The sequence below is a fragment of the Salvelinus alpinus genome, chromosome 36, assembly GCF_045679555.1.
Source record: "Salvelinus alpinus chromosome 36, SLU_Salpinus.1, whole genome shotgun sequence".
NCBI classification, from domain to species: Eukaryota; Metazoa; Chordata; class Actinopteri; order Salmoniformes; family Salmonidae; genus Salvelinus; species Salvelinus alpinus.
The window spans coordinates 10,408,654-10,537,623 of NC_092121.1; the positions used below are offsets into that span (position 1 = coordinate 10,408,654).

General features: G+C 43.5%; 2 protein-coding genes across 2 annotated transcripts; both read left to right on the forward strand.

Moving 5' to 3' along the window:
- The first annotated feature begins 14,924 nt into the window (after nt 1-14,924).
- LOC139565002 (BAI1-associated protein 3-like) lies at nt 14,925-55,531 on the forward strand. Its single transcript, XM_071384975.1, has 34 exons — nt 14,925-15,167; nt 21,492-21,635; nt 34,325-34,412; nt 35,699-35,782; nt 36,089-36,196; nt 37,007-37,066; nt 38,420-38,486; nt 38,924-39,137; nt 39,274-39,318; nt 39,425-39,502; nt 39,657-39,765; nt 40,651-40,758; nt 40,838-40,930; nt 41,038-41,141; nt 41,391-41,508; nt 41,770-41,894; nt 42,716-42,806; nt 42,892-42,948; nt 43,096-43,193; nt 43,333-43,384; nt 43,572-43,723; nt 43,921-44,044; nt 44,365-44,505; nt 44,766-44,861; nt 45,349-45,564; nt 51,527-51,595; nt 51,747-51,826; nt 51,997-52,105; nt 52,648-52,722; nt 52,852-52,935; nt 53,301-53,421; nt 53,539-53,662; nt 53,824-54,029; nt 54,412-55,531. The coding sequence occupies exons 2-34, from the start codon at nt 21,499-21,501 to the stop codon at nt 54,513-54,515; spliced, it is 3,537 nt and encodes a 1,178-aa protein (XP_071241076.1). The 5' UTR covers nt 14,925-15,167; nt 21,492-21,498; the 3' UTR covers nt 54,516-55,531.
- Nucleotides 55,532-103,113: 47,582 nt separating this feature from the next.
- LOC139564948 (probable G-protein coupled receptor 146) lies at nt 103,114-117,748 on the forward strand. The gene is made up of 2 exons (XM_071384888.1): nt 103,114-103,390; nt 114,359-117,748. The coding sequence occupies exon 2, from the start codon at nt 114,402-114,404 to the stop codon at nt 115,407-115,409; it is 1,008 nt and encodes a 335-aa protein (XP_071240989.1). The 5' UTR covers nt 103,114-103,390; nt 114,359-114,401; the 3' UTR covers nt 115,410-117,748.
- Nucleotides 117,749-128,970: the final 11,222 nt, after the last annotated feature.

Genomic DNA, 128,970 nt, shown 5'->3' on the forward strand with positions numbered 1-128,970 from the left:
TCTGACAATTTATTCATATATATAAAACGGTCAACCAAATCATTTCTAGTCATCTCTCCTCCTTCCAGGCTTTTTCATCTTTGTATTTATATGGTGATTGGCATCTAAACTTTAATAGTATTACTACACTGACCGGCAACAGAGTTCGTCTTTCAATCACCCACGTGGGTATAACCAATGAGAAGATGGCACGTGGGTACCTGCTTCTATAAACCAATGAGATGGGAGAGGCAGGACTTGCAGCGTGATCTGTGTCGGAAACAGAAAGGAGTTCTATTTTATCCCTTGGCGATGCTCGTTGATACGCGCGAGCATTGTGGGTGCAATAATTGAATAACATTTCTACATTTATTTTGCAACGCGCATGTGCTGTGAACGGTGTGGTCAGCCTATTAGGTAGGAGTCATTAAAACTAGTTTTTCAACCACTCCACAAATTCCTTGTTAACTATAGTTTTGGCAAGTCGGTTAGGACATCTACTTTGTGCATGACACAAGTAATTTTTCCAACAATTGTTTACAGAGACTATTTCACTTATAATTTACTATCACAATTCCAGTGGGTCAGAAGTTTACATGCACTAAGTTGACTGCCTTTAAACAGCTTGGAAAATTCCAGAAAATGATGTCAAGGCTTTAGAAGCTTCTGATAGGCAAAGTGACATCATTTGAGTCAATTTGAGGTGTACCTGTGGATGTATTTCAAGGCCTACCTTCAAACTCAGTGCCTCTTTGCTTGACATCATGGGGAAATCAGCGAAGACCTCAGAAAAGAAATTGTAGACCTCCACAAGTCTGATTCATTCTTGGGAGCAATTTCCAAATGCCTGCAGGTACCACGTTCATCTGTACAAACAATAGTACGCAAGTATAAACACCATGGGACCATGCAGCCATCATACCGCTCAGGAAGGAGATGCGTTCTGTCTCCTAGAGATGAACGTACTTTGGTGCGAAAAGTGCAAATCAATCCCAGAACAACAGCAAAGGACCCTGTGAAGATGCTGGAGGAAACGGTACAAAGTATCTATATCCACAGTAAAACAAGTCCTATATCGACATAACCTGAAAACCCGCTCAGCAAGGAAGAAGTCACTGCTCCAAAACCGCCATAAAAAAGCCAGACTATGGTTTGCAACTGCATGTGGGGACAAAGATCATATTTTTTTGGAGAGATGCCCTCTGGTCCGATGAAACAAAAATAGAACTGTTTGGCCATAATGACTATCATTATGTTTGGAGGAAAAAGGGGGAGGCTTGCAAGCCGAAGAACACCATCCCAACCGTGAAGCACGGGGGTGGCAGCATCATGTTGTGGGGGTGATTTGCTGCAGGAGGGACTGGTGCACTTCACAAAATAGATGGCATCATGAGGTAGGAAAATTATGTGGATATATTGAAGCAACATCTCAAGACATCAGTCAGGAAGTTAAAGCTTGGTCACAAATGGGTCTTCCAAATGGACAATGACCCCAAGCATACTTCCAAAGTTGTGGCAAAATGGCTTAAGGACAACAAAGTCATGGTATTGAAGTGGCCATCACAAAGCCTTGACCTCAATCCTATAGAAAATATGTGGACCGAACTGAAAAAACGTATTGTGGGAAACTTGTGGAAGGCTACCCGAAACGTTTGACCCAAGTTAAACAATTTAAAGGCAATGCTACCAAATACTAATTGAGTGTATGTAAACTTCTGACCAACTGGGAATGTGATGAAAGAAATAAAAGCTGAAATAAATAATTCTCTACTATTATTCTGACATTTCGCATTCTTAAAATAAAGTGGTGATCCTAACTGACCTAAGACAGGGAATTTTTACTAGGATCAAATGTTAGGAATTGTGAAAAACTGAGTTTAAATGTATTTGGCTAAGGTGTATGTAAACTTCCGACTTCAACTGTACATCGGTCTCTGCATGCATGACCAGAATGACCAGAAACATTTCTGTTTGAAAATGGAGAAAGCGGAGGAGTTGGACTGTTTGTCGTGCCCAAAGTCTACCTTTAAAGCTGTTTGTGCACAGTAAGGATACTGGATTATATTAGTAATAGGTTTTGGGTGACTGTCAGGGCCGTTCAAACAAGACCGTACCTATGAGACAATCTAGTAACCCTACATAAGGGACCCTTTTAAGGGAGGATGTAACGGGTTTATAGATCCTGGCGGCCCATGATTTGTTGTTTTTGTTTTAGATACATTTTCTTCTTTTGCACATAAGATTTAAACACCAACAAATCAGTTCCAAGTGATTTTAATTTGAGATCTGTTCCAAAGTATTCCCACGCATAATAGAGATGTGATCGTTAGCACGTTTTGAAATTGTTTTGTCTAATATCTTTTTGGGATTCTTGCGGTCTGCAAATATTTGTTATGTTCCGGCCCCCTGACCATCTGCTCAAGGAAAACTCGTCCCACGCTGAATCTAGTTGCACTATCCCTTTAGCATAGGGATAGTGCTAAGACATGTTATCCATGAGTTCATCTGACTGGGCAGGTAGAAAAAGGCAAAATAGCCAAAATCTCGTTCTTATCCCTTTAATCAATATAACTAGGGAATAGTAATTGACTTCTGTGTGTGTGCATGTCACACCTTTTGAAAGAGGGAATCCTCTTCATTCTACGCTAACCCCATGGGCCCTTATGATTGCGTTTCACATTCTGGTTACAGCTAGCAATTAACACATCATGCAAATTTCAGGTTTTGTGATGCAAATGATATCATTAGTGCAGTCACCGTCATGCACACCAGCTATATATACATCCTGTTTTGTGCCAGATTTGCTCAGGAACACAAATCAGTGTTGATATTACATGGCCAACATGTTTATCAGGCTGTGTGTTTTGAAGTGACTCATTTCTGTCTGATTGTCATTGACAGACTGCCAAGTTTTTTGTTGTTGTTGTCCATTATTCCTTAGTTTCCTCTGATCCGCCTCAAATTGCTACTCTTACTGTGTACGTGAATAATAACCAAAATGAGTGTCGCTGTGTTGATGAACCAAGCCGATGCCATAAGGTGTTCCTTGGGTTGAAGTGGCATAATTCTGTAAGTCAGATTTCTAATCAGCTCAGTTTATCCACTAAGGCAATCACTTTCAGAAAATCTCCTTGGTGTCATACTCGTTAAAAAGCATGATACAAAACTTGGTTACACCTCAGTGATAAGGTGGTGTGTTGTGGATGGCTATTGATTTAGTCAGTGTTAAGTCAATGTTTGCTACTTGTGCTGTTTTGACAACCCCACATTAATAAAACATGGGATGTGGATCAGCTCAAATAGCACTACTGAAAATAATTTCAGGGTGAGAACAAAAAACTGGGTGACATGGAAGAGCGTTAATGACTATCTGCAATGTGGCTTTATGGGACGTCATTAAACATGGATTTAAGCTAATCATTTTTTGCCCAAAGTTATTTTCCCCTCCTTATTCCCTAAACTAAGGGGCTTGTTATTTTAAAGATACTGTGCCACTGCCACCTCAAACAGTTCCAGCCAGCTGGGGCGGTGCACTAATGATGTGGCCGTGGAAATGGAGCGGCCAGAGGGTCACCCTGTGTCTTATCACTAAACACAAAACAAGGACAATCCTTTATTCACTTCTGCAGATTTAGAGTTAGGATAGCTGACATGATGGAAGACAAACCAGATAAAACATGGAATAAATTAATTGCATATTCATTCAAACATGCTTATTCGCTGTGGAGCAATCTTACTTTTCGAAACGTGGTAACTGGGATGTGGGACTAGGCAGGAGAGGGAATCCTATACTAGGTTCATCAGCAAATGGAAGAGAGTCACAACCTGACCTTGACGAGTAGGTGGAGGAGGGAATACAGGTGCTCCATCTAGCTGCAACTTCAAAGGCCTAAGAGGACCCGTTGACTGGACTGTTGCATCCTCTTTCAATGCTGTGCTTTCATTTCTCATTTCTGACTCTGGGATCCCTGGAGGCCAAGTGCTGCGACAAGCCATTAAAATGTATTCCAATACAGGCACACTCTTGAGGAAAACTGTTCTTAAAGGGTTATTCGGCTTTCCCCATTGGAGAACCCTTTTTCATTCCAGGTAGAACCCTCCGTGGAAAGGCACTGCCAAATTCTCTAAAATGATGTTGGAGGCAGCTTATGGTAGAGAAATGAACATTTAATTATCTGGCGACAGCTCTGGTGGACATTCCTGCAGTTAGCATGCCAGTTGCACGCTCTCTCAAAACTTGACCCATCTATGTCATTGTGTTGTGTGGCAAAACGGCACATTTTAGAGTGGCCTTTTATTGTCCCCAGCACAAGCTGCACCTGTGTAATGATCATGCTGTTTAATCTGTCACACCTGTCAGGTGGATGGATTATCTTGGCAAAGGAGAAATGCTCACTAACAGGTATGTAAACAAATTTGTTTACAGCTGAAACAAGGGACCAACACTTTACATGCTGCGTTATATTGTCGTTCAGTATAATTCCGTCCACATAACTGAAGTCAATTAAAAGTGCCCTTGAATCGCCTTTCCTTCAGCAGATCAATGGATGTGAATAGCCAAATCACAAGATTCTGTTGCGCCTTGGCTTTTCCGCTGGCGCTAAGGGGTTCTATTTGGGAAGTGTCCATCCCTGTGCCATGAAATGGTGCCTGACTGGAGCTTTTTCTTCGCTGGCTGTGTGTGGAATAATTGCTGCACGTGGACAGGCACCTCACCCCAGCAGCCACGTAATTAATATGTGTGCGCAAAAGAGAACGAGAGAGAGGGAGAGAGCGATGTGTCGTATCTGACAGGGAAGCTAAGGGTTGTTGGCGATGGTGCCTTTCACTTCCTCAATGCTGGTTCATGGGAATTGGGAAGGAGACACGCTCAAGTTGCCATTGTATTGTTGTGTGTGAAAGAAAAACACATTTTCTTTGCTGACAATATTCTCATGTAGTTTTATCACTTCTCTAAAAGAGTAATTGTGGGCCTATTGCAAAAAGTCTGATTACAATATGAAATCTTGGTTTCCTGACTGAGGGGAATAACATGTAATACATTTAACTCAGGCTGAAGATGATCTACAATCACACTGAATAATGCGGCATACTCACTCTCAAGGCACAGGAGAGACCTTACAGAGGCTTGGGGCCCCGTACACTAGTTAAAAGTCTGTAATAATCCCATTACAAAACCCCACAATGTGTGCATGGATGCCCAGACGGTTGCAGCACAGATGTCCTCAACAGATCACCTCTGAGCAGTGCCCAGGAGGTGGTAACACCCATGCTGTGACTCAGAACCCCTGCGGGGACTCTTGGACAGCATTTGAATAAGTAGGCGAAATAGCCTCCATAATCCAGAGGGAAAAAGCTTTTGATCTGAAAACCTGTCAAAAGCAAGGAAAGAGATAGCCAGTCCTTAGACGGGTGTAGCATGTATCAGCCTATTATGGGATTTGATATCCTGCAGCCTATTCACAACAGTACGCCATACAGCCCACCATTGAATAACGCGGAACCCTAAAAGTCATGCTGGCAGTATTGGTGGCCATCCTTCAAGTGCATTATATGTTCACAAGGAGGAAGCCAGCTATGGTCTTTTCTGAGCCAAAGTCTGGTTTTAGTAGCAGCCCTTCCCATATTAGGTTAGCCAAAATACCACTCAAAAACTATCTTTTGGTATTTCTTTCATTTATTGTAAGTTTTCTTCCATATTAAGAGATAAAACAGAAAGATAAAATAAGAATAAAAAACAAACAGATGGAAATTGAACACTAAAGCTTGGTTTAAATAAAGGAATTAGCCCCAATATATGGAACGTACAGTATAATCATGAGACAAGTAAACAACTATTCTAAGAGAATCCTTGCAGCGTAATAGCTGATAAATCAGGTTATTGGTAATTCAGGTAAGGTTCCCACACTTTGTAGAACTGATCTGTTTTAGAATGTAATGTACATGTCAAATATTCCAATGGATCCCATTGAAATAGTATCTTCTGCCAACCTTTAAAGGATGGGACCTTGTCAGCAATCCACTGTAAGAGGATGTGTTTCCTCTCTGCGAAGGTAAGGATGTTTTACAACCTTCTCTTACCCACAGAAGTAACATGCCTACTAGGGAGACCTAACAGCAAAGAAACCGGGACCAATTCTAGGTCGACCCCTAGAATTTGTTCAATTTCTTGAAAGACATTAAAACAGTACCTTTGTCATTTGGAAAAGGACCGTACATATCTCCAAATGTCCTCCCACATCTCCTCGTCGAATAGTAACAGACAGTTCATTCTCCCACACTGGCTTGACCCCTTGTGTGTCAACAGTAGAAAAGGGCCTTAAAGCATCATAAAATGAACTTACAGACATTTCCTTTGTGTGAAAAAATGCGTTCTTTCAATGACAGACATATCAGGGTTGCCAACCAAGATGGTGCTCTTCAAAATATGTCTGACTTGTAGAAAGCGGGAAAAGTCCTGCTTTAGTAGCTGATATTTCTCAACCATCTGCTCCAATGACATTAGATATTGTCAGCTAATAAATCATTTAGTCTGCCTATGCCCTTATTAAGCCAAAGGTTAAAGCCGACATCCAGCAATCCTGTTACAAAATCAGGGTTGTTAAGAATCGGGGTAAGAGCAGATGTTAGTTTGGACCTTCCCTCAAAACGTTGAACTGATCTCCATGCTTTGAGCTCTTCAACCGTTCGCTGCCTGCACCCGCACGCCCGACTAGCATCACCACCCTGGACGGTTCTGACCTAGAATATGTGGACATCTATAAGTACCTAGGTGTCTGGCTAGACTGCAAACTCTCCTTCCAGACTCATATCACACATCTCCAATCCAAAATCAGATCTAGAGTCGGCTTTCTATTTCGCAACAGAGCCTCCTTCACTCACGCCGCCAAACTCACCCTAGTGAAACTGACTATCCTACCGATCCTCGACTTCGGCGATGTCATCTACAAAATGGCTTCCAATACTCTACTCAGCAAACTGGATGCAGTTTATCACAGTGCCATCCGTTTTGTTACTAAAGCACCTTATTCGACCCACCACTGCGACCTGTATGCCCTAGTCGGCTGGCCCTCGCTACATGTTCGCCGTCAGACCCACTGGCTCCAGGTCATCTACAAGGCTATGCTAGGTAAAGTGCCGCCTTATCTCAGTTCACTGGTCACGATGGCTACACCCACCCGTAGCACGCGCTCTAGCAGGTGTATCTCACTGATCATCCCTAAAGCCAAAACCTCATTTGGACGCCTTTCCTTCCAGTTCTCTGCTGCCTGCGACTGGAACGAATTGCAAAAATCTCTGAAGTTGGAGACTTTTATCTCCCTCAACAACTTTAAACATCTGCTATCCGAGCAGCTAACCGATCGCTGCAGCTGTACATAGTCCATCGGTATATAGCCCACCCAATTTACCTACCTCACCCTCCCCATACTGCTTTTATTTCCTTTTCTGCTTTTTTTGCACACCAGTATCTCTACTTGCACATGATCATCTGATGATTTACCACTCCAGTGTTAATCTGCTAAATTGTAATTATCTGATTTATTGCCTACCTCCTCATGCCTTTTGCACACATTGTATATAGATTCTCTTTTTTTCTTTTTTTCTACCATGTTATTGACTTGTTTATTGTTTACTCCATGTGTAACTCTGTGTTGTTGTCTGTTCACACTGCTATGCTTTATCTTGGCCAGGTCGCAGTTGCAAATGAGAACTTGTTCTCAACTAGCCTACCTGGTTAAATAAAGGTGAAATAAAAAAAATTAAAAAAAGAATTATGTGTAATTGCAGCTATCTTTTATAGATTTTATAGATCCTGGACAACACCCTGTCGTTCTCAACTAACATCAAGGCGGTGACCCGTTCCTGTAGGTTCATGCTCTACAACATTCGCAGAGTACGACCCTGCCTCACGCAGGAAGCGGCGCAGGTCCTAATCCAGGCACTTGTCATCTCCCGTCTGGATTACTGCAACTCGCTGTTGGCTGGGCTCCCTGCCTGTGCCATTAAACCCCTACAACTCATCCAGAACGCCGCAGCCCGTCTGGTGTTCAACTTTCCCAAGTTCTCTCACGTCACCCCGCTCCTCCGCTCTCTCCACTGGCTTCCAGTTGAAGCTCGCATCCGCTACAAGACCATGGTGCTTGCCTACGGAGCTGTGAGGGGAACGGCACCTCCGTACCTTCAGGCTCTGATCAGGCCCTACACCCAAACAAGGGCACTGCGTTCATCCACCTCTGGCCTGCTCGCCTCCCTACCTCTGAGGAAGTACAGTTCCCGCTCAGCCCAGTCAAAACTGTTCGCTGCTCTGGCACCCCAATGGTGGAACAAACTCCCTCACGACGCCAGGTCAGCGGAGTCAATCACCACCTTCCGGAGACACCTGAAACCCCACCTCTTTAAGGAATACCTAGGATAGGATAAAGTAATCCTTCTAACCCCCCCCCCCCCCCTTAAAAGAGTTAGATGCACTATTGTAAAGTGGTTGTTCCACTGGATATCATAAGGTGAATGCACCAATTTGTAAGTCGCTCTGGATAAGAGCGTCTGCTAAATGACTTAAATGTAATGTAAATGTAGATTTGAAGCTTCTGAAAAATAAAAGATCCTGCAAGGGGTATTTTGAAAAAGAAGTCTCAATATCTAACCAAATAGAGGAGTCATCATTTGTTATCCAGTCAGTAATATGGCTTTAGTGGGCACACCACTTATAAAACCTCATATTGGGCAGATCTAAGAGCCCTATAGAACCTGGCAGCTGCAATATTGCCATCTTAAATATTGGCTTGCGTTTACTCCATATAAAGGAACTTAACCAGCCATTTAAACATTTTATTACTTTTTGGGAAAATAAAACCGGGATGATTTGGATTGGGTTAAGTAGTCTAGGTAAAACATTCATTTTCAAGAGGGATATTCTACCTAACCATGAAATCGGAAGAGAATTCCAGCGCTCCAGGTTAGTCCATTGTTGATACAGTCCCAAAAGGTTTTGCTTGTCAGCAATCGAGTTTTCAAGATATAGAACTTTCATCAGTGGTGTAAAGTACTTCAGTAAAAATTATTTAATGTACTACTTAAGTAGTTTTTGGGGGTATCTGTACTTTACTATTTATATTTTTGAGAACATTCCTAAACAAAATGTGTACTTACTCCCATACATTGTCCCTGACACCCAAAAGTACATTTCAAATGCAGGACAGCATTATGGTCCAATTCATGCACCTATCAATATAACGCGTCGTCATCCCTACTGCCTCTGATCTGGCAGATTCCCTAAACACAAATACTGCGTTTGTAAATGATCTATGACTGTTGGAGTGTGCCCCTGTCTGTCTGTAAATAAATTAAAAAAATGTGTGCGGTCTGGTTTGCTTAATATAAGGAATTTGATGTATAGCGTTTACTTTTACTTTTACTCAAGTATGCCAATTGTGTACTTTTCCCATCACTGTACTTAAGTACATTTAAAACCAGATACTTTTAGTCTTTTATTCAATTATTATTTTACTGGGTGAATTTCACTTTTTATGTGAGTAATTTTCTATTAAGGTATCTTTACTTTTACTCAAGTATGACAATTGAATACTTCTTCCACCACTGACTTTCAAAATACAGAAAGTGTCATAGTATGACGTGTTTTACATGGTATTTTCCTTTTATTAATTAGCCAAGTAGCTAACAGCGTGTGGCTATCGGCTATGCTAAACTGAGTTGGGGGGAAAAAACATCACCCAAGCAGGAAGCTTTTTCTACTGTGTGGGCCAATTAAGCGTTAAGCATTGGGTATAGGAGATTCAAAGTTCACACCAATTCAGATTTCACACATTCTAGCTCATACAGATCAATGCCTGGCATTGGGTCCCGTGTGGCTCAGTCGTCTTCCTGCGGCGATGGTTGTGGGTTTGATTCCCACAGGGACCAGTATGAAAAATAAAAATGAAAATGTATGCTCTGGATAAATGTAAAATGTAATGGTGTGAGGAAGGTTTGAAGTTTGCATCCTGTAGCACTAATTCCAAAAAGTTTTGGGACACTGTAAAGTCCACGGAGAATAAGAGCACCTCCTACCAGCTGCCCACTGCACTGAGGATAGGAAACATTGTCATCTACGATAATCGATCATTTCAACAATAATTTTTCTACGGCTGGCCATGCTTTCCACCTGGCTACCCCTACCCCGGCCAACATCTCAGCACCCACTGCAGCAACTTGCCCAAGCCGCCCCCCCCCTCTACATTTGCACACCATGTACATAGATTTTTCTATTGTGTTATTGACTGTACGTTTGTTTATGTGTAACTCTGTGTTGTTGTTTTTGTCGCACTGCTTTGCTTTATCTTGGCCAGGTCGCAGTTGTAAATGAGAACTTGTTCTCAACTGGCCTACCTGGTGAAACAAAGGTGAAATAATATACACTGCTCAAAAAAATAAAGGGAACACTAAAATAACACATCCTAGATCTGAATGAATGAAATATTCTTATTAAATACTTTTTTCTTTACATAGTTGAATATGCTGACAACAAAATCATACAAAAATTATCAATGGAAATCAAATTTATCAAATTTATATTTACTTTAAATTAAAGTGGAAAACCACACTACAGGCTGATCCAACTTTGATGTAATGTCCTTAAAACAAGTCAAAATGAGGCTCAGTAGTGTGTGTGGCCTCCACGTGCCTGTATGACCTCCCTACAACGCCTGGGCATGCTCCTGATGAGGTGGCGGATGGTCTCCTGAGGGATCTCCTCCCAAACCTGGACTAAAGCATCCGCCAACTCCTGGACAGTCTGTGGTGCAACGTGGCGTTGGTGGATGGAGCGAGACATGATGTCCCAGATGTGCTCAATTGGATTCAGGTCTGGGGAACGGGCGGGCCAGTCCATAGCATCAATGCCTTCCTCTTGCAGGAACTGCTGACACACTCCAGCCACATGAGGTCTAGCATTGTCTTGCATTAGGAGGAACCCAGGGCCAACCGCACCAGCATATGGTCTCACAAGGGGTCTGAGGATCTCATCTCGGTACCTAATGGCAGTCAGGCTACCTCTGGCGAGCACATGGAGGGCTGTGCGGCCCCCCAAAGAAATGCCACCCCACACCATGACTGACCCACCGCCAAACCGGTCATGCTGGAGGATGTTGCAGGCGGCAGAACGTTCTCCACTGCGTCTCCAGACTCTGTCACGTCTGTCACGTGCTCAGTGTGAACCTGCTTTCATCTGTGAAGAGCACAGGGCGCCAGTGGCGAATTTGCCAATCTTGGTGTTCTCTGGCAAATGCCAAACGTCCTGCACGGTGTTGGGCTGTAAGCACAACCCCCACCTGTGGACGTCGGGCCCTCATACCACCCTCATGGAGTCTGTTTCTGACCGTTTGAGCAGACACATGCACATTTGTGGCCTGCTGGAGGTCATTTTTCAGGGCTCTGGCAGTGCTCCTCCTGCTACTCCTTGCACAAAGGCGGAGGTAGCGGTCCTGCTGCTGGGTTGTTGCCCTCCTACGGCCTCCTCCACGTCTCCTGATGTACTGGCCTGTCTCCTGGTAGCGCCTCCATGCTCTGGACACTACGCTGACAGACACAGCAAACCTTCTTGCCACAGCTCGCATTGATGTGCCATCCTGGATGAGCTGCACTACCTGAGCCACTTGTGTGGGTTGTAGACTCCGTCTCATGCTACCACTAGAGTGAAAGCACCGCCAGCATTCAAAAGTGACCAAAACATCAGCCAGGAAGCATAGGAACTGAGAAGTGGTCTGTGGTCACCACCTGCAGAACCACTCCTTTATTGGGGGTGTCTTGCTATTTGCTTATAATTTCCACCTGTTGTCTATTCCATTTGCACAACAGCATGTGAAATTTATTGTCAATCAGTGTTGCTTCCTAAGTGGACAGTTTGATTTCACAGAAGTGTGATTGACTTGGAGTTACATTGTGTTGTTTAAGTGTTCCCTTTATTTTTTTGAGCAGTGTATATACAGTGGGGAGAACAAGTATTTGATACACTGCCGATTTTGCAGGTTTTCCTACTTACAAAGCATGTAGAGGTCTGTAATTTTTATCATAGGTACACTTCAACTGTGAGAGACGGAATCTAAAACAAAAATCCCGAAAATCACATTGTATGATTTTTAAGTAATTAATTAGCATTTTATTGCAAGACATAAGTATTTGATACATCAGAAAAGCAGAACTTAATATTTGGTACTGAATCCTTTGTTTGCAATTACAGAGATCATACGTTTCCTGTAGTTCTTGACCAGGTTTGCACACACTGCAGCAGGGATTTTGGCCCACTCCTCCATACAGACCTTCTCCAGATCCTTCAGGTTTCGGGGCTGTCGCTGGGCAATACGGACTTTCAGCTCCCTCCAAAGATTTTCTATTGGGTTCAGGTCTGGAGACTGGCTAGGCCACTCCAGGACCTTGAGATACTTCTTACGGAGCCACTCCTTAGTTGCCCTGGCTGTGTGTTTCGAGTCGTTGTCATGCTGGAAGAACCAGCCACGACCCATCATCAATGCTCTTACTGAGGGAAGGAGGTTGTTGGCTAAGATCTCGCAATACATGGCCCCATCCATCCTCCCCTCAATACGGTGCAGTCGTCCTGTCCCCTTTGCAGAAAAGCATCCCCAAAGAATGATGTTTCCACCTCCATGCTTCACGGTTGGGATGGTGTTCTTGGGGTTGTACTCATCCTTCTTCTTCCTCCAAACACGGCGAGTGGAGTTTAGACCAAAAAGCTCTATTTTTGAATCATCAGACCACATGACCTTCTCCCATTCCTCCTCTGGATCATCCAGATGGTCATTGGCAAACTTCAGACGGGCCTGGACATGCGCCTGCTTGAGCAGGGGGACCTTGTGTGCGCTGCAGGATTTTAATCCATGACGGCGTAGTGTGTTACTAATGGTTTTCTTTGAGACTGTGGTCCCAGCTCTCTTCAGGTCATTGACCAGGTCCTGCCGTGTAGTTCTGGGCTGATCCCTCACCTTCCTCATGATCATTGATGCCCCACGAGGTGAGATCTTGCATGGAGCCCCAGACCGAGGGTGATTGACCATCATCTTGAACTTCTTCTATTTTCTTCTATTTTCTAATAATTGCACCAACAGTTGTTGCCTTCTCACCAAGCTGCTTGCCTATTGTCCTGTAGCCCATCCCAGCCTTGTGCAGGTCTACAATTTTATCCTTGATGTCCTTACACAGCTCTCTGGTCTTGGCCATTGTGGAGAGGTTGGAGTCTGTTTGATTGAGTGTGTGGACAGGTGTCTTTTATACAGGTAACGAGTTCAAACAGGTGCAGTTAATACAGGTAATGAGTGGAGAACAGGAGGGCTTCTTAAAGAAAAACTAACAGGTCTGTGAGAGCCGGAATTCTTACTGGTTGGTAGGTGATCAAATACTTATGTCATGCAATAAAATGCAAATGAATTACTTAAAAATCATACAATGTGATTTTCTGGATTTTTGTTTTAGATTCCGTCTCTCACAGTTGAAGTGTACCTATGATAAAAATTACAGACCTCTACATGCTTTGTAAGTAGGAAAACCTGCAAAATCGGCAGTGTATCAAATACTTGTTCTCCCCACTGTATTTTTATTCCATAGATAGTGTGCACATCGCTGAGCCTACCTTGTGTCATGCTATTTGCGTGATACATTTCAAAACCCTTTTTTCCCTGCCTGACTCATTGTTCAGTTATGAGGGAACAAACTCACAGTCAATTATATTTCTCCCAATGCTTTTAATGAATGTCTTCAGTATAACTCTGTAGGATCTCACCTCTTCTCAGTAGTCTCAGTACAAGGAGCAAGCTTGAGAAATGTCAAGCCTGTAAGTTCACCATGTTACATCACCATGTTAGACCTTAATACTAATACCATAAATGTCTATTTATATCATAAGTTTTGTAAGCTTTTACCAGAATTTGTATATTTTGGATCTGGTTGGGAGGCAGACAGTTCCACCTCAATACCTGTTGTCATGTTATAGCCTATTATTTAGAATTTCCATCATTCACAGAAGGGATCATCAACTATATTAAGTCGTGGTTCGATTTGTTTCTTGAGCGGATGGTCGGGGGGCCGGAACATAATTATAAATAATTTGTAGACCGCAAATTGACCCCAAGAAGTCCAAACAGATACAATATTTGACTAAAACAATCATTTCAAACCTTGCTTACATCTGTGTACAGTTACATGTTTCTCTGTATTATGCGTGGGAATACTTGGGAACAGATTTCCAAAATTGAAATCCCTTGGAGTTGGTTTCATGGTGTTTTACAGTCTTTTATGTCTAATAATAAAACTTGCAGGCCAAATCTGTCCCGTTTACAGGTTGCCAACTGACTTTTACTCCTGAGGTGCTGACTTGCTGCACCCTCGACAACTACTGTGATTATTATTATTTGACCATGCTGGTCATTTATGAACATTTGAACATCTTCTGTTATAATCTCCACCCGGCACAGCCAGAAGAGGACTGGCCACCCCTCATAGCCTGGTTCCTCTCTAGGTTTCTTCCTAGGTTTTGGCCTTTCTAGGGAGTTTTTCCTAGCCACCGTGCTTCTACACCTGCATTGCTTGCTGTTTGGGATTTCAGGCTGGGTTTCTGTACAGCACTTTGAGATATCAGCTGATGTAAGAAGGGCTATATAAATACATTTGATTTGATTTGATAACGTTTGACTTCAGGTATCTATTCCATCAACTGTCCCCTGTACCAAATAAACAATAACCTGTTGTGTTAATGCTGGTGTAGTTGGCTGAACACAAATATCCTTTATTATTGTATAATTTTGAAGCTAAGCAGATGATTATGACAGAAGACACAGGTAGAGCTAGCTAAATGTGACAGGTGGATCTACCCTCTTCTTCACAGTGTATTTCTTACATCCCTCCGCAACAGCCCGAGGCGGGGAAAGTGTGCCTTCACTTCCTGTGACTATATATGGAGACCACCGGTATAGCATGAGTGAAGAAGAAAACATCTCCGGGAAAAATGAGAGCGTTTGTCTGTGATCAAATAAAATAAATTAACGTTTATTGCGGCCGATGACTATCTACTATCTTAAAGAGACAAACACGTATTTTCCGTCGATTTTGTTGTGCTAAAACAGGAACTCAGAGACGCAAGCAAAAACATACGCACATCGCAACTGTGAATGAGAAAGCTACAGGTGAGCATTATTTTTCTTTATCTACAGCATTTCAACTTTATTTAGTTGCGCGTATACCATCTCTATTCCATGTCTGTTTTAAAGATGAAAAGAGCACTTTGCATTATTGATTGTGTTCTGTTTCAATATGTGAACATTTTGGAGGGGACATTTCATTGCTTTCATACCTGTTGATTTTAATTGTAACCAACTTGCGTGCATAATCAACGAATATTTTAATAAGTTGACAGATACATATTTTATGCCATGGTAAATATTATGTGTATGAATGTCGTTTTGTTGTCACTTAGCTGCTAGTCCCCCTTTAAGTTTATTATTCTATGAAAAAGTTGTTTATCCATCCCCTCAGAATCCAGTAATATTAATTTCGGTTTTAAAATTAAATCCTAGTTATTCATGATGCTTTTGGTTGATCTGTTGGTTGATTATTGACCAGAAAAAAAGTACGAACAGGTGATTTCATTTCCTCAACACGATGTTGGGTAATGGTACGCACAAATATATTATTCAGTCGTTTTGTTGTAGGCTATAATTAGTCGACTATCTTTCAGAGGATCTTGTGTTCTCTAACATGCACTCTGCATGTGATCTTTCAAAGGATTTCATCCTATTGTTCCATCTTAGTTGTTCATGTCAATGATACGTTTAGAAAAGCTGCAACCTGTTCCCTGCATTGGTCAAGGCAACCCAACCTTGCTGAACTGAAACTCTTATTTGGTATGTAGAAATAATTTAAGAAACAGACAGGCAGTGATGCACACACCTTTTTTTTTAAATACACAAGTATGTATATCAATTATTATTTTCACTTAAAGGCTAGATGTGTGAATTGATAATAACTGCATAGTTACACTTCTAGTGCTCTCAACAAATCTCCATTACTGTACAATCAGAATCCTTTGTAGAGTATACTTTTCCCCAATCATCCAGTCCTGCTAAATTGTCATGAAGCATAGTTTTCTGCATGAGGGATGTATTCGCCAAGAGAACCTTTCTTATGTATATATCATGCAGTTGTCTTGGAAACTGACTAACCTGATGTAGGGATGGTTGGTGTGTTTGTTATAGCAATCACTCCTGGTAACCTCCCTTTTAACTTTTAACAATACTTCTGAAAGTACCGATGGTCTCTCTCCAATAATTGTGCGATATTGGCCCTCATTTGTGAATTTCAATGAAGAGGGTTGATGCATAATCAGTCTGGTCTTTGTGGCAATACGCTCTGCACTCAGACGATTTGCATTGGCCAGAGAGGTGAATGACTGTTATGCAGATTGCAGGAATATGAGCTCCTTTTTTAATTAAGCTCTTTAGAGGTAAACAAAAACAAGCAGGGTCCTAAGTGTTCACTTAGAAGGAGCTCGTTAAGTATCTTAAAGAGACAAATAACTCAGACAGGTGTTGTTGTATTTCCACTGCACCTAGAAAGAAATCACTTAGAGTTTTAATAATGAATTACATTTCATCATCATGTACCCAGTGGATGCATTCCGTGAAGAAAATATTATTTACTCCACTGAATTTTGCCTCTCCTAAATGAGTAGCCTCATAGCCTGTAATTAATCCTGCATCATATTACACTAATCAAAATAATTTAACAAAATGTGCCTCTGGACACACATCGTAATGTCCCAGAAGACAGAAAACGCTGAATCCGATTTTCTTTTACCATTTTGTTTCACATAATTCTTAGAAGTCCCCCTTATAGGTCTCTCAATCAATCTTATACAAAGAGAACAATTACAGTATAGTCATGTTATGTCTGCACAGTGCATTTACAGTGCTGTATTGAGAGTAACATTAGCACACAGTTTGACAGTGCTGTTATTTTTGGGTTATGCCTAATGTATTGTGACGTGATTGTTTGATTGCTTGGTTCTGTAACGGTCACTTCAGTTTGAGATATGAAAAACACGGTTGATTAGAAATCGCTGTCGCGGAGACATCATTCTAAACACAACAGTCACTTGAATGGTTGTTCCCACATCTATGGCTATAAAAGAAAATTATATTCTCTAATTGATTGACAGTTTAAATCTGTCTGTGTGGTACAGTTTCTTCCCTCAGAGCTTTGAGCCTCCTGTTGCAGGTTAGAGGCTACTTGATTCTAGAGTCTAGCCCTATGAGTCACTCTCTCAGCACTACTGGTGCTATAAAAACACTGGCTAACCCTGTCTATTCCCCGCACCCTTCTCTCTCTCTCCTTAAACATCCAAAGAGCAACTTGTGAAAAGGTTGAGTGAGAGGGTAACTTCATTTTGATGTGTCCGTATGTCAATTTGCCCCTTATAGTAGGCCTACTTATGACTATGATTCTAAGGATCCAGGCCATATTATGTTGGTTGAAGGGTTCCCTGGTCCTTTTTTCTAAAGAGAGACGAACACGCTGTGAATCATTCATTTGTCACATCACACAGGATCATGGTTTTGTAAAGGATCGAGCTCATAAGCATTTACCCTCACCATCATGCAACCTTTCATATAGTATAGTATATCCTGTCATAGTCACCATGGTTGATATTGTGTTGTGTTTGAGGTTGTGTTTGTATTGAGAGTTGAGTTGAGTAGACTAGAGAGGAGACCTTCCTTATCTACATAACATAACCAGTCTGTATTGTTTTACATATCATGTAATGCATTGCATGTACCAAGTGTATTCAGAGAATAGTCCTAAAAGTGAATTCTCATTGAATAGAGAATTGTTGCTCCCTGCGGTATGCCCTTGTTCATGTGGCTCTCTAAGTAGTTTCTGCTGTGTTGCCAGGTTGTGGCTTTGTATAGCCTAACTAGCACAGAAAGACTTTACCCATGCTGTAAAACAGCTCCCGGACTCTTTCCCACCAACACTGACGAATATTCACTGCCTATCGATCTCAGATGCAAAGTGTCAGTCTTATGTCAATCCTGAATTGAGCGCCCGCTGATCACCCGAACAGATTGGCTCATTGGCTGTGCAGGGGCTGCTGAGAATAAGCTGCTACCGTGGAACCTCTGATTGTCATCCGGTGGTTCTGTCAAAGCCTGGAGGGGATCAGAGCCCTTATCTATCTAGACATGCACACAGATCCCAATGATACTGTAGCTATGTCTCCCCATTCCGTGTGAGGAATTTTCTCTCCATGTTCAACAAGAGCCTTAAAGGCTTGATGTGGAGCTCCCAGCCCAACACCTTCTGTCTGCCATGTCACAATGCCCAGAACTCTAGTATGATTGTTATGTTTGTGTTGGACATAAGTGAGCCCTTGTCAAATCAATAAGGTCCTTTTCCCCCCTGATTATCTGTAGATGAGCCGTTCACACAGGTTTCAGTCTGTGGGCCCGAGTGACCACTTGCTTGGCCCACACACAAAGGATTCATCAATCAAATAGATAGTTGTTAATTGGGTTTGTTCCATAATGATGTTGTTTTTGTGTGTCTTTGAATGTAATTACATTTTGACGAAGCGGAAGGTCAACATGTGGATATCTTTATTATTTAATTATCATTTTGCAGAATGTCCATTTGATTGCCAGTCGTTAATGGAAAGAATTCTTGACATTTCAGTGGTTTGTAGAGCATCCTGAACATACGTAACATAATAAATAATATAATGAATGACTTCCAGTCTACGCCCCAAAACCACAATAATATTGAGAAATGACAACTGTGGAAAATACAATTGGATTAGAGAAAAAAACACACACACACACACACACACACACACACACACACACACACACACACACACACACACACACACACACACACACACACACACACACACACACACACACACACACACACACACACAGTAGGCCATATACAGTACAGTCCATGCACATAATCAAGTAGATCTCCCATAGGACCAACGAGATCATTTAAACAATCTGTATTCTGAGGGACTGGCAGGACTGTCACCAAACATGGCTAAATAGATAACACTTGTGGACTAATTGATAACAACGGCATTCAAATGACATTTTCTAAAAATGCCTGCCCTCTATTTTGAATAAGATATCATGGCAGAATCTGTTCACTCAATCCGGAAGAAATGAGATCAAGAAAGCTTGCTGTGAGACTCCAGGGTCCCACTGATGGATACACTTTACAGCAGCAGTCTAGGCTGGCTGATGTCATTTGATAGATACCAGTAGGTTAACCAATCTATAAGGATGATAATGACATCAGCGGCAGGATGAGTCCCCAGCGACTGAATGGGAGAATTTTTTATAGATATGAGTCATAAATCCATTTTTATCTCCATCACAATTGGCTTTGGAAAGAACTGTGTCATTCTGGCTCCCTGGGAGTCTGATGATGGGCATTTGCAGTCCTTTAGCCTCCCTGAATACGGAGCTGAGGAGATGAGAATCCAGGTGGGATCGGGACCCACTTTTGCCTCATTGGTGCTGTGGTGTGTTAAGCTAGCCTGGCCAGGGGAAGACTGATTTAATAACATCAAGTGATTATTTATGCAGCCTGCCTCGGTAGAATTCTGTCTACCTGGATTTACCAACCCCTTTCTCTCCCTCCACCGTTACCATAGAGACCCCTCCATCCCCTAACAGCAGGAGCCTTTCGCTGCCGGGGCTCGCTGGCTTCTCACAGGAGAAATACAGTGTTGAGCAACGCCGTCAGTCCCTGTTAAGGTTCGGGCACCTGTGGTGTGTGTGTGTGTGTGTGTGTGTGTGTGTGTGTGTGTGTGTGTGTGTGTGTGTGTGTGTGTGTGTGTGTGTGTGTGTGTGTGTGTGTGTGTGTGTGTGTGTGTGTGTGTGTGTGTGTGTGTGTGTGTGTGTGTGTGTGTGTGTGTGTGTGTGTGTGTGTAAGAGTAAGTGAGACAGATATTCACTTGGCTGTCAGTGTTTCCTTGGCACGTTGACTCGTTTTTGTCACTGGGACTTGATGACTGAGACAGAGTGACATCCAGTTGGGAGGCCAGCCACGTCTAATTGAAATGAGCTGCTCACCTGGGAGAAGGCTTCTCCCTGACTGTGATGCTTTGCTCACTATCACCAGTCAGAGCTGCAAGTGTATACCTAACAGACAAGTATTGGATCCGAGACACAAGCAGGTATCTGGTGTAAGTAGTTTGCTCGGTTAACACAGCATCAGGTGTCTATGACCTTGGGGAAACATGAAACGTTGCCCACAGATGACCAATATATAACACATCTCTCTCACAAAAGCCTCCCCTGAGAAATGAAAACAGTACTTCTTATCATGTGGGTTTAACTATGCTGTCACTGTATAGGAAATAGTGGCATGAGATTTAAACCCACTTCATTCATAGGCAGTAACTCTTGACCCATATCCAAGAGGCACTGCAATCCAGAACCTTCCTCACTGGTGGCGTCATAGACATATGCATACCTACATCGATGATACTATTGACATTCTAACTAAAAGTACGAGGCAAGCGCACTATCTATCTCGACCAGTTACATTGAGTTAATTCCTATTACAAATATACTGTCTAGCTAGCTGTTATTTAATGTGTCACTTTCACTGTTTAAGAGAAGGCAGAACACAGAGCTGCCAGTCTGTCTCTCTTCCTCGTCCCTCAGAGACGTGACAAAAAAAAAGACATTTGCTGTCAGCTGATGAAAAGAATGTATATCTGTCCCCTGAAAAAACTTTGCCATCAATCAAACCCTCTCTCTTGTATCCATGTCATTTCTTGTCTTTCAGTGCCTTTTAGTTTTTCCTCTACCTCTGCATTGTACTGTTGCTGCGTCTACTGGTGTCAGCCACCATACAAGCTGGCAGAGGCTGGAGAGTGACTCATACTCACTGAGGTGGAACCTAACGATGGACTTGTTCTTTAGAAGTCTCCCATCGTATCACAGTTTAACTAGGACCCTAAAGAACAAAGTCAGGGATGAATTAGACGTCTGTGGTGATGATACTTCTATCTTAGCAGCACTTCTCTCTGCTACAGTAGATGGGGGTCGGTGGAGGAGGATTTGAGAGAGCTTTGCTTTAATGAGAGTTACAGGTAGGCTTGTCACAACAGTGGCCAACCAGCAAGTCTATGATGAAATCAACCAGCATACGATATCAGTCAGCCTTGGACAGAAATAGCACGTACCTTCTGCCATGGGTTGAGCATAATTGAGTTAAGAGGGTGTGATTACTGTGATTAGCCCTGTGTTTATGTAGCCAAAGGGAAGCTCCTCAAGTGGATATATCACATCTGTGGTAGATACTGTATATCCAACTATAGTTCAAATAAACACTGGGATAAACAATTACAAGGATTTTCAGACATTTTCTGAACATTGTTGTACAACCTGACACTTGTTTTAGGCTCATGTTCATGTGAATTATTCTCCTTGTGACCCCAGGTAGTGAATGAGCATGACGACGTTGCTGGACCTGAAGAGCAGTGTTCTGAGGCAGGTGCAGAGGAGCCAGTCTCTGAGGGGGAGGAGGGAGCCAGCAGCCAGCAGCATCCCTGTCACACACTGCCCTGACCAGTTACCTCACGGGTGAGTCTCACACACTGCCCTGACCAGCTACCTCACAGGTGAGTCTCACACTGCCCTGACCAGCTACCTCACAGGTGAGTCTCACACACTGCCCTGACCAGTTACCTCACGGGTGAGTTTCACACTGCCCTGACCAGTTACCTCACGGGTGAGTCTCACACACTGCCCTGACCAGCTACCTCACGGGTGAGTCTCACACACTGCCCTGACCAGCTACCTCACAGGTGAGTCTCACACTGCCCTGACCAACTATCTCACGGGTGTATCTCACGGGTGAGTCTCACACACTGCCCTGACCAACTACCTCACAGGTGAGTCTCACACTGCCCTGACCAACTATCTCACAGGTGAGTCTCACACTGCCCTGACCAACTATCTCACGGGTGTATCTCACGGGTGAGTCTCACACACTGCCCTGACCAGCTACCTCACGGGTGAGTCTCACACACTGCCCTGACCAGCTACCTCACGGGTGAGTCTCACACACTACCCTGACCAGTTACCTTACGGGTGAGTCTCACACACTGCCCTGACCAGCTACCTCACGGGTGAGTCTCACACTGCCTTGACCAGTTACCTCACGGGTGAGTCTCACACACTGCCCTGACCAGTTACCTCACGGGTGAGTCTCACACACTGCCCTGACCAGTTACCTCACGGGTGAGTCTCACACACTGCCCTGACCAACTATCTCACGGGTGAGTCTCACACACTGCCCTGACCAGTTACCTCACAGGTGAGTCTCACACACTGCCCTCACCTGCTACCTCACGGGTGAGTCTCACACACTGCCCTGACCAGCTACCTCACGGGTGAGGCTCAATGGCACACAGAATCAACAGCAGTTATAATCGCACACATGCATGTAAACACGGATATTCACACACTCACTCACTCAGGTAATAATAATAATATAGCACTTTTCATTACAACATAGAATGTCAAAGTGCTTGCAAAGAAACTAATTATAAAAAATGGAAAGCGAAAGCTGTCTCTAGTCAGCCTTATAGGCAGTTTGAAAAGGCAGTCAGTCTCTGGTGTGGTTTGAGTGGAGAGAGGGGTATTGATGTTTAGCCAGGGAGAAAGTCAGTCTGACAGATACAGCTACACACACAAGCATTCAGACTGGATGAAGGAAAGGTTCCTCTGTCTCTGAGAAGAAGGCCTAGTCTGGTGCTGGGGACTATAAATATTCTGGACAAACCCAATATGTTTAATGTGTCCCTCTCCTCTACTCCAGAGATGGGACCTGTTTCTAAAATGCCACGATCAGGCTGGTCTTCCCCAAGGAGACATCAAACATCCCAAAATACCAACAGCTACATGAAGTTAGACACTCAGTGAACGGGGAACATTGCTTTTGGGGGGAACAACACTTAGAAATACTTAAATGGTCTATCATTTATCTTTAATATATAACTCTAGAACTTTCAGAACTTTTATCAAAAAAGAACGAACCAAATTAATCCAATACGTGTCAACACAATTTTCTTGTTATTGATTAACACATTTATTTGATTGATTAACCCCAAACTGAGATGGTTGTGATGAGCTGTCATCCTAAGAATATTGACAGATGAATTGTCCACAGCAGAATTGACAGGCGCAGGTGAATAAATCAATTGTTTTTCCATTCATCCTTTGGAGCGAGTCTTCTGTTTTGATTCCTCTTCAGCTGAATGTCAAAGCCATAAGTAATGGGCATGTGAACCTTGAGGTTTCTATAGCAACCCAACAACGTCTGTTTGTTACAGCCTGCTCCTAAAATATGAACAGCTAGATTGTTAATGACGGCGCCAATTTTATTTGCGAGGGAGAAAAACACCTGTGATGCTCTGAGCAGAACCTTTTGTAATTATTACTTTGATCTGTTGAATTATTAAACACGGGCTCTTTAAAAGACTTGAGGAGCTACAGCGACCCAACACAATTGATACACAGGGGAGATTGGGGTGGGTTGTCTCAGGGGTGGGTTGTCTCAGGGGTGGGTTGTATCAGGGGTGGGTTGTCTCAGGGGTGGGTTGTATCAGGGGTTGGTTGTATCAGGGGTGGGTTATCTCAGGGGTGGGTTGTATCAGGGGTGGGTTGTCTCAGGGGTGGGTTGTCTCAGGGGTGGGTTGTCTCAGGGGTGGGTTGTCTCAGGGGTGGGTTGTCTCAGGGGTGGGTTGTCTCAGGGGTGGGTTGTCTCAGGGGTGGGTTGTCTCAGGGGTGGGTTGTATCAGGGGTGGGTTGTATCAGGGGTGGGTTGTCTCAGGGGTGGGTTGTCTCAGGGGTGGGTTGTATCAGGGGTGGGTTGTCTCAGGGGTGGGTTGTCTCAGGGGTGGGTTGTCTCAGGGGTGGGTTGTCTCAGGGGTGGGTTGTCTCAGGGGTGGGTTGTCTCAGGGGTTGGTTGTCTCAGGGGTGGGTTGTATCAGGGGTGGGTTGTCTCAGGGGTGGGTTGTCTCAGGGGTGGGTTGTCTCAGGGGTGGGTTGTATCAGGGGTGGGTTGTCTCAGGGGTGGGTTGTATCAGGGGTGGGTTGTCTCAGGGGTGGGTTGTCTCAGGGGTTGGTTGTATCAGGGGTGGGTTGTCTCAGGGGTGGGTTGTCTCAGGGGTGGGTTGTATCAGGGGTGGGTTGTATCAGGGGTGGGTTGTCTCAGGGGTTGGTTGTCTCAGGAGTTGATTGAATCATGAGTTGGTTGTCACAGTGCTAATTACTCCCAATTTAAATGGCTAATTACTCCCAATCTAATATTTTTAAGGGTAAAGTGTGAATTTTATAAAATAACTCATCCACCCACCTGGTAAATTTATGTCAGCATAACGAAACATTGAGGTGATGAGAATTTGTGTGTTTTTCCTAGGTAAAATCAAAACGTATATATATTGGTGCTTTCTTTGTAAATGTTTCTAGGTCAAGTCATGTGGTGACTAGCATCTTAACTCGTTTTTACATGTAAGAGTCTATCTGGGAAGAACACCTTTTTATATACTGGCGCTGCTGAGTGGAACAAACTACCACAGCAACTCAAAGCCATGTCGACCATAACGTTATTTTAAAAAAAATGTCAAAAGCTGGCTAATGATTGACTAATAGAAAACATGATGTCTGTATGCAATGCTCTAGGCTATGACAATGTCATCCTGTCTTTTGTTTTGTTATGTGTTATATGTGTTATGTGTGTTATAGGCCTAGGCCTACTATGTCTGTTTGTAAATGTTTGAACCATTTATTTAAGAAGACCACAATGGAGAGAAAAAAATTCTAACTTTTTTGTGTCATCCTTGAAGATAGATAGTAAATGCACAATCAATCAATCAATCAATCAATCAATCAATCTATCAATTCAATTCAATTCAATTCAAGGGGCTTTATTGGCATGGGAAACATGTGTTAACATTGCCAAAGCAAGTGAGGTAGATATTATACAAAAGTGAAATAAACAATACAAATTAACAGTAAACATTACACATACAGAAGTTTCAAAACAATAAAGACATTACAAATGTTATATTATATATATACAGTGTTGTAACAATGTACAAATGGTTAAAGCACACAAGTTAAAATAAATAAGCATAAATATGGGTTGTATTTACAATGGTGTTTGTTCTTCACTGGTTGCCCTTTTCTTGTGGCAACAGGTCACAAATCTTGCTGCTGTGATGGCACACTGTGGAATTTCTCCCAGTAGATATGGGAGTTTATCAAAATTGGATTTGTTTTCAAATTCTTTGTGGATCTGTGTAATCTGAGGGAAATATGTCTCTCTAATATGGTCATACATTGGGCAGGAGGTTAGGAAGTGCAGCTCAGTTTCCACCTCATTTTGTGGGCAGTGTGCACATAGCCTGTCTTCTCTTGAGAGCCATGTCTGCCTACGGCGGCCTTTCTCAATAGCAAGGCTATGCTCACTGAGTCTGTACATAGTCAAAGCTTTCCTTAAGTTTGGGTCAGTCACAGTGGTCAGGTATTCTGCCACTGTGTACTCTCTGTTTAGGGCCAAATAGCATTCTAGTTTGCTCTGTTTTTTTGTTAATTCTTTCCAATGTGTCAAGTAATTATCTTTTTGTTTTCTCATGATTTGGTTGGGTCTAATTGTGCTGTTGTCCTGGGGCTCTGTGGGGTGTGTTTGTGTTTGTGAACAGAGCCCTAGGACCAGCTTGCTTAGGGGACTCTTCTCCAGGTTCATCTCTCTGTAGGTGATGGCTTTGTTATGGAAGGTTTGGGAATCGCTTCCTTTTAGGTGGTTGTAGAATTTAACGGCTCTTTTCTGGATTTTGATAATTAGTGGGTATCGGCCTAATTCTGCTCTGCATGCATTATTTGGTGTTCTACGTTGTACACGGAGGATATTTTTGCAGAATTCTGCATGCAGAGTCTCAATTTGGTGTTTGTCCCATTTTGTGAAATCTTGGTTGGTGAGCGGACCCCAGACCTCACAACCATAAAGGGCAATGGGCTCTATGACTGATTCAAGTATTTTTAGCCAGATCCTAATTGGTATGTTGAAATGTATGTTCCTTTTGATGGCATAGAAGGCCCTTCTTGCCTTGTCTCTCAGATCGTTCACAGCTTTGTGGAAGTTACCTGTGGTGCTGATGTTTAGGCCGAGGTATGTATAGTTTTTTGTGTGCTCTAGGGCAACGGTGTCTAGATGGAATTTGTGGTCCTGGTGACTGGACCTTTTTTGGAACACCATTATTTTGGTCTTACTGAGATTTACTGTCAGGGCCCAGGTCTGACAGAATCTGTGCAGAAGATCTAGGTGCTGCTGTAGGCCCTCCTTGGTTGGTGACAGAAGCACCAGATCATCAGCAAACAGTAGACATTTGACTTCGGATTCTAGTAGGGTGAGACCGGGTGCTGCAGACTGTTCTAGTGCCCGCGCCAATTCGTTGATATATATGTTGAAGAGGGTGGGGCTTAAGCTGCATCCCTGTCTCACCCCACGACCCTGTGTGAAGAAATGTGTGTGTTTTTTGCCAATTTTAACCGCACACTTGTTGTTTGTGTACATGGATTTTATAATGTCGTATGTTTTACCCCCAACACCACTTTCCATCAATTTGTATAGCAGACCCTCATGCCAAATTGAGTCGAAGGCTTTTTTGAAATCAACAAAGCATGAGAAGACTTTGCCTTTGTTTTGGTTTGTTTGGTTGTCAATTAGGGTGTGTAGGGTGAATACATGGTCTGTTGTACGGTAATTTGGTAAAAAGCCAATTTGACATTTGCTCAGTACATTGTTTTCATTGAGGAAATGTACGAGTCTGCTGTTAATGATAATGCAGAGGATTTTCCCAAGGTTACTGTTGACGCATATTCCACGGTAGTTATTGGGGTCAAATTTGTCTCCACTTTTGTGGATTGGGGTGATCAGTCCTTGGTTCCAAATATTGGGGAAGATGCCAGAGCTAAGGACGATGTTAAAGAGTTTTAGTATAGCCAATTGGAATTTGTTGTCTGTATATTTGATCATTTCATTAAGGATACCATCAACACCACAGGCCTTTTTGGGTTGGAGGGTTTTTATTTTGTCCTGTAACTCCTTCAAGGTAATTGGAGAATCCAGTGGGTCTTTAATAGTTGATTCTAGGATTTGTATTTGATCATGTATATGTTTTTGTTCTTTATTCTTTGTTATAGAGCCAAAAAGATTGGAGAAGTGGTTTACCCATACATCTCCATTTTGGATAGATAATTCTTCGTGTTGTTGTTGTCTATCTATCTATCTATCTATCTATCTATCTATCTATCTATCTATCTATCTATCTATCTATCTATCTATCTATCTATCTATCTATCTATCTATCTATCTCTCTCTCTCTCTCTCTCTCTCTCTCTCTCTCTCTCTCTCTCTCTCTCTCTCTCTCTCTCTCTCTCTCTCTCTCTCTCTCTCTCTCTCTCTCTCTCTCTCTCTCTCTCTCTCTCTCTCTCGCTCACTCTCTCTCGCTCTCTCTCTCTCTCTCTCTCTCTCGCTCACTCTCTCGCTCTCTCACACTCTCACACTCTCACTCTCACACTCTCACTCTCACTCTATCACTCTCACTCTATCACTCTCACTCTATCACTCTCACTCTATCACTCTCACTCTCACTCTCACTCTATCACTCTATCACTCTATCACTCTATCTAACGACCTACAGTGCATTCGGAAAGTATTCAGACCCCTTGACTTTTTTCACATTTTGTTACGTTACAGCGTTATTCTAAAATAGATTAAATACAATTTGTTCCTCATCAATCTACACACAATACCCCATAATGACAAAGCAAAACCGGTTTTTAGACATTTTTGTTAATTTATTTAAAAAAAAGAAAAACAGAAATACCTTATTTAAATAAGTATTCAGACCCTTTGCTATGAGACTCGAAATTGAGCTCAGGTGCATCCTGTTTCCATTGATCATCCTTGAGATGTTTCTGCAACTTGATTGGAGTCCACCTGTGGTAAATTCAATTGATTGGGCATGATTTGGAAAGGCACACACCTGTCTATATAAGGTCCCACAGTTGACAGTGTATGTCATCTGTGGGAGAGCATAAAGAGCATAAATCAAGCCATGAGGTTGAAGGAATTGTCCGTAGAGGTCCGAGACAGGATTATGTCGAGGCACAGATCTGGGGAAAGGTACCAAAAAATGGCTGCAGGATTGAAGGTCCCCAAGAACAAAGTGGCCTCCATCATTATTAAATGGAAGAAGTTTGGAACCATCGAGACTCTTCCTAGAGCTTGCCAAACTGAGCAATCGGGGGAGAAGGGCCTTGGTCAGGGAGGTGACCAAGAACCCAATGGTCATTCTGACAGAGCTCTAGAGTTCCTCTGTGGAGATGTGAGAACCTTCCAGAAGGACAACCATCTCTGCAGCACTCCACCAATCAGGCCTTTATGGTAGAGTGGTCAGACTGAAGCCACTCCTCAGTAAAAGGCACATGACAGCCCGCTTGGAGTTTGCCAAAAGGCACCTAAAGACTCTCAGACCATGAGAAACAAGATTCTCTGATCTGATGAAACCAAGATTGAACTATTTGACCTGAATGCCAAGCATCATGTCTGGAAGAAACCTGGCACAATCCCTACGGTGAAGCATGGTGGTGGCAGCATCATGCTGTGGGGATGTTTTTCAGCGGCAGGGAGGCTGGTCAGGATCGAGGGGAAAGATAAACGGTGCAAAGTACAGACATCCTTGATGAAAACCTGCTCCAGAGCGCTCAGGACCTCAGACTGGGGCGAGGGTTCACCTTCCAACAGGACAACAACCCTGAGCACACAGCCAAGACAATGCAGGAGTGGCTTTGGGACAAGTCTCTGAATGTCCTTGAGTGGCCCAGCCAGAGCCCATGTAAATATGATCTTTCAGTTTTTTTAATTTTTTAATAAATTAGCAACAATTTCTGTTTTTGCTTTGTCATTATTGGGTATTGTGTATAGATTGATGCGGGGGAAAAACAATGTAATCAATTATAGAATATAGCTGTTACGTAACAAAATGTGAAACAAGTCTGTCTGATTTACATGGGGGGGCTGGTTGTCACTATCAACTCCATTATAATACATCCCAAGCTCTTGTGCTTTTTGTTGTGCTTTTAGCTTCCATCATTGCCTCTCTTTCACAAATATATTTTCTGTGTCACACCCACATATGCACACATGCATGTGCAAACACACGCATACACACACACACACATTTACTTAATGTCATATGGTATTCTCACGGCATATAAAGCTTAATTTTGTTCTGAATATTGTTAATTCAAAGAAAGACTTTGCTATTTATAAGACTCGACTCTGTGTCCTATATAGCTTCATTTCCTGTTACTAAAGGAATGAGCTAGTAGCGAACAACCGAACTCGTACTGTGACATCCAACCCCGTGTTGGGGCTGAGTGTGTTTGATGGCTTAACTCCATATTGGAATAAGATTTTTAAAAAGGCTCCCCATTTCAACCCAAGACATTGTAAAGGCATCCGCATGCTTCCCATCCGAAACAGTTGGGAACAGTTTGTTTATATATTATGACAACATTTTGTGATGTTTGTTCATTTGGTAATCTGCACGGGTTTTTTTGGGCTGTTCGTGCACACAAAAATGTCTCTCGAGGCAAGCTGAAGTCGGTAGCCTAAGTCTACGTCCCTTTGTCAGCGATTGGTCAACAGTAGGGATTCTTCAATGACGTGTTTGTCATTCAACGAGAGACGACTCGTTTTCATGCTAATTGTTTCACTTGAGAAATACTGCACCAAACGTCTTAGATCTAAAATCTCAACAAAAATGTATGACACATTTCATGAGTGAGTTTGAGGAAGTGTATACTGGCTATGGGATCTCAAGATGAACAAACAGTACTATTGCCACTTTTTTTCAAGCAAAGGTCTTTTAAGGGAGTATGCAAGCACACTCGTTCGGTTCGACCGAGGCATGCTGACACCTTAACAGTACTGGTGCTGAGAAATACACAACAGTAAAAAATAAGTGTGACAATCAACCCCGGTCTCCCCTTTATCAACCCAGCTATGAGAGATGAATTGGATCAGTATCACATCAATCTGACCCATTGATTTGCACTGAAAATGTGACATTCTCCATCCATCCATCATTTTGTACCTACCTGGACTGCAACGAGAGAGATTATAATTAGACCTGGCCCCTGTGTCACCATGATGGCTCTAAACGATCACTCACTCTATCACCACTTGGAGAGAAGGAGGAGGGAGATGGAGGAAGGAGATAGAGAGACTTGTCTTCCTCTGCCAGGCAGGCAGCAACCATGGTCATCGTCTCCCACTGAAGACTGCTAGAGAGAACCCTGAGTGAAGTCTGACTGAGCCGCTGGCCGCTCATCATTAGGTTGCATGAAAGCCTGTTTGTGTCCATTAGCCATAGAGAGGGATAGAGAGAGAGCCGACACCTATGATCCACACTGGCGCTCATTAATACCAAGGATGCAAATGAGGCATGGCTAAAGCACCAGTGCCCAGCCCAGTGTAGACGACCCAGGGTGTAAATTACCCAGATGGGTGTCTGACGTAACGTCAGTTCCAGGTCAGAGACAAACACACATGGGGGGAAAGATTATAAGCGGTTGTTTCTTCATTCAGAATTAAATCATCACAATGTAGGTTCTCATCCATGGTTGGAAGGAAGTCATTATATGTTAGTCGTGCGTAAAGAGACATCACATGTAGGAAGTACTGTAGATCCCCAGTGAGGAAATGTATCCCGAAGAGGAGATTATTAACCAATAGACAGACATTTCCTGAGGGTGATTGTATTTTCTAATGACTATGACTTGCTCTTTTCAAAGTCCTGTCCTCACCTTAAACACGGGCCATCATTATTCAGGCATTACCGGATTATTCCCAGCTCATTGATTTGTAACACCATTAGAGGGATTTGAATGTCTTAATTCATTATCATTAATATTAAAGAATGCAGAAAAGACCGGAACACTCACACCTAGCAAACATTCTCTATGTGGTGTTTTGGGAAATACTTTCTGAAGCTGCATCCTCATAACCCTCATGATGTCTATTCATATGGGGACACAGGCTATGTAAGATACATGTAAGAGAAAACATTTATTTGTAAAATTGTTATTTTTTTTCTGTCATGTTTCAGCATATACCCAAACACATGAAGTATTCCTCTGTATTCATCTGTATATGTTCGTCTGAGTCTGCATGTCTAGTTGCCTGTTTCATCTCATAATTCACCTTTTAGACAGCAAAACATGAGCAAAGCTTTTGAATAAATATTCAAAATAAAATGGAATATTAATAAAACTGTATTGTAAGAAGCTGTTTCCTAGCAACATAAAATTGTGTGTGTCCGTGCGTGCTTGTGTGCGTGTGTGAGAGAGATAAATACAGAGAGAGAGATAGAGAGAGCGAGTGAGAGACAGAGGGAGAGGGAGAGAGAGAGGAGGGAGACAGAGAGGGAGAGAGAAAGAGATTGACTGACTCACGCAGACCCCTATAATTTGTGATTGTGGGTTTTTCTTAATCACAAATCTGCAAAGAGAACCCAAACGTCAGAAAATACAATTACAAAGGTTAAAAGCGAAAGGTGCCGGTGGTACACTGAACATTGAGCCAAAGTCTTGTTTTGGATACATAGTGTTAAATGTTGATAGACTCAAATAACCTATTTAATCACCACATGACTCATGATGTAACCAACCTGGTAACAAAGCAGACAAGCTTGGCATGCCTTCATGTTGCTTCACAAAAACGTCAGGCTAGCTGTCAGATATGAAAGTACCTATTTAATGGGGCTGACACGTTACAAGACTACCATTTTCCAACATAAATAAAATATCTGTACTTTGAATTCTGTCACTGTATTGAAGGAATGTTTTTCATGCTCATTAATTAGATGTATACAGAAATGAGGTATTTTAGCTCTTTGGGGATTCTGTCCAGCTTCCATTGTAAAGACAGACAGACATCCTCATTCCTCTGTCATCTTCATCCCGCACTAAACGTACCCTGGCCACAAATAATCAGGGGTGTTACCACCCACTACCTCCTGCTCCCTGGAGACACTGTCTCAGACAGGGGCGTGGAATGCAATGCATGGGGAGATCAGTGGGCGCTGTGTCGGCTGCCAGCAGACTGCCACGCACCCGCTGTGATGTGACAGGCAGCGTTAATAAAGGTGCGTGACTGAGAGGGGGCCATGTGGACAGCTCCTCTGTCCTCTCTCTGCATAATGAGACAGGGGGTCTGGGCTAGGAGACAGGTGGGGGGCAGAGGGGTGGGGTGGAGGTGTCAGGCCTGTATTGTTGCTCCTGGTGCTCTGCCATACAACTCATTCCAGAACACTCCTCTAGTCAGGGGAGGGAGGAAAAGAGGGGAGGGGAGAAAGGGAGGGGGTATTTCCAAGGTGTTCAGCTGTGCCAGTGAATCCCTCCAACCACGAATGTGCCTCATCACCATGGCGACTGGGGCTATGAAATTAGTAAATGGCAGGAGTCCAGGAGTTCACCAGCTCAGAGAGAGAAAAAAATCGAATGTATTTTGTATCTTCCCTGGATTAGAATAACGTTCTATGGCAGACATGGTAGGGTGGCTTTGAATCTTTGTTGAGCTTCATATTAAGTGTAGTGCAGTTAGATGATTCTTATTGAATGATTCACCACATAGATGAGCTGCTGTCTCACCTTCTATCCACTGTTTGTTTAAACTGGCCTTAGGCTACCATAAGTTCCCAGACACACACGTTATTTAAGTGATAATGCCAGAGAAGACGTTATTTAGAGGATGTATTGGCACGGGTGCTGTTAGGCCCGAGACGAAGTCGGGGGCTGGCAAACTGTAGCAATATATCCTCCAACCACCGGCTTCGAGGGCAATATCACGTTCATACAACGGGTTCTCAACATATTCAAATAATGTTTGACATATTTTCATTAAAATGTATTGAATTTATTCATACTATTTCATCCTTCCACAAGATATAGTCCCGAAACAAATCTACGGTTGCTACCCAAGCCGGGCGGTCGTTCGTTCTATTGGTTAGGTTGCCAGAGACGCGACCCAGTCATTCAGTCTTTTTGTTCTGTATCTATGGACGCGACCCAGTCGTTCGTTCTAAATGTTCCATTGCCATACTGGCTGGCAACGTTCTTATCCCTTGCTTGCTAGCTAGCCAACTACGACTAACTTACAGTCACGTCAAACAGTGCAGACAGAATAACAATAGCAATTTGTTTATATTGTTTTCTAGTGACATTTAACAATGCGCTAATGAGGCACGATTTCGCTGGCATAGAAAATGTGCTCTCTCGTTATGACACTGTTGTTTAGAGGAGCTAGCCAACAACACAGCTAACACAATAACTTGAAACTGAAGCTGGGAAGACTGCAAACTAGCTGCACTTAATTTTGTTTGACCTTTTTTCTATGGACATTTCTTTGTAAATATCCATAAAAATGATGCCAGCTGATTCATGATTTAGACTGGCTGAGAAACGCTGCCTGCCTCTCGTCCCGACCCCTACACGTTCATTACTATGGGACAGTTGGAAACAATGTTGCAAATGTTGGTTTTTACAAATCTCCCCGTTGAAAACTAAATGTTTGTGTAAAAGAAATGTGAGATCATGTCTAGATGCTTTTTATAGTGGAGATCAAGTTTATAACTTCCCTGCCTGGGCTGATGAGACGGTGGTTTGCACAGTCAGATGGAACAGAGTAAATAGGCATTTTAATGTCATAGATTTAGCCGGTGGTAATTTGTGGAATAGACACCGTCTGGAATGCGCTTTTAACCAATCAGCATTCAGGATTAGACCCACCCGTTGTATAATGACAGACAATTCCCCTCAGACTTGTTGCTGCAGGAAGGAATGTCTGTCTAGTCTAGTGAAAGACCAGGGGTACTGAATCATGTATAATGTAACAGTTTGTTCATGATACACTACTGTATGTGCTGCTGGTTGTGATTGACAGCTCAGCATTAGGTCTCCTTTAGTCTTTTGCTAAATGGAAACCAGGCATAATAAAGCTCATCCACATTTACTAAAGACGATAGAAGCATCTGTGTGTAAGTGTTTACTGAGGGGTTAAGAAAGCATTTCTCTATATAGACCCTTTAGGACAGTTTTGTTTCTATAATCTTAACAGAAAATTCATAAATCATATTTAACAGAATGTGTCAAATGATAATTTAATTGACAGTGTTATCCCTCTGTATGTTTTACAGGCTGTCTGAGGGGAATGGAGAGTTCTTTGTGCGTATGAATGGCATCCTCCAGAAACAAGAGAATCTGCTGCGTGCTGCCCAGGCTGAGGTAAACCCTAAACCTCCTTATGTTTATTTAAAGGGGCAGTGCAGTCAAAAATTCGATTTTCTTGTAAAAAAAAAAAAAAAAAGAAGATATTTCCATGCTATGAGGTTGAAATAACAGTCTGAAATTGTGAAAAGTAGGATAATGCCCTTTTAGTTTTGGAGCTTTAAAAAACGAACAACAAAAAACGACTGGAATTTCAGCCTGTTCAGGTGGGATGGAGTTTTTGGCCCACAGCATGACATCCCAATCTGATCTGAATATTCTGACCAATGACCAGTCATCTTTTATTTGCATATGTATCCTCTTACTTTGAAGGGGTAGACTCTAGAGTCTAGACGATCCTATCTGCCAGTCAGTGCTGTGCATATAAAGATATTTACATTTGTGTCAACACGCCCACACAATCAGATTGAGCAATGATAAAAAGTATATTTTGAGTTATTTTCATGAAGTAACCACACACAGGGATTTTTTAGACAGTGATGATTTAAAAATAAAATAAAAAAGACTGCATGGGGGCTTTAAGCAGGAAGTTCCTTGAAATGTTTTTTTTATTTTTTAAGGAGACTATAGAGGAAAGGTCTTGGGTAGTATACACATACTTTGCTCTAGCAGGTCCTCTCTGCTATGTCTATGTAATGGGGGTTAATGTGCTGCTAACAGCTTAACTTCCTCCACTGTCCGACTGCCCCACACTGGGCTCGAACCAACGATCCTCTGCTTCGCAACACACGTGACTGCCCTCCTTAACAACGTTCCAATGGGTTGAACCACCCAAAAGGTACCGACTGGATCCCTCGGTCTGGTACATTTCAAGCTATTTGTGGAGCTAGCTTACGGTACGTTCGTAACTCTGTGTTGCACAGTGGGCTGTGGGGACAGACGGACAAGGTTGAGAAGGCCGCTCAAAAGGCTGGAGGCTCAGCTGTCACAAGAAGCTGCTCTCCATGGCTCTCTACCCCCTCACTTCCCACACAAGAGGAAAGAGACTGGTACTGAATGGGGCGCTATTAAGATGTTTATCTGAGACCACTTGTTTTCCACCCTCTTCAGCTATTAAAGTGGTGAAAGGGGAACAAAAAGAAAATCAATGATGCAGTCATTGCCTCTGTCTGATTGTGTGCCGCGTTTGAAAGCGAAAGTGTTTGGTTGGCGATAACAGCTCATTGTGACTTAACCTCACAACCCTTTCCAAGCCTTATTGAAGCAGTCATGGCGATGGAGCCTGCTCAAGGGAGATTGTGTGGCTCTGAGGTTTAAAGTTATCTCTCTGTGTGTCTCCGCAGTGCGAAGGGGAAGGTAACACAGCCGCACCACCAGCAGAGCACGTGGACCAGGCCTTCGTTCCAGAGAGGTCCAGCAGGAGAGAGGTGAGTAGCCTGGGCACCCTAGGGTAGAACATTAAGCTCTAGCGATGGAGGGGTATTTTACTTATTTTTAGCCTTTTCTCATATCTAGCTCCCCAACTAGAATCTAGTGTCCTGACCCAGTTTGCCTCTATCCTCACACGGCTGTAGCTAGCTACACTGTTGCGTAAACCTCACACATTGTTAGCTACAGTAAGGTCACATCATTCTATTGACAGAGACATGTTTCCCAGCTCTTATTTAGCAGTGACCCTGCTTTAAGAAAGAAAAATGCTGGTTAAGGCATTCACTGAGGTTGTTTTCTTCCAGCTGGACCTCCTGTATGAAGAGGCTGTTTACACAGTAGTCAACAGGGTGGGCGTGCCCTCGCCAGAGTACGTCACCAATGAAGGCGACATCTTCAGTTATCTGCTGAAGGTACACACACTCCTTTGATCGGCTAAACAGCCCACCTGGCCAAACTCTCACACACACATGGCAGAGACCAACAAACACTTACTCTCATACAGATAAGCACACACACACTTATGAACGCACCCTAGTGTGCTGTAATTTAAACTTCAAATACTAACTAATAAAATAGACAAGACCAGAAAGAGCCAAGTAAGCTGAAATAATTACTGTCCTAGAAAACAACAGCAGAAATCAGATTGTCTTGTCATGTGACTCCTGTTGTAAACCCCTCCTCTAATCTCTGTCCTCACCAACTGATCCTAGAGGTTCAGTCTGGCGGTAGAGCCATGTTTGCTTTGAGACGTCTGTAGGAGACTGAGCAGATGTGCTTTGGCTTAGAGCTGATTAAATATCAAAGCCCAGACCCACTGAGTTTTGATGTTCAGCTGTAATATTACATCCATTCAGACTCTGTCACTCCAAAGCTGCGTCCTTGCTTCCTCTGTCGCTCTCTGCTTGAGGTGGTGGACCAGGGCACATGTCCCCATGCTTTGAAGTAACCCCTGGTTCTCTTTGGCCTTTTGAAGATAGTGAGATTGAACCTGTACAGCCATCTTGGATCGGGCTTATGAGAACGCAAATCATTGGCAAGGGATGTAATGCTTATCATCATTGTATTATTGTTTCAAATAGTTTTAAAGTTATGCTGTGATTTATAAAGCATACAGGTCAAAATGCAGGCAGGTGTATAGTTGGATGTGTATTGCAAATATGCTCATAGACCTATGAGGCTCTCTTGCTAAGAGCAGCCTTTTCCACTGTCGTCCCTCCTAGGTATTTGATATGGGTCAGGAGGAACATGACATCATTCTGCAGAGAGTCCAAGAATCCAAGGTGAGATGCTTTGTTCCACTCCCATCTTGTCAATTTCCATCTCCTGTCTCCTCTCCTGTCACTTCCTGTATCTCCCATCCGCAGACACACGCCGTATGAACAAGATAGCACCACTGAGTTGTCACTGTGAGGATCTTCAAGTCTGGACCATATAATGTGCCTTTCTTTTGTGTTTAGCTATACACTGAGTTTACAAAACTGCTCTTTCCATGACATAGACTGACCAGGTGAATCCAGGTGAAAGCTATGATCCATATTGATGTCACTTGTTAAATTCAATTCAATCAGTGTAGATGAAGGGGAGGAGACGGGTTAAAGAAGGATTTTGAAGCCTTGAGACAATTGAGAACTGAATTGTGTGTGCCATTCAGAGGGTGAATGGGCAAGACAAAATATTTAAGTGCCTTTGAACGGGGCATGGTAGTCGGTGCCAGGTGCACCGGTTTGTGTCATGAACTGAAACGCTGCTGGGTTTTTCACACTCAACAGTTTGTCATGTGTATCAAGACATCCAGCCAACTTGACACAGTTGTGTCAAATCATTGGAGTCAACATGGGCCAGCATCCCTGTGAAACGCTTTCGACACCTTGTAGAGTTCATGCCCCGATGAATTGAGGCTGTTCTGAGGGAAAGGGGGGTGGGGGGGGGGGGGTGGAACTCAATATTAGGAAGGTGTTCCTAATGTTTTCTATACTCAGTGTATAGCATGTTGCATTCGCAAGGTTAAAGTAAAATGCATGGAAAGCACTAACTAGCACTATGTACCCGGAGAGACTGAGCTGATGGAGTGTATTGATAGCCATAGTGAGGCTCACTGTGCACCAGGAGACATAATGATCTCTGAAAGCCCACTTTGTATGATGCCCTTGACTAGCAGCAACCTTTCAAATGTCAGTTTGAAAGAGATGCTGGGCTCTTCTGCAAGACTCCTTGAAAGGTTGTGTGCAGAGAAGAACATATTGTGCCATTTAACTGTTCCATCCTACAATGATCTCTGTTTCTCGCTGGCACAGCAGTGTCGTTCCACCTTAGTGACACACAAAGCCCTGGCATTATACACCAGACAAAGAAAACACACATTGATTATTCTCTCTTGACAGACTCACGTCTCTCACACTGCAGTGATTGCTGGTATTTTGTCCACCACTGATGAAAGTGTATTTGTCGAGTTAAAGAATCCGAATAAAAATAAAGTTCACCGACTAGCTGTTGTTTTCAAAGTGGACTATTTGCCATGTTCAAGGCCCGGTTTTGGAATGCAGCGTGCTTATGGATCGTTTCAGCGAGATGTCTCACTAATGCATGACTCTTAGCCTGTGTACTGCTGTTACTTTGTGCACTTTGTTTTGCAGAGAGCCAGTTTCACCCTGAGAGTGTCTGTCATGAAAGGGAAAAATCTAATGGCAAAGGATGCAAATGGTGAGGGGTGTTTGTGTTCATTTACTGCTATTGATGGGAAGCAGCATTTGTTTTCTGTGCGTGGATATGAAATGTCATCGTGTCCATTTGCCAACTCCAACTCCCCATTGACAATGAATGCAATTGTTTATTATTGAAATAAGATTAGAACATTTTCAGATCAACTATATTGAGTGAGACACATTGTTCTTTCTGTCTGGAAGAAAAATAAAAACCTCTCATGATACAGTGGTTCAACCAAGACACTAGAACCATCATCACGTCCCTGTCCACTTTAGACAACACTGGACCACTTTGTCTAAAAGGACACAGGCTGCTATTACTAGCAGATCAATTGCTTTTGATTCCTGAACCTCAATAAGGTACATCACCGTCATTCTAACAGTATAATCTCAGTGTGTCTCTATATTAGTTTAACCCTTACTGTGCCTGGGTAGGGTACAGCGACCCCTATTGCATGCTGGGAATCCTCCTGGGCCAGAGCCCCCGGGAGACAGAGGAGAAGAAGGAGAGGAAGTTCAGCTTCAGGAAGAGGAAGGAGAAGCTGGAGAAGAGGTCCAGTACCAAGGAGGTTCTAGCAGCCACGTGCATCCAGGTGACTGAGGTCAAGCCAGAGACTCTCAACCCAGTCTGGAATGAGCACTTTGTTTTGTAAGTACAGTACTGACGGTACGCCGATTCTGGAAGTTGTTGGCAGAATGCTTGACATTTGTATGTGTCTCAGAGCCTAACGGTAACAGCGTTTGTTTACACAATGTTAAATTATTATATTTCTTTCTTCCAATAGTGACATTGATGATGTCCACGGTGATCTACTGCATATGGACATATGGTAAGATTAAAATCAGTGTGGGCCTTTCCACTTTCAGTCCAAATTCCAGATTCCTGAAAACGTCCTACCAACCAACAGTCCTACTAACCTATGCTCTTCTTCTCAGGGACCATGACGATGACGTCTCTGTCGCAGAGGCCTGCAAAAAACTGAATGAAGTCAGTGGACTTAGAGGAATGGGCAGGTAGAACAGGCTTCTATTTGCTAATTATAAAGTCTGTGAAATAGGCCCTTTAATATAGTGAATGGAGGTTTTGACTGCCAGGTCATTGAGACGCAGTGCTGGTTGATTGCTCTGTGTTATATTTCATGTATTCATCAGTGCCTTATCCCACCAGGTATTTTAAGCAGATTGCCAAATCGGTGCGGTCCAATGGGACGTCGTCATCAGGATCATCTGAGGACAATGCTGATGACTTCCTGGGCTGCATCAACATTCCACTGAATGTAATTCTTTAAAGTTACAGCTTTCACTTCCAAACTGCTGTTTACTGGTAATGTTTCTTCTTTTACACAGTAGTAATACATTTTACTTGATGCAGTTTATTCTAATATTTGTATCTATTAGCTATTATAAGTGTTAACTAACATTTTATTAATTATACTCCACCAAACTTGGTTCCTGGCTCACTGTCTATCAGAGAGGCGCAAACACCCGTTATTAATTTATTGTAAATCCATCATAAAAGAGTGTGAAGTTTCGGTCTACACCTTCATCAGACCGGAACGTCACTCGGTTTGAATGGATTTAGAATAAATGATAGTTTTATGATGGAGAGAGCGTCGCGCCTCTAAAGAAATCCACTATTATTTAAGGCAGAACCTCTGTTCCAGTTGTTTGAGCACAAAACCCTTTTTTCCTGGCTTAGTGTCTAGCCCATGGGCAGGCCCTCGGATCAATATAAAAAAAATCTATATATATATATTTAGAAACTCAGTCGGGGTCTCAACTTACTGTTGAGAGTTACAATAGTAGAATAGAAAAAGTGCAATTTCGAACTTTGCCAGTTTTTCTCTTGTTATGTCAGTCACTGATAGTCAGTCAATTAGCCCATTTCAGCAAAAAAAAAATAGATTGCTAAGTTAGCTTAGCAGCCAGCTATCTAAACTTTTTATCAGTCTCGCTCAGATATCGTATTAAAAACTGCTAACATTTCTCTCCACCCCATGGAAGAATGTGTAGAATTGCAGGAAATTAGCTGTGAAACAGGATGTGGGTACGCAGACCAGCGAGCAACCGCGGCCCCTCGTGATGAGTTCAGACTTTTTGTGGTCCCCACCCTCATCAAAGTTGCCCATCCCTGGTCTAGCCTGTTTGTTGTTCGCCTGTAGGAGATTCCTGTGATGGGATATGACAAGTGGTTTAAGCTGGAGCCCCGGTCCAGTGCCTCCAAGGTCCAGGGAGAATGTCACCTGATTCTGAGGCTCTTCACTACCCAGGTAGCTACTACAGTCTCTCTGCTCCACAGTACCTGTGTAGTCTACCCAAGTCACTTGATCATTTCATTTTGTTCCCCAGAGAGACACTACACTGAGTAAGAGGGAATCCAAAGAAGTCATTCATAAGAAGATGCTGAGTCAGATTCTGGAGTACGAGCATGCTCATATTCAGGTGAAACTCTACTATACAGTGCATTCTATTATCAAGTGAAATGACAGAAATGGCTATGGATGGTTTCCTTATGCTATCCATGTAAATCATCTTGTTTTTCTCTCCAGAAAGAGCCTTATAACTGGAATGGGCAGGTGAGTCCTCCAGCATGGACTGTGCTGTCCCATCATGCTGTGCAAACTGACCTCTCGCCCCTGCAACAGGCCATCATGTAAGTAGCTACAATAGTAACACTTCAATGTAGATCATATGCCATAGGTATTGCGGTGGTCCAAATGAGAAAATCTAAATTATGCCAAGCTGGTGGAGCCTGTGCCAATAAAGTACCACATTTTTAATTATGAGTTGCATCTTTTCCTTCCTAGTCCTTTTAGGTCTGAAACCATTCATCTCAGCTGAGAGGTGAAGGTTATGTTATGTACAGTAGATGTATAGTAGTATGTATTGCTCTGGTCTTCAGTCGCTGGCAGTGCTATAGCAGCCACCACCGGTCCCAGAGGATGTGCTACACTCTGCTGCTGAGGCTCCTGAGGACCATCGATGCAGAGTGGGATCCCCAAGCTGTGCAGGGAGACCTGGTAAGCCTACTGTCTCCTACTGCTCCCCTCTGGCTCACAATCATCTTTCATCTGGCATTAGGACACCTCATTAACTCACCACTCAACATCCATCATCCTATGACCTAGGGGTCTGTTATTCAACCAAAACCTGGTTGTTTCGGTGCGGTACTTTTTCTGGAAACTAGACTGAAGCCCAGAAGTCTCTGAATGTGCTGTTATTGGCTAGATCGATCATTGTGAGGTTGAGTGATGTGATGATGATGTACTTCCTGTGTTCAGGAGCGGCAGCTGTCGGACAGCTTCAGGCTGTACACGGACCACTGTCTGTGTCTGATGAAGAGCATGCGTCAGGTGTTCCCCTGCGCCAGTCCAGCCGCCGTCACACGCTGCGAGCTCATGCTGAGGTAAACTCATACCACAGGAGGCTGGTGAGGGGAGGAAGGCTCATATTAATGGCTGGAATGAAATGAATGGAATCACATTAAACCATATGGAAGACGTATTTCATGTGTTTGATACCATTCCGTTCCAGCCATTACTATGAGCACGTGCTCCCCAGTTAAGGTGCCACCAGCCACCTGTGACTCCCCCCCCCCCCCTCTCTCACTGCATCAAACACTCGCCAGCGATGTCATACCAGACCAAACACTCAACCAAGTCACTAGAATAAAACCACAGACAGAGTACCTAGAACAGTCAAGCCAATAGGAGGGCAGGGTGGCAAAGTCATAAGCCTATTGGGAGGGTTTTCTACTTGAATGGTGGTGACTGTGCCAATAAAAGCAGGCTCATGTTGAGGCTCATGTTGCTATGCTCTTTCTCTGTGAGCAGCCCCACGGGGCACTGTACTTCTGTGTCGTACAGACCAGATGAATGGAGATCCTGCAGGGCCTTTTCCAATGAGATTTCAAAGTCTGCCCAGTGATTGACACTCCTGCAGAGATCTCTGTGTATTGTGGACACAGACAACACACAAAAAAAAGATGTACTCAAACACATACTAATCGTTCTTGCTGTCAGTCACCTTAACGTAAAAAGGCTGACAGGAATGACAGGTTAGGCCAGTCAGGATTGTCTGTTCCAGCAATCATTTGGAACATTTGTGTCCAACAATCGTTTTGATTACCTACAAATCACCTTGCATTGTGCCTTTTGTCTTTTACTCAGTAATGAGTTGTTGGGCTACAATAACAGGCCCATGTTTCCCTTTGTGTTTGTGACTCAGGGGTGTAGGACACATGCAGACCATGCCGGCCTTCAAGACTGCGTGCCCCCTTCGAAATGAACTGCATTTGGAAATTGCCACCGTTGTCAAGGTACAACATAAATATAAGGAAGACCTGTTAGTGTTAGCACTGTTGCCTGACTAATTCGAGTGACTGCAATCTTTGATTTCAACAGAAAGGTACAGTGGAGTGGTACGAGAGCACAATTTCACAATTCAAACCAGAGGAGGGGGTAAGTTGACACCATAAGAATTGATAACACACAAAGTCATACAAATAAAGAGAGCATTCTATATATAAACTCCCAGTCATTTATTGGGTAACACATGGATGGGACTGTCGGGGGTTGTGTGTGAGCTGTAGTGTGTCGATTCTATAGGCTCTGGAGGAGCAGCTGAGGAGACTGGTCCAGGTGGTGGATGCAGTGTGTGCAGATGTACAGAGGGGACAGAACGTCTACAACAAGCTCTTCTACAGGTACACAAACAGTCCCTGCAGTTTATTGTGTTAATCAAGGACGGTGACAGGGCGAACTTGACTTTTAAGTAGGATCCTGTTGATTATGTCAAATAGCAAGTGAATCCTGTTCTTTGTTTTGTCTTTTTCAACGCCCCAGTGCGGTGAAAGTGGATTTCTTCAGCATCGCTTATAGACAGTTGGAGAAACTGGTGAGAATTCCTTTGAAACCAAAAGGGATAGAACCTGCCAACATCTTTATCCATACATGACATTTATCCATACATGATGATATACAGTATACTGATGCATATAGTGTTCCTGTATGTTCAGCATGCATGTATCCTCACTGTTGACCCTTGACCTCTGAGATGGGGTGACTGACCCGTGCTCCCCCAGGTCGCGGACGACGTGAGCGTTGCCATGGAGAAGGTGTGTGGCACTCTGGAGCAGGAGAGCTCCAGGCTAACTCAGACCATGGGAGAGACTCTGTTAGAGCTCTACATGTCTCTGAAAATACTCAAACGCTTCAGAGAGTTCCTCCCTCTCAGGTGAGTTTGTGAACACCCCGGTCAGACTGGTGGATGGTGGATGTTCAGCTTGGTTGCATTGAACTTTTAAAAAACAGAAAGATTGATTAGATGTTGTTATTGCTTGGTGATTTGATCTTGCATTGAACTTCTCCATATGCTTGAACATACAGTAGATTAGCTAAATGTCAGGTGGTTAATGAGTATTTCTCTCTCAGGGACGCTAAGATGATGGCCTTGACTGGCTATCACAACTGGTTCAAGACGTCTATCCACAAGTGGCTGCAGATAGTCCATGACAAGGCTTGTGACAGGATCCGCAGAGCAGTAGACATGGACCAGGTGAGAAAGGCGTTTTATGGAAGTGTCTGTAGAGATTGCTTTTCCATGAAAAGCAATCTGAGAAAACATGGAACATACGGCAATCAGGATATCCATTACACTTCTACAGCAGAAGCCATTGATGATCTGTAACCCACCATGATGTTTCTATCTCATGTACTCTGAATATGAGTTAGTTTCTGTGTACTGTACCTGTGTGTCAGTGTATTTCTAATACAGTACATGTTTATGACTTTCTATAAGTTGTTGTTCATAGTGTGTGTGTGTGTGTGTGTGTGTGTGTGTGTGTGTGTGTGTGTGTGTGTGTGTGTACTGAGCAGCTGGAGCCAGTACAGCAGGCCAAACACAGCTCCTCGGCGGTGGATGTGACAGCGTGTTTCAGCCAGGTGCGGGAGTTCTGGAAACAGATGTCCTGGCCAGACTCTGCAGGGGCCTTCATCTTTGTCACCCGCCTGACAGACGTGAGTGCCACCGCCACACACACACACACACACACACACACACACACACACACACACACACACACACACACACACACACACACACACACACACACACACACACAGGTGCATGCTTTCACACACGCTACACATTCAGAGACAGTGTAAGAAGCTCTACAGGTGGCAAGCCACAATCACAAACAACCAGAGCAGAAAGAAAATAATGCTAATTGAGGGTTTCACTCTCGATGATGGTGAGTGAGATGTTGTCTGTGTTGCAGAATTTCTGCAGCGAGGCCGTGTGTTACTCAGAGATGATAAAGCGCAAGATTGAGAGGAGCCAGCAGGGTCGAGACATCAAGAGCCTGACAGTGCAGGTAACGCCTGTGGGAAGGCAGGAAGGAAGGGGGGCTCCAGGATGACGTGGGAAGTAAATGTCAACGAGTGTTCTTTCCCTGGCAACACAAAGACCACAGCGGGTTGTCCGTAGCCTAATATGTTTGGTCTACTTCAGTGGAAGCTGCTTAGAGGAGAACGGATCATAATAATGGCTGGAATAGAGTAAATGGAATGGTATCATAAACATGGTTTTCATGGGTGTAATACCATTCCATTCACTCCATTCTGTCCATTAGAATCCATTCCAGCCATTATTATGAGCCCTCAGCAGCCTCCACTGGTCTACTTACCATCCTGCCTCTTTTCATTGTCAATCATTCACTCCCTCCCCCAATCCCCTACCTGCCTCTTTTTTTAGCCCTGCCTCTTTTTCGTCCTTTGTTTCCTTCAACCATTCTCGACCTTTCCTCTGGCTTTCTCTTCTTCCCTCTACTAATGTACTTCCTGGATCTTGGTGTGGGCTAGCTGTGCATCGCCCTGAACGACACAGAGCATGTGCGTGTGTTCCTGGGCCACCTACCTCGGGACCTGGACTGGCAGGGCGTGGAGCAGGCCATGGAGGAGTCTTGCGGGGCGGAGGGGAAGGAGCAGGTCAACAAGGCCCTGAACGGACAGCTCTACAACGTGGATGCGGACCTACAGAGGGAGGCAAAGCGCCTCATCACCCACCTCACAGACAAGGTCCCTCCATCTCACTGAACTGTCCTCTCTGTCAGTCATACTTAGTAACCAGTCATCAAATCAAATGAGTCACTTGCGCCGAATACAACAGGTATTCCCTTACAGTGAAATGCTTACTTACGAGCCCCAAACCAACAATGCAGTTTAAAAAATAAATAAAAATAAACATTGTTGAATAAGAATAAGAAATAAAAGGAACAAGTAATTAAAGAGCAGCAGTAAAATAACAGTAGCGAGACTATATACAGGGGAGTACCGGTACAGAGTCAATGTGCGGGGGCACCGGTTAGTTGTGGTAATTGAGGTAATATGTACCTGTAGGTAAAGTTATTAAAGTGACTATGCATCGATGATAACAACAGAGAGTAGCAGCGGTGTAAAAGAGGGTGTGGTGGGGGGGGTGGATGTTCAGGAGTCTTTTGGCTTGGTGGTTGAAGCTGTTTAGAAGCCTCTTGGACCTAGACTTGGCGCTCCGGTACCACTTGCTGTGCGGTAGCAGAGAGAACAGTCTATGACTAGGGTGGCTGGAGTCTTTGACAATTTTTAAGACCTTCCTCTGACACCGCGTGGTATAGAGGTCCTGGATGGCAGGAAGCTTGGCCCCAGTACTTCCCTCTGTAGTGCCTTGCGGTCGGAGGCCGAGCAGTTGCCATACCAGGCAGTGATGTAACCAGTCAGGATGCTCTCGATGGTGCAGCTGTAGAACCTTTTAAGGTTCTGAGGACCCATGCCAAATCTTTTCCTTCTCCTGAGGGGGAATAGGTTTTGTCGTGCCCTCTTCACGACTGTCTTGGTGTGCTTGGACCATGTTAGTTTGTTGGTGATGTGGACACCAAGGAACTTGAAGCTCTCAACCTGCTCCACTACAGCCCCGTCGATGAGAATGGGGGTGTGCTCAGTCCTCTTTTTCCTGTAGTCCACAATCATCTCCTTAGTCTTGATCACGTTGAGGTAGAGGTTGTTGTCCTGGCACCACACAGCCAGGTCTCTGACCTCCTCCCTATAGGCTGTCTCGTCGTTGTCGGTGATCAGGACTACCACTATTGTGTGATCGGCAAACTTAATGATGGTGTTGGAGTCGTGTCTGGCCGTGCAGTCATGAGTGAACAGGGAGTACAGGAGGGGACTGAGCACGCACGCCTGAGGGGCCCCTGTGTTGAGGATCAGCGTGGCAGATGTGTTGCTACCTACCCTCACCACCTGGGGGCGGCCCATCAGAAAGTCCAGGATCCAGTTGCAGAGGGAGGTGTTTAGTCCCAGGGTCCTTAGCTTATTGATAAGCTTTGATGGCACTATGGTGTTGAACGCGGAGCTGTAGTCAATGAATAGCATTCTCACATAGGTTTTCATTTTTTTCCAGGTGGGAAAGGGCAGTGTGGAGTGCAATAGAGATTGCATCATCTGTGGATCTGTTAGGGCAAATTGGAGTGGGTCTAGGGTTTCTGGGATAATGGTGTTGATGTGAGCCATGGCCCGCCTTTCAAAGCACTTCATGGCTACAGACGTGTCATTTAGGCAGGTTACCTTAGTGTTCTTGGGCACAGGGACTATGGTGGTCTGCTTAAAACATGTTGGTATTACGGACTCAGACAGGGAGAGGCTGAAAATGTCAGTATTTTTGTATTTGTATTTATTATGGATCCCCATTAGCTGCTGCCAAAGCAGCTGTGCCAATCTTTGTGTTGCTTCACAGCCCGTGCTGTTTCATAAGGTGTTTTTTTTATATCTGTTTTTAAATCAAATTTTACTGCTTGCATCAGTTACTTGATGTGGAATAGAGTTCCATGTAGTCATGGCTCTATGTAGTACTGTGTGCCTCCCATAGTCTGTTCTGGACTTGGGACTCTTGCGGCATGTCTTGTGGGGTATGCATGGATGTCCGAGCTGTGTGCCAGTAGTTTCGACAGACAGCTCGGTGCATTCAACATGTCAATACCTCTCATAAATAAAAGTAATGAAGTCAATCTCTCCTCCACTTTCAGCCAGGAGAGATTGACATGCATATTATTAATATTAGCTCTCTGTGTACATCCAAGGGCCAGCCGTGCTGCCCTGTTCTGAGCTAATTGCAATTTTCCTAAGTCCTTTTTTGTGGCACCTGACCACACGACTGAACAGTAGTCAAGGTGCGACAAAACTAGGGCCTGTAGGACCTGCCTTGTTGATAGTGTTGTTAAGAAGGCAGATCATCGCTTTATTATAGACAGACTTCTCCCCATCTTAGCTACTTCTGTATCAATATGTTTTGACCATGACAGTTTACAATCCAGGGTTACTCCAAGCAGTTTAGTCATTTCAACTTGCTTAATTTCCACATTATTTATTACAAGATTTAGTTGAGGTTTAGGGTTTAGTGTTTTGTTCCAAATACAATTCTTTTAGTTTTAGAAATATTTAGGGCTAACTTATTCCTTGCCACCCACTCTGAAACTAACTGCAGCTCTTTGTTGAGTGTTGCAGTCATTTCAGTCGCTGTAGTAGCTGACATGTATAGTGTTGAGTCATCCGCATACATAGAAACTCTGGCTTTACTCAAAGTCAGTGGCATGTCGTTAGTAAAAATGGAAAAAAGGGGCCTAAACAGCTACCCTGGGGAATTCCTGATTCTAACTGGATTATATTTGAGAGGCTTCCATTAAAGAACACCCTCTGTGTTCTGTTAGACAAGTAACTCTTTATCCACATTATAGCAGGAGGTGTAAAGCCATAACACACACGCTTTTCCAGCAGCAGACTATGATCAATAATGTCAAAAGCTGCACTGAAGTCTAACAAGATGTCTATTCGCTCCTATGGCCTATTTATTGCTACCTCCTCATGCCTTTTGCACACAATGTATATAGATTCTCTTTTTTTCTTCTTTTTTCCCCCTACTATGTTATTGACTTGTTTATTGTTTACTCCATGTGTAACTCTGTGTTGTTGTCTGTTCACACTGCTATGCTTTATCTTGGCCAGGTCGCAGTTGCAAATGAGAACTTGTTCTCAACTAGCCTACCTGGTTAAATAAAGGTGAAATAAAATAAAAATAAATAAAAAAGACAGCCCCCACAATAATTTTATCATCAATTTCTCTCAGCCAATCATCAGTCATTTGTGTAAGTTCTGTGCTTGTTGAGTGTCCTTCCCTATAAGCATTCTGAAATTCGGTTGTCAATTTGTTTACTGTAAAATAGCATTGTGTCTGGTCAAACACTATTTTTTCCAGACGTTTACTAAGGGTTGGTAACAGGCTGATTGGTCGACTATTTGAGCCAGTAAAGGGGCTTTACTATTCTTGGGTAGCGGAATGACTTTAGCTTCCCTCCAGGCCTGAGGGCACACGCTCTATAGTAGGCTTAAATTGAAGATGTGGCAAATAGGAGTGGCAATATCTTCTATTATCCTCAGTCATTTTCCATCTAGATTGTCAGACCCCGGTGGCTTGTCATTGTTTATAGACAACAATCATCTTTTCACCTCTTCCACACTGACTTTACGGAATTCAAAAGTACAATTCTTGTCTTTCATAATTTGGTCTGATATAATTGGATGTGTAGTGTCAGTGTTTGTTGCTGGCATGTCATCCCTAAGTTTGCCTATCTTGCCAATGAAAAAGTAATTAAAGTAGTTTGCAATATCAGTGGGCTTTGTGCTGAATGAACCATCTGATTCAATAAATGAAGGAGCTGAGTTGGCTTTTTTCCCCAAAAAAAATGAATTTAAGGTTCCCCAAAGCTTTTTACTATAATTTTTTATATAATTTATCTTTGTTTCATAGAGTAGTTTCTTTTTCTTTTTTATTTCGTTTAGTCACATGATTTCTTAATTTGAAGTACATTTGCCAGTCAGTTGGGCTGCCAGACTTAATTGCCATACCTTTTGTCTCAACCCCCTCAACCATACACCTTTTCAATTCCTCATCAATCCAAGGGGATTCAACAGTTTTTACAGTCATTTTCTTAATGGGTGCGTGCTTATTAGTAACTGGAATAAGTATTTTCATAAATGCGTCGAGTGCAGCGTCTGGTTGCTTCTCATTACACACCACAGACCAGCAAATATTCTTTACATCATCAACATATGAATGATGACAACTTCTTGTATGACCTCTTATACACTATATTAGGCCCAGCCTTTGGAACTCCTAGATATGGCTATTATATTGTGATCACTATATCCTATGGATTTGGATAGTGCTTTAAAGCAAATATCTGCAGCATTAGTAAAAATGTGATCAATACATGTTGATTTAATTCCTGTGCTGTTTGTAACTACCCTGGTAGGTTGACTGACAACCTGATCCAGGTTGCAGGCACCGGTTACAGTTTGAAGTTTTTTCCTGAGTGAGCAGCTTGATGATAGCCAGTCAATATTTAAATCCCGCAGAAAATATACTTCTCGGTTGATATCGCATACATTATCAAGCATTTCACACATATTATCCAGATACTGACTGTTAGCACTTGGTGATCTATAGCAGCTTCCCACAAGAATGGGCTTTAGGTGAGGCAGATGAACCTGTAGCCATATTACTTCAACAGTATTTAACATTAGATCGTCTCTAAGCTTTACAGGAATGTGGTTCTGAATATAGACAGCAACACCGCCTCCGTTGGCATTTCTGTCTTTTCGGTAGATGTTATAACCATGTATTTCTACCACTGTATCATCAAAGGTATTATCTAAGTGAGTTTCAGAGATAGTCAGAATATGAATGTCATCTGTTACAAGCAAGTTATTGACTTCATGGACCTTGTTTCTTAGGCTACATATGTTAATATGGGCTACTTTTAGCACTTTTCTGGGTTGCTTGATTGTTTTTAATGCTTTACTAGGAGCTTATCAGAGGTAGACTTACTCATGTTATCTACATTGGAGCTGATAGTGCAGGGTGAGCTGCATAAAGTGGTCTTCCTACTATTGCACACCGCCTCAGTGCTAACAGTGTAACTCTGGTTTATAGGCTCATGATTACTGCTTACAATAGCTGTAGGATAAACAGATGTGTTCAGTGCAATTAGGGGTACATCAATTAAATGACTTACATTGTGTTTGCCAACGCCCCTAAGATCATGTACATTTGATGCAGCATTATGACGACTCATTGTCACAACGGTAGGGATTAACTGAGCTGGTCTTGGATCATTTACCAGTCATTGTTTCAATGCAGCCTTGAAATGCGTGGACAGAGTCCAGGAGCCAAGATGGAGCCAAGATGATTTGGATGGATTCTGTCATTCCTGTAGAGTATCTTCTGTTTCCAGAAGGTGTCAAAGTTATTAATAAAAGTGACCCCAGCAGAGCTACAGTAGTCTTTTAGCCAGATGTGTAATGCCAGCAGTCTGCTGAATCTTTCACACCCGCGGCCCAACGATGGTACTGGACCTGAAATTATTGGCCGTTTTTTGGAGTCTTTTAATGCTTAAATCAGTTCTTTAAAATCAATTTTCAAATGTTCCGAGCTAGCTCTCCTTATGTCGTTTGACCCCACATGGACTACGACAGTGTCAGCTGACCAACTGGAAAGGGTCAGTGAAGAGACTTGCCAGTTGGTCAGCTCATGCTCGCAGTACACGTCCTGGTAATCAATCTGGCCCTGTGGCCTTGTGAATGTTGACACAGGCAAGGGACACAGTCATGCATGTCAATATCAGTTTCCATGAGAACGGGTTACATAAATGATACAGACCTTGGTTCAAATAGTATTTGTTTTCTTGTTTTTTTGGGGCGTTTGATGAAGCTTGTTTGGAGTGCAAGACGTTCGGGGGTTTCACATTTGGGACTATTCCATTGGTTCCATTGCGTCAGGCAACCTTAATCCAGCACAGCTAAAGTATTTCAAAGAAAACAAATACTATGTGAACACAGGTTTGGTTACATAATACTGTATGATATGGCATACTAAAATTGGGTCTTGCCTGGTAATCGTTGCCTTGAACAGAGAGGTAAACCAGTGCATTGTGATATTGTGTGTTTCTAGATGCTTTCAGAGCTGAAGAGGTACCTCCAACACATCAGCCTGTCCCCTGATTCCATCAACAACGATGATGTAAGACTGAACAGTACATTGTGCTCTGCTTCTGTCATGGAGCAGCAACCTCTCTGCTTTCTTTCTTTGTCCTTTCTGGGTTTGAAGACATTTCCTCAATAAGCTTCCCCCTAAGATGGGACACTGTTCTGTGACATTGTTCTATTTTCAGGCCGTGTCCCCCCTCATGAAGTACTTACGTGACACTTTAGTCATCCTCAGCGAGTCTCTGGTGAAGGAGAATCTGGCTAGGTAATTACCTGCTGTGTCACGTCTTTATCTAGATGAGCATCTTAGACATGCACGCAATAACGATACCCCTCTGACACATTATGCTGTAGTACTGGTCATTATCTAGCCATTATGATCACTTGACATACAGCGGATTGTTGTCTAACTGTGTTCTCCTGTCTTCTGCACAGAGTTCTCCTCGGCATGTGGGAGCTGCTCCTCAGAATGATCCTAGACACGGTGGCGGAGAACATGGGAGTCCAGGTGGAGTTCTACAACCGCTTCCAGTACACTGTGGAGGTCAGTGGTCTGTGTGTCTCTCTCTCTCTCTCAGTTGACCCCAGAGACAGGGAGAATCACAGTAGGGGCCTATTTCCCCTTCTTCCTCATCTTCCTCCTCCTTTTCACCATCATCAGCTACTGTATCCTTGCTAATTACTTGTGTGGTATAATTTCCATACCACTGATATTCGTCAGGTCTCTTGGCTGCTCAGTCCCTGCTGAGGAGAGTCCCCACTAGACTGGCAATGTGACAGTTCCTGTATTCTAATGGAGCATAGAGCTGGCAAGGGACACACGACAGATTTGGATGAAAAGTCATGAAAATGCAAAGCTGCGTGGGTAGAACATGTGGTGTGTTCCATGGTGATCTCCTTCTCCTACTGGGGGCTTCACGCTGTCAGCGAGGATACATACCGGTCTGCTAATATCCTCTGACATATGCTCCAACCAAAGGCGTTACTTATAGTTACCACCGCTAATTAGCTAGTCATGCCAGTCGAACAGAGCGGAGTATCAGAACATGTAACCTGAAACCTTCCCCACCACAATGCTCCTTTCAGGCCCTGGTGCAGTTCTTCTATGCTGATGGAGAGGGACTTGCCATAGAAGATCTGAAGAACCATGTCGACTACAAGGTGAGAGCACCAAGGGTATAATTATGTACCATTTAGCTACTTAATGCCTGACCGTGGTAGAGAGACTTTTCTAGTGGGGTTTGTTCAGCTGGTTCCTGACGAGCCCCCTCTTCACTGCTGTTCCTATAGGCTCTCGACGAGGAGCTGAGGCTGAACAAGTGTTCGTCCTTTGAGCTGATCGAGCAGTACTTCCTGGAGAAGATCTCTCAGCAGGTAGTCTGCAGCCTGCTGGGCTGCCACATGTGACTCTAGCCCCCAGGCTAGTGTAGTGGGGGAGTGTTGATTAGGAGCTGAAAGAGCACAACACATTTTCTTTTTCTTTATCTCTTTAATGCTAATGTGGTCGCTAGCTGTTTTCTGTAACGGCGGTTCATTTTAGAACGCCAGAACAACTTTACAGGCATGGCCACTTACGACAAGCATTTCGCTACACTCGCATTAACTTCTGGTAACCGTGTGTATGTGACGAATAACATTTGATTTGATGTCCAGGATTCATCGTACTGAATGGATGTATAACAATCCAACCAATCAACCATCTGTTTATGTATGATTCGTAATATGGATCTGCCTTTCAGAGAACACTGAAGCACACCCGCTTTGGCCGCGTCAGCGTGAAGTGTTACTATGATGCTTCTGAGCAGAGGCTCACGGTGGAGATCCTGCATGCCGCCGATCTCATTGCGTTGGACGCCAATGGTAATTATCAGAGTTCCATTGGCATGCAGCTCCTTATGCAGAAAGAATGCCAATCCAATCTTCTGTATGAGCCCCTCATTCGTTCCCGTTCCTCTCTCTCTCTCTGGTGCCACACAGGGCTGAGTGACCCCTTTGTCATCGTGGAGCTCTGTCCCCACCACCTCTTCCCCATGGCCAAGAGCCAGCGCACCCAAGTGAAGCTCAAGACCCTGCACCCAGTATTTGATGAGCTCTTCTATTTGTGAGTGTCTAATCCGCCTTCTGTATGCACTAACAGAGAAGGAAATGTTGGGATTGGTGGATGATATGATAATTCCCTCTTGACAGCAGCTAGATTGAAAAGCAAAGCATGGCGATGTAGACTTCAGTTTGACTCATTTTCCTCTATCTGCTGTTCCACAGCCATGTCAGCCCAGAGCAGTACAGGCACAGGTTTGCCTGTCTGACTTTTACTGTGATGGACTATGATTGGCTGTCCACCAACGATTTTGCCGGGGAGGCCTTGGCCCCGCTCAGTGACTTCTGTTGGCCAGGGAGACCCAACGCCTCAGCGGCCGGAAAGACCATCCAGCCGACCATTCTGCACCTGGCCCGGAGCAAACCCAGTGGTACGGAGCAGGGTTAGGGTCAATTCGATTTCAATTCAGTCAATGAATTAAGTAAACCCGTATTCTAATTCCACGTTTTCCTCATTGAAAAGAATTTAGGAACATTTGAATTGTAATTTCAGTTTACTTCCTGAATTTACTGAATTGAAAGGAATTGACCCCAACCCTGGTAGGACAGTCCGCCGGATAGACTACAGTACATAACACCACCCCTCTACTCCTCACTGAGCGGGAACGGGTCCCCAGGGAGGAGAGCCTGTTAAGTCTGGGAAAGGTTTCCTATTACTTCTGTAATCCAACCTAGCGACCCGTACAATCTAAAGGTAATTGTGGCAGGCATTGGATGGATGCACTTACGTCTCTGTTTGCTCTCTCCATCCAGAGAAGCCAATCATGAGGATTTTGGACGCACGGACAGGAGACGGAGAGGCTCAGGAGTTTGTGAGGAAGCTAAAGGAGATTGAGAAGTCCATGGAAGAGGAGTGAAGCTGTCAGCACTGGTCTGGTGTATTGGTGTATTCTGACTACGTCTTTGCCACATGTGCTTTTGTACTTGTTGTACTACCGTATGTTTACAATGTTTACAGTTTTCAAATCCTCTTGTACGTGCACTGAAAATGTAATGCTGAACAAAACACAGTAACACATGACTTTTTAAATTGAAATACGAATGTCCTGTCTCTCTGCTGTATTTTTATGCCTCAAATCAAATGCTATTTGTCACATGCGCCGAATACCACAGGTGTAGACTTTACCGTGAAGTGCTTACTTACAAGCCCTTTCCCAACATTGTGGAGTTAAAAAGTAAGAAAAAAAATCCAAGGGTCCTATCTGAGAAATGTGAGAAATAGCTTATCCTATAGTGATTATTTTGTTTTCTAAAGAGCTCATTGAATGTTATCTTTGTTATATTATCTTTGTTATATTATCTTTGTTGTATTACATCTCTAACATTTAACTGAATCAAAAACTAATTTGTAACTGATATGTATTCAGTCGAATCATGTGGGTGGATCAATCGTTGAAGAAATATATACTCACTACTGTTTCTGAGTTTGTGGCAAAGTAGCACAAGGATGTAACACTGCAAGGAAAAGCCGTCTGTAGCCAGGTTTTGTAAGTCAACACAAGGAGTAAGGTCACGTATGGCTGTTTACACAGGCAGCCCAATTCTGAAATGTTTCAGATCTTTTCACACCAGCTCTTTTTCAGAGCTGATCTGATTAGTCAAAAGAACACTAAGTTAAAGAAAAGAGATCACAATTTGGCTGCCTGTGTAAACGCAGCCTATGTGACGCCGTCTGTGCTCATTGATGATTGATAATTGGATGTTTATATCTCTTCAGATTATGAACCATATCCCTGAAGAAAAGAGTATTAGTCCTCTATTTGTTATATTGTAAATGTGAACTACTTGTCCTTGAATTGTAATGGATTGTGCTGCTGTTCATTGTACCATTCAAATGAAAATGTCTATAAATAAAGATTGTATTTAAATATGATTCACTAGCTCTTATGACATGTTGTTCTCCTTAGAAAAAGATGTTTCCTTCTTTGTAGTGGACTTGCCCATATGACATCAACATGTTGCTCTTCATGTTGCATGAGTCTTTTTCTAAATGGAAACTAAATGGACTCACAAACATATAGTAGCACTAGACACCTAGAAAAAAACTGTCCTTTGTGTTTAGCTCAAAATGCCAGGGTTAATTTCGATTTCTTCCAGACCGAAAGATTCCGTCTCTGTCGGTCTTGTGTCTGCATGTTCTCTCGCTCCTCTGTCTCTTTATTTTGCTTTTCTCACTCTGTGTATCTCTACCCTCCCCCCGCTCTAGCTCTCGCTCTCGCTCTCACTCTCGCTCTCTCTCTCTGCTCTTGTCACTTAGTTTCAAGGCTTACAAAAGGAAACAGCAGATGTCTGTTTACAGGCACTCATTCTCTCTCTCCTCACTTCCCTCCAAATGTCATTCTCAGATGCAGGCCTGTCTGCTCCCACCACCTCCACCTCCATTATCCTTCCACTCTCCCTCTTCCTCCACAGTGTTCCCTCTATCACAGTCCTCTTCCGGTTCCCCTCTTGACCTTTCAGACCTTCTGTCACCTCAAGAGAGCCACTTTGGAGGGAAAACACGCTGCTGCATGACCACAGTGACCCCAAAGAGAAACACTCAGAGTCCAGTAATAAGGGCAGCAAGTTTATGTTGATTATGTCCAATCTATCAAATCATAGAAGTCTGAACCACAATGACCTGGTTACATCCCCATCCGCCTACACACAGTCCAACGTGTTTGTGACTGATGGACTTCTGTAATAATATGGGCTTAGATAGATAGATAGATAGATAGATAGATATAGATCGGTAGTGTTTTGATGGATATGTTGGGATGTTTTACAGAGAGAGGGAGTGTTTATTTGGTAATATCAATCAATCAAACAACACCCTCTCCAGAAAAAAATCACCAAGCCCAATACTGAGTAGCTGGTATTGGATTGAGTGTGGCCAGTGCTGTGGTGTCTCAGGTGTGATGGGGAGCAGACATTTCATGGTTCTGTAACCCAGACGTCATGCCCTGTGGTCAGAACCTGTTTAATGTAGCTATCATGCCATCTGACAGCTTCAGCTTCATTACCATTCCATTCCGCTTCATTACCATTCCATTCCACAGGCTCACTCTCCCACCCTCTGATTGGTTCACTGTACTGCAACAGGAATCTACACTACAGCTCCAAACCAACAGGCATGCTTTTATTTTGTCGTTTGTTGATGCAGCAACACAGAGAAGCAAATGGAGGGAATTTGATATATAGTATGACCAAATATATTTCTGTAGATTATACATGGCAGGTAGCCTAGTGGTTAGAGCGTTGGGCCACTAACCGAAAGGTTGCTATATGAAATCTCAGAGCTGACAAGGTAAAAATCTGTCATTTTTCCCCTGAACAAGGCAGTTAACCCACTGTTCCTAGGCCGTCATTGTAAATAAGAATTTGTTCCTAACTGACTTGCCTAGTTAAATAAAAGTAAAATAAATAAGAACATCAATGTAACAACACGTGACATTCACACAATGAGCTAAAGGCTATTGACACTCAAGGAATGCTGCACATGTGGTAGCTGTATCGCTAAAAAAGTAAATTAAGCTCATTTATTTTTCAGTGGAGATAATGATTATTGGGTTGGGTGAGAGGATGCTCAAAACAGCATTTGCGTTGATACCCAGACAGTAAGCGCTTTAACCACTAGGTGTCCCCATAGTTTCACAAACCACTTTTTAATCAGTTCACTATTCTGACGTTAGGTGGCACAGGGCACTATACTTGGTGATCCATGCTCGATCTCTATTGGTTGAACTCATTACTAAGTCACAATAACAGCATGTCTCTGGTCATCCCTGTGTCACTCTACATCTGTGCTGAGCAACAGGATCACTGAACCACCCTGCTGGGAGCTCACAGGTCATCAGGCACCATGGTAACACAGCCACATCGTCCCACGGCCTCTGACTCAAGGCCTTGCAGAGAGATGAACTACAGCTGGAGGTGGAACTAGAGTAGGGGAGGAACACGTCTAAAACATTTAGCAGTCAAATGTTGATACAGTAAATACATGTTGATTTACCAAGTATGTTTTGGTCCTATCAAATCAAATTGTATTCATCATGCTTCCTAAACAACAGGTGTGGACTAACAGTGAAATGCTTACTTATGGGCCCTTCCTAACAATGCAGAGAGAAATACAATTGAAAAGTAGAAAAGTAAAACACATAATAATAAAATGAATAATAGATACACAATGAGTTGACTATATACAAGGGGTACCAGTACCGAGTCGATGTGCAGGAGTACGAGGTAATTTAGGTAGATATGTACATATAACTAGGAACAAAGCGTCAGATAGTAAACAGTAGCAGCAGCGTATGTTATGAGTCAATTTTTTTTTGTAAATGCAGATAGTCCGAGTAGCTACAGTATTTGGTTAGCTATTTAACTAACTATTTGGCAGTCTTATGGTTTGGGGGTAGAAGCTGTTCAGAGTCCTGTTGGTTCCAGACTCTGCTACCGCTTTCCTTGCGGTAGCAGAGAGAACAGTCTATGACTTGGGTGGCTGAAGTCTTTGACAATTTTCAGGGCCATCCTCTGACACCGCCTTATATAGAGGTCCTGGATGGCAGGGAGCTCGGCCCCAGTGATGTACTGGGCCATGTGCACTACCCTCTATAGCACTTTGTGGTCGGATGCCAAGCAATTGCCATACCAAGCGGTGATGCAGTCAGTCAAGATGCTCTCAATGGTGCCGCTGTATAACATTTTGAGGATCTGAGGGCCCATGCCAAATATTTTCAGCCTCCTGAGGGGGAAGAGCTGTCTCTCTCCTCAGGCAGTGTCTCATGCTGTTGACAAACCCACTTCCCATCTGGGTAGGGATTGTATTTTACCCTACTTGTAGGATATATGTTAGATTCTATCCACTTCTATTGTGCCCTTCCTGGCATGGTCTATATGGGCCTCTTCAGGGGCTCAGACTCAGTGGAGGTTGAGGTCTTTGAGGGCAAACCAGGAGGACTGTGCCGTATCCTTGTTTCTGCTGGCCCAGGGCTCTGACCCTCCACAGAGCACACGTGTGATGGGAGAGAGAGGGACCACAGTGGGCCTGCTGTGGGTCATGGCTCCCTCTCTATGTGTGTCAAGGACAGACAGCTCCATGGAGAGGACTCCTCCTGAGGCCACAGTAATACAGAACAGATGGAACCAGAGGAGAAGGAGAGATGAGGATACAGTAGCACACACATGATTGACTGTACATTGTGCTATCCTATCATTGCTATCCTTGAGTAACCTGTCATACAAATACAGTGCCTTCGGAAAGTATTCAGACCCCTTGACTCTTTCCACATTTTGTTACGTTACAGCCTTGTTCTAAAATGGATAAAATATTTTTTCCCCCTCATCAATCTACACATAATACCCCATAATGACAAAGTGAAAACAGGTTTTTAGAAATGTTAGCAAATGTATTAAAAATTAAAAACAGAAATACCGTATTTACATAAGTTTTCAGACCCTTCGCTATGAGACTTGAAAATGAGCTCAGGTGCATCCTGTTTCCATTGATCATCCTTGAGATGTTTCTACAACTTGATTGGAGTCCACCTGTGGTGAAAGCAATTGATTGGACATGATTTGGAAAGGCACACACCTGTCTATATAAGGTCCCACAGTTGACAGTGCATGTCAGAGCAAAAACCAAGCCATGAGGTCGAAAGAATTGTCCGTAGAGCTCATGACAGGATCTGGAGAAGGGTACCAAAACATTTCTGCAGCATTGAAGGTCCCCAAAGAACACAGTGGCATCCATCATTCTTAAATGGAAGAAGTTTGGAACCACCAAACTGAGCAATTGGGGGAGAAAGGCCTTGGTCAGGGAGGTGACCAAGAACCCGATGGTCACTCTTACAGAGCTCCAGAGTTCCTCTGTGGAGATGTGAGAGCCTTCTAAAAGGACAACCATCTCTGCAGCATTCCACCAATCAGGCCTTTATGGTACAGTGGCCAGACAGAAGCCACTCCTCAGTAAAAGGCACATGACAGCCCGCTTGGAGTTTGCCAAAAGGCACCTAAAGGACTCTCAGACCATCAAAACAAGATTCTCTGGTCTGATGAAACCAAGATTGAACTCTTTGGCCTGAATGCCAAGCGTCATGTCTGGAGGAAACCTCGCACCATCCCTATGGTGAAGCATGGTGGTGGCAGCATCATGCTGAGGGGATGTTTTTCAGTGGCAGGGACTGGGAGACTAGTCAGGATTGAGGGAAAGATTAACAGAGCAAGGTACAGACAGATCCTGCTCCAGAGCGCTCAGGACCTCAGACTATGAATGAAAGTTTACAACGTAGGTGCATATGTCGAGAGAAACATTTAAGTAATTGAGGTGACAGACAGTAACACATTCAATACCAACTCTCACACTCTTGCCTGCATCAAACTGATCTAGGGTGTAATCATTAGTCCAACAGTTGCAAATGAGAGTGTCTATTGGACAAATTCAGGTATGTTTATCCCAGTTTCGTTCCATTTGCTTCAGTTTAAGAAACGAATCCGCAGAATGAATACACTGCAGACCCAAACACAGTTCACTTTCATAGCAGCCACATCCAAACAGCATGATCCTTTTGCTCATTGTAGAATTCCTTCTTGCATCTACGCACTCTCCACCTTTTCCCTTCGCTTGTGGACTTCAGTGCACAACATATCAGCTGTCTGTGACCAGGCGGAAAAACTTTTCCAAGCCAAACCTTCCTATCATAATGACTAATCACTACACACAGCCTACCTACATCGTTCTAGCTACTAGAACTAACACATTAGTAAACCCGCTACAATCATGCAGTACAGCGTACAGTCAGAAAGCAGTTTAGCAGTTACACCAGCAGGCCCCGGTGGCAATAAAATAATAAAAACGAAATATTACATAGCCAGGTAGCTAACATAGCATCCCTCTCTATTTGAGCTGGGTGTTTGAGTAGGCTAAACCCGCTAGCTGCATTCGCTAGCTAAGTGAAAGTGAACAAAAAATACAAATAAATATAGTTAGCTCTCTCTCCCTCTCTCTTGCTTCTCCTTCATTTTTGAAGAAATTAATTTCTTGAAAACTGTTCAACTATTGTCTGTCTCTCTCTTTGAGTCAACTACTCACCACATGTTATGCACTGCAGTGCTAGCTAGCTGTAGCTTATGCTTTCAGTACTAGATTCATTCTCTGATCCTTTGATTGGGTGAACAACATCTCAGTTGTAGGAGGACGGAAACTAGCTGTCCTCCGGCTACACCGTGGTACTGCCCTACAGAGTGCTGTTGAGACTACTGTAGACCTTCATTGCAAAATATTGTGTTTTAATCAATTATTTAGTGACGTGACTATATTTTGTATAGTTTTATCTGAAAATGACAACTTTTATAATGTTTCACTATTTTTATTTTTATGAAATTCACCGAGGTCCTTCCCTTCCTCCTCTGATGAGCTTCCTCTGATAGCTGCACAAACTGAGCAATTGAAACACAGGAACAAACAAATCCCAGTGGAGGAATTGATTTGAATGTTCTGCATGTAGGCTATGATTCCCCCACTGGGAAAACATGTTGCCATGACGTCATTAAAGCCAGGTTTGCCCACTGGGTAGCTAGGCTACTAGAGTACATACCGTTATGTAAATATGGAAACATATTGGAAGCCAAGTGAGTCAGAGATCCATATACAGTAAGTTAAACATTCTCTGGTCTTTGAACAAACTGAGCTGCCTTCATCAGGGACTGTATCACAGGAGGCTGGTGGGGGGAGGATGGCTCATAATAACTGAAGGAATGGAGTGAATGGAATGATTTCAAACACACTGAAACCATTTGTTTGATGTGTTTAATACCATTCCATTTATTCTGTTCAAGCCATTTCTATGGACCCATCCTCCCAAATTAAGGTGCCGCCAACTGCCTGTGTAATGTATTGTGTAAGTTTAGGCAGTGGGGGGGGGGGGGGGGGGGGTGAGAGAGGGAGTGGGTGGGTTTAGAGTGAGTGGGAAGAATAGGACTGGTGTTGATCCCTAGGAATGTTGGCAGAGTTGTGAGCTATGGGATGACTGCTGCTGCTCCTCCACTGGGTCCTGGCTCTGGGATCTGGCCCTGGCTGGGTCTCTGTCGCTGGCAGGTACGTTTAACAACACTGTGATCTCACATGCCCATCTCATATCAGACAACCCTAATTCCCCCACAGAAATGTAACACTATAGATCCCTGCTCTGGAACTCAGGCCAACCCAGAGCCTCTCTCAGAGCCTCTCTCTCTCTCTCTTTTCATTCATCTCTCTCTCTCTCTCTCTCTCTCTCTCTCTCTCTCTCTCTCTCTCTCTCTCTCTCTCTCTCTCTCTCTCTCTCTCTCTCTCTCTCTCTCTCTCTCTCTCTCTCTCTCTCTCTCTCTCTCTCTCTCTCTCTCTCTCTCTCTCTCTCTCTATCTCTCTCTCTCTCTCTCTCTCTCTCTCTCTCTCTCTCACACACACACAGATTAAAGCACACACACACCTGCAGCGTCCCAGGCTGTCTAAGCTACCTGGAAAGCCTGTTCCTCTGCAGGCTTAGTCATGATATCATAGAAGATATATTTACATCTGGGATTTATAGGCAGAGGGCTGTCATTAATGCCAGGGCGCACTTTACTCTGTTCGTGTTCAGACCTGTATAGTGATAGCAAAGCCCGACTCACAGGGAACTTCCAGTCTGCTGTGTGTGTGTGTGTCTTTGATACAGTGCAGCTGTATCAATGACTGAAACTTACAGTAGAAAGAACCCCCTCCCTTCTTATTAGTGATTGAAAATGTGAACTGACAGGGCCTAATGAGTTTCCCACAAATAGTGTCCTCTCTGGCCCAGCACACATAACGTGGGCCCAGACACCTGTTGAAAGACTCTTTGGTTGTGGTCTGCAGAAGGGAGACGGTTTGGCCATGGCGTCCAGATAGTTACATACTTCAGAGCTCCAGGCTCTCCTCTCCAGTGGAGATGGTGGCCTGGAGGGGCCAGGGTGAGGAGAGGCAAACACAGCGGGTCCTTTGTGGTTTCGGGGGCCCCTGGCAGAGAGAGCAGAAATGATATTGGACAGCTCGCCCGGAGGAATGCAGCTGGGACAGGGCTGGACAGGGGCCGAGCTCAGCGCCTCGCCTCCCCTGAGCCGCTTTAAAAGGGCCCGTTGCTCCCAAACACTTGGCATGGGGCCACAAAACTGCAGAGTCACCCCTATGGCTCCACACAGGACGCCCGGGCACAACCACAACAGCTCAGAGAAAAGGAGGGAGGGAGGGAGGGAAGGAAGGAAGGCCTGAGGGAATCAAAGAGGAAGAGGGAAATTGTGGAGGGATGAGGTGTCTCATTATCTAGGTGTGTATCATAAAGCTGGTGTTCATGTACAGACCTATGATTACACTAGCTATACACGTGATAAACAATAATCAGAAGACACTATTGTCCTAACAGCACACTGTAAGCAGTGAATGAGTTCTAGGTAATAAAACATTACATTTTATAGAACGTAGAAAGCACCCCAAGGCTAAAAATCATGACTGAAGACATATGCGCTAAGTTGTTTACAATGAGCACATAACCATTTTTCATTGCGGCCTTTCTGAATAGAGCTTTATATGAGTGCTCCCTCCAGTTCAGCCACAGGATCCAGTTCTGCATAATCCCAGCCAGAAAAATACAAGGAAGTCATCACATGAGCTGCATCTGATTCTCCCCTGGTTCTCCCCCGTGTTTCTGTGGCTGGAACTTTCTCAGAAATGGAATGGACGGAAGCCAGCAGTGGGAAACATGTTTTGCCTCACAATTCCTATTGACTCTAGGGCCTTCAGCTGGCCTGATCAATGTTGGCTCCCATCCTTATATAGGCAATCTAATCACAACATATTGACAACCTTGTTTGTTCGTTTTTCCCTCTGCCTGCAGCCAATTGCTGGTCCGTTCACTGTGATGAGAGTGGCAAAACTGCAAAAACAAAGTCTCCAAAATAAAGATGAGAACATTTTGAAAGTGAAGCTGCTCAACCAATCCCAGAAAACCTTTTGACGTGCTGGGAGACATTCATTTTTAGTACCGGAATGAAAGCAGCCTGAGTTTTCCTCTCTTTGGACTGGTCTGGGGGCTGGCTATCTGTAGCCCTCTGTAGAGCAGTACACAATGTTGTGGCGTGGCCTGTCCACATGAATCCTCTGCTTACCTATTCAGCTCTGTTTTTCACAGACCCTGTGGTTCCCTCCACTGGCCCCTTGCACACACATCAGCGCCCAGGCTTTCTGCTACAGCACACACGCCCCAAACAGTTAGACTCAGCCTCCGCGCTGAGCAATCTGTAACTTTACATCTAGCTCAAACCTCACAAACCTCACAAACATAATCAGAGGTTAGAAATCAAAAGGGACTTCCAGAGTACTTGTCTATATACCGTATTTTCCAGCTTGTTATAACTTCAGATTTGTTTTGAGCTTAATGCATCCGTCTAAATTACATCGCATGAGTTTGTTATTAAATCATTTATTGGCCGTGAGCAGAATTTCACAGAGTGAGGATTAGTCTGGGGTGGTTGCATGGTGATCAACTCACATGGAACTGGACTGATGCAAATCTAAACCACACCATTACATCAGGGACCGAGGTGACTTCAGAGATGACACTTTGATCAGAGCACTTTATTGGTCTCCCTTCTTTCTATCTCACAGTCTGTCTCGGCTTTCCATGTCTGTCTAATGAACGAGTATAGAAAGAGAAGGATTTTTTGTATTGTAAAAAATAAATCATATATCTTACAAAAAAAACGAAACAAAGAGAAGAATGAATGAGCAGTCCAGTCACCACCAAAGTCAGTATTAATTGAATTTGAAGGACCACCACCTTTGTATTTGTCTCTGGATGTCCCCCCCCCTTTTCTCTTTTCTCCTCTGAATCGGCATTAGCCCTATGATGTAAAGCCCACAATCATCCATTGACACTGTGGTGGTAGTAATCTTCAGTTCATTTCCTACTACAGCTCTTCACTAAGAGGGCATCGGAGGGTCAAGTGGTCAGTCCCCAAGCCAAAGTTTTCACAACTCCCTCTTTGATGTCTTTGATGACCAGCGAGTAACAAAGACAACCGTATCCACAGTGAATGAGAAAGAATGCAACCAGTTGCCATAGATGTAATCTCCTGGTTCACGTCAAGGTCAGCAGACTGCCTTGACTTCCCTAACATGGAAAAACAGTCCTGCTAGTGGTGCTAATATACACAAACTGCAACATAGAATTAAAACAATGAAGACGTGGAAACACTAAACAGACAGTAATAGTTTCCAAACCTTCTTGATAAAATGACACTGCATACCGTTGATCAGATTACGTCATTCCTTGTTGAACAGTGTAGCCTAATCAGTATTGGATGAATGTAAAGATTGAAGTGCAGGGGGAAAACAATGTAGTACATTATGTTAGTATAAAGCCAGTCAATCAGTCCTGTTGGACAAGTGCCAGTCAGTGCATGTGAAGTGCCTCACATGCCTCCATCGCACCGCTAACACTGACGCACAACACTGACGCACAACACTGACGCACAACACTGAGAGGGCGAGATACACATTTCAGGACAAGCGGAGACAAAAGTAATACCAAAGCAACGGTCTCCAAATGTCTCCGAGTTTTGAGTTGAATTTTGTGAAAGTTACCGGAATTGTGCGACCCTTAAGTCAGTCTGTCTGTCTGAGGCCTGACTGTCAGTCTGTCTGAGACCTGGCTGTGGGGTTCAAAAAGGTCAAGTCTGAACCTGAAGGAAATGCTCCTCCAGTTCATTAAAAGTACCATAAAATGTCCCCCAGTAAAACGTCCTGTGGCGTGAGGGAGACGTAGGCCTAGAAAGAGCTCTTTCTTCTCCTCCTGTGACCTCGCTGACTCCTGGTGGGACCAGGACATGGAGGCTGTGGGAATGTACTCAGGGAGCCTTCCCACTAGGGGCCTCAGTGTGAGTGAGAAACACAGATTCCAACACACACAGCCTCTCTCTCTCTAGCGCCATGGTCACGAGGGGGCTGTAGTGGGTACAGTATGTGTGTCCGAGGAACAGTTCATTATGTCAACTTCCCTCTCTCTCATGCCCCGGCCCAGACCTCCATCAGACCACAGAGAAACAAGACCCAGGGACTCAAGACCCAGACCTCTCCAGGCCTGGATGACACCCATCCACCATCCAGCCCAACCTCCAACTCATCCAGGGTAGGGGGATTGAACGGGCGGTTCAACAGCAGAGGGATGAGGGTGTGGCAGAGGGGAGGTGGGGGTCGAAGGTTTTGATTAAGGCAGGAACAGCTGTTAAAATGTTATCCTAACATTCTCTCAAAGCTCATAGAGAAACCATGTGTCTCAACTCGCTCAGCTGTCCACTTTAGTTCCAAAGTCCTGTGAACCTGATGTTTTTCCTGTTGGAAATGAACATCCCACATGAGCGCTACAGGTGAGAACTAACTGTAGACCCTCAACATGTCGTTCATGACTGAATGACAGTCCATATCGACATTAGGGGTGATATGTGCTGTGAGAGAGGAACATTCTGACAAGACATGCTGTATACAGAGTCTTTGGGGTTGGTTTCCTGTCAGGGAAAAGGGCCCTGGCTTCAATCCCTCCGACTGTTGCCTGCTGCAGAACATTTGGAATGATTTGACAGGATTCCAAATCCATGGCCTGATGTATGCTGTATGTGAGTTGAGCTCATTCCATCACACTGAAGTCACATGTTCTTGTGGTTTCAGCTTATCACGCTCTGCACAACACGCTGTCACATTGGTACAGTATAAAAACTCCATATCAAGTACTCCTTATTAGCAATAATTGAACAGAATTTCCATGTGTTCCAACTTTGTGTGTTTGCAGTGTGCCAAAGGCAGACCATAGAGACACTGGCACAGTGGAACAACATGGCTGGGAGAGAAAACACATCTGGACCAAAATTGTACTCTAAAGCACATAGCAACATGTCCCCAACATGCCAAGCATTTGTGCGTATCCGTCCGTCCAGCCATGGATTTAGCCTAAATCCCACATCGTAGGCTCTTCTCAGCCTGATGGATGTCATCGTTGACTCATAAGGGACCACCGAGGCTGCTGCCAACACTCACGATCTGCTCTCATTAGCCCCCACAACCACAGCGGCAGGCTGTGTGGAATTGTGGCTTCGCCGTTCAGCGCTGCACTCTGTTTCTCTGTCATGTGGATGGCATGTGGCGAGCTCGGCTTTCCTGAAGGACCTGCCATCTAGAGCTAAACCTCCATCCCCAGTGTGGCTCGGTGGTGTACGCTCCTCTCCTCCCGCTCCCTGGCACGGGCTCCCCTACGCTAACGCTGGTCAAATCTAGCGTGCACTAAGTTGGGATGAAAGGGAGGGGAAATTGTGTGTGTCATTGAGCCGAGGCTTAGAGACCTACATCATTTACTCTCATATGTTGCTTAATAGGGTCCTGTTATATTCCCATAATTTGTTCCTGTTGACAACAGACTTTATAGGAGAGAGAGGATCTGTTTTAATGGATCTGTTTGCTACAGCCATCTGGCCTCAACCCCTGAATAACAGCTCAGTGTCCATATTGGATGGTTGATATATTTTTCCAAATGTAAATACAACATTTTATGATAATTGCGATTAGCAGGAACTACTGTGTTATGACTTCATTCGCAGAAGGAATCTAAAAGCCCACAGAATAATGATTCAGCCTTGAATCAGAAGGCCCAAACCCAGGCCCAAACACACACTGTTTTTATTCCTCATTCACAAAAATTTTCAAACCGACTCAAGGTTGGATTTCCAGATCCATCTCTCTTCTACGGAGCCCTCCCTCTCTACTCTGACCACAGAGTTGCCTGGGCAGAAAAGGAACTGTCCCCTCTGCAGGAAGTGTTATTAAAACTGGTCCTTTGACAAGCACACGAGTGTATCTAAGAGAGAGGGGCTGGACCTCTGGTTCTAATCATGGCAGGTCTGGCTGTTTGTTTAGTGAGCAGAGCAGAGCCCTGCCTGGCCTTGCTGGGGATCCAGCCCCGCTGGCCCGGGGGGAGCAACTACATCCAGATGCCTGTTAATTGGCAACACAAGCCAGTGCTGTCCGGTCCCATTCCATGCTCCTCTCTGGTGCTTTTAGTAGCCGATCCACAGAAGTCCGATACTTTCCTGTGCCCTGTTCATCTTCATGTAGGCTGTGTTCTGTGGTTGTTCAGTGAGCCCATGTGTGTGTTTTTAGGGTGAGGCGACTCCTCACGGTTCTAAATAATTATAACGTTACTTGAAATGATCTGGTCAAAAGCCTGGGAAGAAAGTCTGCTTTAATACCATGCACTTCAGGACTTTTTATGAGACAGAACATGCCCCATGGGGCGGCAGGGTAGCCTAGTGGTTAGAGTGTAGAGGCGGTAGGGTAGCCTAGTGGTTAGAGTGTAGAGGCGGTAGGGCAGCCTAGTGGTTAGAGTGTAGAGGCGGTAGGGTAGCCTAGTGGTTAGAGCGTAGAGGCGGCAGGGTAGCCTAGTGGTTAGAGTGTAGAGGCGGTAGGGCAGCCTAGTGGTTAGAGCGTTGGACTTGTAACCCAGAAGCTTGCAAGATTGAATCCCCGAGCTGACAAGGTACAAATCTGTAGTTCTGCCCCTTAACAAGGCAGTGTTCCTAGGCTGTCATTGAAAATAAGAATTTGTTCATAACTGACTTGCCTAGTAAAAAACAAAAACATGAATGCAAAAATATATTTCGAAAGTGGAATTTACTGGAATTTGACATTATTACGAGTCAGAGGAAGGTTATTCTATTTTCTGTAATAGTTCCATGAAAAGGCAGGCCTCCGGTGAGCAGTCTTAGAAAACCATGATGTATTATTGCCCAATGCCAAGGTCTGCAGCCTGCAGTGTGCCTCACTTCATGGTGTGTTTTCTCTGTTTGAAGAAGCGGGGAAGCATGGAGGGGAAGGAGCCACAGGAAGCATGGAGGGGAAGGAGCCACGGGAAGCATGGAGGGGAAGGTGCCACGGCATCTCTCTGAGAGTCCCTGCTGTACATAATAACACACACACACTCTTTCTCACCCCACCCCCCCCCCCCCCCCCCCCCACAAGCCCTCTCAGCATTTTATGTATCTGTGTTTTCTTGGCAGGGGAGATTCAGCTGGATGCAGCAGCCAGCTACATAGAAATAAAAGGGCTGTCAAATTGCTTTTTCTCTGATGGGACTTTACAACCTGTCTGCTCCCTGTTAATTGTGGAAGAACACTGTAATTACATCAAAATGAAAGGCCAAGAATGCCCATTCATTCAAATAATGAACATGCATTCATTATACCCTTTGGTACTTACATCATCTGAAAGCCTGGGGAGGATACCATAAGGATTATGAGAGATGTGATATAGACAGACATGGTGACGCCATTTTTTATAATCATTGTCACGTCCAGAGGCATGAGGTTAAATCAATACCAATGAAACAGTCCTCAGTCTGTCTGCCTGTATAGTACTATGGGAGGTTGGCACAAAAGGCTCATATGATATGAACCCCCACAAGACTTGGAAACCATAACAGTATCACAATCATTACATATAATGACGCCATATTATTTACGCTAAATCTGGAAATACAATGATGCCATGACATCTTGCGTCGATGGACAAGAACTCATTTGCACAACGATTTATTGTTTTGGCCGAACTTCAATAGTCAAACTACATAATCATGAACGTTAGGATGGTGTAAACTGCAACAAAGAAGGGGGGGAAGTGCTTATACGTTTTCTCTTGAACAATGGAGCGAGAAAAGTTCAACTGACATTTCGTGGTTTGAATCCAACAGATGGATTTTAGGACCTTTAGAAATCAGATGAAGAAACTAAAGGCATTTATTTTCTGTAAGTAATTACAGTAAATGCATCTCCTGACAGGAAGCAGAGCATTATGTAAGGCTGGTTCTGTTCCAGTCACATATGCATACCGATTTGATAGTGAATTTGAGCATTGCATTCTATTCTGAAAGCTAATAAGAATATGTTTACTCAGAAAGAGGGAGAAAGAAGGAGGGAGAGAGAGAGGAGTTGGTTTGGATATTGTTTTTAATGCACACGTGCAGCAGGGAACGACATTTTATCAATGTTTAGAGTTCAATGTAACGCAATTGTCCTCAGTCAAGGGCTTAAGTCCCACAGAATAAAACTTAATCTAAACAAAATCTCACTTTAGTCTGTAGCTATAACTTAAAATGACTCCATCACACTCTCAAAAAACATCTTTAATAACGGAATCATGACAAAGAGAATTTACGGCCTGTAACAGCCCTTTCCAAACCACTCTAGTATAAATGCACTTAAATGTCATCAGAGGTTTGTGGATATGGTGAGTGGTGGAACAGTGTATGCCTCCAGTCCCCACGATCTCCCTGCCAAACCTCTCTCTGCTCCTGGATGCCACAACTGGGTGGTCCCCAAGCCTAGGTGAAGATGTGGGCTTCAATCGAATTCCCTTCCTGTGTGATCAAATAACACTACAGAAGAGCCAAAACCTTGTCTTTCTAACAAACAGCATGTGTCCACCATTCATCCTCCAACACACATTTACATTACATTTAAGTCATTTAGCAGACGCTCTTATCCAGAGCGACTTACAAATTGGTGCATTCACCTTATGACATCCAGTGGAACAGCCACTTTACAATAGTGCATCTAAATCTTTTAAGGGGGGGGGGGGGGGGGGGTCAGAAGGATTACTTTATCCTATCCTAGGTATTCCTTAAAGAGGTGGGGTTTCAGGTGTCTCCGGAAGGTGGTGATTGACTCCGCTGTCCTGGCGTCGTGAGGGAGTTTGTTCCACCATTGGGTCCCACACACCACATACAACCTCCAGCACAACACATACAACCTCCAGCACACCACATACAACCTCCAGCACAACACATACAACCTCCAGCACAACACATACAACCTCCAGCACAACACATACAACCTCCAGCACAACACATACAACCTCCAGCACAACACATAGAACCTCCAGCACACCACATACAACCTCCAGCACACCACATACATCCTCCAGCACACCACATACAACCTCCAGCACAACACATACAACCTCCAGCACACCACATACAACCTCCAGCACAACACATACAACCTCCAGCACAACGCATACAACCTCCAGCACAACACATACAACCTCCAGCACAACACATACAACCTCCAGCACAACACATACAACCTCCAGCACACCACATACAACCTCCAGCACACCACATACAACCTCCAGCACAACACATACAACCTCCAGCACAACACATACAACCTCCAGCACAACACATACAACCTCCAGCACACCACATACAATCTCCAGCACAACACATACAACCTCCAACACACCACATACATCCTCCAGCACACCACATACAACCTCCAGCACAACACATACAACCTCCAGCACACCACATACAACCTCCAACACACCACATACAATCTCCAGCACAACACATACAACCTCCAGCACACCACATACATCCTCCAGCACACCACATACAACCTCCAGCACAACACATACATTCTCCAGCACAACACATACAACCTCCAGCACAACACATACAACCTCCAGCACACCACATACAATCTCCAGCACAACACATACAACCTCCAGCACAACACATACAATCTCCAGCACAACACATACAACCTCCAGCACAACACAGCCCATAGGAAGAGAACCCACCATGTGGAGATAGAGTGGGCAGACAAAGGCAGCCTTGTGTGTGGCAGGCAGCAGCGGTGGAATGCTCAGCCTCAAACCAGGCCTGTTTTCTAGGTTTATCCTTATCTGATAGAGTGGAAAGGCCTAGGTCTCTAATTTGGCTCTTTAAAAGAAGCCTACACGTCTAGTAGGGTGCTTTTTGAGGTCTGTTCGGTTTTGGTTTTAAAAAATGATTTAAATCACAGTTTTCAATGTTGGTTTTGCTAGTTTTTTTTAGACTTGAATTGCACCGTGCATTATGTGGGTTGACTGCTGTAACAACATGAAATACAAATAAATAATACAAGTCCCATGATGGTAGTGATGGCCCATTACCGCTTATCACTTATTAACCATCATTTATTCACATTACTTTACTAAAATAAATATTTAAGTTCTTGTGAATATTTGATGACTTTGTTATTTCATTCCAAATAATCATCTCATCTCTATAGAGCTTCTGCCTATGCTGCCTGACAAAATCACTATTTTAGAAGTAAAGAAGACAAACTTCTATGACTGTTGAATACCAACTATCAATCACTTAGATCATGTATTTTTAGGTAGCGATACCTGGGGAATCAACTGCTCTCTATCCCTCTCGATCGAGCATTCTTATCCCTGTCTGCCAAACACAGACCAGACAAGTACGCATGCAATGGATTATGGGCGTTGTAGTTAATTACCATGTTTTCTGTGCTAAACAAAAATATTGGCCCGCTGGAAACAACAACCCGCCTACATGGCACAGTTCGGGCTTGATCTGATTTATCTCTCAAGAAAGAAAACACAATGGAATTCAAATAATTGAACGGAAAATAACAGACATTTGGGTTAATCGCTTAGCACTAGTTAGGGCCACTACAGAATCCGAGCTACTATGTCAAAGGGAATTTATAGCAGTATATGGATAGACATGGTTTGTGTACATTTCCAGTTACATTGACAGTCTGTATATTTTTCTCTAATGATTTTAACTGAAGCATGTCCAGTGTATTTAGTTTAGTCACATGTTTTGGCTGTCAAGGGAATGTTGTGGCTGATGTGTAAAAACAACCTCTCTCTCTCAGTATATGATTCTTCAAGAGGCCACAGATCCAGATACCATCCAATCCCTTCCATGTGTTCACTATAAACATGTGTGTGCTGTGCCCCACCCACCTCAACATGACATCACCAGACTCACTCACACAGCTCACCCCTCTCCCATCGGAACCAGTGGAGCTGAACAGTACACACACACACATGCAAAACACACCGGCACATACATACACAGAGAGAGACACACACACACACACACACACACACACACACACACACACACACACACACACACACACACACACACACACACACACACACACACACACACACACACACACACACACACACACACACACACACACACACACACACACACACACAGACACAGACAGTCCAGAGCTCTACAGAACAAGACAAGCAAAATAACCTGCAGTAACCAGTGGTCTAAACACTAAGATGCAGTTACAGGGAAAGTCTACACAGGAGGCAAAGTTTGTAGCAAAGAGGAAACCAAACAGAATCCAGTAGTGCCAGTAATACATTGGCTGACAAGCGTCTGCATCTCCCAGAAAAACCTCTGCGGTCATTCAAGCGCTCCCATAAAACATGGCTTCCAGACGAGCGCAGCCACCTCAGCACTACCTCCACACAACCTCCCAGAACGCACTCAAAGGTAGCCAATAAACAGACATAGCGGAGAGTAGAGTAGAGAGAGAGGGTGCCTGGGGAGGGCTGGGATCAGCGTGAGATCTGATGTAGCCAGACAAACAGAGCCAGGTTGGGTTGCACTGGGAGGGCTATGGGAGGTTTGAACGGAGGCCGACCCTGTTCAACCCTGTTTGGTGTCATAGTTGATATATGTTTGTTTTAGGGAGGGGATCTAGGAAAAAGCAGGGAGGAGAGAAGTAAGGGGGACTATAGGGAGGGAGCAGGCTATGCTTTTGATAGGGACTTGCCTCACAGGGAGGCAGCCACCACAAGAACAATGGAGATTAGGAGGGCTTCAGTGGGGCCCATAGAGGGGCGGCAGTACGGTCCACATCCCAGCGGGATGGGGATAGGGAAGAGAGGGGGGGGGGGTGGTGTATTGCTAAAAGTACACCACCACTCCCACACAGACGAACCAATGGGATTTCCGACCTTTACCCACCGCATAGACAACATAGACATGCCCTGTTCTATGTTTATTTATTAAGATGCAACAGATGACAAACAAACAGCCAACTGTCTTATAATCTGCTATGCCATAGGGAGGTAATGGTGCTAAAATCTGTCAAGTCATAAGTTGGCTTCGTAATCTTTTTGAGGTTTTCAGCCACATGCAGCGCATAACACTGGTTGAACTGGAGTTGAACACCATGTGTCTGAGACAAAATGGTCATTGTTTAAGAACGTCAGCCAGTCTTTTGCTTTAATAGTGTGCCCGGTGATAAATGCATCCCCTTGAGGTTGAACAGAGACCAGTGGTGATGTTTTTTTGTTTTTTACTTCTCCTTCGGCCTCATCTGTTTTGCTTGGCCGTGTGAGAGAGGAGAGGCAGGAGGCAGAGAGCTCAGGGCTGTTCCGGTGCATGGTGTGTGTGTGTGTGTGTGTGTTAGTCTAATGATTAAGCTGTGCAGGAACCATTAGAGGAGAGCTGCCCACACCACCCACTGGTCACAGGATGTTGGATGTGTACTCAGTGGTCATCTCCCTCCTACCTCAACCTCCTTCTCTCCCTCCCTTCCACTCCCTCTCACATCCACTTGATCTTATCTGCAAGCCTTATTTGAAGGGGGATATGATCTTAAGCACATTTGAGTGACCTTGCAGTAAGGTTCAGAGTCAGCAGCAGGCACGTGCTCAGATAGGGCTCTACCTGAGCAGAGCACATGCCCCTTTGACCTTCCAGTCTCCAAAGTGGCCTTTTGGGTCGTAGTAATATTTCCCCCCAAAGTCTTTGTTGTTGGTGTTGTTGTTCTGAACTCACTACCTGCAGTTTGTGGTTAAAGTTGTTGAAAATGGCAGATTTGGTCATTGATAAGCGCCTACATTGGAACACAATAGTATGTATGGCACCGTTCCCCAAACTCGGTCCTGGGGTGCACATTTTGGTTTTTGCCCTCGTGCTACACAGCTGATTCAAATAATCAACTAATCATCAAACTTTGATTATTTGAGTCAGCTGTGTAGTGCTAGGGCAAAAAAAGTGTGATCGCTTCAGTTCCTCAACAGCAAAGCTAGGATAGCTCAAAAAAGCCCATTTTCCTTGAGTCATAAAAGTGCATTGAAATTACTTAGGAACTGGGCACACTTTGGAGAGGTGTGTGGCCACTTGGAGACATGAGACAAGTTAGACCGCTCACTCAAACCCTTGCAATCATTTTTTATTATGTTGCACCTACCCCAAAATGCCAATAAATATTCTTATTACGTTACTGAATGTATCCAGAGTATTTTAAGATTTCATTATTGACAAATGCTGTGAAAAGTAGGCTACTTCAAATGTAAAATGCACATAAAATCAACAGTGTAATGTTTGCATTCAGTCTTGTGTCAGGTGAACTGTTGTCATGACCTTTGGTCTGATAATTTCCCCATAATCTCCAAAGTGTTCTCATTCAATCGTTACCATGGTCACGCACATGCTTTTTTGAGTTATTCTGTTAGAAACACTTAAATGTGGCCCTATCCATATAGGCCAATTTCCACGATTGTAAAGGGTTAAGCAAAGCAAGGAATGTAACAGCCCACTGGGCACACACTGGTTGAATCAACGTTGTTTCCACGTCATTTCATTGAAATGACGTTGAACCAACGTGTAATAGACGTTGAATTGACATCTGAGCCCAGTGGGCGCTATGTGCTACATGACTATAGAGGGGGTGGCAGGTAGCCTTGAGGTTAGAGCGTTGGGCCACTAACCGAAAGGTTTCTAGTTCCACTACCGGAGCCGGCAAGGTGAATAAATCTGTTGCTGTGCCCTTGAGCAAGGCACTTAATCCTAATTGCTCCAGGGGTACTGTACAATGGTGGCCCCACTCCCTGTTGGTGCCTCAGGGGGGGTTGGCATATGCAAAAAAACAAATTTGCATTACACACTTGTGTGAACAGGACAAATATAAGAACCCCCCAAGTTATTAGAGTTATGAAATTACTTTGAGACTAAGGGTTATTTATTTATGTCATTTAATTTTCCATTAAGATGTGACCATTTAATGTAACTAAATAATCAAAGTAGCCTAATATTTGCTCAACGAATCTGTGACCGCAGTTGGGATTTTTGTTTTTGGGGTGCTCTTTTTTTACTTTGAGCACATGCTCCCCAAAACGTCTTTTCACAGCCATGGTCAGCAGGCTTTAACAAACGTCTTTTCACAGCCATGGTCAGCAGGCTTTAACAAACGTCTTTTCACAGCCATGGTCAGCAGGCTTTAACAAACGTCTTTTCACAGCCATGGTCAGCAGGCTTTAACAAACGTCTTTTCACAGCCATGGTCAGCAGGCTTTAACAAACGTCTTTTCACAGCCATGGTCAGCAGGCTTTAACAAACGGCTCGTCAAGCATCCTTTCTTGTTGTCTATAGCTAACTTGGAGGTCATACCTGCTCTAAAAACAAGTCACTTACAATTCAGCTTCTCTCCTCTCTACTGCATCTGTACTTAGAGCCAGAAGAGATTCCACAGGGCTGGTGAACTGCATGATGTACTAAAGCTGAGCTGAAGTGCTTTCAACTTTTTAGAAAAATATTGGCCCAGGAATGCAGATTAGCCTCTGGTTGAAGCTGGTTATATAAAATAATAGTCCTTTGCCTGTTCAGGAAGCAGAAACATAGCTTTGTGATGAAAAGCCTTGATGGGATGACAGGGGTTAATACACACCAGTGAATTCATAATGGCGGGGGAATAAACGCAAGGTACTTCATCTCAGGACAGGTCGTTCATGACTGCTCTGTTTTAGTATACCAACTATGGTAAATACTGATACTGTCATGAGGCAGCAGGGATTTGTCGCAAATACTGTTTTGTCTTTTTGTCTGTCTTTTGTCCGGCCGTCCTTCTTTTATTGTGAGGGTATTACATGGCCAGGTTTTATGTTTAATGATGCTATTGAGGGGCACATAAAGAGCCAATGTCTGGCAGTATGGTGACTGGTTTACAATAGGCTATATTTCACTCTTTTTAGAGCAGCTCTTTTCCTGTAATACATACTCTATTGTATATGTGACCCACTTCAGAGTCCATGAATGTGGGTACTACTGTGTAAACATATCCAGCCCACAATGATATCTGATAGGACTGTGAAACACATGATGGTTTTCTCCATTTGCAGTAATAGTTCTGTACACTAATGGTTGCTACTTGGGAGGTATTTCACTAGTTAGACCTACTATTTGGTGCACCACAATCTGCATGCAGAGAGAAGGTACTTGGATATACACAACCGTTCAAAAGTTTGGGGTCACTTAGAAATGTCCTTGTTTTTGAATGTAAAGCACATTTTTCGTCCATTAAAATAACATCAAATTGATCCGAAATACAGTGTAGACATTGTTAATGTTGTAAATGACTATTGTAGCTGGAAACGGCAGATTATTTTATGGAATACCTACATAGGCGTTCAGAGGCCCATTATCAGCAGCCATCACTCCTATGTTCCAATGGCACGTTTTATTGCTTCTTTAATAAGTACAACAGTTTTCAGCTGTGCTAACATAATTGCAAAAGGGTTTTCTAATGATCAATTAGCCTTTTAAAATTATAAACTTGGATAAGCTAACACAACGTGCCATTGGAACACAGGAGTGATAGTTGCTGATAATGTGCCTCTGTAGATATTCCATAAACAATCTGCCGTTTCCAGCTACAATAGTCATTTACAACATTGACCATGTCTACACTGTATTTCTGATCAATTTGATGTTATATTAATAGATTTAAAAAACGTGCATTTCTTTAAAATACAAGGACATTTCTAAGTGACCCCAAACTTTTGAACGGTAGTGTATGCCCCTCATCAATTGTGGTCTTTTTCTTTTTGGGTCCATAGTGTGGGAAATAATGATGACTATGACCAAAACATGGAAGTATTACATACTCTGATCATAATAACAGCTACATGCAAATCAACCCCAATATTCCTGGGAAAAGGAGGACGTTACAGTCCATGGTCTCTTTTGCACAGCAACAGGTGTCAGAGAGGATGGTGTCAGAACATGATATTTTTTCCAGGAAGAGATACCTTTGAACTTAAAGCCACCTAAAAGTCTTGGGAAACAGTCATTCTTGTACTTTGTTCTTAGTCGTAAATTGAAAACATATGTTCAGTGAATAACATTTGTGCCAGAACAAGATTGTATCTGAAGGATGTACGGGGTTTTAAAAAAAAAGAAAGAAGATAATCTCCATTCAGATTTGATTAGTTGAACTTGAAGCATAAAGACCGCAATTGTTGATTTACGGATAAAAACTTTGTGCTGCAGGATTTAGAAGGTGGACGAGCTCGACTGTGTACAATACACAATTAGTTGTGTTAGTCCCTAAGCCTGTCCAGTACAATTGTGTGTGTGTGCAGTCATGCATGTTTGTGTGTTTGCTGTGCAGAGCTGAGGAGGAGGAATGCCCCCCTCAGTGTGGGACAGGCAGTAGACAGAGCAGGGCTTGTCACTGCTGGCGTTATCTGATGAAGGGGCCCCATGGCATCTCAGGGTTGGTAGTGGCAGGGTAGAAGGTTAGGGGAGGGAGGGAGGGGGCCTTTCTGCTCCATTAAGGCTGCTGCAGGAGGCCCCTCAATATTACTCCACTGTGAAGGGCGCCTTCCACCCATCTCTAAAAGCCTTTCATCTCTGATCATAGAGTGCAACACAAACAGAAAAGAAAGATTAAAACATTGTAAGTACAGTACAGACGAGCATGCCCGGTCAGCCGCAGACTAGGTCAGGTCAATGGCAAAGTGAAACCACAGAGATCAATAATATCATCTAAACTAGGGCAGAATTTGGCAGATTTTTTATTTAGCTACACAAGTCAGTTAAGAACAAATTCTTATTTACAATGACAACCACTGAACAACTGCCTTGTCCAGGAGCAGAACGACAGATTTTTACCTTTGGGATTTGATCTAGCAACCTTTCAGTTACTAGCCCAACACTCTAACCACAAGTGTACCTGCCGCCCCCAGATACAGGTCGGCATCACTGGTAACTTTGTGACGAAAGAATGACACACAGGCATGTTCTACTCTGTAGGCAATACACTGTAAAAAAAACAACTGTCATTTTTATAGTAACTTACTGTCAGCCAGTAAGTTAGGAAGGAATAGTATGTTACCGTAGCGTATTCGACAGTATCCAATAATGTTACTGTAATTGATTTACAGTACCGTGGTGAAGTTGGCCGTTCCTGGGCACATAAAAACGTCAGGAACAGTTTTACTCCAAAAATGTATTGTCAATAAATAGATAAATACAACAACAGCTTATTAAAATCAGGCTAAGATCTAAAAGACTAAAACAAAGATGAAAAGTTAAGAGCATCAAATCTAGCAGGATTCCTCTATCCTCGCTTAAAACTGTAACGGAAGCCTCCCTATTGGTGGCGCTTTTATGACTAAGACACACCAATAGCGTTTACTGTCCGAGTGTACTTAGCACCTCTGAACGTAATTTGCAAACCTACTGCGCACCGATTTTCCATGTAGAATCGGGGGGAAAATGTCGGCAGTCAGGCGTCTAGTGCCATGTGTGTGAGCCTTTGGGGAGGAGGCAACAGGAAGTGGAAGTGCAATGTCCAGGTTGGATGTTTATTTACAGTGCAGGGGGGGGCTAATTGGGGTGGCAGGTAGCCTAGTGGTTGGAGCACTGGGCCAGTAACTAAATGGTTGCTGGATCGAATCCCCGAGCTGACAAGGTAAAACTCTGTTGTTCTGCCCCTGAACAAGGCAGTTAAGGCCGTCATTGTAAATAAGATTTTGTTCTTTACTGACTTGCCTAGTTAAGAGTTAAGTTAAGGTTAAACAAATAAAAACTGTACATTTATACAAACAAAATAACAAAAAGAATTTAGACAGGTACATAAACTGGTAATAACGGAAAATAAATCAAATAAAGGTTGAGCTCAATAAATCAAACAAACCACCAAATAATGGCAGCATGAAATGACAGGGTTTAAGTATAATCCCATCAGGCCTCACCTTGGACTGTACCCTTTTCAACCAATCACAAATCAGTATTACAATTATCTTCAATAAAGACATGAAATGCGCTTGGGGGTATGATCTTTAGCCCTCTGTAACTTTCTCACTCATCATTATTCACGATTCATTCAGAATTATCCGTAATCATGGTAGCATCCACATTAATTTAGAAGTGTTCAGAAATATATTATATTCTTATTTGCAATAAAGGTGACTCCAAAATGACACAATACATTATTCACCATTCATATCTATTGGGCACAAAAATATGATCTGAAATACAACCAAAACGAACTGCAAATGAATCCAACACATTTGTATAGTCACAAGCTTGACGTAGTCAATGCGTGTTAGGAATATGGGACCAAATATTAAACGTTTTCCTATTTTATTTCTAAGAATCTTTACAGGCGTCAATAATTTTGACCCCTACCTTTTTGAAAAAAAAAATATATGACTTGTTAAACAAAATCTATTTCCCTGAGCAATTGCATTAGTAAAAAATAGTATAATTTCCTGTTTTTTTGGAGCATACATAGCTCAGTATTTGCATTATCTATTTTTAAAGTCATTATTTCTCATCTTTATCAAGGGTGTCAATAATTTAGGACCGCACTCTGTACATGTAAAAACACAGATATGAAAAATCTTACCTGCATGTGAAATATGATAATGATAATGATAATGATTACTGTTGTTTTACAGTAACTTACAGGTAACTGGCTACCAGTAAGTTGCCGTAAACAATGTCTTTACTGTAATCCATTTACAGTACCAGTACTGGTATTGTATTCTATTGTATTGGTTGGGGGAGGGAGAGTTGTTTGATTTCAGGCTGCAATTCGCCTAATTTCCACAAGGGGCCTGCGTTTTACATGTAGCTGCTATTATGTTTGTGCTTGGTTTACTTTTAACAATGGAAAATGATTTATTTGTATGATGTGCCTTTCTGATTGTACATTTTTACAATAATATAAAACAGCATGACCACAAACACAGCATGCATATAAAATAACAAGACAGGTACCAATTGACTAAGAATATATATGACATTGCTTCAGAGGATTTGCTTTGATTTTGTTTCCTGTGTGCTTTTCGTTTGGCATTCTATTTGGAATACAGTAATCCCTCGTTTATCGCGGGGGTTACGTTCCGAAAATGACCCGCGATAAGTGAAATCCGCGAAATAGAAAACTTTTTTTTTTTTTACAATTAGCAACTATTACATGTATACAAATACAGTGACTCACGTGTAGGCCGTTTCACTGCTCTTCAGACTGGGCCGCTGCATCCTGACTGCGCTCTGCAGTGTTCTCTTCTTCTGAAGCCCGCGGTGCAGGTGTGTTTGTTCGGGAGAAGAACATAGTGATAGGCAGCTCTTGTCGCTCTTTTTTCTTCTTTGCAAAAAGATCCTTGTACACCGACATGCCACCATCGATTACGTTGGAGAACTGTAATGAACGGCTCATCAAAGGGTCCCATTCCTCAGCTACTCGCTTAAGTTCAGTGGCCATTCGCACCATGGTTGCTAAGCGATCGCCTTGAATGATCGCCTTGAATTTATTGTTCACGAAGGCTTCTGCCTCAGCGGTATCCGCAGACGCCATCTCACCGTGCAGACAAACATTTTTAAGTCCAAAGCGTTTCTTAAACTTTTCAAACCAGCCCTTGCTTGCATTAAATGCGCTTGGCACTTTGTCAGCAGCACTTGCTGGGGGCCTGGCATCCTCTCCCACTGTGTCAGCAGCACTTGCTGAGGGCCCGGCATCCTCTCCCTCTTCCCCGTCACTGACAGCAAAGTTTTCATACAGCATTCTCGCTTTTGTGCAGATAACGTTTGTATCCAGGGTTATGTTTTTTTTCCTGCAGTCATTAATCCACAGAGCTAATGCCGTCTCCAGCCGTACCATGGTCTTGTTGCGGACAGTTACAACCCTTTTTGCATTCGTATTAAAATTGACTGCTGCTGTCGTCCTTATGTTTTTTTCCTCCTTCTTTATGTAACGAACGGAAGATTCATTGATTCCGTAATGGCGAGCAACGGCTGCATAGCTTTTACCTTCCCTTAGCATGTCCAGAAGTTTAACTTTATCTGAGATAGGTAGCATCTTCCGCCGTTTGGGCCCATCCGCAGGTGCTTTTGTCGGTCCAGGCCGTTTCGTCGACATTATGGGTTTAGGAGATGTTCGAAATTACAAGATAATTTGGCCAACTTAATGTAAATTTGCCAAGCTGTTTTATGTACGTACACATAACTGCACGAGACGACAAAATGATAGCACAATTCGTAGCATGTTTTGATACAAGAAGCGGGAGTGAGTTTTTAGCGAATCAGAATGCAGAGCACAATGCACCAAAAAAAATAAAAAAAATGCATTATGAAAATCCGCGAAATAGCGAATCCGCGATAAGTGAACCGCGAAGTGGCGAGGGATCACTGTATTCACAAATACAGTAAGTGAACTGCTACTGTGTTTTACGTAGCATTTTTTACAGTAATGTTCAAAAGATTAAATATTTCCTGGATGTTTATTTTTTCCCCCACAATGCAATGTAATTTAAGGTAATCTATGGTATTCAACTCATACAGTATGTTACTGCTGATTATATCGTTTTATAAACTGGGTGTTAAAACCATGAATGCTGATATATCAGACTGTATACCACGGGTATGACAAAACATGTATTTTTACTGCTCTAATTACGTTGGTAACGACTTAATAATAGCAATAAGGCACCTCAGGGATTGTGATATATGGCCAATATACGATGGCTAAGTGCTGTATCCAGGCACTCTGTGTTGCGTCGTGTGTAAGAACAGCCCTTAGCCGTGGTATATTGGCCATATCCACACCTCCTCGTGCCTTATTGCTTAACTTTACCATGACAATTACAGGATTACAAAGAATTGTGTCGGGTACTACTCTGTGTGAGTCTCTGTGGGTCCAGAGAAATAGACAGAACTCTGGAAAAGTATTACTCTGAAATCCTACGTCCTACTCTGAGTCATCGATAGCTAAGCACATCCAGGAAGGGATAGGCAGGTATTCGAGGTAAGTGGAGCATTTAGAGAAAGAAACGACAAAAGGTAATAGCCTCAGAATGTCTAGCTTTACAACGTTGGCATTTTTCTAACTGCTCTGCTTCTATAGAGCTCCAAAAGCCTTCTGACGTCAATCTTCCTCCTCAGCTCAGACTGACTCCGGAGTGTAACAAAATCACTGCAGAGGTCATGTGCATGTATCAGCCTGAGGATGTATTGCCCTGTTTATTGCTGACAAACGTCATTAGCATTTCCTCCCCCTGCTGTCATTCGTTCCTTTCCACAAACATCCTGCACCAATCAAATTCCTGCACCAATCAAATTCCCCACACTTTCAGATGCAGGGTTAGAGTCACAACTCTGCTGCGCTGCTAGTTACTGAGACGGACCGTGCATAAGAACACAATTTCACGCAGAGATAAGAAAAAGTTGTAAATGGTCAGATTGCGAAGAGTCACTGCCATTCTCACACTTCCTGTGTTGCCTCTCTGCTCCTCTCCCTTTCTGCCCTGGTTCCGGATATACTGTATAGACACAACAGTAGAGCAGGTTACCACCTTTGTCCATTATGTAACAGACTGATAATATTCTTCCCAAACAATACAGTGTAACAGTACGTCAGTCCCCTCGCCCCGGGCGCGAACCAGGGACCCTCTGTACACATCAACAACGGTCGCCCACGAAGCATCGTTACCCATCGCTCCACAAAGGCCACGGCCCTTGCAGAGCAAGGGGCAACACTACTAATAGGTTTCAGAGCAAGTGACGTAACTGATTGAAACGCTACTAGCGCGTACCCGCTAACTAGCTAGCCATTTCACATCCGTTACAACAGCTTCTATCAAAAGCACAACTATTATGTTCAGCACAACGTGACAAATCAGTGCCTCTTGCATTCTCAATAAACACACCATCACTGCTGAACAAAAAGCTTTTCTGTTTATCTACAGGGGCTTTAACATGGTTCAGCTATACATCAGCTGCCTATTGGCAAAATGTTAGTAATTTTGATGACGTCTGAATTATTCAGAAGCCACGCTCTCTGTTGGGCTCATGAGAAGCTTGTGGGGAAGCACTGCAGAACAGAACACTACAGTAAGGGAAGAATCTCTCTGTTCCATATGGATGAGATGAGGAGGAGAGCCAAATGATGCAATTGTCAGGTTTCAGAATGAATTTGCAGCATTATAGCGGTAGCTAGCTAATCTCCATTAACGCTATGGCTTGATTTCCATTAAATAGCTTTGTTTTCCACAACAACATCAGAGGGGTGTTAAAAGCTTCGGCGGGAGACTGTTTATGACTCCGGTGTAAATTAATGCTAAAAGCTCTGGTAGGAGACTGTTTATGACTCCTGTGTAAATGACTGCTAAAAGCTCTCATGGCTGAGGAGTAGAATGGGCACATTTGCTGGGATCTTACATTTGGTTCTTCAGTACTGAACCCATTACACTTATCCCCAGAACAACAAAAAAGGTCAAATATATATTTTTTTTCTTCCAATTATCTGTATGTAACCAGGATAGTCCAATCAGCAACAATTATTACTGTTCTGATGTCCAGGGGTTTGACAAACATGAGAGTTTGAGTATCTTAGTGACAAAAACCAAATCGTAGTATCTAATCTCTCATGGACAGATCTACATAAACATAACTGGTACCGTAGAATCTTTCGGGACTGAACAGGATGTGTAGGATAACGAGCAGCAGTAGTTCCGGTGTTTAGGTTTTCGTCACTGGTTATTTTGGACAAATCAAATTTCAGAAGGGGAGGGGACATTACAGCCCGTAACTTGCAAAGAGAGTAGGTGGAGCTCCTCATTCTACCATTTCTTGGTCCCTTCCCATAACATGTATGGATAATCGAGCAGCTAGCCTATTATGCAATACTTAGTTTCTGGGTTAACCGAGATTACTCAGTATCAAACATTCACTTTCCATTTCTCAAAGTTGATCTATTACTAATGAGGGGTTGGTGAGCTGCAGAGCTGCAGTACAGAAGAGAAGAGAAGTGCTGCATTTTTCCAAGTGCCCCAGGTGAACGAAGGACAGATCATCTCTCAGAAGACAAGCTCAGCAGTTCCCTTCCCAGACCACTCACTCTGCTCTGTCTAGGCTGCATTGCCACTGCCTCTCTTCTCCTGGCCTGGCTACCATCACTGACTGGATAACTGTGATTAAAGATGAAGGCCACAGGGTTTCATTAAAGTCTAATGAAAATGTTCTATAACTGGGCCTCTTGAGGTAATGCTACCTCCTCTCCTCCATCACAGGACAGGTTTTCAAATCTCCTGAGCTAGCAGCTACAGTACTTTACTATACTGAACAAAAATATAAACGCAACATGTAAAGTGTTGTTCCCATGTTTTATGAGCTGAAATAAAAGTTCCCAGAAATGTTGTCTCAAATTTTGTGTACAAATTTGTTTACATCTCTGTTAGTGAGCATTTCTCCTTTTCCAAGATAATTCATCCACCTGACAGGTGTGGCATATCAAGAAGCTAATTAAACCACATGATCATTACACAGGTGCACTTTGTACTGGGGACAATAAAAGGCCACTCAAAAACGTGCAGTTTTGTCACACAGCACAATGCTACATCCAGCTTCTTCAATCTGGGACCAGCCGCCCGGACAGCTGATTAAACTGTGGGTTTGCACAACTGAAGAATTTCTGCACAAACTGTCAGAAAAGTTAATCTGTCTCAGGGAAGCTCATCTGCGTGCTCATCATCCTCACCAGGGTCTTGACCTGACTATAGTTCGGCATCGTAACCGACTTCAGTGGGCAAATGCTCACCTTCGATGGCCACTGGCACGCTGGAGAGGTGTGCTCTTCAGAATGAATGCCGGTTTCAACTGTCTAGGGAGATGGCAGACAGCGTGTATGGCGTCATGTGGGCGAGCGGTTTGCTGATGCCAACGTTGGGGTTATGGTATGGACAGGCAGAAACTACAGGCAACGAACACAACTATAAAATGTATTGATGGAAATTTGAATGCACTGAGATAACGTGATGATATGCTGAGGCCCATTGTCGTGCCATTCATCCGCCGCCATCACCTCATGTTTCAGCATGATAATGCACAGCCCCATGTTGCAAGTATCTGTTCTCAATTCCTGGAAACTGAAAATGTCCCAGTTCTTCCATGGCCTGCATATTCACCAGACATGTCACCCATTGAGCACGTGCGGGATGCTCTGGATCGACATGTACAACAGTGTGTTCCAGTTCCCACCAATATCCAGAGGAGTGGGAGAACATTCCGCAGACCACAATCAACATCTTTATCAACTCTATGGGAAGGAGATGTGTCGCGCTGTATGAGGCAAATGATGGTCATACCAGATACTAACTGTTTTTCTTATCCACGCTCCTACCTTTTTAAAAATGTATTTGTGACCAACAGATGCATATCTGTATTCCCAGTCATGTGAAATCCATAGACTAGGGCCTAAGGAACTTATTTCAATTGACTGATTTCCTATGAACTGTAACTCATTAAAATCATTAAAATTGTTGCATGTTGTGTTTATATTTTTGTTCAGTATATATGATCATAATCCTAGAAAAACCAAACCATGCTAGCTGAGAAACATCAGCTGATTAGAAGGAGGTTATACACTGAGTGTACAAAACATTAAGAACAGCTTCTGAGTTGCACCCCCTACCCTCCCCCCTCCTTTGTGTGTTTGACCTGTCTTGATACACACGGGAAACTGTTGAGTATGAAAAACCCAGCAGCATTGCAGTTCTTGACACAAACTGGTGCCTGTAGCACCTACTACCATACCCCGTTCAAAAGCACTTAAGTATTTTGTCTTGCCCATTCCCCCTCTGAATGGCGCACATACACAATCCATGTCTCAATTGTCTCAAGGCTTAAAAATCCTTCTTTAACCTGTCTCCTCCCCTTCATCTACACTGATTGAAGTGGATTTAACAAGTGACATCAATAAGGGGATCACAGCTTTCACCTGGATTCACCTGGTCAGTCTATGTCATGGAAAGAGCAGGTGTTCCTAATGTTTTGTACGCTCAGCGTATAAAGAACATGTATCCCATTTGATGCTGATAGGTACTGTAGAGGCATTTGAGCTTGTGACATTAATATTCAGTCTATTGACACTGTCATGGAAAGAGCAGTTTTGTGTTGTACACTTAGTGTATTTGTACTGTGACCTGGAGGACATTCTCTTCTAGTTTTCAGACAAAAACAAAGCCATTTTCAAAGATAGAATAACATTCAAAACAGAATAATGTTCATTGTGAAAAACACACACACACACACACACACACACACACACACACACACACACACACACACACACACACACACACACACACACACACACACACACACACACACACACACACACACACACACACACACACACACACACACACACACACACACACACACACACACACACACACACACACACACACACACACACACTAGCAGCTCTTACAGTGTATTGTAGACCGCAGGGAGTAGGCAGTAAGCCAGTGAGTCAGAATGAAGCCCAAAGTAACCACTCTGTACTGAACACTTTATATGAGAGCCAGGCCACAATATAATACACACACACATTAACACACATACACACACACCAGACTGCGAGCCAGGGCTCAAAACAAATAAAGAGTCTTACTCCACAGAGAGAGAGAGAGAGAGAGAGAGAGAGAGAGAGAGAGAGAGAGAGAGAGAGAGAGAGAGAGAGAGAGAGATCCATTGAAGAAAAAGTGCAGGAGGGTAGTCATTTTTCTTAACCTCTTCACTTTCCCTTTTCTTGGAAAAAGTATTTGATAGTGAAAGTGTGTAAGGGAAAGAAAAAACCCAGCCAAGCCAGAGCCAGGGAGAAGGGAGTAAAACACCATCTGCCAGAGAACTGGGGAGCTCTCTGCTTGACTCCCCAGCCGTTACACACACCCTGCGCATATACATAATCAAGCACTTACAGACTTGATTTCCTTGATTTCCAGTTAGATTATTTAAGGTAGCTCCTCTACTAATTTCCTGTTTGAAATGGTTTGCTATTGCATAACGAGAATGTCCTGTATGTTGCAAAAGTTTCCCAGTAACTAGTGAGTAAGTAATTTACAGTAAACAGTTGAAACACCTATAATGGCGTTCATCAGAACCCCCGACTCTCGCCATGAGAGATTTACCATCTCATATTTTCCATCAGGGAAAGCTTTGTTCGCCAGGTTTGTTTACAGTAAATAGGGGCTGTCACCAGCCACCAGTGGCAGCCATGGGGACATGAAATATGAGCACACGTGCTGACAGGATCTAAACAGGACTTGGCAACCTCACCTGCCCTGTAATGGCAACAGTTCCCTCTGTCACATACAGGTTGCCAATATTTAGTAAACCTTCATAGACATGGCATCTGATTGGTACCTTGTTGGTTATTGCAAAGTTTTTATGATGACTTTTTGTCTTTGAAAGGAAATGGATATGTTTGGGTTTGGATCAAGAACTCTCACGAGAAGCAATAATACTGCTGAAAATACTGTAGATGCAAAACCCAATATAGATCAATAGAAAAAAAGTTAATAACTTTAAAAATACTTTCTTATGGTTTATCTGATACAGTGCATTCGGAAAGTATTCAGACTCCTTGACTTTTTCCACATTTTGTTACGATACAGCCTTACTCTAAAATTGATTAAATAATTTTTTCCCCTCATCAATCTACACATAATACCCCATAATGACAAAGAAAAACCGTTTTTTAGATGTTTTTTTTAAATGTATTAAAAATAAAAACCAGAAATACCATATTTACATAAGTATTCAGGCACTTTGCTATGAGACTCGACATTGAGCTCAGGTGCATCCTATTTCCATTGATCATCCTTGAGATTGATTAGAGTCCACCTGTGGTAAATTAAATTGATTGGACATGATTTGGAAAGGCACACACCTGTCTAAATAAGGTCCCACAGTTGACAGTGCATGTCACAGCAAAAACCAAGCCATGAGGTCGAAGGAATTGTCCGTAGAGCTCCGAGACAGGATTGTGTCGAGGCACAGATCTGGGGAAGGGTACCAAAAAAATCCATCATTCTTAAATGGAAGAAGTTCGGAACCACCAAGACTCTTCCTAGAACTGTCCGCCTGGCCAAACTGAGCAATCGGGGAGAAGGGCCTTGGTCATGAAGGTGACCAAGAACCCGATGGTCACTCTGACAGAGCTCCAGAGTTCCTCTGTGGAGATGGTAGAACCTTCCAGTAGGACAACCATCTCTGCAGCACTCCACCAATCAGGCCTTTATGGTAGAGTGGCCAGATGGAAGCCACTCCTCAGTAAAAGGCACATGACAGCCCGCTTGAAGTTTGCCAAAAGGCACCCAAAGGACTTTGACCATGAGAAACAAGATTCTCTGGTCTGATGAAACCAGCCACCATCCTTACGGTGAAGCATGGTGGTGGCAGTATCATGCTGTGGGGATGTTTTTTAGTGGCAGGGACTGAGAGACTAGTCAGGATAGAGGGAAAGATGAATGGAGCAAAGTACAGAGAGATCCTTGATGAAAACCTGCTCCAGAGTGCTCAGGACCTCAGACTGGGGCGAAGGTTCACCTTCCAACAGTACAATGACCCTAAGCACACAGCCAAGACAACGCAGGAGTAGCTTCAGGACAAGTCTCAGAATGTCCTTGAGTGGCCCAGCCAGAGGACGGACTTGAACCTGATCAAACATCTCTGGAGAGACATGAAAATAGCTGTGCAGCGACGCTCCCCATCCGACCTGACAGAGCTTGCGAGGATGTGCAGAGAAGAAAGGGAGAAACTCCCCAAATACAGGTGTGCCAAGCTTGTACCGTCATACCCAAGAAGACTCGAGGCTGTAATCACTGCCAAAGGTGCTTCAACAAAGTACTGAGTAAAGGGTCTGAATACTTATGCAAATGTGACTCATGTCAGGAAACTAGGCGAATGTCTCGGGTCACTACTTCACACGAGAGCCATTTGAACGTAATCTTTTTTTCATGCAGGGTAGTAACATCATGAGTTGGGATTATGGTTCATTGTTTAGCTTGCTAGCTAGCTAGCTACATGTCTTAACAAAAGACTACACTATGCAAGTGTCCATTTTAATAGAATGTCACTGCAACAACCGTTAGCCAGTTAGCTTCGGTGCTTGACTGCTGTTGTTAGGACAGAACGCTCGGATCAACCTTTAAAGAGATTGGTCTAGTTAAAGCTTAAGAGGGTGTGAACGATGCTGAATGGGTGTAGACAAAGAAGGGCTCTCCAGTTGGTACCAAAACATTCAATGGCCATTTTCTCAAAAGTGAGGTTACAAGTTTATCAACTTTCAAAGCAGAATTACTTTCCCATTGTTACTCAAATGCTGTGTTTGATATACAATTTTGTAGCTCTGTGTCTCTGCTTTTATCCAATGTAAAAAACACCCTTTCAAATGTTGATACATAAGACTGAATCAAGGCGGTCGGTCACAAAAGTAATATTTCAGAGGGGGCGGTGGGGGTGAGGCTGGGACATTATGAAACACAGAGACACACAGCTGTGTGTGGACGGCCTCCTGCCCGGCACCCGCTGCTCGGCCCCAGCAACCCTCTAATCCCCCTTATATATGTGCCCATCCAGGCCAGACGGAACGCATCCAGTGGCGCTGCAGCATCTGGTGAACCAAACAGCGTAATAATCTTGGCTTATGCCCAGAGAAGAATGGGTCAGGGGGCCCAGGCCCAGAGACGTGGGCTGGAGGCCTGGCTGGCGGCCCCGGGTCTCAGCTCTGTTCTTCTCTATGTCTCTTTACACCCAGAGGGAGACTGATCCTGTACACACGGGGGAGGAAATCAAACAACATCCTGGGGTAGCATCCGCTTCACACTCCCCGATGCACGCACGCACACACACACACACACACATCTCATCTGAAACATCCCAGACACCTGTAGTGAGTGTAAAGCGTTTGCAGCAGGTAGTCTAGCGGTTAGAGCGTTGGGACAGTAACCGAAAGATCGCTGGTTTGAATCCCCGCGTTGACAAGGTGAATAAAATTTGTCAATGTGCCCTTGAGCAAGGCACTTACCCTAATTGGTCCTGTAAGTTGCTCTGGATAACAGTTGTTGCAGTGACATTCTATTAAAATGGACACTTGCATAGTGGAGTCTTTTGTTAAGACATGTAGCTAGCTAGCTAGCTAAACAATGAACCATAATCCCAACTCATGACGTTACTACCCTGCATGAATCTTTCAAGTAAAAATCGTTTTCATTTCAAGTTTCAACGTTAGCTGGCTGGCTCGCTAGCTAAAGTGACGTGTATGATCTCATTATTCGTATCTCAGAGCCATGTGCTTGGTTAGTTATAGCTAAATGTTAGCTAGCTAACATTGAATCTGGTTGGTTAGCTATGTAAAGCCACAGAGTTAGTGGCTACCACAGACAGGAAGTTCTACGCAGATCTCCTGTATAAGAGGTAGCAACTGTACTGTAACTTACTACTACAGTGGCCAAAAAACACATTTCCTGATTATACTTCATCACTTTGCTGATGTTCCAATCGACTGAACCTGTGGAAATACTTTATGACATCTTTTGAACCCCAGGGTTAAGAGCTCATACAGTATGTAACAAGGCTTTGTCAAGTTCCATCTGTTCTCCATCACAGAGCATTTCTGGGAAATAACAATAATGTTCCAATATATTTCTATAGCCGACATCAGATTACAATTACCAGGAAAATGCATTGTGTGTCATTCAAACATCACACAAACACAAGCAGGCAGACAATACACACACACACACACACACACACACACACACACACACACACACACACACACACACACACACACACACACACACACACACACACACACACACACACACACACACACACACACACACACACACACACACACACACACACACACACACTCTCACAAATCTCTTGATATGATTAATTAGTTCATTTGTACTATTTGTTCTTCTAGTTCTTGTCCTCTCTATTTACCCTAGGTAATCTCCACAGGCTTTAGTGCTAATGTTTCAGTCCATGTGGTAATTCTACAATTGCACAGTCATTCTATGTGCATGTGCCACTGCACGTGAATGCAATGACTGACTCCTCAGTATGTGCCTATTGTAGCATGGACATCAACGATCAGCATTAAAACCAACAAGTCTCTCTCTGACAATAAAAAGGTCTAAATCCCTATAAATTCTTAACTGGATTAGATGCAAGAGGATTACCATGGACTTTCCTGACCAGGCGGCATTAATAAAAGCTGTGGATGCTGACCTGCTGTAAGGTCCTGGGGTGTTTTATATGACTTAACCTAGATGTGACCACCGCCAGGCTGAAGGTGTGGTGTCTGTCTGGCCTGGCTGACCACATAGGCTGGAGTGGTTGGCAAGGGTTAGGATTGGAATTAGGATTAGGGGTTAATCTCAGTTTAAGGTCAATATGTTCTGATAACAGGAGCCGCCTGGAGTGTCTCAGGAGCTGTTCTCTGCCCTTACACTCAGGATATGAGTGTTATCCCAAGGTGGACTCCTATTATGTGACAGAAGAGAACATGTATTAATCTCCGCTCCAGGGGATGAAAAGGGGAAAATGGGGGAAGGTACCATAGAAAACACTGTTTAAGTGTATGGAGGAGGTGGATGTTATTGAAAAGGCAACAATACAGGGTTTACTTCAGGTCAGTCATCTACTGTATCCATCACTCACTAACGCCTCGATCACACAATGACAACGTCATTGCATTTTGGTACACCAGAAGTACATTCATTTCCAATGGACCGCGGCGTTTGCCTTGCAGCATTGCATTGTAGAGTGCGGTGTGTTCTGTGTGGTTGGATTTATTGAACCTATGCGTCAAACTGTTTGCGTAGACGGCTTGACGGAAATGGTAGCAGAAGGTGAATGTTTAACTTTTGTTGCACACATGTCCAGATAACGCTGCGTACCATTTTGCTCAATGACGCTGTAGGTGTGATCGAGGCGTAAGACACCATGTTTCTGTTTGGAGCTCGGCAGACTCAGAGGACTCAGCTGAGCTGCCAGGTTCTATGTGATGCTGCCGCCTGACTAACTGACTACTCTGAGCCAAAGACACTGCAACCTCGTGACATCGCTGTGGACAGGCGTGCCAAAACACCATCTGCCCAGTTCACTTACTCCAGGAATGTCTCTCCGCAATGCAGGCCTCTCTCCAGCCAAGTAGTATGACGAGTGTACGAAACCTCCCATCTGTGTGTGAGTGGGTGTATTCTTGCACGTGTGTATTTGTACGCACATCTGCGTGCAATCCTGCACATTTGGGATAGGTTCTCTGGGAATTACAGCATCAGTGTTTTGGCTGGGTTGCTAGTTTTTCTTCACCAGAGTAACTCTTTAAACCTCCTTGCTTGATTTTCATCTGACTCTAAAGTAACTATGCCCTACAGCAGCCCCCTTGAAGCTTGTTGTCTGCGGGTAGGAGACAAAGTGGAGCCCAACATTGGAGCAGGCTCCCCATGGCTTCATCCAGGGAGATGAACCCCTCAGTGGAGGGAGGCTCTAGCGAGATGCTGCCTCAGCAGAGATGATATCAGCCCCCTGCCATTAAGGTCCACCACTCATTTGAGTATAAACAAAGGAGAGAGTCCTGCCTGCATGGCAGGGCCAGGTAAAACCACTGCCCATTATATAATTTGCCTTGCAAAGCACAAAAGGTTAATGAGACATGGGGAAAATAATATGAGTACTACAGCAGATGGGGAGGGGATATCAAAATGAAATTGTATTATCGAAAAATCTTTCCAAAGCATCATTTGTTCCGGCAGACAAACACACAAACACAGGCACCACACACACACAGGCTTATGAAACTGGCTTACACAGCTTTATCTTAATCCAGGACCAATGCCATTCTATTCCCTCACTGCAGCGCCTGGAAATGCATACATACATCTGCCCCTATGCACACAGATGCGCATCCATGCACATATGCAAAAACACACAGAATCAAGTGTCAACACATGCACACATGCACACACACAAACACACACAGCCTGTGCATCTGGTACTAGTCCTACAAACATCAGCAGCTCCATGGGGTCCCGGTCCCCGAGGCCTTTTTCCATGAACCTATCTGACAGGATGACAACCTCAGCGTGGTGCAGTCACAGTCGTCACATCTCTATCACCAGGATAAAACACAAGCAAGAGGACGGGTCACAGTGATGTTTGTATCATGAAGCCAATGTCCTCCCTGCAGGAGGCCGGATCTGATGAACAACTTGATTGTTCCCTCTCCATCTGCGATTCCTCCCAGGGAAAATAACATTAGGTAACCTTACAGGTTACTAGGCATCAGGCCTGTTGCCATGCAACCTGTTGACGTGCCTTGTTTTACAGTAATAAAACATTATAAAAAAGACAGTTGACAAATGGAAGTCTTAACCTTTTACTAAACAGACAGTAAATTTGTACAATGTATTTTTTGTATGTGTATTTCCAATGAATCACTATCTCTGAGCTTTACATAGCACTTACACAAGATCCACAGAACAAGATGAGGAAATATCTAAGTTATTGTAACTGGCTGTGCTCAGTGTTGTGTTATACGGCATTAATAAGACATGACTGTCTGCCAGTTGTCTGAATGGGATCTGTGGTCACATCTTGAAGTGATACTAAAGGGGGGTACACTTCCCTGGGGCGGTCACAGACGCTGTCCATCCGCCTGCCGTTCCTAGGTTGGGCTGGCTGCTATAGGACATAATCTCCACCAGACTTACAGTTTTTTACAATCACGTTGGCACTAATTTCGGAACCTTGATGTCATTTTTCAAAACTCTAGACACAAAACTCACAACCAATGATCAAAATGCAAATTCTTCTAAACTCTAACACTTTTACCAATTGCTTGGATACAATACACATGAAGCTAAGATCATTTGTTCATTGAACTAAAATCACCTGTTCAAAATGACACAACTTAACATCAAAGTATTACCATTTCAAAATGCACATTACATCTGAAATGACTGTCTATGCATTTCATTACAATGATCTAACTATCAATTAATACAACTGCTCAAAATGATAAGTACCTGTTGCATTACTCTTAATGCATAGTTTTATGGAAACTGACGAACAATATTCCATGTTTAGATCATGAACGATTCAGGATAACGAGATCCATTGACACCAATTGCCGTGGAACATGAACCAATTGGACTACATTATCTATGGATGTAATATTTCATCATCATTCTTTATCAGACACTGTTTCTATGGTCCCATGTACCACTTTTCCAGACCATGTTTTCAGATTTGACATTACTGTACACTCACCGGCCACTTTATTAGGTACACCTATCTAGTACTAGGTAGGACCCCCTTTTGCCTCCAACACAGCCTGAATTATTCACGGTGTTGTACGTTAAGAGATGCCCTTTTGCACACCACTGTTTTAAACAGCTGTTATTTGAGCATTTGTGGCCTTTCTGTTAGCTTGAATGAGTCTGGACATTCTCCTCTGACCTCTCTCATTAACAAGGTGTTTTTGCCCACAGAACTGCCGCTCACTGAATGTGTTTTGTTTATCGCACCATTCTCTGTAAACTCTAGAGACTGTAGTGCATAAAAATCCCAGGAAGGCAGCTGTTTCTGAGATGCTGGAATCACCATGTGTGGCTTCAACAGTCATACCACAGTCAAAGTTGCTTAGATTACGCATCTTGCCCGTTCTAATGTTAGGTCGAACAACAACTAAAGCTCTCTACTCTATATACTCTATATATTGAGTTGCAGGCAGCCACATGATTCGCTGTTCGACTGTAATCTTCCTTGATGGACTAAATCAGGTCTGTAGAGCTGATGGCATGACCTATGGCATTGTGTGGGATAATGTCAGGTTCCACCATGCTCAAATGGTGCAAGCATAGTTTCAGGTCCATCCACAATTTACCACCCTGTACTTACCTCCATACTCTACTTTCCTAAAACCCGATTGAGGATTTTTTCTCCAAATGGAGGTGGAAGGTATATGATAGGCGTCCTCACGAATATATGATAATATATGATAGGCCACCCTTCTCCAGGTCATGGATGACGCATGCAATGACATCACGGCAGACCAGTGTCAGGCCTGGATTTGCCATGCCCGAAGATTCTTCCCAAGATATTTGGCTAATGAAAACATTCATTGTGATGTGGATGAGAACCTGTGACCAAATCCACAAGACAGGGTTGAGGGAAATATAGAAGTACAGTAACCATCCTTTGTTTTGCTTTTTACAGTAAGCCAGGTGAGGAACACTGCAGTTGATGTTTTACTGTAGTTTTTTTCTATTTTTGTAGCTAATTATTTTTGCTTTGATTCAAAGAAACCTATGAGTGATTTTATTGTATTTCATCAATAAATTTCAGATTTTGTTCAATGATTCCACTGTGTCTGTAGTATTCTTTTACAGTGATGTATTTACGTGTAGCACCATAATGAAACGTGTATCACATATTTTGTACTATAATATTTAATGACCGTACGAACAACTACACAGTGAAACTATCGGTATCTTGTGTGTGGGTGATCTAAATGAATGTTCCTATGGTATTTCATGATAAATTAGTTATTTGAACCAATGATTCTGCAAGTGCAAGGTTCCTTTAAAGATATGAATGCACAATGCAATGTTTTGAACAAGTGATGACCGTTTTGACTTTTGTGTCTAGAGTTTTGAAAAATGACCACAAGGTTCTGAAATTAGTGCCAAAGGGATTGTAAAAAACTGTAATGGGCTTAATGTGCAATACCATCAGGCCTCTATCTGGGCTTACAGGCCTCTGTGAGTGTGCGTGTGTGTGTGTGCGCGCGCGCGCGTGTGTGTGTGTGTGTTCTACAATCTTTGAAAATGACTTTGTTTATGTCCTCCAGTAAAAACTAAGTGCAACCTCTTTCTAATCATCAGATTTTCCTATAGCTAGCTCAGGACATGCCTGACAACACAGTTCGAGTTATGTGATGAGTCCTCAACATACAAGTCCACATAGAAGGGAAGGGTCTTGCTGGGAAGGCCTTTGCCCCAGCGACGAGAGAGCAGCAGAGAGCATCAAAGGGAAGAGCTTCCTGTCCAGGAAATATGTGGTTTTTCAACAACCCTCCCATTTACCAGGAAGGACTTTACTCAATTTCTTTAGAATCCAAGCAATGAGCAATGTTTCCAGCACCTTGCTTCTATTCATTATCACCCACATGTTCAGTATCACCCACACATTCAGTATTACGTGTCTCTGGCCATCTGGTGTGAGAGTGACTGAGCAAACAGTTGACACAGAGCCGTGATCTGTGAGTGGGGCTGATGCTGAGAGTACTGGCGGACTTTCATTTGTAAACAGTCATTTGTACTGCTCATGAATTTAAAACAATTATTACTCTGCCATTTTTAAAGTCATGCCACCCTCCGTCCTTGACTTTTCCTAAATAAGTCTATATAACACATTGCCGATGTTAGAATCTTAATAGCACAAACAGAACTGGAGTTATAACCAGTTTTATGAGGGCATGTCATTTTCTTTATGGATTTACCCGGTGCCCCTGATTCTCCCTACAGTAGGGCCGGAAAATGCTATTGTGTTATTTGAAATGAAATATAAATCAAAATTCTAATGTTACCGTAGCACTTTGTAAACACAGCCAAATGATTATTTTTGCGATAGCATATATGAAATGTATATGCTTGAAAGGGGGTCCCTCGAGGCCCAGCGGTTTTAGTGTTAAAAGGAAGGTGAATGCAGGCCATGGCCTTACAGTGCTGATGGAGCTTCCAGGAATAGGACAGATTTTAGAGCCTGATTGGGGATAAACAGTGATTGACTCTTCAGGGCCCATGGTGGTTCAATCCTTTTCCCTCTCTCTCCCCCACTCACTCACTCTCCCTCCTCAATGCAAAGGACATGCATAGCTATGCTACAAATCCTTCTAACAGACACAGACAGACACATAAAACAGGGAACAAGTCTGCTCCCTCTTAAGTTGGATTTCTTCTTCTTATCATAATTGTATTATACGAACACTACAAAAAGGCTTTCAAACCTCTATAAAAAAAATGCTAGTCCTCCAATTCATCACAGCAACTCCTCCAGAGGTCATGCTGCACCAGTGTAGTACACAGTGTGAAGTTAAGGAGAGCTAGACAGTCTCCGCTTCATCCCTGTCGGTGTTTGGTCATGGTCGATATCAGGACGGCTTTCAGAGCAGAACGTTCAGCCCTGAATGCATCCTCATTCACAGCAGCCTGCATGCTTTCTGTACAGCCCTCCTTCCACCAGTGATGATACGATGTCGTCCCGTTAATTCTCAGTATGACTCACATCTTGGATAAAATCATAATGGCCATATAAGGGGGCAGAATAATGCTGCTTATCTGAAATACAGTCTGTTTCCTGTCAATGGAATACCTCTGACATGGCCTAGTTTGACTCATGGAACAGGTTCTTTGTGAGGGAACTGAACTGACAGAAAGGAGGTTCAACAGGGAGATTGTTGAGTGAACGTTCAAGACTTAAGCATCTGAAGTAGCAAACACTGTAACTCAATAACAGTTTCAAAAATGCGCTAAACAACCAAATTGACAGTATGTTTTTAAAACCAGACCACAGTACAACTTCCCAAAATGCTATCACTGGGCAAATCCCTATATACAGTATCACCATGTCATACAGCTTGCAGATTTCTTAATTAGACTTGACAGTTGAGTATTGTACAGATGTAGGATCTTAATTTGATCTAGTTTGCTACAGCAGGAAAATAATCCTGCAGCAAGAGGAATTATATTATTATATAGATTATAATTAATGGACATTTGTGTAGGGGTTGATGCATTTTTCCTAAGATAAAATCAAGTCTGAAATTTCAAAGTGGAAATTACAAACTTCAGAAGCCTTTTTAAACCTCCAATACACTACAAGTTTGAAATGTCCTGTACTGCAGGAGTTCTCCTGCCACAGGATGATCAAATTAGGATCCTACATCTGTATAATGAAAAATGCTAAGTACCTAAGGGATATGGGATCTATCAAATCTCTAACTCCTATTCTGGGACTTTGAAGATCATATGGGGCTGTTTATTTCCAGCTCCTCTCTGCCCTTTTACAGGGTCTGCCTGTCAGTGAGCTCATGCAGTGTTTGTTTCCCCTGCCTTTAATTCATGGCTACACCCATGAATTATTTCTCACCTCTGAGTCACAGCTGCTCCTGCTGGAGCTGCCAGCAAAACATGTATTAATGTTAGATTAAACAAACAACAGTACATCTTTAATCCCCCTCTCAATGATAGGTTGTGATAAGACTCTTGTAATGCCATTATCATGGTGTTAATGTTACTGTAAAATATTTGCATGAGATTTGGAGGGGAAAGTCAATGCTTGTGCAAGGTCAAGATCAGAAGGTGTTTGGGGGAAATGCAACATGGCCTCTATAATCTTGTCAGATGGCATCCTTTTGACTTGCTTCTTCGTTTACCTGGGAGATAATAAAAATGTAAAGAACTAAAATAGGACAGCACTCCGGTGAATCAACTTAAATTGACATATTGTTATTGCCGCATGAACGTTTTGTGTATGATTCCTTCTTCAGCGTACAAAGGCAATTGCAATCAATGTCACAACAACAAGATCACATTTTCAGTCAGTATTGGCCCAATAAAGAGATCCCAGTGAATTCAAATGTGAATCTGTGCTGTGATCCTAACCCTGACAGCAGTGGTGCAAAGTACTTAAGTAAAAAATAAAAAAAGTCGTTTTTTGGGTATCTGTACTTTACTTTACTATTTATATTTTTGCCAACTTTCACTTTTACTTCACTACATTCCTAAAGAAAATAATGTACTTTTTACTCCATACATTTTCCCTGACACCCAAAAGTACTTTTACATTTTGACACGAAAATGATCCCATTCACACTCTTATCAAGAGAACATCTCTGGTCATTCCTACTGCCTCTGATCTGGCGGACTCACTAAATACAAATGCTTCGTTTGTAAATTATGTGTGTTGGAGTGTGCCCCTGGTTATCCGTCAATAAAAATTGTGCCGTCTGGTTTGCTTAATATAAGGAATTTGAGCAAATCCATGTACTTTTGATACTTTTAGACTTTTACTCAAGTAGTATTTTACTCAGTGACTTTCACTTTTACTTGAGTCCTTTTCTATTAAGGTATCTTTACTTAAAAATGACAATTGAGTACTTTTTCCACCACTGCCTGACAGTGAAAACTAACAGACACACGTGAGGTTTAAATTCCAGCATTACCTATCCAGCACCTCACTCCCCCAGATAAACTGGACAGCTTACAAATCCACTCTAAATTGGAGACAAAAGCCAATCGTCTCATGCTCTGGATACAGATGACCTCCCTTTCCTTACTCCTTCCCTGACTTACGGTTATTACTACAAATGCATAAACAAGTCAGCAGAAGAAATAGTAATACCAAAACAGCGTAGTCCTTAGGAGTTGTAAACATCTCAGAAGACACCTGGGAGAGACTGTGTTCCAGAGTCAGGAACTGGGTCAGACAGCACGAGACACGAGTCTCTGGCAAGGAGCACCTGGCCTGGCTGTCCCAGGGACTTTAAGCACAAGTCAACTCAAAACGAGAGGCCATTTAACTAGCTTTATGGTGGACCTGGAGAACTGGAGGAACTGAAAATAACCTATTTCTGGTTAGAGTTTTAAACCTGTCCAGCCACAACCATACATTGTACCCTGTAACTACGTGTTAGAACATCCTGGATTTCAGGAAGCTCGACTTTAAAATGTGTTCATGTGTTTTTGTTACATAAATCCCACAGTGCCAAACACAAAGGTACACTTGAATCTCTATGAATGGCAAACACAGGCGAATCCCAATAATTTCCCCCACAGCACAAGCAAGAAGAGACCATTATTCGTTTTTTTCCTGGAAAGCACACTGTGTTGCATTCCATGTCTGAAATGTGCTGTATAAATAAAGATTGAATTGATTTGATTTAAAATGTTGATATGTTCATCCATATTCATTGGGGATATGTATTGTAAATATGAGCCCATGTGACGGAGCACACGTCACTCAAGCACATCAATCAATAGGATGACGTAAACTCTGCTCTATTTCCCTTTTTAAAAGGTGGAGATCAATTCCATAACCTTTCCCTGAGGAGAACATTGTGGTCTGGCACACATATCCTTACGACTATGGTATTCATATACTCCCCTAGTGCCTCTGTATGGTCTTACAGTAACACATTGAATGGTTCAAGCAAAACACTTACACCGGGGAATCGGCTGCATGGATCCTCTTGGGGCGAACCATTTTGCTATTTACAAAAGCTGCAATAGACCTGCTCGAGTGTAGTTCACTGTTTGAGTAGAGGGTGTGAGGGATAGATAGGGGCGTATACCCGGAAGTATCAAATGAAACAACAGCAGCAGCAAGGCCATCACATGCCTCACACCACTGACGACCCAGAGGGTTCGGCCCAGGCTGTTCTATTGCCGTATCTCTTCTGCCCCTCAGGTGCAGAGCAGGAAATGAAAGTATGGCTCTGTGTTCATAGGAGCCCAGCACTAATAAAGACCTTATGTCATCATGTCATCGGAAGCCTCTGGTGAAATCTCTTCAGAGAAATCTCAAGGAGCCGTTGAGAGAGGGGAGTTTTAGCAGGACACACAGACTAATGAAATGTAACATGATGGTGATAGTGGATGTCTTCTCTGTGTGATACGTTCTAACAAAGACCAACCAAAAAACAACATCGGTTTCACTAATAAACTGCATATCCAAAATACCAAAATAAAACATATCTGATGTATTATCCACTTAAAAACTACTCCACAATGGTGAGAAGGGCAATCAGTGATTTCTCTCTTAACAAGATGAACTATACCCATCTAAAACACAAGCTTGTAGTATATAATAAGTAGGTTTCCAAACAAATGATCATGCTGGCATATCTGGGTCAGAAATCCATCTCTAGACATTACAACACTGTTATAATCATGATTATAAACTGGGTGGTTCGAGCCCTGAATGCTGATTGGCTGAAAGCCTTACCACGGCTATGACAAAACATTTCTTTGTACTGCTCTAATTACATTAGTAACCAGTTCATAATAGCAATAAGGCACCTCAAGGGTTTGTGGTATATTGCCGCGTTGCATCGTGCATAAGAACAGCCCTTAGCCGTGGTATATTGGCCATATACCACACCCCTCGGACCTTATTGCTTAATTAATGAACAGATTAGTGTTTATAGACAATCTGATTTAAGATGGAACAGCATGATCAATGGTATGTTTCACCCTGTCATTTGTATATGAGCTTCAACCTTGCTGTTGTCCAATTAGAACACACACAGAGTTCATTACAAACCCTCTCTCTGTGTGGGTCAGCACATAGATAGAGTATGTGGGTCATAAACAGTAGTGAAGTATTTACAGTTGGCCACTACTTCTGTAATCCTTAATCTTCTGAGTAAACTCCAGTAGTCTCATTCCAACCACAAACAGTGTGCCGTATTGTGTAATAAATGTTGCTATAACTAACAGAACATCCTTCTTGTTCATTTGAGTATATGCTTATTAAGAAAATGCTGTTCATCAGTATCTGTTTTGTATTATACGATTTCCCCCTCTCAGTTAAAGTAAGCAGAGACTGCTGTTAGACCTCGGCATGCCCAGTCCACCAGTCCAGATCAGGATAGATTTGTCTGATTCCAGGATTTCTCCAGTTAGGGTTAAGTTAGACCTGCCTCTCTGGGACATGACAGGGACAACACACAAACTTACCCCAAACCCACAACCCACAACCCTCTCCTGTCAAACACCAATCCCTTCATACCAGACAGTTGACAAACAGACCACAGGGCAGTTCATCCCACCATATTATTAGCATTTCATGCAGATTTGGTAAATCTATTTATGTAAACACTATCAAATGAAAACACAGAGATGAGGTGTGAAAGATTAGAGTATAAAAATAGCCTTTGCTCCAGTTATCTGATACAGGCATTCCATGTCCAGATATAATCATGTTACATCATGCATAATCACAATTTCTGCTTATTACTAGCTACATTTCTACTTCCAGAAATAAAGCTGTATCCGTTTGGAGTGGTCAGATTTATATTAGAAGCAGGTGATTGTGATATACATTGCATACATGCACTTTGAAGACAGACAATTTTCACAAGTACAGTGAATAGTGGGCTATTATTGATTGAGAAAGACAAAAACACAGGACACTGATAACGGCAAACTCAAAGTAAAACTGATTTTCCAACAAACTGTTTCTGCATTTAACAGCGTACATTACTGTCCTAAAACTGCTGTCAGGCTCCCTCCGTATGACCGGGTGTCTTGCGCACGTAAAAGCGGGGTATGTTGTTGAGAGTCCCTCCAACTCCCCCTCTGATCTGCTTCGTCCAATGAGTTCGTCGAGGGCGAGTCGGGCCTCATCGACGAAACGAAGGAGACGGTGGGGGAGGGTCACGTGTGTATACACTGTAGGGTTCAGTACCACTCAATTCGTAGTAAGTTGTCAACGTCCTCCCCTTTCGAGAACAAACATCGTCAGACTAGAAACTGTGGCAGTAGCCTCAGTAACTACGCAAAAAGTAATAGATCTAACTATACCGTTTTTGTATTTTGTCTCTCTCTTCCGAATAGAAAAGGATACGACGTTTGTTACAAGTCAACACCAAATGTAATTACAGAGAAATGTCAGTGGAAGTACAGCAAAACCCGATGCCTCCGTAGCCTTGTCGCCGTGCCAAATCTGTACTTTTCTGGTGAGTTTTCCTAAAATGATTATATAATTTTTCAGCAGACTGCATATTGACTTACACGCAAACATATTTCCTATCTATGTTCGGACGAAAGCATTGACTTTACTGTTTAATTTGGCTGTAGAATAAATAGGTAGGCTATGATCAAATAGAGCGTATGTTTGAATGTAGTGGTCAACAATAGCCTCGCAGATGTTATGTCACCTAGAGTTTTATCAACTATCAATGACAGTTCTCCTCGCTTAGCTCCCAATGGTCCGTAGCACCCACAGCAAACCGGCGCCGAATAGGTTACAAGCAAATGGATGCAATTTATCCGCGAGTCTAGATTCTGTAACCGATATAATGATACATTGCTTTTAGTTTAGCAGGATGTATTGCATTAGACAAGTTCAATAAGTTACGAAAAAGTAATCGTTTAACAGCTTTAAGAAACAGAAACAAACAGCGGACTAAATTAACACTATTAACCCATACATACATGTTCATATAACATTTGATTTGATAGCCAACATTTAATTGGCCGATTTGCAGTGATCACAGAACTCAGAAGCATTTATGTGCTTTAATGTTTCTGGAAACACTTGCACAAATAGGTTTCGTAATCACTAAATACCCAATTACCAGCAATCTAATTCATACATAGGCAGATCATACTGTGACTATCATCAACAACATTGATTTGAAGGATGATGTAACTTACAAACATATGAACATTTTACATGAACGTACCGTTAAAGTCAGACTGGTCTCATAGACTAGACATAGTAAATGTAAATCCGGGACACTCAAATTAGTACGATAAGCTGCATGACCAAAAGTATGTGAACACCTGCTCGTTGAACATCTCATTCCAAAATCATGGACATTAGTAGGGAGTTGCTCCCCCCTTTGCTGCTAAAACAGCCTCCACTCTTCTGGGAAAGCTTTCCACTAGATGTTGGAACATTGCTACAGGGACTTGCTTCTTCTATTCAGCCACAAGAGCATTAGTGAGGTCGGGCACTGATGTTGGGCGATTAGGCCTGGCTCACAGTTGGTGTTCCAATTCATCCCAAAGGTGTTTGATGGGGTTGAGGTCAGGGCTCTGTGCAGACCAGTCAAGTTCTTTCACACCGATCTCGACAAACCATTTCTGTATGGACCTCACTTTGTGCATGGGGGCATTATCATGTTGACACAGGAAAGGGCCTTCCCCGATCTGTTGCCGCAAAGTGGGAAGTACAGAATTCGCTTAGAATGTCATTGTATGCTGTAGCGTTAAGATTTCCATTTACTGGAACGAAGGGGCCTAGCCCGAACCATGAAAAACAGCCCCAGACCATTATTCCTCCACCACCAAACTTTACAGTTGGCGCTATACTTTGGGGTAGGTAGCGTTCTCCTGGCATTCGCCAAACCCAGATTTGTCTGCCAGATGGTGAAGCGTGATTCATCACTCCAGAGAACACGTTTACACTGCTTGAGAGTCCAATGGCGGGGTGCTTTGCACCACTCCAGCCGACGCTTGGCATTGGTCATGGTGATATTAGGCTTGTTTGTGGCTGCTCGGCCATGGAAACCCATTTCATGAAGCTCGAACAGTTATTGTGCTGATGTTGCTTTCAGAGGCAGTTTGGAACTCGGTAGTGAGTGTTGCAACCGAGGACAGACGATTTTTGCATGCTGCACTCTACAGCAATCCGCGATCCCGTTCTGTGAACTTGTGTGGTTTACCACTACGTGGCTGAGCCGTTGTTGCTCCTAGATGTTTCCACTTCACAATAACAGCACTTACAGTTGACTGGGGCAGCTCTAGCAGGGCAGAAATGTAACTTCTTGGAAAGGTGACACCCTATGACGGTGCCACGTTAAAAGTCACTAAGCTCTTCAGTAAGGCCGTTCCTCTGTCAATGGAGATTGCATGGCTGTGTGCTCAATTTTATACACCTATCGGCAATGGATGTGGCTGAAATAGCCGAATCCAGTAATTTGAAGGGGTGTCCACATCATTTTGTATATATAGTGTATGGTTGCATAAGATAGAAGATTACTTAAGGCTTAAAATGAAGAGGGTGGTTGGTCAGGGTGGTTGGTCAGGGTGGTTGGGTGGGTGGTTGGGTGGGTGTATAACGTGAATGTCTAGCAACCCAGAGGTTCCATGTCCGAATCTCATGACGGAATACTTTAGCATTGGAGCTAATTAGCAACTTTGTAACTACTTACTTATTTTTAGCTACTTTGCAACTACTTAGCATGTTAGCTAACCCTTCCCCTAACCCTAACCTTAAATATTTTGAAACTTGTGAAACATAGATGTCTATGATTCATTCAGATTTGGTCCGGGCCAGACCAACCAAATTTGGTCTTGTTTGTGGGCAGAGTTCATTAGAATCCAGCGACGGTCAGCGCGGATGCTGTTTACAGTAAATGGAAAGAGAGGGGGCTCATGGGTAGGTGTCAGTAAGAGCCAGGAGAAGTAACATTAACTGGCAAGAGAGAGACGAGCGAGGCAGAGAGAGAGAGGGAGGGGTTGTCCAGACTGTTTTCACACTCTCGCTTTGACTACCAGACAACAGAAAGAGAAAGAATGAGCTGAACATAACAGTATGCCAGTGGAAGGGTGGACAGTAACAGATGACCCAACTCTGATTTGTGACTACTATGATTTCCCATTGTAGCCAGTTCAATTACATTGCCTTGTGTCTTTTCACTGTTACCAATAACCCACATATCTTTAAGATATATATTTCTCGCCCTCATGAGGGAGGATAATGAAAGTTAGCACAAGTAAAGGTAAACCTACCAATGAATGTTTTTTACTGATATACATTTTATTATATATCACGAAATCAATAACAGAATTGTGAAAAATCAGTAACAGAATGACTGTAATTGAACTGGCTACAATGGGAAATCATAGTAGTCACAAATCAGAGTTGGGTCATCTGTTACTGTCCACCCTTCCACTGGCATACTGTTATGTTCAGCTCATTCTTTCTCTTTCTGTTGTCTGGTAGTCAAAGCGAGAGTGTTAAAACAGTCTGGACAACCTCTTCCTCTCTCTGCCTCGCTCTTCTCTCTCTTGCCAGTTAATAAGACACAAGGCAATGTTTCTTAAACTTACAGAAGTCAAATAATTTCTCCAAAACTAAATATAAATATTGATATTAGTTGTCAGAGGTCTTTACTTAAACATGATTGTGTTTTGATGTATTCCTAATTCCTTTTAAGACTTTTTCTGGTAGATTTTTTCTGACCTCTTTTCATTCTGTTTGACCAGAAATCAAAGTCATTACTCATGCCTATTTTTTAAGATGGAAAATGGTTGGAAAATGTATCTATGCATTCATTTCCTGAAAACATAGACTGTTAGCTATTATTTGTCACCTAATTTGATACGCTCCTATGAACTTCACATGAGCCATTTTACAAGTAAGTCGTGGGAAACTATAGGCGATGTTCCAGAAGACTGACAGGCCATGCTCTCACAGATGACTTTGGTTTTAGAAATGTACTTGCACTGCAACCAACTACACACTTACCATGTTTTTTCAGGGTGTATTTACATGAGAAGTCACTTGGGAAGGGAATTTTGGCTGTGCTTTGGCATCCCTTGATATAGTAGCCTACTGATACGTAACTTCCATATTACTCAATATACTGATATCATCATGTTGTTACTTAATTGGTAACTAATGCATTAAATTGTGTTCATGATATAGATACACTTGCTACTCATTAAAAGTCTCAGTGGTGGTTAATTACAGTGTTAAGACATATATTTTCGAAAATATTCACAGATTCCTATGATTATTTTTTCCCTGTTCTGCATTAAAACTGCTATTTAAAGCCCCCATGCAGTCTTTTTAATTGTATTCTTAAATCATTACTGTATGTCTAATGAATCACTGCGTGTTTAAAAAAAAAAAAAAAAAATAAGCTCATTTATTTCCCTAAACCTCCTTTTTCCATTGAAATGCTCAGTCTGATCGTGTGGTCGTGTTGATACAAATGTAAATATGTTTACATACACAGCTCTGATTGGCGGATAGGATCTTCTAGACCAGGGGTGTCAAACTCATTCCACCGAGGTTCGAGTGTCTGCGGGCCATTTTTTTCTCTCCTTTCAATCAAGACCTAGATAACCAGCTGAGAGGAGTTCCTGACTAATCAGTAACCTTAATTCATCAGTCAAGTACAAGGGAGGAGCAGAAAACCCCAGACACTCGGCCCTCCGTGGAATGAGTTTGACACGTGTGATCTAGACTCTAGAGCCCTCGAACTCAACTCTGGACCTCGAAGCCAGGTCCACAGCTTTTTTTCTTAATTGTTGCCCTTTAATCAGGCACTGATTTAGACCTGGGACACCAGCTGGGTGTAATACATTTTCAGGTAGAACAGAAAACCAGCAGGCTCTGGACCTCGTAGGGTAAGAGTTAAATACCCCTGCACTAGAGCCTTCCCGCTTACCCCTTCAAAGTAGGAGTATACATATGCAAATAAAATATGACTGGTCATTGGTCAGAATAATTAGATCCAATTGTGATGTCATGCAGTTGGCCAAAAATGCCATCCCACCTGAATAGGCTGAAATTCTAATAATACTGTATTATTTTGTCAAGCCATTTATGAAGAAAAACTCTGGAATGCCAATATAGAACAGAAGTGCATTAGTTTACGTGAATTCATGCTTCCTTAGTAGCGGCATTCCCCTATTTGAGAGCTAGGGGAAGCACTCGGGTGGGTTTTTCTAAGTGTGTAGCTGACAACATGTTTCTACTGGATTACATAAGAGACATATCACATTTTCCCATTTCGTCATCAACATTGTCTTCCTTCAATCACTTCACTGAGTGCCGTCCAAACAACTGAAATAGTGTTTTCAGGAATTATGCAATATTTATTTATTTATTACTTTTTTACATTCAAGACGTCAGGTCACTCTTTTAGACCGAGGTTGATCCCTGTTCTTTATCTCGTCTAGTCTCTTGTCTAGCATGTATAGTACACAGACTGGCTCAGATTAAGGACCGGCTGGACTATCAATAGAAAGCACAGAGGTGAGGTGTGAAATGGTGTGGAATAAAGTCTGTAGATTAGAGTGTGTCAGACAAAATGAACAGAACTATTTACCGCAATGTTGTAAATAAGTCTGGGTTTTTTTTGCGCTGAAGTTGTAAGAGAAGCCACCTGCCACACACAATCAGAATGCATAGTCTTGCTCATCATTTTCCTGTGATTGTGTAACAAAGTCGCGCTAGGCCATCAATTATAATGAGTGAAAATGCAACAGGTTTTACACTGTGGAGGGTTATGGTATATAACAAACCCTATGCCTGCGGCACACCAGAGCGGGCACCTTAACACAAATCACACGCCGCTCCCCTCGGTTGTTATGCTACTCTGAGGGAAGCGAAAGCAGGTGAGAATATCAAAGGGAGCTATTCATGAGAGCTGAAGGACTTTCACTGGTGGAATTATTCATGAAACAGTAACGCGTTCTCGCATTGTTCTGAAATGTTAATGTGTGTTCCCTCCTAGCCTCTCCTGAAACAAAGTGCAAAGAGGACAATCGGTGGGAAACCAGACGCGATGCCAATGTTATCCTGTTTAGTAGAATAGCTAGATTTTTGAGCAGACGAAATTGCTTGTATGGTATGAAATGAGCTTGTATGAAATGTTGGCCTAATCTAATTGTGGTTAGATTCAGAGTTGATTGAATGCTCTGTTGTTAGTTTGAACAACATCTGAAAGTAAGCCTCCAAATGTGCAGTATGATCCTTCCAAAAAGCTGCTCTTGCTCTAGCTATCAAACACGATTACAGACATGTATGTGCTCTCCTGACGTCATTCAGGCGATTCTGAGAAATAGCTGTACATTCCAGAGGGGGTGTGAGAGGTGTGAGCCTATAATAGCGTGTCACACTATTCACATCAAAAACCCTGAGATATCAAATCCATCTGTATCCCTGAACACCCAGTCTGGAGGGAGGGGACCTGCCAAAGCAGAGTTTCTCCTTTTCTACTTCTCGTAATATTAAACTAACAACATTGAACCTTGAAGATGAGTGAAATGAGCAGATTGTCTTGGATCAGGTCAGGTGTAATATCTTGGTGTTCCCATACTAAATGGGTTGTAGTTAACTTCTATGGTTACAGCATACAATAGTGGACCAGGCTAGTGTAATACCACAGTCATGGTAGGGTTTCGTGACATACTGTTGACGAAGGCTTCTTACAATTCAACCAGGTGTCCTATGAATGACATTTTCCCATCTCAACCAGGTGCCCTTTATAGTGAAGAAAGCGCCTATGGAATGCCCTGTTGTGTTGATGTGCCTGTTACAGTCAGTGAAGCATCAGCGGCGTAGCTCACTTTTTTCACACCCTTAGGAATGTGTCTACCATCCCAGTCCAAGTTCTGTCATGGTCTCTTGAGAGAGAAAAGGTTCGGAAAACCGGTGAATGAAAAGAGCTTTACAGAGAAGCACTGCAGTCTAGTCCAACACGAAGCGTGTACTGGAATACAAAATAAATTAGTTGTGTTTTGATACTACCCACCACTGCGACCTGTATGCTCTCGTTGGCTGGCCCTCGCTTCATATTCGTCGCCAAACCCACTGGCTCGCTCCAGGTCATCTATAAGTCTTTGCTAGGTAAAGCTCCGCCTTATCTCAGCTCACTGGTTACCATAGCAGCACCCACCCGTAGCACGTGCTCCAGCAAGTATATTTCACTGGGCACCCCCAAAGCCAATTCCTCCTTTGGCCACCTTTCCTTCCAGTTCTCTACTGCCAATGACTGGAACGAAGTGCAAAAATCACTGAAGCTGGAGACTCATATCTCCCTCACTGGCTTTAAGCACCAGCTGTCAGAGCAGCTCACAGTTCACTGCACCTGTACATAGCTCATCTGTAAATAGCCCATCCAACTACCTCATCCCCATACTGTTATTTATTTTGCTCCTTTGCACCCTAGTATCTCTACTTGCACCCTCATCTTCTGCACATCTATCACTCCAGTGTTTAATTGCTATATTGTAGTTATTTTTCACTATGGCCTATTTATTGCCTTACCTCCCTTATCCTACCTCATTTGCACACATTGTACATATATTTTCTATTGTGTTATTGACTGTATGTTTGTTTATTCCATGTGTAACTCTATGTTGTTGTTTGTGTCACACTGCTTTGCTTTATCTTGGCCAGGTCGCAGTTGTAAATGAGAACTTGTTCTCAACTAGCCTACCTGGTTAAATAAAGGTAAAATAAAAATGAAAAAAAAATCATATTTATATGCTGGATTATAAACTGCGTGGTTCGAGCCCTGAATGCTGATTGGCTGACAGCTGTGGTATATCAGACCGTATACCACAGGTTTGACAAAACATTTATGTTTACTGCTCTAATTAGGTTGGTAACCAGTTTATAATAGCAATAAGGCACCTTGGGTTTGTTGTATATGGCCAATAAACCACGGCTAAGGGCTGTATCTATAAGGGCACAAGGCGAGACCCAAATGCAGACACAGGAGGCAGATGGTTGAGCTCCGATATTTATTATAGCAAAAGGGGTTGGCAAAAGGCAGGTCAGGTACAGGCGAGAGTTCATAAACCAGGTCAGAGTCCAAACGGTACAAGATGATATGCAAGCTTGAGGTCAGGGCCAGGCAGAGTGGTCAGGCAGGCAGGCTCAGAGTCAGGACAGGCAAGGCAACGGTCAAAACCAGGAGGGTGAGAAAAGAGAGACTGGAAAAAGCAGGAGCTGAGACACAAAAACGCTGGTTGACTTGACAAATAAAACGAACTGGCACAGAGAGACAGGAAACACAGGGATAAATACACCGGGGATAAGCAACACCTGGAGGGGGTGGAGACGAGCACAGGGACAGGTGAAACGGATCAGGGCGTGGCAGTATCCAGGCACTCTGCGTTGTGCCGAAGAACAGCCCTTAGCCTTGGTATATTGGCCATGTACCATACTCCCTCAGGCCTTATTTCTTAATTATACACAGAGTGTACAAAACATTAGGAACACCTGATATTTCCTTAACATAGACTGACCAGCTGAAAGCTATGATCACTTATTGATGTCACTTGTTAAATCCACTTCAGTGTAGAAGAAGGAGACAGGTTAAAGAAGAATTTCTAAGCCTCGAGACAATTGAGACATGGATTGTGCGTGCCTTTCAGAGGGTGAATGGGCAAGACAAAATGTTTAAGTGCCTTTGAACGGAGTATAGAAGTAGGTGCTAGGCACCGGTTTGAGTGTGTCTACAACTGCAACGCTGCAGGGTTTTCCATGCTCAACAGTTTCCTGTGTGTATCAAGAATGGTCCATCACCCAAAGGACATCCAGCCAACTTGACACAGCTGTGGGAAGCATTGGGAGTGCAACTCAGTATTAGGAAGGTGTGCTTAATGTTTTGTACACTCCGTGTATACTGGATTCTTATTCATATACTCTATGTTATGTTAGGAGCTAGTAACACAAGCATTTCGCTGCACCCACTTTAGGGACCCACTATAACATCTGCTAAGCTGTGTACACGTCCAATAAACTTTGATTTGAGGAGAGACTAACTCTAAGTAGGGGGTTGAGAGCTCAAGATACACACCTGTTCTTCCTGTTCAGTACGGCAGGGTGTTATTCCCAAAGACAGGTCACTCGCATGCCTTTGTCATTAGTCTTAGTGAGCCCTCCCCCACCCCTTTAAACTCCAGCAGAAAACGAGTCACCTGGTGGTTTAAGAGTGGTTTTTACAAGGGGCAGTGACAGCCCCATTTCACCTGTCTCTGGGAAAGGAAAGCATCTGGGAGTTTTTGAAAGGGTAACCGTACACCGTCCCCCCCTGCTGCACGCCCCGCCATGCAGTGTACTCTCCTTACAGCCAGCTGGAGAGGTGTGGAGGAGCACACAGGAACACTGTGTGTGTGTCAAATCTAATTGTATTTTTTGTATGCGCCAAATACAACAGGTGTAGATTTTACCATGACATTCTTATTTACAAGCCCTTTCCCAACAACACAGTTAAAAAGTTAGAAAAGATTAGCAAAAAATAATAATAATGGAAATAGTAACACAATAAAATAACAGTAACGAGGCTTTATACAAGGAGTACCGGCACCGAGTCAATGTCTGGGGACACGAGGTAATTGAGGTAACATGTACATGTAGGTAGGGGTAAAAGTGTCTAGGCAATCAGGATAGATAATAAACAGAGTACCAGCAGCATATGTGAAAGTGTTTCTGTGTGAGTGTGTGGCGTCAATAACCGTGTGTGTGTGTGTGTCCTCAGGCCAAAACTGAGGTTATGTAATTGAAAGAAGGAATGTTCTCTTTACTGGCTGTGGTATCTTCTCAGCCTCTTGCAAACAAAATCATCCTGTTTCCAAAACATTGTCTGGAAATGTTATTTTGAGGTAGTCTGACCGGTCACCAGGTAAACACTACGTAATATGAGCTTGTAAATATGCTTCCTTACTTTGCACGAGAGCGGCTTGTGCACCAGTTGATTCATCCAACCTTTTAAGATTATACGTTTTTTGTCTCGCGCTTTTCCGAAGCATCAAACCCCACGTCTCTCTTAGGGGAATCTTATCATTGATTCTATATTTTTCATTTTGAACTATAAGCTTGAATACAATGTTGAGAATTATCCCCTTGTTCCATTCCCTCCTGACATAAGCTCTTTTGTTAGCGTATGCTTTCACTTCTTCCTGAGCAGAACTAATAAGATCTGAGTTGACATGTTCCAGTTCAGACTCCGGCAGGCAGAGTTATGTAACGGGTGTTTTAATGAGCAGCCTCTCACTGCGCCGAGGAGACGGGCTTGATCCCCAGTCAGGCCGTTCCATCCCTCCATGTGCCCAGGCGTTCTCTCTGACCTTACCCTGAACTCCGTCCTCACGCTCAGTCCACTCCACACTGACCCCTCCCTGGGACCGCCCGGCCAGGCGCAGGGGGGCTGCATCACATTTCAGTCTATAAATCTACCCATCACCCCGCAACATCCCGCAAACTCCTTCGCGCTCTCTCTCTCTCGTCGCTGTTCCTCTCGTTCGCTCTCACACACAGACACACGCACACAAATACACACACACACACACAAGCCAGTGTAGTAACCTAAACAGAAGGCGCTCATGCTTTGGAAGAGACATGGATTGGAAGAAGTAGAAGGCAAGCGGCCTGCAGAGTCAGGCGATAGTAAAGAGGGATGTCTTCATCTGGAGGGCAACTAGGGCAACTCTCCAAAGGCAGCCTGGCCCCTGCATGTTATTCTTCCATTAGAACAAGGGATTCACTTGCTCTGGCTGGAGAGGCCCTGAACACTGCAGAAAGAAAGAACGTTTTTTAAGGCTGGAGCTGACCAATGAAACATATTGGGAGGAGTTTTTATTCAGCCAGTGAAATGCAATGAAGTGGAATGAATGGTGTTACCCCAGGCATAATAGCCATGCCGTGTGTGTGTGTGAGAGTGGTCTTGCTTGCTTCTCTCCACAGCGTAGCACTTTTAAAGGAACCACAAGAATGACTCCAATAACATAGATAATCCTAGGACGTCTCAAGGAAACACGTGAAATTAGAAAAACCAAAAAGCCTATTGTTTAGTTTACTTTGTGGTTTCCCACATAGAAAAATATATTTCAAACAATCTACTGATCTTCTTCACGATGGATTATGAGATTGTTTAAAAGAGAATGGAATCGCATTCTCTCTTCATATTTTAGTTATTTTAATTGAAACAGTGTAGGAAGGAGAGCGGGGGACAAATGAGGGTGGAGAACATTTTCTCTTCAGTCATCAGTGTTAATACTTGACCACACATCAGCCGTTTTCTCCTCAGTCATCAGTGTTAATACTTGACCACACATCAGCCGTTTTTTCCTCAGTCATCAGTGTTAATATTTGACCACACATCAGCACTTGTTTATGTAATGAAAAACAAGATAACTTAACTAATGTTGTTCTCCTCTCTCTCTGTCTCCAGCCAAGCCAGTGCACCAGTGCAGCCCTCTCTCAGAGCCCTAGCTATGTGGAGCTGTATGGCTTACAATGAGACGGACTCCAGCTCCGAACACCGGCTCTGCCAGGACTTTGGCCTCATTCTTTCTGTCTTCTCCTTGTTCTACCTCATGGTGTGCTTCCCCATAGGGCTCTGCTACAACGCCCTGCTGGTGGTGGTCAACCTCTCCAACAAAATGTCCATGACCATGCCGGACGTCTACTTCGTCAACATGGCCATCGCTGGCCTGGTCCTCAACCTGTTGGCCCCCGTGGAGCTGCTAGGCCCTAGCTTCACCCGGTGGCCTGTGTGGGAGTACAACAATGAGATCTACATCACCCTGCTCATCCTCTTCAACATCTCCTCCCTGGTCATCATGTACTCCACCACGCTGCTCAGCCTGGACTACTACATCGAGCGAGCACTGCCGCGCACCTACATGTCCAGCGTGTACAACACCAAGCACGTGTGCGGCTTCATCTGGGGCGGCGCCGTGCTCACCAGCTTCTCCTCGCTGCTCTTCTACGTGTGCAACCACGTCTCCACCAAGATCATCGAGTGCTCCAAGATGCAGAACAAGGAGGCTGCGGACGCCATCATGATGTTCATCGGCTACGTGGTTCCGGCCGTGGCCGTGCTGTATGCTTTCGTGCTCATCCTGCGCATTAGGAAGGAGTCCACCCCGCTGGACCAGGACTCATCCCGGCTGGACCCTTCCATCCACCGGCTGCTGCTGGCCTCTGTCTGCATGCAGTTTGTCCTATGGACCCCGTACTACATGACTCTACTGGTACACACTATAGCCGGGGAGCCGGGGAGCTACGGCAGCAACAACAAACAGTGGCTCACAATTTACTTCTTCCTGAGGTGTCTGTCGGAGCTGCTGGCCTTCTCCAGTAGCTTCGCCATGCCTCTCATGTACAGGCAGATGAACAAGAACTTCTCCCACAAGCTGCAGCGGCTGCTGAAGAGGCTAAACTGCAGGGGCACACCCTGCCCTCACGAACACTCCTCAGTGCAGCAGGTGGCGACGTGAGACAGGGCCAGGCCTTACTAACCCCTAACCTCTTACCCAGGCTGCACTTATTATCAGACCCCACAGAGCACGCAACACATGGCCTTAGAAGTCAGCTACAGGTCCACTGCTGCTACTCTGGCTGGAGTCTTGACTTTCAATGACACTAAGGAATCTTCAGTGACTTTCTAGAACTTGACTTTCTTTGTCCAGTTCTGTAGTGAGAGGACGAACCAATTAGAAACCACTAAGTGTATTAGCAAGCTTGTCACTTGGACACTTGGTTGTTAGATTGGGGGCGCAAAGCCATTGTAATGCGGTGTCTCTTCTCCTAATACACACAGGGTGATTCACCAACACAGGCTGTAGAGATACTGCGCTGCACACCAAAACTGACAATGAGTTATACTATTGGAGTAACAATTGTTTTTATGTCTCATGTGTCAATCAGCATGTTACTACTATGCATGTAGCTGGTAGTAGGTAGGAAGTGGAATGCAACCTGTTTATGACCCTGTCAGACCACCCAGTGCCCCGGAGCCTGAGGCCATGTCTCATTTGAAGAGTTCCTGTCCAGCCTCGGCCACAACACTCTGGAGGGGTCTCAAATGGCACCCTATTCCCTACATAGTGCATTACATTTGATCAGAGCCCTATGTGTCCTGTTAAACAGTAGGGCACTATATAGGAAATAGGGTGCCATTACGGACACATCCTCTGTACTCCACTGTCTTGCACCTAGAGAAAACCTTTGCCTGCTCGTCACCCTCAGCAGTTTACACAGTACTATACATGTACCTCGTTTAATTTCACAACTCTACGACATTACATAGGATCATGTGATCGACCGAGAGAATTCTCCACACAGCTTCTATTCAGGGTCCAGGCATGGCCAACTTACCTCTTGTGTCCTAGAATGCTCTCACTTAACTGGCTGCACACAACTCCCAGTCATTGTGTGGGGAACATTTGCCTTGGCTCAGTTTATGTGATGTCTAAAAGCTGCTTAGAGGCACAGAAGTGACCTGCACAGCTGCTTTGCTATCTTGCTTCCCACTAAAGAGGAAGACTGTTTATATATAAAACATGTCCTATTTATAATTCAGCTAAATAATGAACACGTCGGTCACATTTCACTCTTGTCATGTTATGGTGACGTCCGTTATTGCATGTGATTATGTGATGCTATGAAGTGTTGAAGTCTTTGTTTTTAAATTGAAAAGGTCAGTTTAGTCCTCTCCACTTTGAAAGAGACAATACAATGATAAGCTGTAACCCATTGTTTAAACATGTTGCTACTTGCTACTGCTGGGGTATCCAGGCCACCTCATGATAAGTATTGACTTAATTAAAAGATCAGCAGAACCCTTTGAGTTTCATGCTGAGGAATCGTAAAAATGAGTCCACACCCTGTTAATCATTATTTAAGCTCTAGTCAAAGTCCTAATTTATTACAGTTGAAATGCTCTTTCTGAGAAGTAGAGCAACAGAGGGACACATGTTCTGCCCTGCTACTATCAGAAACAAACAAATTACTTATATCTAGACTTAAATTGGCTCATTTTCATTCCAGGGTTGTTGAATGATGGTAGAGTTCACTGAAAATGTCATACAATGAAAAGGATTTTGGCTCTTAAGTGGTAAAGTTAGTTATAAGCAATGCTATGCTACCTTTAGGTATGACCAATAACACCAGGAAATAAAGAACGGTTAGGAATAGGAACAGAAATAGGGAACAGTAAATTCTCAGTTAAAGATTCAGAGATCTTAAGCACTTACAAATTCCTAACATATCATACAAAATGGATGACATGGTACACAATTATTTTCTATTTTCAGGGACCAGTTTTGGCTCGAGCACTACTTTCAAAACTACTGGCTGAAATGATACAAAACCTTTGGCGCGTCACTTTAATGTGATTCTTAGTTTTAGAATTACAGATTCCATCGCCCTTTACCTCCCCTTTATGTTGTGCTGTTATAACCCACCAAAATTAGTATATATTTTTTAAAGAACCAGTACTGTATGTTTATGGGAAACGCTACTCTTTTAAATCCACCTATATAAGCAGAGATAAGAATGTATTTTATTTCATGATGTTTAGCTACACAGGTCAAGATGAATCCAGTTTCAGATGTGATGCTTTTGTGACTGTGTATATACCAGTATATATGTATAATATGAAATATCTGTATATATTGTATGTTAGAGATTTACCGGAAAAACACCATGTCCTCTCACAAATACAGTATTTTTTTCTCAAATATATATTTAGATACTGTAGCTTCAGTAATCTTCTCTATTGTCGGTTGAGTCAAAGACTGATTACACAATAAACTAACATGGGAATTAAACACAATGTCTGTTCTTTTAGTTTCTCTTTGTCGTTACGTTCAAAGTGTTCTTTGATATGCTAACGTCAACTGTATCCGGGATCCACAGTACATTGTCATGACAAATCAATGTAAAAATAGATTGCATTGTAGTCCATTTCTGAGGGTATGCTTGTGTCAGTAAACAATGGCAAAGTTATTTTTCATAGCTGTTTGAAGCCATGGGGATAGTGCCAGCTATAGAGAGCAGAAACCACACGAATGTGTTATCTTGCAACATACCGTAATTCGCTTTGGTTGCCCATCTGCAGAGCTTGGTAAACCATAGCCATTTATACTGTAAAAAGAGCTTGTTTGCCCGTTCTCCCATTGGCAGCTGGGTCTCTTTTTTTCTCTCAAATCAACACACTAATCACATGGGACAGGCTCAGACAACCCCACCTGTGACCCTGGGACCTGGGGGTGTTTCCCTTTGGTCCAAATACAGACCTGTCATGTTTTACATCCATGTGGTTGAAACCCAGCCTCGTCAACAGCAGGATCTACTTAAAACACCCACACATTTTGAAATGAATCAATGCTATTTATATATTCGGATGAATTTAAGCCCCCTTTCGAGAGATGTTATTATGGGTTGATATCCCCTCCCCCATGTCCATTTCCAGGGTTAATGTTGAGCTACCGTTGTGCGCTATAGAGGTAAAAAATAATCTGTATGACAGCGGGACACATCCATTTCCAATGTTAATCTCTTCATATACTGAGACCTAGAATAGACTCTCTGTCTGCACTGTAAACCCACTAGACTAACTGTGGCTGTGGCACGTCCCTTTAACCACACTGTGTAAAACAGGAACAATCCAGGCATTCTATAAATTGTTTTGACATCCGTGGGCCTGGCTATACAGCCCAGTGTTGTTGCAATTCTCAACAAGAGCAATATTGTTCTGCCATACGATAACAGTGTGGAGCAGCTGATGTGGGAGTCGTGCTGGAGATAAAGGAGTCCGAGAAAGCCGCTCTGTAAGTAAGTCGCTCTGGATAAGAGCGTCTGCTAAATGACTTAAATGTAAATGTAAATGTAAAGCAGAAGCAGAAAAGTGAAGAGATTAAATAGCGAGTTGTTTTGTTAGAATGTCCAACTGAGAGGAGTAGAAGGAGTATAAACATTGTTCTGACATATTCCAGCATGGGGAACAGGTGACAGACATGCGATCTAGCCCTTGAGACTTTGGCAGGGTTAATACTCAACAGACCCCTCACACTAACTCAAACCGTCTCAGTCCACATTTGTAATTACTTATGAGGGGATGAAATTTGAGCTTAACCAAATGAAAGCGCCATTGCATAAAGGACAACCCTTTAATCTACTTTAAAGGGATTCCCTGCTGGGTAAAAAAATAACTTAATGATCAGTTGCTGCTGCTACAGCTACTGTTGATAGATACTGTAAATGTTCAGGCTTTAGGAAGTCCTGAGTCTGCACAGTCGTGCAACATATACAGCACATTATACACTACTGCTGTGCTTTGAGTCCTCGTAGCTATAGGTCTTGCCAAACAGTGCAGCCATAGTTTAAAAGATAAGGCTTAAAATACTACCGACTGTACATCTGGAAATTATATGATAATGGAGAGAATTGAAAACGGTTGCCATGGAAGCAGTTCCCTTCTGAGAATAGGAGTTTCTTAAGGTAGACTCACTAGAAATCAGTATTTAGAAAACAACACACTAACCATCATCAGTTTACGTTTCCCTCACTATGATAACATGTTAACCCTTTTAGTTGCTGAAATAAATAGACTAGTTTGTGGCTGCATGTCGTCATTTGTAGTTATTTCCATTCATGAACAATGGTCTGTACTATAATATCCATCTGTCAATGTACTATATTCTATGTGTCAGCTGCAAGTTCCAAATAGGAGAGAGAGAAGCTGTTTCCAAAAACACAGGAAGTCCTATATAGGTGAAGGGCATTGAAACATGCTGCCAACTAGCCTGAGGACAGACAGCAGGCCATGACCCTGTGCCTGGACACAATCAACTCATTGTCTCCCCTCAGCTCCATTGTCAGAGCTACACCTGTGGAGCAGCCAGCAAACAACAACAACCTGCCATAGCCTGACCAGGAGAGAATGTTGATGTTCTTGATGAAAAGACAGTTGGTGAGGTCACCATGTTTGCCACTGACCCCTTTACCCTTGTATCCTATAGTCTATTTGCTGAGTTACTAAATATACATAGCATTTGGCCACAGGCTAAATTCATTGGATGAACAACAAGAGAAAAGCATGTATTTAAAGCTACATGTTTCAGGCTGCGGAAATGGTACGAATAGTTATTATACCAGCTAACAGAGGGTTAATTCAGTTAACATGCCTACATAGTATAATGAGCTGCCATGCTATTAACTGTAACCTGCTGTTAATCAGGGTAAACGGGAGCTTACATGTGCCTTAGAACATGCTAGACCACCTATGTAGCTTGCACATTTGGTTTATCACTTACACCTAGCTGTTTCGGTTGGCTGACACCCAGATCCCTCACAAGATCTTTCAAAACACAGCCAGTCGGTTCCTTCAATAACATGTACCAAAATCAAGTGCAAGACAAGCCTACATTCTGTAACCTCAGGAAAAAGAAAAACAATCAGTAATTTAAAAAATATTATGAGAGAATTTCTGGGTGTTGAGCACACCGAATCAGGCTTGCAGCCTGATGTATTTCCAGACTTGTCAGTTGGCTAGGAATTTGCTTATCTCCTATGACAACAGCACTGTAGGACGGTTGAGAGCAATGACCTCATGATCGGAGTGGAGTTGGACTCTGGCTACACTGCTGTCCTGTCCCTGTAACTTCCTCTGACGGCTGATGATAAGCTGTACTACACCACATGGATTTGGGGTGGGGAGGTTTACTTTAGAGACGCTCAGTGAAATCATCCTCCCTGTCCCACCCTATCCTCTCCCCTCCGCTGGGAAGACAACCAGACCAAAGCAGATTTTTGAAACACTATCCACCCTCCCTCGCCTGCCAGCCATACTCTATGATCTCTACTCCCTCTCCCTCAGATGGGGCCCAGAGAATCAAAAACACAATCACAATGAGAACAGCGTCAGCAGAATATCAAGCAGGGTCCTGGAACCGCTGGAGGAGCCTGTCCGTGTACGATGCCCCCATCATGAAGCGGTGGTTGTGGGTCTGGAAGACTGTCAGAGAGCCAGCAGCATGCCAGGCATGTTAAGTGAAGGCAGATGAATGTGTTCTTCTTCACACCCTCCTTCTTCTTCTCCCCAGTTTATTGAAGCCCAACAGACCTCCCACCTCCTTTCCCCCAGAACCCACAGACAGAAAACTGGCACGGCACTCCACTAATAACATTTGGATGCTGTTCACATTGTCTTGTTTGTAACTTGTTGCGGTATGTGTTGTTGTTCTTTCTTTGATGGTGAGCCTTTCTTTTGTGCTGCCGTACCAAGGGGTGTGAGTTGTGAAAGGATAACTCCCTTGACATGTTTTTGCGTTAATCACAACAAAACCATCACCCCACCCCTCTTTCTTCATCCTATTATCAAACACCCACTCAAACTGAGAATCTAAGCAGTTCATCATAATCCGTCAGGGAGTACTATCAACGTACATCAGATCATCTGTCTAATTAGCCTGTTAGACAGCCATCAACAATGACTCATTTTAGAAATAAACAAGGAACATGCTTACATTATGGCTCAATGGATGTCCAACGTGGCACACAGATAGTCATTCTTTCAGATAATGTTGGTCTTTCCAAAACCAAAACCAACAACAATATGGGTGGCACGCATGCACACACACACACCTCCTCCTACTCCCCCCAACCCACCTTCGCCAGTGTCGGTGGGAGCCAGTGCGGTGTCACCCAAGAAGACTAGTGCACTGTTCAAGGAGGCAGCTGGATCTGCTTTTCAGAGCGCTTGTGCACAGTTCACTGTGGGTGTGTCACAACAACAGCCCCATCAACTGATCCCAGGTCAGTACCCTGTGACCTCTGCCAGGTGGGGATATGAAGTACACCATGATCTCTTCTTAGCCACAGTACACTAGCTTTGCCAGGGAAGCACAGACAAGTCTGTTTATACTAGAGACTATAGTCTTAGAAAAAAAGGTGCTATCTAGAACCTTAGAGGGTTCTTTAGCTGTCCCCATTGTAGGCCCACGGACCAATAAAAAAAGAAAAGAAGCCCAGTCGGGTCTCAACTTACTGTTGAGAGTTGGAATACTAGAATACACTAAGCACAAATTATACATTTGGTTGATCATCAGCAGTCACTCAATTAGCCCAGGTCAGCTACATTTTCTTTTTAGATTGGTAAGTTAGTCTAGCAGCCAGCTATCTAAACTTGTAGTAAGATGGTCGAATAATCAACCGGGGGTGGGGGCCCATTGATCATCAGTAATCATATTCAAATCTGCAAACATCCACCTTATTGGTAAAATGAGTAGAAAAACTAGTTATAACATTTCAAAAATCTTCTCTCCGCCCCATGGCAAAATGTGTAGAATTGCAGAAAAATTGCTTTTAAACGGAAACATTTTCTCTACGCCCCATGGCGAAATGTGCAGAATAGCACGAAATGAACTTGATTTTTTTTTCTTCTCTTTGCTGTCAAGATGGGGCCACTAAAATGGTGGAGGTGGTGAGTTCCATTTTGTTGTGGCCCCTCCCCCATCAAAGTTGCCTATCCCTTCCATAGGATAAACTTTTGAAGAACCCTATTTGCGTCCAGGTAGAACCTGGAACTAAAAAGGGTTCTACCTGGAACCAAAAAGGATGCTCCTATGGGGACAGTCAATGAACCTTTTTGGAACCCTTTTTTCTACGAGTGTATGACCACTGTGAATCACATCTGCAGTAAACAAACATTTTGTTGCTATTTTTCATAACATACAAGCTCTCTAGACTCTTGACACAACTATATCCACAAAAAGGATTTCTCTAAACATGCCAAGCCACGACTGTAGCACTGCTTTTGTCAAGTTCATAAATCATCAATTATTAATACTAGTGTGCCTCCCAGTGGTCATCCATTGATGATGCACCAGTATTTGACTACAGTTTTTCTCAGTTGCTACAAACAATTTTGGATCTGTGTTGAAACCTACAGAGTGCGAATTAGACTGTGACACTCTATCATGATCTGGTTGTCAAACAAATCACTTAAAAAAGTAGGCTACCTGCAAGCATTCGTCCACTCAAAAATAATGCCAACTTCCAAACAGTACACTTTCTGCATATCTTCGACCACCTTTTGCAAATCTTTAAATATAAATGTCATCAGTGAATAGAAAATTCACTGCTAAAAACCTACTCCAGCCTCATTGTGACCTGTTCATCACGTGATTTACTTGGCCTTTCACACATGGCAGGAATAAGTGTGCTGGTTTATAGTATTTGTTTTGTTCACAGAATACTTACACATTATTTTCCATATTTCCCTCCCTTGGTTACATACTTTTTATCATAAGAGAAAAGTGTGCAATTGACCTTTCACTAAGCCCCACCCCCCTTGGTTACTGTTGCAACCTCCGACAACATTTTCCCTGGACGCTCAATCCCCTCACAATGATCTCAAACTGTGGTTCTAATACACAAATAAATTAAACACAGACTACCCCTTGCTAATTAGGAAACTCTTGGGTATGATGTGGTGGACTGTCATTACAATTACTTCACAGGAACTTGGTAAAATTATGTTTTTAGTGTAGCTAACCACTGAATGGCTCTGAATTCACTGTCAGCATTCAGTCAAAGCTATAACCCCCTGTAGAGCTAAGTAGTGCTCTCAAATCTTATCCTGATGTGGACAGCAGATGGGAGTTGAATTTATAACATTGCTAACTTAGCTAGCTAACATACACTGCCGTTCAAAAGTTTGGGGTCACTTAGAAATGTCCTTGTTTTGAAAGAAAAGCGCATTTTTGGATCATTAAAATAACATCAAATTTATCCGAAATACAGTGTAGACATTGTTAATGTTGTAAATGACTATAGTAGCTGGAAACGGCAGATTTTTTATGGAATATTTACATAGGTGTACAGAGGCCAATCATCAGCAATCATCACTCCTGTGTTCCAAGGGCACACTATGTTAGCTAATCCAAGTTTATCATTTTAAAAGGCTAATTGATCATGAGAAAACCCTTTTGTAATTATGTTAGCACAGTTGAAATCTGTTGTTCTGATTAAAGAAGCAATAAAACTTGCCTTCATTAGACTAGTTGCATCAGCATTTGTGGGTTCGATTACAGGCTCAAATTGGCCAGAATCAAAGAACTTTCTTCTGAAACTCGTCAGTCTATTCTTGATCTGAGAAATTAAGGCTATTCCATGCGAGAAATTGCCAAGAAACTGAAGATCTCGTACAACGCTGTGTTCTACTCCCTTCACAGAACAGCGCAAACTGGCTCTAACCAGAATAGAAAGAGGAGTGGGAGGCCCCAGTGCACAACTGAGCAAGAGGACAAGTACCTTAGGGTGTCTAGTTTGAGAAACAGACGCCTCACAAGTCCTCAACTGGCAGCTTCATTAAATAGCACCCGCAAAACACCAGTCTCAACGTCAACAGTGAAGAGGCGACTCCGGGATGCTGGCCTTCTAGGCAGAGTTGCAAAGAAAAAGCCATATCTCAGACTGACCAATGAAAATAAAAGATTAAGATGGGCAAAAGAACACAGATACTGGACAGAGGAACTCTGCCTAGAAGGCCAGCATCCCAGGATCCCGGGATCCCAATTAGCCAACTCCAATGGGGACAGCTAGTCTTACTGGGGATCCCAATTAGCCAACTCTAATGGGGACAGCTAGTCTTACTGGGGATCCCAATTAGCCAACTCCAATGGGGACAGCTAGTCTTACTGGGGATCCCAGTGAGACAGAGAGCTAGCTAGCTAACCAGCTGAACCCTCACTATTTTTCATGCGATTTAAACGTGAGCTTGGAGCTCCGCAATTGGTTAGCCAAAATGCTGGGGCGGGTAAATTGTGGTCATTGTTTCCAGCAATCCGTAAATACTACTGCACGAAATTCTAAATGACCCCGTCAGTGTCATACCACAATATGGAGAAAGATCTGTCTAATTGTTCAGATTTTTTAACAATACTGCGGACATGCAGAGATACAGAAAAATAAGTTGGGTTATTTCTTACTCCTAAATCGTCATCTCCAACATTGGGACCTTCCATTATGAGCTTTGCTTTGGTGTGGATTTAGGCCTATCGATTAATATCAGTTGTGTTCCTTGTATTCACCTTTCCTTATTTCTATCGTGGATTAGGTTTCTGTGTGCCAATGGAAAGTCTACAAAACTATGAGCAAACCAGCCTTCGTATTCAATTGGATTGTGAAGATACCGATGAATGAATGTTGCATACAATGTGCTAATTTGTTGATAAAAAAAAAAAATCTGGATTAATATTTAATTTGATGTGTATAAAATATGCAAAAAAGGAGAGTAATTGCCCATAATTCTGCACCTTTGGATAGTTGTTCTTCCAATTTGATGATTTAGTGACTGCAAAAAAAAGAAAGAGAGTTGTCCACATAGGTCGACAAAGATCTCTTATTCTATACTTCAATCCACTATATCTGGGCATTCTGCGCATTCTGAGAATGTGGCCAAGCCATCAGAGTCATGCTGTGACATTTTGGCAACTGGTCTTCTTGTATAGCTTACTGAAGTATATTCTATTCGTCCAGAAGACGCAGCAGATTCTCTTGAGACAACCACTGCTAAAAGACTCCACCCTTCTCATGTCATTCTTGACAACAGGGCATCACTCCAAACCATACAACAGAACAGATTGGACATAGCTGTTCTATTCTAGGTGGATATTTGTTTGGAAGCTGCTCTGCTAAGACATTCAAATGGGATGAGTTGTGTCAATGCACAATGAGAGGATGTTGTTCAGAGATCCTACAGCTGGGAGAAGAGGGTCAATAGTTTGTATGATGTGGTTTTGGTCATGATCCATTCAATGGTAATAAAGTAAAGGATAGGAGAGATGGGTGACCCTGACCTGTCTCACTCCAGACTGCACAGTGAACCACTTAGAGAGGGTACTGCCAAAGAGAATATACATGATGTAACGGTTTTCTTCCATAGTTGAAGGAGAGGACCAAAATGCAGCGTAGCCAGTGCTCAACATGTTTAATTAAAGAACAAGTGAACACTACAAACAACTTACAAAATAACAAACGTGAAAACCGATACAGACCTATCTGGTGCAGAACACAAACACAGAGACAGGAAACAAACACCCACAAAATCCCAACACAAAACAAGCCTCCTATATATGATTCTCAATCAGGGACAACGATTACCATCTGCCTCTGATTGAGAACCATATTAGGCTGGACATAGAAACAGACAAACTAGACACACAACATAGAATTCCCACCCAGCTCACGTCCTGACCAACTAAACACATACAAAACAACAGAAAACAGGTCAGGAACGAACTCCGGGCGCACCCCTAAAACTCAAGGGGAGGGTCTGGGTGGGCATCTGTCCGCGGTGGCGGCTCCGGCGCAGGACGAGGACACCACTCCACCACTGTCTTTGTCCCCCTCCTTAGCGTCCTTTGAGTGGCGACCCTCGCCCACGACCTTGGCCTAAGAATCCTCCCCAAGGCCCCCACATGATTTTGGAGGTAGCTCAGGACAGAGAGGTAGCTCAGGACAGAGAGGTAGCTCAGGACAGAGAGGTAGCTCAGGACAGAGAGGTAGCTCAGGACAGAGAGGTAGCTCAGGACAGAGAGGCAACTCCGGACTGAATGGCAGCTCCGGACTGAGTGGCAGCTCCGGACTGAGTGGCAGCTCCGGACTGAGTGGCAGCTCCGGACTGAGTGGCAGCTCCGGACTGTAGGGCAGCTCCGGACTGTAGGGCAGCTCCGGACTGTAGGGCAGCTCCGGACTGTAGGGCAGCTCCTGACTGTAGGGCAGCTCCTGACTGTAGGGCAGCTCCTGACTGTAGGGCAGCTCCTGACTGTAGGGCAGCTCATGACTGTAGGGCAGCTCATGACTGTAGGGCAGCTCATGACTGGCTGGCGGCTCTGGACGCTCATGGCTGGCTGACGGCTCCGGCAGATCCTGTCTGGTTGGCGGCTCTGGCAGATCCTGTCTGGTTGGCGGCTCTGGCAGATCCTGTCTGGTTGGCGGCCCTGGCAGATCCTGACTGACGAATGGCTCTAGCGGCTCCTGACTGACGAACGGCTCTGACGGCTCGGGACAGACGGGCGGCTCTAACGGCTCGGGACAGACGGATGGCTCAGACGGCGCTGGGGAGACGGATGGCTCAGATGGCGCTGGGGAGACGGATGGCTCAGATGGCGCTGGGGAGACGGATGGCTCAGATGGCGCTGGGGAGACGGATGGCTCCGATGGCGCTGGGGAGACGGATGGCTCCGATGGCGCTGGGGAGACGGACAGTTCAGACGGCGTTGGGCAGACGGACAGTTCAGACGGCGTTGGGCAGACGGACAGTTCAGACGCCGCTGAGCAGACGGGCAGTTCAGGCACCGCTGGGCAGACGGCAGACTCTGGCCGGCTGAGACGCACTATAGGCCTGATGCGTGGTGCCGGAACTGGAGGTACCGGGCTGAGGGCACGCACCTCAGGGCGAGTGCGGGGAGCAGGAACAGGGCACACTGGACTCTCGAGGCGCACTATAGGCCTGGTGCGTGGTACCGGAACTGGAGGTACCGGGCTGAGGGCACGCACCTCAGGGCGAGTGCGGGGAGAAGGAACAGTGCGTACAGGGCTCTGGAGACGCACAGGAGGCTTGGTGCGTGGTGCCGGAACTGGAGGCACTGAGCTGGAGACACGCACCATAGGAAGAGTGCGTGGAGGAGGAACAGGGCTCTGGAAACGCACTGGAAGCCTGGTGCGTGGTGTAGGCACTGGTGGTACTGGGCTGGGGCGGGGAGGTAGCGCCGGAAATACCGGACCGTGCAGGCGTACTGGCTCCCTTGAGCATTGAGCCTGCCCAACCTTACCTGGTTGAATACTCCCCGTCGCCCGACCAGTGCGGGGAGGTGGAATAACCCGCACCGGGCTATGTAGGCGAACCGGGGACACCATGCGTAAGGCTGGTGCCATGTAAGCCGGCCCAAGGAGACGTACTGGTGGCCAGATATGTAGAGCCGGCTTCATGGCACTTGGCTCAATGCTCAATCTAGCCCTACCAGTGCGGGGAGGTGGAATAACCCGCACCGGGCTATGCACACGTACAGGAGACACCGTGCGCTCTACTGCGTAACACGGTGTCTGCCCGTACTCCCGCTCTCCACGGTTAGCCTGGGAAGTGGGCGCAGGTCTCCTACCTGCCCTTGGCCCACTACCTCTTAGCCCCCCCCCCAAGAAATGTTTGGGGTTTCTTCTCGGGCTTCCTTGCTAGCCGCGTACCTTCATAGCTTCGGTTCCTTTCTCCGGTAGCCTCTGCTCTCCTCAATGCCTCCAGCTGTTCCCATGGGAGGCGATCCTTTCCAGCCAGGATCTCCTCCCATGTGTAGCAACCCTTGCCGTTTAAGACATCTTCCCATGTCCATTCCTCTGTCTGTCTCTGCTGCTGTCGCTGCCCGTTGCCACGCTGCTTGGTCCGGGTTTGGTGGGTGTTTCTGTAACGGTTTTCTTCCATAGTTGAAGGAGAGGACCAAAATGCAGCGTAGCCAGTGCTCAACATGTTTAATTAAAGAACAAGTGAACACTACAAACAACTTACAAAATAACAAACGTGAAAACCGATACAGACCTATCTGGTGCAGAACACAAACACAGAGACAGGAAACAAACACCCACAAAATCCCAACACAAAACAAGCCTCCTATATATGATTCTCAATCAGGGACAACGATTACCATCTGCCTCTGATTGAGAACCATATTAGGCTGGACATAGAAACAGACAAACTAGACACACAACATAGAATTCCCACCCAGCTCACGTCCTGACCAACTAAACACATACAAAACAACAGAAAACAGGTCAGCAACGTGACACATGAAGAGGTTCAGAAACTGCTTCTCCAATAGAAATCCCGATCATGTCTGTAGTCGATGTCATGGCGAAGTTAGCTAGCTAAGCTCATGCACAGAAACACGTCATCGGGTCTAACGGTCATGCAGGCCGTCAAATCAAAGGGACTGATTGTAACAATAACATAGAATCTCAGAATCTGTGGAGACACCATACATCTATCCCATCCTTGTCATG

What these genes read in the sequence shown, in the direction of transcription:
- LOC139565002 (XM_071384975.1), top strand. Translation starts at nt 21,499, where the DNA reads ATGAGCATGACGACGTTGCTGGACCTGAAGAGCAGTGTTCTGAGGCAG. An exon ending in ATAGACAGTTGGAGAAACTG is followed by an intron (nt 43,385 to 43,571) that starts GTGAGAATTCCT and finishes GTGCTCCCCCAG; the next exon opens with GTCGCGGACGACGTGAGCGT. An exon ending in TCACCCACCTCACAGACAAG is followed by an intron (nt 45,565 to 51,526) that starts GTCCCTCCATCT and finishes GTGTGTTTCTAG; the next exon opens with ATGCTTTCAGAGCTGAAGAG.
- LOC139564948 (XM_071384888.1), top strand. Translation starts at nt 114,402, where the DNA reads ATGTGGAGCTGTATGGCTTACAATGAGACGGACTCCAGCTCCGAACAC.